Source organism: Carcharodon carcharias, chromosome 11 (genome assembly GCF_017639515.1).
Source record: "Carcharodon carcharias isolate sCarCar2 chromosome 11, sCarCar2.pri, whole genome shotgun sequence".
Classification (NCBI taxonomy): Eukaryota; Metazoa; Chordata; class Chondrichthyes; order Lamniformes; family Lamnidae; genus Carcharodon; species Carcharodon carcharias.
The window spans coordinates 108,501,550-108,645,728 of NC_054477.1; the positions used below are offsets into that span (position 1 = coordinate 108,501,550).

At 43.6% G+C, this 144,179-nt stretch overlaps 1 protein-coding gene across 2 annotated transcripts; it reads left to right on the forward strand.

Moving 5' to 3' along the window:
• Window positions 1-47,898: 47,898 nt before the first annotated feature.
• cnmd (chondromodulin) lies at window positions 47,899-118,080 on the forward strand. Of its 2 annotated transcripts, none has more exons than XM_041199504.1 (7): window positions 47,899-48,100; window positions 48,673-48,810; window positions 66,898-67,038; window positions 68,388-68,501; window positions 85,518-85,671; window positions 88,784-89,031; window positions 117,333-118,080. In XM_041199504.1, the coding sequence occupies exons 1-7, from the start codon at window positions 48,029-48,031 to the stop codon at window positions 117,555-117,557; spliced, it is 1,092 nt and encodes a 363-aa protein (XP_041055438.1). In that variant the 5' UTR covers window positions 47,899-48,028; the 3' UTR covers window positions 117,558-118,080. The 2 variants fall into 2 exon arrangements, with proteins under 2 accessions (XP_041055438.1, XP_041055439.1); XM_041199505.1 differs by lacking the exon at window positions 47,899-48,100 and adding an exon at window positions 48,367-48,506.
• The last annotated feature ends 26,099 nt before the right edge of the window (window positions 118,081-144,179 follow it).

Here is a 144,179-nt window from a genome sequence, read left to right on the forward strand (position 1 = left end):
CAACCATATCAGTTTGTGTGCGAAATCCTGATATGCCTTCAGAGAGAGGTGCAAGACTCCCCCCTCCCCCAGAGAATGCAACCCCAAATTGCACAAGCCAGACTCCATGTGGAGTATAGCTCCAGTGCTGTGAAGAAGCAGGCTGACAAGGTGTTCACAGGGATCTACTGGACATTTACTAAATGTACTAGAGCTTATTTAAATGTTTAGAGTTTGCAGATTCTCCATCCCATTTCCTCAAAGCATTTAAAAGTAATCGGTTGAGAGTAAACACTTGTACCAGAACTCCCTCTTGGAACTGAGGGTCAAATTATTAATGAGACAGTATTAGCAAGGCACTATCAACTCCACATTGATATTGTGCCTACCACCCAAGTTCAGGAGTTACTGTACAACTGCATCCCAACTTTTTCTGCTCTAAATTTGATTTCCTTCATTTGCTTTATTTTTTTGGTATTTCAAACAACTCAATAACTATGACTTTTGTGTGATTTTTTTTTGGCCTTTCCAGCCTTTTTATTATCATGTTATTATCATGACATGGATTCTTATTTTCTCATTGGCGGTTGCTTGAATAACTTAAACATTACTTAGCTCATGTAAGTTCACTTAACCCTTCTATCTTGAGTCCGTTTCCTGAGGCTGGAGCATGATATCCACTTCAATGCAATACTGAGAGGGCTGCACTCTCAGAAATGTTATCATTCAGAAGAAATGTGAAGCCGAGGCCAAGTCTGCCCTCTCGGTTGAATGTAAAAGGTCCCATGGTAGCATTTTGAAGAAGAGTAAGAGAGTTCTCGCAGAATCCTAGCCAACCTTTATCTCTCAACCAATATTTAACACATTATCTGGTCATTTATTTAATAGCTATTTTGGGGGACATTGCTGCAGGTAAATTACAATAGTTATTACACTTCAAAAGACCTTCATTGGCTGTAAAGCACTTAGGGATACCCTGAATTTGTGTAAGTTTCTGTAGGAACACAAGTCTATCTTCCTTTTCTTTCATTCTGGCCTCTTTCTCATACTTGACTATTGTCTCAAATCATTAATGGTAATCGCAATTTTTAATTCCCCTTGCTTCTGTTTAATAGATATTATTCTGCTCCATCAAGGTTTGTTAGAGAATTTACTACTCCATGATACTCTGCCTTCTTGTCACCTTTAATTGAAGTTATATCTTCTGATGTACTAAAAGCTTTCACAACTTCAGTATCATATCCTGAAGTATCATAGCTGTCATATTACTATCAAATTTTGCCTTTCAAATTCTACTATTTTTGATCACAGCTGGCTTATTTCAAGTTGCTTGTTAATTCGATCTATCATGCCCTGGTTAAGTGCCACTTATAACTCCAGCCACCTTTTTTCTATTTATCACTCTTGTTCACAGCAGTTAGATGAGGAATACTTTGCACTAGCTGGTTCTATGAGATTTGTGATAATCAATGTACTGGAAAGAGCCTGTATTTTCTTTTGTGCGATGTCCCTTTAAGATCAAAGTGGGTTGTAGAGTATTCTGAAAGAGGGTTAATTAGTTTCCTGATAATGGTACCATTAATTTCCAAGAAATGCCCATATGACCTGAGGATGAACAGATAAGAAACAAATGTTAAATAGAAAGCTAATTGCAACGGGGCTAGGTTAGCCAGTGTTTCCTGTTTTGCAGTTCAGAACAAACTGAGAATTTATGTAAAGAGGAAATGAGCAAGGTTCTCTCCAAACGGAAGAATTTTCTGTTTGGCAGTCCTCGAATAGATCCTGGTATTGAAGCAGGTCTCTGAAAATAGACAGAGACTGTGTTACTAAGTGTGTTATCCAGTTGAAAAGAGCAGAGAGCTAAAGGCAGGAAGGGCAAGGGATTATGGATTGAACAAGACCCATTGCTACTGTTTTAGTGTTGCCAGAGCCCACCGGATCATTTAAAGGGGTCAGAGAAGGGAGTTGCTGGGGATTCTTTGCCATTAAGCTTGTCATGACTGAGAGAGGGTTCATAGATGTGCACCTTATCAGAGTTGGCTATGTCCAGGGGCACTGGACGGAATACGGCTACTGGTGAATGCAACTCAAGGGCTGAAACAATTCAATGGGAATTGAGAAACCCTACATAGCAAAGACCAATTGGAAAATATTGAGCTCTTATGTGGCCCCACTTTCTATAGGAAATAATACAAGCACTTATAACTACTTTAAACATAGTCTTGTTGTATCAACTACTTCAAATAAAAATGTAAATTTCACTTTAACTATCCTTCGCCTGTTAATTAATGTTTGAACTCTGTTGATTTTAGTTGATTTGTTACATTAAAAGTTTGGAAAAGTGAAATCTTGTCTGGCGGCTTTCTTTCCATTGGCTTTGTGTGGAATCCTTCCTTTTAAAAATGATCAGTCCCGAAGGGGATCATAAAAGATTGGAGACATTTTATTTCAATGTTCTATTGTACAGGTGCTGACTGAGCACCTGAATCCTTAAGAGAATAGCAATTAATGTGCAGTTAACTTTGGGCCTGGCATAACCTCACTCTATACTTTCCAAACTATTGATCCTACTCTTCAAACAGACTTATTAGACAAGTACTTTCTCTCTTCACCAGTCCCTCTTCCTCCTGAAAAAGAAACAGTTGCTTTTGCCACCATTCCAGATGTTTATTACTTTTCTTGTCAAGCTATATCTTCTGTAGTTTCCAAATGTTCTTTCCTTTTACCCTTCCTTTGGTAAAGGCACATTTTGGAATGTGCTTCCCCCTATAGCAATGATCTAAAATACCAAATATTTACTAATGTGCAAGTGCCTACAATGACTGCCAAGGATCTATTTAGGCATCAAAACCTTGCATTCCAAAGCCTAACTATTATGTATGCATATCACAACATGCAGGGAAATTAAATACCAGTCGACCAGCCTGCATCAAGTTCCAGTTAATCTGTTTTGTGGCTCCTGTTTCACCTCTATCAATGGTAGACATCTCTCCTCTTTTTCATAAATTGCTTTATTCATTCTGACACCATTGCAATATTAAAAAGGCCAATTATACTTTGGGTTGTAAGGAAGGACTGCTATAACATTCACCTCTGGATAAATCTGTTTATTTGTATTGATGACGAATCTATTGTGCAATGGTGTGAATGTCAGGAGGCTTGCTCGCTTCTTCTGTGATGTTTCAGCATATTGAAGAACATCTCCTCTGTAAATAAATTAAGTCAGCTCTGTTTTCTGCTCTAGAAGGTAATTGATCTTTTCCACTGAATAAAACTAATTATCCAATTTTCCCAAGCTCATTGCTGTGACAGACAGTTCACCTGCAAATTTTATAATAAATACATCACAAGTGAACAATCCTCAACATCTTCAATTTATTTCACTTCAGTGACAGGATTCCAGATTATTAGTTCCTACCAACACTGGAAACAACCTATGCTTTTTCACAGTTCTCTGCTAAGCAAACACTATCACAGTTTTAGATTTTTAGATAATAAGGTCACTTGGTTTTTGTAACCAGCGAATCTAAAATAATGTGTGCTACCAATATTTATACTGTTTCTCAAGTTGTATACCAATTTCTTTTGTATGGAGATGGTACCTCAATTGCATGTTGTTATATAAGAGGTTTATACAGCTGTTATGTTTTGAGACTGTTTCTTCAATTTAGGATAACATGAAGGAGGTCATGTGACCTGTTCTGAAGTCTGCCTGACAACAGGCCTGGGTGATGAGGCTGTTAAAGATTAAAGGAAGGCCCAAGTTGTTTGCTGCAAAGAACCTGCAAGGTATTCATACTTGGAGACAATGGCAACCTCATCTGTGTTTTAGTGGCTGGACTGCTAGGCTGGAAACTGGTGCTCTCGCTGTAGATGAGCTTGGAAGCGGGAAGGGCATTTACTTAGGCGGGATTTTCATTGGCTTTGTAGGATCAATAGTTTGGAAAGTATAGAGTGAGGTTATGCCAGGCCCAAAGTTAACTGCACATTAATTGCTATTCTCTTAAGGATTCAGGTGTTCAATCAGCATCTGTACAATAGAACATTGAAATAAAATGTTTCCAATCTTTTATGATCCCCTTCGGGACTGATCATTTTTAAAAGGAAGGATTCCACACAAAGCCAATGGAACCCTGCCGCCTTCCCATCTCCACCAGAATTAAATTCTGGGCAGGGTAGGCCCATGGTCAACCTTCCTGCCCCGCAGCCATCTGAGGCTTTTAAGTGGCCAATTAATGAGCCCTCAAGGATTTCATCCTGCCACTGCTGGTATTAACCCAACTGTAAGTGGGCCTGCCGCCAAAATTGCGTGCATGACAGGTAACACTACAACCAGGTTCTAACCTCTGGGGGCGATCCCTTGGTCAAAGGCGAAGCCTGCTGAGAACCACACCCTGCCCTTGCTACCAACCCCACTGCCCTCATCTCTCTGTGATCCCCCCAACTGCCAAAACTATCATCCCCCAACCCCCACCCCCACACCCCCACATTACTTACCTGTGGCTTCGGTCACTCTGTGATCCTGGAATTCTGGTGCCTCTCCTTTCAGCAGTAGCCACATCTCCCAAGTGACATTGCTGAGCACAAGAGCTGCTGACATCTGATTGGTCAGCAGCTCTTGGAAGATGACACTTCAATCCTTACAGTCTTGATTCCAGGGGAAGGCCTAACCCTGGCCTTACCTCTACCTGATTAGTGTGTGGTTCATGGGCATTCCTGAAAACAGGCAGTGCAGATGTCTTGCCGGCTGTCTAGCTGGCAGTTGAGACCCCCGCTGCCTCAACAAGATTCCACCCCTAGTCTCCAAAATCCTGGGAAGGTGTTGAGTGTCAGGTTTTAAACAGATATTCTTTAAGTTATCCATCTACGTTCAATTGAAAAGATAGCTTGGGTCTCAAGGATAGCTAATCAAGACTTCTGAATACGCGGTCAATGTGATTCACATTGCCATGGAGATGGGCTTTGAGACAGGAAGGGTTTCTAAGATGTCCCTGAAACTCTCAGACACAGGAAGTCTGTCAGGATCTGGGAAAGAGGGAGCAGCTAGGAGCCAAAAGCTTCTGTCGTTCACTGCACAGAAATGGGGAGGTGATGGCGTAGTGTTGTTGTCACTGGACTAGTAATTCAGGATAATTCTCTGGGGACCCAGGTTCAAATATCGCCATGGTGGAATTTGAATTCAGTAAAAGCCTGGAATTAAAAGGCTGATGATGACCATGTAAAAATGTCCTTTAGGGAAGGAAATCTGCTGTCCTTACCTGGTCTGGCCTACATGTGACCCCAGACCCACAGCAATGTGGTTGACTCTTAAGTGCTTTCTGAAATGGCCGAGCAAGCCACTCAGTCATATCAAACTGCTACAAAGTCACAGAAAATGAATAAAACTGGACAGACCACCAGGCATCGACCCAGAAATGACAATGACAATCTCAGCCTTGTCAATCCTCCAAACTCGTGCTTACTAACATCCGGGGTCTAGTGCCAAAATTGAGAGAGCTGTCTCACAGACCAGACAAGCAACAGCCTGGCAAAATAAACTCATGGAATCATATCTTACAGATAATGTCCCGGACCCTAAGAAATGAATTTAAATCGATAGCAAGAAATGACATAGAGTCAGATGATGTAGAATCTGTGTGGGTAGAGTTAAGGAACCGCAAAGGTAAAAAAACCATAATGGGAGTTAGGTACAGGCCTCCGAACCGTAGTCAGGATGTGGGGCACAAGATACACCAGGAGATAGAAAAGGCGTGTAAGAAAGGCAAGGTTACAGTGATCATGGGGTATTTCAATATGCAGGTAGACTGGGAAAATCAGGTTGGTAGTGGAACCCAAGAAAAGGAATTTGTGGAATGTCTACGAGATGGCTTTTTGGAGCAGCTTGTGGTGGAGCCCACTAGGGAACAGGCAATTCTAGATTTAGTGATGTGTAATGAGGCAGATTTGATAAGGGAGCTTAAGGTGAAGGAGCCCTTAGGAGGAAGTGACCACAATATGATAGAATTTACCCTGCAGTTTGAGAGGAAAAAGCTGGAATCAGATGTAACAGTATTACAGTTGAATAAAGGCAACTACAGAGGCATGAGGGAGGAGCTGGCCAGAATTGACTGGGAGATCAGCCTAGCAGGAAAGACAGTGGAACAGCAATGGCAGGAGTTTCTGGGAGTAATTTGGGAGACACAGCAAAAATTCATCCTAGGAAGAAGAAGAATACTAAGGGGAGGACAAGGCAACCATGGCTGACAAGGGAAGTCAGGGACAGCATAAAAGCTAAACAGAAAGCATACAATGCGGCGAAGAGCAGTGGGAAACCAGGGGATTGGGAAGCCTACAAAGACCAACAGAGGACAACTAAAAAAGAAATAAGGAGGGAGAAGATTAAATATGAGAATAAGCCAGCCAGTAATATAGGGGAAGATTGCAAGAGTTTTTTTAGATATATAAAGGGTAAGAGAGAGGCAAAAGTGGACATTGGGCCACTGGAAAATGACGCTGGAGAAGTAGTGGTGGGGAACGAAGAAATGGTGGAGGAACTGAATAGGTACTTTGCGTCAGTCTTCACGGTGGAAGACGCGAGTAACATCCCCAAAGTTCAAGAGAGTCGGGAGGCAGAGGTGAGTATGGTGGCCATTACCAAGGAGAAGGTGCTAGGAAAAATGAAAGGTCTGAAGGTGGATAAATCACCTGGACCAGATGGATTACACCCCAGAGTTATGAAGGAGATAGCTGAAGAGATAGTGGAGGCGTTGTGGCGATCTTTTAGGAATCACTGGAGTCAGGGAGCGTCCCAGAGGACAGGAAAATCGCTAATGTAACCCTCCTATTTAAGAAGGGAGTGAGGCAAAAGATGGGAAATTACAGGCCGATTAGCTTGACCTCAGTCATTGCTAAGATTTTAGAATCCATTATTAAGGATGAGATTTCAGAATACTTGGAAGTGCGTGGTAAAATCGAGCAAAGTCAGCATGGTTTCATCAAGGAGAGGTCATGCCTGACAAATCTGTTAGACTTCTTTGAGGATGTAACGAGTAGGTTAGACAAAGGAGAGCCAATGGATGTTATCTACTTGGACTTCCAGAAGGCCTTTGACAAGGTGCCGCACAGGAGGCTGCTCAGTAAGATAAGAGCCCATGGTGTTAGAGGCAAGGTAGTAGCATAGATAAAAGATTGGCTGGCTGGCAGGAAGCAGAGTGGGGATAAGGGGGTCCTTCTCAGTATGGTGGATGGTGACTAGTGGAGTTCCGCAGGGGTCAGTGTTGGGACCACAACTTTTCACTTTATACATTAATGATCTAGATGAATAAACTGAGGGCATCCTGGCTAAGTTTGCAGATGATACAAGGATAGGTGGAGGGACAGGTAGTATTGAGAAGGCGGGGAGGCTGCAGAAGGATTTGGACAGGTTAGGAGAATGGGCAAAGAAGTGGCAGATGGAATACAACGTGGGGAAGTGTGAGGTCATGCACTTTGGTAGGAAGAATAGAGACATAGACTATTTTGTAAATGGGGAGAGAATTCAGAAAACTGGAGTGCAAAGGGACTTGGGAGTCCTAGTCTAGGATACTCTTAAGGTTAAATTGCAGGTTGAGTCAGTAGTTAGGAAGGCAAATGCAATGTTGGCACTTATTTCGAGAGGACTAAAATATAAAAGCAGGGATGTGATGCTGAGGCTTTATAAGGCTCTGATCAGTCTACGTTTAGAATATTGTGAGCAATTTTGGGCCCCATATCTCAGGAAGGATGTTCTGGCCCTGGAGAAGGTCCAGAGGAGGTTCACGAGAACGATCCCAGGTATGAAAGGGTTAACATATGAGGAACGTTTGAGGACTCTGGGTCTATACTTGATGGAGTTTAGAAGGATGAGTCTGGATCTGATTGAAACTTACAGAGTACTGAAAGGCCTGGATAGAGTGGACGTGGGGAAGATGTTTCCATTAGTAGGAGAGACTAGGACCTGAGGGCACAGCCTCAGAGTAAAGGGAAGACCTTTTAGAACAGAGATGAGGAGAAACTTCTTTAGCCAGAGAGTGGTGAATTTATGGAATTCATTGCCACAGAAGGCTGTGGAGGCCAGGTCATTGAGTGTATTTAAGACTGAGATAGATAGGTTCTTGATTGGTAAGGGATCAAAGGTTACGGGAGAAAGCGGGAGAATGGGGTTGAGAAACTTATCAGCCATGATTGAATGGCGGAGCAGACTCGGTGGGTTGAATGGCCTAATTTCTGCTCCTATGTCTTATGGTCTTATCACCATCCCTGTGTACATCCTGTCCCATCAGCAGGACAGACCCAGCAGAGGTGGTGGCACAGTGGTATGCAGGTGGGAGGAAGTTGCCCTGCGAGGCTTCAAAATTGAGCCTGGATCCCATGCAGTCTCATGGCATCAGGTCAAACATGATGATGCTGATTACCATGTACCGCCCTCCCTCAGCTGATGAATCAGTGCTCCTCCATATTGATCACCGCTTGGAGGAAGCACTGAGGATGGCAAGGGCACAGAATATACTCTGGATGGGGGGGCTTCAATGCCCGTCACCAAGAATGGCTTGGTAGTACCACTACTGACTGAGCTGGCTAAGTCCTAAAGGACATAGCTGCTAGACTGGGTCTACAGGAGATGGTGAGAGAACCCACAGGAGGTAAAAGCATACTTGACCTCATCCTCACTAGCCTGCCTGCAGCAGATGCATCTGCCCATGATTGTATCTGTAGGAGTGATCACCACACAGTCGTTGTTTACGAAGTCCCACCTTCACATTGAGGATGCTCTCCATCGTGTTGTGTGGCACTACTGCTGTGCTAAGTGGGGTAGATTTCAAACAGATCTAGCAACTCAAGACTGGGCATCCATGAGGCACTGTGGACCATCAGCAGCAGCAGAATTGTACTCGAACGCAATCCGTAGCTCTTGGCTCAGCATATCCCCCACTTTACCATTACTATCAAGCCAGGGGATCAACCCTGGTTCAATGAAGAGTGTAGAAGGGCATGCCAGGAGCAGCACCAGGCATACCTAAAAATGAAGTGTCGACCTGGTGAAGCTATAACACAGGACTACTTGCATACCAAACAGCATAAGCAGGAAGTGATAGAGCCAAGCAACCCCACGACCAATGGATCAGATCAAAGCCCTGCAGTCCTCCCACATTCAGTCGTGAATGATGGTGCACAATTAAACAACTCACCGGAGGAGGAGGCTGCACAAATATCCCTATCCTCAATGATGGAAGAGTCCAGCACATCAGTGCAAAAGATAAGCCTGAAGCACTCACAACAATCTTCAGCCAGAAATGTCATGTGGATGATCCATCTCGGCCTCCTCTGGAGATCCCCAGCCAATTCGATTCACTCCATGTGATATCAAGAAATGGCCGAATACTGCAAAGGCTATGGGGCCTGAAAATATTCTGGCAATAGTACTGAAGACTTATACTCCAGAACTTTCCTCACCCCTTGCCAAGTTATCCCAGCACAGCTACAACACTAGCATCTACCCGGCTATGTGGAAAATAGCCCAGGTATGTCCAGTACACAAAAAGCAGGACAAATCCAACCCGGCCAATTACCGCCCCATCAGTCTACTCTCGATCATCAGCACAGTAATGGAAGGGGTCGTCAAAAGTGCTATCAAGCCGCACTTGCTTAGCAATAACCTGCTCACTGATGCCCAGTTTGGTTCCGCCAAGGCCACTCAGCTCCTGACCTCAATACATCCTTGGTTCAAACATGGACAAAAGAGCTGAACTCCCGAGGTGAGATGAGAGTGACAGCCCTTGACATCAATGCTGCATTTGACCAAGGGTGGCATCAAGGAGCCCTAGGAAAACTGGAGTCAGTGGGAATCAGGGAGAAAACCCTCTGCTGGTTGGAGTCATATCTAGCACAAAGGAAAATGATTGTGGTTGTTGGCAGTCAGTCATCTCAACTCCAGGCATTACCATCACTGAATCCCCCACAATCAACATCCCATGAACAAATGAAAAAAAAGGGATGGGAGTTTGCACTCAAATTGAAAATACCAAAATCCTGAGGGTTTGAAGATTCATCTAGCTTATTTTTAATTCATTACAGGGATGTGGGCATCGCTGGCAAGGCCAGCATTTATTGCCCATCCCTAATTGCCCTTGAGAAGGTGGTGGCAAGCTACTTTCTTGAGCAGCTGCAGTCCATGAGTCACCAGGAAAATCCCTCGCTGCAAAAGTCAGTTGTAGGGTTAAAAGTTACCAGGCTGGGAAAGGAAAGGAACAGAAATGAACCCTGGGGAGGGAGGAATCATTTTGGACTGGATCCAGGAAATTCAAATGACTACTTAAGGGACAGTGTTATTTTTTCATTCCCACTGGCTGGGCCAGCATTTATTGCACGTTCCTAGTTGCCCTTGAGAAGGTGGTGGTGAGCTGTCTTCTTGAACCACTGCAGTCCATGTGGTGTAGATACACCCACAGTGCGATTAGGGAGAGAGTTCCAGGATTTTGACCCAGCAACAGTAAAGGAACGGTGATATATTTCCAAGTCAGGATGGTGAGTGACTTGGAGGGGAACTGCCAAGTGATGACGTTCCCATCTATCTGCTGCCCTTGTCCTTCTAGGTGGTAGTGGTCGTGGTTTTGGAAGGTGCTATTGAAGGAGCCTTGGTGAATTCCTGCATCTTGTGGATGGTACACACTGCTGCTACTGTGCGTCGGTAGTGGAGGGAGTGAATGTTTGTGGACATGGTGCCAATCAAGATGGCTGCTTTGTCATGGACAGTGTCCAGCTTCTTGAGTGTTGTGGGAGCTGCACTCATCCTGGCAAATGGGGAGTATTCCATCACACTCCTGACTTGTAACTTGTAGATGGTGGACTGGCTTTGGGGAGTCAGGAAGTGAGTTACTAGTTGCAGGATTCCTAGCCTCTGACCTGCTCTTGTAGCCATAGTATTTATATGGCTGGTCCAGTTCAGTTTCTGTCAATGGTAACCCCCAGGATGTTGATAGTGGGGGATTCATTAATGGTAATGCCATTGAAAGCAAAGGGATGATGGTTAGTTTCACTATTGTTTTAGGTGCTCATTGCCTGGCACTTGTGTGGCGTGAGTGTTACTTGCCACTTGTCAGCCCAAGCTTGGATATTGTCCAGGACTTGCTGCATTTGGACATGGACTGCTTCAGTATCTGAGGAGCTGCAAATGGTGCTGAACATTATGCAATCATCAGTGAACATCCCCACTTCTGACCTTATGATGGCAGGAATGTCATTGATGAAGCAGCTGAAGATGGTTGGGCCTAAGACACTACCCTGATGAACTCCTGCAGTAATATCCTGCAGCTGAGATGACTGACCTCCAACAACCAGTGAGCAGGTTATTGCAAAGCAAGTGCCACTTGATCGTACTGTTGATGGCCCCTTCCATTACTTTACTGATGATCAAGAGTAGACTAATGGGGCAGTAATTGGCCAGGTTGGATTTATCCTGGTTTTGTTTGCAGGACATACCTGGGAAATTGTCCACGTAGCCATGCAGGTGCCAGTGTTGTACCTGTATTGATCATAAGTTCATAAGATATAGGAGCAGAAGTAGGCCATTCAGCCCATCCAGTCTGCTCTGCCATTCAATGAGATCATCTCAACTCCACTTTCCTGCCTTTTCCCCATAACCCTTGATTCCCTTACTGATTAAAAATCTTTCTACCTCAGCCTTGAATATACTTAACGATCCAACCTCTACAGGCCTCTGCGGCACAGAATTCCTCAGACTGACTACCCTCTGAGAGAAGAAATTCCTCCTCATGTCTGTTTTAAATGGGTGGCCCCTTACCCTGAGGTTATGCCTGCTGGTCCGAGACTCTCCCCAAAGATAAACAACCTTTCAGCATCTACCCCATCAAGCGTCCTAAGAATCTTGTGTTTCAATAAGGTCGCCTTGCATTCTTCTAAATTCCAATGAATACAACCAGTCATATTGTAACATCCTGGCTAGGGGTGCGGCAAGTTCTGGAGCACAAATTTTCAATACTATTGCTGGAATATTATCACAGCCCATAGCCTTTGCACTATTTAGTGCCTTCAGCCATTCCTTGATATCACATGAAGTGAATTGAATTAACTCAAGACTGGCATCTGTGGAGGCTGGGAGCCTCTGGAGGAGGCCAAGAAAGCGGTTCTGGCTGAAGATTGTTGGAAATGCTTCAGTCTTATCTTTTGCACTGATGTGCTGGGCTCCCCTATCACTAAGAAAGGGGATATTTGTGGAGCCTCCTCCTCCAGTGAGTTGTTTAATTGTCCATTACCATTCAAGACTAGATGTGGGAGGACTGCAGAGCTTAGATCTATTCTGTTGGTTGTGGGATTGCCTAGATCTGTCAATCACTTGCTGCTTATGCTGTTTGGCAAGCAAGTAGCCCTTTGTAATAGCTTCACCAGTTTGACACGTCATTTTTAGGTAGGCCTGGTGCTGCTCCTGGCATGTCTTTCTGCACTCTTCATTGAACCAGGGTTGATGCCCTGGTTTGATGGTAATGGTAGAGTGGGGGAATATGACAGGCCATGAGGTAACAGATTGTGTTCAAGTACTGTTCTGCTGCTGCTGATGGCCCACAGTACCTCATGGATGCCTGATCTTGTGTTGCAAGATCTGTTTGAAATCTATCCCATTTCGCACAGTGGTAGTGCCACGCAACACAATGGATGGTATCCTCAATGTGAAGGAGGAATCTCATCTCCACAACGACTGTGCGGTGGTCACTCCTACCGATACCGTCATGGACAGATGCATCTGTGGCAGGCAGGTTGTTGAGGATGAGGTAAAGTATGTTTTTCCTTCTTGCAGCTATGTCCTTTAGGACTCAGCCAGCTCAGTCAATAATGGTGCTCCTGAGCCACTGTTGGTGGTGGCCATTGAAGTTCCCCACCCAGAGTACATTCTGTGCCCTTGCCACCCTCAGCGTTTCCTCCAAGTGGTGTTCAACATGGAGGAGCATTGATTCATGAGCTGAGGGAGTGCGGTACATAATAATCAGCAGGAGGTTTCCTTGCTCATGTTTGACCTGATGCCATGAAACTTCATGGGGTCTGGAGTTGATGTTGATGATTCACAGGGCAATTCCCTCCTAACTGTATACCACCATGCCACCACCTCGTTGGGTCTGTCCTGCCAGTGGGACGGGACAAACCCAAAGATGGTTACGGTGGTGTCTTGGACATTTTCTGTAAGACATGATTCCATGAGGATGACTGAATCAGGCTGTCGCTTGACTAGTCTGTGATACAGCTCCCCCAATTTTGGCACTAGCACCCAGATGTTAGTCAGGAGGACTTTGCAGGGTCAACAGAGCTGAGTGTACATGCGAAGTGGGTTTTTCAGCTGTGTTAAAAGTAAAAAAAGCAAGTCCTGTTCTGTAGTTTAAGCTGTTAAGTATAAGTTGCCCATAACAATTGTGTTTAGTCGCTAGTTTATTTGTTACAGTAAAAGTTTTGTGTAATCTTTTTGTAACATCCTTTCAGATATCAACTGGGAGTCTGAATTCATTTTTTTTAAGTTATAGGTCTCTATAGGGATCATAGCAAAGTTAGCCCATCCCCCCTTTAAACCCCAAATAATGTTAATTTCCAGGTAAGATCAGACCTCTTTGATTTCTAAGAAAGCCAGTATAAAATCAGGCTGCAAGGCTACTGATGGTCAAATTTTCATGATTCACCTGTTTTCAAGATTACGTTGTTAGTTATAGTTCAGTTTATACTTGGTTAGCTTGGTCAAAAAAACAGTTGACTGTGGTTTAGGGCCATCAGCCATAAAGTCAGCCTGTGGGCAGAATTTTGCCCTTGTCAGGGGTACTCGACAGGGGCGATCGGGAAGCAGCCCGCCACCCGCGATCGACACCACACAATGATTTCACGCTGGTAGGCCAATTAAGGCCTGTCCAGCATGAAACGTGGGCAGCAATGTTGAGCGCTGCCTGTGCAGGGGTGGGGAGGATTGGGAGGGGGTGGGGGGGGAGTTCGGAGGGGGAGGAGGGCAAAGGGGCTGAGCACGAACTTCACACATGTGCACGAGTGAGCGCTCCATAATCTCCCTGAGGCACAGAGCTGGCTCAGGGAGATAAAGAGATATATAATTTTTAAAAATGTAGTGAAACATGTCCCCTCGTGTCCCTCTGTCACATGAGCAGGACACGTAAATAATGAAAAATTAAAGTTTTTATTTTTATCTGATTTTGGAAACCTCATCCCATCCATGGGTAAGGTTTCCAAAGGCCTTCCTGCCAACCATTAGATTGCATGGGCAGTGAAAAACTTGATTTAATTGGTTTATTAATGACCTTAACAGGCCTTATAATTGTCAGTGGGCATGCTGCCAGCTCTGGCATGGGCCCACCGACTGAACTATCGCACAACTGCGCATTAACGTCTGCACACCAAGCCGACATTTACATGCGTTATTTCACACTCAACCAGGTCAGGTGTGCACCCGTCTGCTGAGCGAAAATTTCTGCCCTATGAAATATTACACTGTGGTCGCTCTTGTCGCAGTCTACAAAACAATTTTATCAATGTTTTATCCTGTGGTAAGTTTCATGACTTTAACAGTGAATCCCCCTTATTAGGAGCTACTGTTATGGTTTTTAAAATGAGGTAAACATTTTCACACAGGGGCCCATGACCAGTTAGCATTGGTGATACAAACTTGAAGTTGATAAGATTGTTATGTTTGGGACCGTCTCTTTAATTTAAGATTAATATGGTGAAATGAAAGGAGTCATGTGACCTGCTCTGAATTGTGCCTGACAACAAGGCTGGGTGGCTTGGTTGGTTAATGTCAAAGGTGGGGGGAGTTGGGTCACAGGTTATTTTACTGGGAAAAAAGGTGTCAGATGTTCACATCTGTCAATAATGGTAAGAGCAGTTGTGCTGAATATTGGGAAGACTGATAATCTCAAGTCACACAGAGTTGTTAGAAATCTCAGGTTTTATAAAGTTATACTTTGAATTGTCTGTATAATTCCAAGATAGAATAGAGTTGGTGGTCTAGCAGGTTGCTAATCAGTATTTCTACCTGGACACAAGGCTCACGTGATTCACATTGCCTTGGAGATGTTCTTTGGGAAGAAAGAGTATATAGCAAGCCATTGAGTTCCAGAGTTTCAAAGATATCTCTGAAGCTCACAGACACTGGGCAGTCTATAGGCGTCTGAAAGGCAAAGATGAAGAGATAGAGGCTGCTAGTCCTACACTTGAAGCAGAGAAAATGCTGACCTTGTTGTTCACCACACAGAATGCAGGTAGGAGCTTATGCTCAGATTGAAGAGATTGAGTTTATGAGGATTTAAAGGAGGCTGGAAGATTTGCCTAGCTTGGGCTAAAGGGAAGGAATATCCAGTGCAACCCTCTCAGTGAAAGTTAGTTCTGGGAATAGAAGATACCCGGCTGGGAAAGGAAAATGGAAGCAGACCTTTGGGACTGGAAAATAGTTTTGGACTGTTTCCAAGAGAACAAAGTGTCCATTTAAGAGATCATGTAATACATAAGCATAATGTGAGATCTTAAGTCATGCTAAAAGTTAAACGGGGAGTTTCTTTTCTGTAGTTTATATATGAGTTGCCTACAAAACAGCCAATGTTGCTTTTAATTTATTTGTTACAGTAAAAGTATTAAATCTTGAAATCTTGTATGATCCTTTTAGTCAGTCACTGGAAATTCAAAAACCTTTTTAAAAGTTTTAGTCTTTACAAGGATCATAATGTTTGAGAGATGAACTTCCTTAAGTTCCTTAAGAGTTAAAATGAACTCTTAAAAAAAAATTAACCACATTATGTCTGGATTCCTTCACACTGTCTCCATTTTTTTGGGATAGGATGTCGACCAATATTCACTATAAGCCAACTGACTCCCACAACTACCTTGACTATATTTCTTCTTTCTCCACCTTCTCTAATGACTCTATTCCATTCTCCAGGCTTCTTCATCTCTGTCGCTTCTACTCGAACAATGCCACTTTCCATACCCGTGCTTTTGATACATATTACTTTTCCTCAGCTGAGGATTCCACTCCAATGTGAATCTCCAAAAGGCCCTCAACCATGTCTGTTCATTTCTCACACTTCTACTCTCACCCCAAAATAGGATTTCCCTTGTTCCTGCCTTGCACCCCTCCTGCGTTCACATTCAATGAATTATCCTTCACTATCTTCACCATCCCCAGCATGATGCCGCCACTGAACACATCTTCCCCTCCCAATTCAGTATTCTAAAGGAACCATTCCCTCCACAACAATCTGGTCCACTTCTCAATCACCCCCAACACTCCCCTCCCCTTCCCACAGCAGCTCCCCATGAAGTGCAGGAGATGCTACACCTGCCCTTTTATCTCCACACTTCCAAATGTCCAAAAACTCATTGCATGTGAAACAGCAATTCACTTGTATTGTTTTCAATTTAGTATACTGTATTTGCTGCTTACAATGTGTTCTCCTCTACAACAAGGAGACTAGTGCAGATTTGTTGATTTTTTTTGTGGAACACCTCTGTTCAGTTCGCAAGCGTGATTCCGAACTCCTAGGTACTCATCATTTTAATTCTCCACTCCACTCCCATTTCTGTCCTCGGCCTCCTACACTACTCCAATGAAGCTCATCGTAAGTTCAATGAACAGTACTTGATTTAATGATTAGATACTTTGTAGTCTTCTGGACACACCCTCAAGTTCAACAATTTTAGATCATAACCTCGGCCCCATTCTCTCTCTTTTGTTTTGAGCTGGCAGCTTTTGGTAATGATTTTGCATTTTCCTATTTACACCACCCTTAGTCACATCTTTTGTTTTTTTTTATTGTCCCATTAACACATTTCCTCTTCTGCCTTGCACCATCGTTCCTTTTGTTACTTAGTCCCTCCTTCCTTCCAAACTATCTCAGACCTCCCTTTCCCTGCCTCAGTACTTGCTTTAAATCTGTTAAATCTCTAGCTTTATCCAGTTCTGATGAGATGTCATTGATCTGAAATATTAACTCTGTCTGTCTCTCCAGATGCTGATGGGCCTGCTGAGTATTGACAGTATTTTCTGTTTTTATTTCAGATTTCTAGCATCTGCAGAATATTGCTTTTGCACAGAGCTACTCAACTGTTGGCCAGATAAGCTTGTTTACATCATAAACAGCTGACTGATGAACTTTACCTGGGGCAGCTTCTTCCCCCTGTCGGGAAGCGGGCACAAGTGGGTGGATTCCCAATCTGCACCGCTGGTCGGGGGCACATTGCCATTTTACATGGGAGGGCCAATTAAAGCCTGCCCAGCGTGACGTCCACCCGGAAGTGCTGTGTGCTCCCTGTGCGGGTGGGGGGGGGATTCCTCAGCCGGGAGTGCACTCTTTCGCGCATGTGCACTTAAGAGTGCACAGATCTCCCTGAGGCAAAGTGCTGCCTCAGGGAGATCAGTTGAAGTTTTAATAATTTATTAAGGGTAAGAAAAAATTTTCCTGATGTGTCCCCTCATGTGACACTGTCACATGAGCTGGGACATGTCCATTACTTTTATTTAAAAAGTTTCTGAACATTTTAAATCCCTCATGAAGCCTCATCCTGCCCATGGATAAGATTTCATGCTTTATCGGAAGGCCGCCTGGGCTCTTCACCTGCCCGCCAACCTTAAGGTTGGACGGGCAGGTCCATTAATCATTTTAATTACTTTTTTAATGGCCTTAACAGGCCGTTGACAGGCTGGCTGCGCGCCCGCCGAACTGAAAATCTAAATGACGCAGGGTGACATCGGGACACACGCCCGACAGAACACTGCATCATTTTACGTGTTGGTGAGCAGGCCCCTGGTAAATCTAGTCATAATAATTTCATGGTTGTAAGTTTTTTATGAAAATATATTTTTATTTTCATAAAAATGACACGCATACTCAACATTCAGCATTCATTATTCAAGGGTTATTTAACAAGAGAGTCAGTAATTAATGCCTGGACACTATAGGCTTTTGACTCCATGAGCCACCCACAGGTGGCTAGGACTGTGAATTAAGGCACTGTGCCATCGGCGGAGCAACCGTCCTCAGTCCAACCACCCCCACCCTACCACAATTTTACAGGCGTCAGATGGGTTGCCCACCCATGGCCCAATTAAGGCCCTTAAGTGGACAATTATTGGCCAATTAATGGCCTCATCTCACCACCAGTCCAATATAACGGACGGAAGAGGAGGCCTGCATTCAATATAGAGTCCAACAGGGTTAACCCTGATGATCAGTAAAAGTGTTTGGGCCTCCTGTGAAAATCGGATGCTCCCTCCTACAGTTTTACTCCCCATGTCCATCCTGTCCCCTGCCCTGACCAAGATGCCCCCAACCCCCTTGCTGGGGCCTGTCAGCCTGGCCCCGGAGAGATCTCGGGCTGGCCTGAACATCCAGGTTCATCGCTAAAAGCCACTGCCTGCCCTAGCTGCAGTACCAGCAATGGCCACTATTCCTGCTTGGCGCTGTAGGTATGCAGAACCGCCAGCCTCTGATTAGCCAGCAGCAATTCCACTCTTACCAATTAAAGGGCCATCACCTGAAAATTTAAAGGGGGCAAACTCCTAAACAGGGCAGGCTCACGCCCAAAAGTTTACGTTGGGGTGTGGGGAATCCAGCCTTGGTGTAAAATCCAGTCCCATGTTGCAGCCAATTGCATTGGATTCAGCTGCACTAATGTGGAAAAAATATGTTGTCGCCCTTGTAGGAGGCAAATAACTGGATCCTGGATATCATGAGAAAAACTTCTTGGAATGGGGGAATTTCCATGGATGTGTGGTCAGCCTCTTGCTCTTCTTTCAGGTTATCACTAACCATCTGCCTGGATGGCTGTAGCAGTCAATGAAGCCTTTCCTGTGGACAAATCAGACTGTAACACAGTCACACTCTGACAGGAATGCATTGAGATTCATTTGCGTCAAGCAGCACATCTACATTTCAGGATGCTCCCCAAAAGTTTTTTTTAACAAATCACAGACGCTTCAGGCGCCACCACTTTTCCAGCCAAATGTTGTCAGGTTTCAGTGCTTGAGTGAGCTTAATCCCCTTAAATGTACTTAGGGTCAAGACCCCGAAGTCATCCCACCCACTGTCGGCTTTCTTTGGGGCAGGTTCCCAGTTCAACTTGGAATCCTCTTGGGTCTGGCAAAAAAGCAATTGAGCCAATTAAAAAGGCAGTTAGGAGCCTTTATAACCCTGGATTTTATTTCTCCCAATAGTGCACAGCTCCCACACTACGTCAGCAACTTTCCAGGGTCACCAGGCGATACACAGCAGGAAGAACTTCTTTAGTGAAATTGGCAAGCTGCAAAGTCTTTGATCATTGAAAGTGAGGAGTTCCAGCCATAGCCATTGAGAGGCTGCTGTTCAAAGCACTCCTTCCCTCAGAGAGTGCTTTCACTGTTTGACAAGTGATTACCAACTTCTTGGAAGGTACTTCACCTGACTAACATTTCATGTACCTTCAGCTGCACTTCCCTGCAACCAGCCTTCACCATGCCAAGGGGGCAGCTTATGCAGCTCCACTTTCCATCTCTGCTGGGCACAAGAGCAGTGGCCACGCCACTGCCAACAGCAACAGTGGCAATGAGAACAACATCAGCAACACCGCCAGCTCTCTTCTCCTCACCCTCATGACCCACCAAAGGGCAGAGGGGATGGACACTCATGGCAGATTTGCACAAAGTACGACGTTTACCTGCCGGGCGCAATGGCGGTTTTTCACGCCATATCATCCCAATCCCAGCACGTTCTGCCTCATTAATAATGCAATCCCAGGAAACGCGCCAGGTCGCTGGCAGGGCGGCCTCTGATTCGCCTATCCCACCGTCTCCTCAGGCCTTCCGTAATCCGGACGCCATGCTTAAAGGGCACCCCTGCACAGAGCTACTGAAAAGTCATGGTTGCCAAAGGGAGGAAACATGCTGCCCCGAAATTAAGCGACGTCTCCTTCGGGTGCCTACTTGGAGCTGTGGAGGCCCACCATGAAGTCCTCTAGCCCCTCTCTGGGCAAAGACCAGCAAGCAAGATCACCAATCCAACATGGAAGGTGGTGGCAGCAGTGGTCAGCACCTGTGCTCTGCAAAGAAGGACAGCCACCCAGTGCCGAAAGAGAATAAATGATATCCCCCGTTCGGCCAGGGTAAGTCACTCTTCTCATCACTCTCAACTTTCACATTCACAAACCCATCACACATCTACAGGGATCTCACTCACTGACAGTTCAAGGACATCAACATTCACTCTCTCATACACATCTTCATCTGCCTTGCAGATTGTGTCCTCATCCCATCCATGGCATCACTCACCACCCACACATGCCAAACATCCTTCTCACCTGGGCTGGCAGGCGTCCTGCTTACTCTCTCTCCATCTCTATTCATGCGGGACAAACTGGCACACAAGAGGGAGAAGTTGCAGACTGGTGGGGGAATGCCTGACATCAAGATCCTTACAGACTTTCAAAATACAGTCATCCAGCTGGCCAGAAATGACCTGGGCTGTTCCTGTGCTGACAGTGAGGTCAGCAATGCTCTACCAAGTGAGGATCCAGCAGTGCTATATCCATCAGACAACCATGCTGTAAGTCAAAACAGAAAATGCTGAAAAAGCTCAGCAGGTCTGGCAGCATCTGTGGAGAGAGAAACAGAGTTAACATTTCAAGTCTGTATGATATGTATTATATGGACTTGTGTGCAGTCTAGTGCATGCAGATCCTCTCGGTCTGTGTGCAGTACAGTGTGTGCAGATCCTCTGGGTCTATGTGCAGTCCAGTGGGGGCAGATCCTCTGGCTCTGTGTGGAGTCCATTGCATGCAGATCCTCTGGGTCTTTGTGCAGCACAATGTGTGCGGATCCTCTGGCTCTATGTGCAACACAGTATGTTTAGATCCGCTGGGTCTGTGTGCAGTGCAGTGAGTGCTGAACTTCTGACGCTGTGTGCAGTGTAAAGTGTGCACATCTCTGGGTCAGTGTGCAGTGCAGTGTGTGCAGATTCTCTGGGTCTGTGTGCCATCCAGTGTGTACAGATCCTCTGGGTCTGTGTGCAGTGCAGTGCATGCAGATCCTCTGGGTCTGTGGGCAGTGCAGTGCGTGCAGATCCTCTGGGCCTATGTGTAGTGTAGTGTGTACAGATCCTTTGGCTCTATGTGCAACACAGTGTTTAGATCCCCTGGTCTGTGTGCACTGCAGTATGTACAGAACCTCTGACTCTGTGTGCAGTGCAGTGCCGTGTAGATCCTCTTGGTCTGTGTGCAGACCAGTGCATGCAGATCCTTTGGGTCTGTGTGGAGTGTAGTGCAAGCAGATCCTCCGGGACTGTGTGCAGTACAGTGAGTGCAGATCCTCTGGGTCTGTGTGTAACGCAGTGCGTGCATCCCTCTGGGTCTGTTTGCAGTCCAGTGCATGCAGATCCTCTGGGTCTGTGTGCAGTGCAGTGTGTGCAGATCCTCTGGGTCTGTGTGTAATGCAGTGCGTGCAGATCCTCTGGGTCTGTGTGCAGTCCAGTGCATGCAGATCCTCTGGGTCTGTGTACAGTGCAGTGTGTGCAGATCCTCTGGGTCTGTGTGTAATGCAGTGCATGCGGATCCTCTGGGTCTGTGTGCAGTCCAGTGCATGCAGATCCTCTGGGTCTGTGTACAGTGCAGTGTGTGCAGATCCTCTGGGTCTGTGTGTAATGCAGTGCGTGCAGATCGTCCGGGTCTATGTGCAGTGTAATGCGTGCAGATCTTCTCATTTGCTGTTGGAAGCAATGGTCAACACAGCTGCAGGGCTGTTTTAAACATTGATACCAAACAGAACAAGAAGAGTCTTCAGATTCTGATACAGCCAGTACTTTGAACATTTTAAAGTTTGATGCTAGGATGTGTCCTGTGATGCACAGTGTAAATCATCTTGGCGCAATGAAGACTCTCTTTTATAATTTGCAAGTGCTCATGCTTTCAGATTGCCCCTTTTATCTTTTATACTGTAATTTATTGAGGACTATCAGTAAGTGTCGGCTTTCTGGGGGTGTCTATTTATACAAGTTTCAGTGTACACCCAACCCCCCACACCAGTCACAACACACAAACCCACACCCCCACACAAAACCTTCCACATACACACACCCTCACACTCCACTTAAACCAACCACAACACAAATACGCCCACATCCCGCTCAGATCCACACACGCTCCATTCATAGCCACACACAAACACACACACACATACCCCACTCACATCCACACACCATTCCCCTGGCCACCCACATACCCACACAAATGCTCCACACACACACCCCATTCACATACCCAAACACAGGCCAACACCCGCACACAAAACGGTGAACAATTTAGCCCCCTCATGCTGCTGAAAATGGCATTCCGGAAGCCAGAGTTCCTCTTGGTGGCATGTGCAATGCTTCAGCTAGGTGGCCTGGACGGTTCCCATGTGGGCATGGCTTTGCCATATACGTACCAGAAAGCTTGCTAGCTGCCCAGATCCAGATGTCAAATTGCCATTCTGGCCAATTTAAAGTGCATGTCCTAAACTTAAACCATGCAAGTCCACTCAACGGATTTGATTGTTCCTCACCAAAGAACAGTCACACAGCTGCAAGAGGGATCTACAAACTAAGATTATTTAAAGGGCCATGCATCCAACATATTGGTAAGGAGATTTGGACAAAATTATGCTATTGCAGTTTCTGGAACAACAACATAAGAACATAAGAACTAGGAGCAGGAGTAGGCAATTCAGCCCCTCGAGCCTGATGGCTGATCTCATTTCGGCCTCAACTCCAACTTCTCACCCTCTCCCCATAACGTTTCAACCCGTTACTAATTAAAAATCTGTCTATCTCCTCCTTAAATTTATTCAGCGTCCCGGCATCCACTGCACTCTGCGGTAGTGAATTCCACAGATTCATGACCCTTTGAGAAAAGAAATTCCTCCTCATCTTTGATTTAAATCTACCACCCCGCAGCCTTAAAATATGGCCTCTTATTCTAGAATGCCCCACAACGGGAAACATCTGCTCCATGTCTACTTTGTCTATCCCCATTAGCCTCTCATATTCCTCAATTAGATCTCCTCTCATCCTTCTAAACTTGAGCAAGTATAGGCCTAAACTGCTCAATCTCTCCTCATAAGACAAGTCCCGCTTCTCTGGAATCAATCTAGTGAACCTCCTCTGAACTGCTTCCATTGCAACTACATCCTTCCTCAAGCAAGAGGACCAAAACTGTGCACAGTACTCCAGGTACAGTGTCACCAATGCCTTGTACAGTTGCAACAACACTTCCCTATTTTTATACTCTATTCCTTTAGCAATAAATGCCAAAATTCCATTTGCCTTCTTTATTACCTGCTGTACCTGCATACTAGCTTTCAGCGATTCATGCAAGAGGACACCCACATCCATCTGCACTGAAGCATTCTGATGTTTCTCTCCATTTAAATAATAAGTCATCTTATTATTCATCCGACCAAAATGGATAACCTCACATTTTTCCACGTTAAAATCCATCAGCCAAATTTTGGCCCATTCACCTAACCTGTTCAATCCATTTGTGAATTTCTTATTTCTTCATTGAAACTTACTTTCCCAATTGTTTAGGTGTCATCTGCAAGTTTAGCTATAGTAACTTCTATCCCTAAATCCAAGTCATTAATATAGATTATAAATAGTTGGGGCCCAAGGACCGAACCCTGTGGCACCTGACTAGTGCTTGCCATCCAGAAAAAGACCCATTTATCCCGACTCTCTGCTTTATGTTGCTTAGCCAATCCTCTATCCAAGCTAATATATTACCCCTAATTCCGTGTGATCTTATCTTGTGTATTAATCTTTTGTGCGGCACCTTATCAAAGGCCTTCTAGAAGTCCAGATATACTACATCTACAGGATCCCCATTACCTATTTTGCTTGTCACATCTTCAAAGAACTCTAGCAAATTGGTCAAACATGATTTACTCTTCATAAAACCGTGCTGACTCTGATGGATTGCATTTTGACTTTCCAAATGCCCCATTACTACTTCCTTTATAATGGATTCCAACAATTTCCCAACGACAGTCGTTAAACTAACTGGTCTATAGTATCATACTTTCTGCCTCCTCTCCTTTTTGAATAAGGGCATTATATTAGCACTTTTCCAGTCCACTGGAACCGTTCTAGAATTTAGGGAATTTTGGGATATTATAGCCAATGCATCCACTATCTCTGCTGCCACTTCCTTTAAGACCCTGGGATGTAGGCTATCAGGCCCTGGAGACTTGTCACCCTTTAATCCCAATAGTTTGCTCAGTACTTTTTCTCTAGTGATGGCGATTGTTCTAAGTTCCTCAGTACTATGGAATATTTTTGCCAGTGTTGTGGTGAGTTTTGCAGCTGACAGGGATTGTTGCTGCATCTCTGACAGGGACGGCAAAGGCTTTAGGTGACCTTTCCACACAAATTATACAACAAGGACGGAGGCTTCAGCTACAGTGCCTCCAGGTCTGCAACACAGCAGGGAGAAGGAGCAGAGGCTGCAGAGAGGGGAAGCCCTGCATGATGCCTTCTGCCAACTTGGAGTCATACTCCTCCACAGAGATTAGGCAAGAAAGTGGAGTTGAGGTTATAAATGAGTCGTGACCTTATTCAATGGAGTAGACCCGAGGGGGCTTATGACATACTCATGCTCCTATTTCTTATGTTTTATATTCTTATGTTAAATGAGCGGAGGAAGGTGGAGGGGCAGCCCATGGAGAGATTTAAGCACAAAAATGAGAATTTTAAAACTGAAGTGTTGGTATGCCAGACGCCAATGTAGGTCAGTGCACACAGAGCGAAAGGGATTTGGTGTGAGTCAGGATAAGGGCAGCAGAGTTTTAGATGGGCTCCAGTTTATCGAGGGTCAAGAGAAATGGTAGTGAGATAGAGCTGGATGTTGTCAGCATAAATGCAGAACCTGATTATTCATTAGTTAGATTTGTTTCTCAAAATGATATAGAAACTTGGAACACAGGCACAAGAGGCAGTCATTCAGCCACTCGAGCTTGTTGCAACATTCAAACTGATCAGAGCTGATCTGTGCCTTAACTCCATTTACTTACCTTTGCTCCATATCCCTCGACACTCACCCCACATTGCATTCAAGAATGTCCTACACAAATCCAACATCCTTTTGCAGCTCTAAAAATAGACATAAAAAAGCTCTCAGAAGAATTTAATTGGTAGAGATTCAGTAAGAATGGATGAGAGCAAGCAAAACTAATTTGCCCCAGACAAATGTGAACAGAGGTAAGAAATAATAACCTATGACAATGTTGAACAATATCATCTGTGAAGTGCATTAGGACATCAAAGGTGCAGTTATTATTTTAACTAGAACATGTAGACATATTGCATCATACAGGAATCAGGAATGAGACAGAATCAACGTGCTCGATGGATTATTTACATTTAATAAACCAGGGCTTTGCACTGATAATGAGATCCAAAAATCTGTAATGGTGTTTTGTGTTTGATAATGAAGGAGAGATGTTCTGATAATGAGGCGATGAGAATCAAAAAGCCCTACTGGGATGAAAGGCAGATGGTAGTTTTAGAAGGATTCACAGGTAGTAGTGTAAACTTGCATCCAATTTATCTACATACATCTGGGGTTTGCATACATCTGTGTTTGCATTCGTGATTATGTGTAAGGATACAAGGATAAGCAGTATCCCACTGGAGTTTGCCACCTCTAAGTAACATGGACAATAATATCTCTTTCCCTCTTCCATTGGCCTGAATTTAATTAATTTAATATATCTTGACAAATAATTTTCTCCTTTTTAAAATCACATTGCCAACATCTATACTGCTTCTGCAGATGTGCATATGATGAGCACACAAGTCATAGTCGCGCCCCAGTCAGGTCCTGAGTCGACACATCCCACTCTTGCACTGGCAGATAACACTGCATTGAAATGGTCATAAGCATATTATCATTTATTACAATAATAGTTGCACACTGGCTGAGAAGCATCACTCTTATGAATACTAATATGCCCATGTGCATCTAGGGAGTTTTCTTAAACTTCTTACATGTGTTCCTACATTGCGCAGGAGCCTTCTGTATCATCACAATTACCTGAGGCACGGGAGTCACTGGCAGAGGCGCTGTCCACATCAAGAGTGCCCTGAGAGGAGTCCCCAGATGTGGAAGTCAGCCTCTCCGCCTCTGTCACAAGACACACTTTTATCCCTGCTGATCTGAGAAGCACGGAGACACCGTGTGCCATGTGCCCTCCTTGTCTTGCCACTGCTCCCTTCAGCTGAGGGACAAAACAATGGAATGCAGGTTTGTGCACATCTCCAGCAGCCACTGACTGGCCTGTTGGATGTGGTTTCCCATGAAAATCACCCATCTCTCCATGGAGGAAGCCTAGCATGCAGATGAGAGGGAGTTTACAGCACTCATGAGCTGCATGGACTGTCCAAGCCAGGGTACGGATATCCTCTGAAATCTCTGCCAGATCTTTACACCCCTCACACTGAACTTCCAACACCTGCCACCTCACAGATAACCCCAGAGGTGCGTCATCATCCTGGGCTGCATGGGTCTAGCCTGCCACACTCCTCCGACAGTCAGTGACCTTGACTGTCATAGCCTCTGACAGCTGGTCAGGTACATGTGTGGTGCTGAAACCAGGTTGTCACCCTGAGTCTACTCACAAATACTTACCCACTAAGGTGACAGTATTTGAGCTGGTAGTGTGGGGGAAGGCACATGAGACACTGTGCCTCTTGAGGTCCCCTCCTCCTCAGAGGTGGGTGAATGTTTCCCAGAAATGGCAGCTCTCTGGTTGAGCCATTGACCTGCATGAGAGAACCGACTGATCAGGCCCACTTGATGCTCCAGACTGGAGCCCACAGAATCGGCTGCAGCTCAAACTTATGTCTGTTTCTTACAAGGCACATCTGTCCATCATGCCCACCTGATGCATGCCCTGTGCCTGTTTCTAAGGCAACTCACTCTCACTCACTGGCCAGAATTTTACGCCTCCAGGCGGGTGCTTGCCCAACCCAAACAGATGCAAATTAGCGTGGGATGATGTCAGGCGAGCGTCCCGATGTCATCATGTGCTGGCACGATATTTTGTTCGGTAGGTGCACACAGCAGTTGGAAGTGCGCCCGCCCACAATTATGCACATTAATGATGCAATTAAGAGCGATTTTACATGGCCCGACCACATTTATTGTTGGCAGAATTCACATTTTTGCTGAAACCTCGATCCAGGGCGGCCTGAAATCTCCATGAGTAAATAAAATAAAAGGAGGAATCTGTTTTTTATAAGGTATGCTTTCAGATGCGTGATTGTGCCGCCAAATATTTTGGAGCATTTTTGTCGTTTCTTTTATTCTGTGGTGGTTTGCAGCTCCCTGGGGCAGCTGTCTGAATAGAAGTGACTTACCCGCACCCTCAGTTTTGTAAATGCCCGCCCTCTTCCCGCCCCCCACCCCAGCAGTGCTGAGCATTTCTCAGCGTGCGTTTGGCGCTGGCTGCCTGTTAATTGGCCAGTCAGCGCAAAATCACAGTCTGGGGCCAATCGCGGCCAGAGGCCAATTTCTCGTCCACTTCTGGGCCCGCTGATCGTATGTGCCCGACGAACAAAAAATTCAGGCCACTGATTGCAATGGAGCAGCCTTCCTGCTAACCCGCCACCTCTAGCTCCTCCTCCTCCATTGGGATCAGGACTACGATGAGTAGAACACGGTCACTGGTCTGTGTCCACTCTGCTAGCTGGGGCCTCTTCTTCTATGGAGACACAGGAGAATGATGTTAGTGGCTGTACTAGAATAAGGAAAATGCCTACTCGCTTTGCCCAGTTGTTGCAGTGCCTGTGACCAATGGCATTCATGTGACTCTGGAGCAGCCCTGCACAATTCAGCCGTGCCAGGCTCACGTCCCCTGACAGAGCTGCAGCCACTCCTTTCCCAGGAGATGCTTCAGCCTCCACCAATTGCCAATGACATTATGAACTCTCCTTCCCTAACATCCACACCCTCCCATCTGTCTATTTGCTGGCCCCATCAAAGGAGACTGAGATTTGTGACTCACCTTGGCGGAGCAGAGAAGGTCAATGAGCCACTTGCAGCACTGTAGCCAGCTTCCCTGGTGAACCCACGGCTGCTGACCTCCTCCGTGACCTCTGTATAAACTTGCTTGGTTAAGTGAGGAGGGCTCCTTCTCCTCAGTACCTGGGTACAAGGATCTCCTACTCTTCCCAAGGGACTGGGATGAGGACATGCAGGAAGTCATCACTGAACCGTGGGGCTCACCAGAGTTTGGCTTCTGAATTGCGCACAGGTGGGTTCCAACTGCAGGCTGGTTAGCCAAATCGATAGTAGCTGCTCGTCCAAGGCTCACGGGGGGTTCCTTGGTCTCAGGAAGGAGTTCCTTTGGTTGAGGGGCGGCTGGCAGGTGGTGTCCAGTAGAGGATGGATGTGTCAGGCTTCTAAGGGCTGCCCACAGACTGCAGGCTTCCTGCTGTGCATAGTTTCATTCAGGGCTCAGGTAATGGTAGCCCTTTAATATGCCGCCATCATCTCCTTCCACATCAGCTGAAAACGCAGCCTTGGCCTCGAGTCCCGCCTCCGGTTCAGAGTCGTGAGTGACTCTGTCTGCTGGCTGTTAATTGACCGTCTGGCGCGAGATTGCTGCGTGAATGGAAATCAGAGTGCTTCCACCTTCATGATCATGCCAATGCAGGTAAAATCTTGACCTGTAAGTACACCACCTGACTTATCAGTGAAGGTGGAAATAGAGGCATCTAAAGCCCGACCCAGGCACATTCCTGTTGCATCCACAATAAGGTCCCTAATACCAGATAGGAACATAAGAATTAGGAGCAGGACTAGGCCATTCAGCCCCTCAAACCTGCTCCACCAATGAATTAGATCATGACTGATCATCCAGCTCACCACCAATTTCCCACACTATCCCCATATCCCTTGATGTCTTTACTATCTAGAAATCTATTGATCTCTGCCTTGAACATACTCAATGACTGGGCCTCCACAGCCCTTTGAGGTAGAAAATTCCGAAGATTCACCACCCACTGTGAGAAGAAATTCCTCCTCATCTCAGTCCTAAACGGCCTTCCCTTATTCTGAGACTGTGTCCTCTGGTTCTAGACTCCCCCAGCCAGGGCATACATTCTTCCTTTCCTGCTGCCTATGCAGCTACACTAAATACAGCTGGCTCCACTGGTGTGTGATGATCATTGCCAATCCCTAACTGATATCCTTCCTCATCCCTGATTGCCTCCCTCCCTTCTGGCCACTTTCCCTGACTCTTCCAGTCACTCCCCCCTCTACCCCAGTCACAAGCCTTCCCTCCCAAACACTTCAACCCCTTCAGCAGGACCTACCTGAGGACCAATGCTGGCAAAGTGGTGGCCTGGAATTGTAATCCTTCTTGTGACAAACTGCCTGAAGACACTCAATGAGTGTCTGCAACTCTCTGGCCTCATGTAACTGAGTATAGAGATTGTTCCCCCACATCCAGTCTGTGCTGGCAGATTGGTGCAGACCAATTCCTAGTCCTATAAATCGTTATAGAATGAATACTGTTTTCTTAGAGACAGCAAAGGAAAGATGGAAGAGCAGGGCCAGTTGTTTTTAAAAGTTTCTCAAATACTACTTAACTACCTTTTCATATTCCATTTTATTTTTGGATTCTTACTACCGAGATATTTAAGTTAGTTCAATGAACAGATTGAATTGGAAGCATACTGTTTTAGAATGCTGTGTACATTTTCATTTAAAACTAGTTGAATTCATTTTCTGCTACCTTAGCTTTCATTTGGGAATACTAATCATGGCAATGTGCTGCTGTCAAAGGAATGGCTCTACTTGTAGACCTTCTGTTTTTACATGAAAGCAGATCTTTCACTCTCAAGGCACTATTTCATTTTAATGTACTAGAACCTCATCCCAAATCTACAGAAAAGACTGGAGAAATATATTTTCCCTGGTTTTTGAGTTGCATCTTCAATTCAGCTTTTGAGATAGCTTTAGAAACTGCTTGGAATCTTTTAATCGGAAGTACATAGGGTGACTGCTTACTCTACTGTTATATTTTGCTCGACTTATTTGACTTCCATGATGGCCAACAAATTCCGCTGACCAAATATACTTCTGTAAGAATCAAGGATAATAACCAACTGTACTCTCCCCTGCCATCTCCAAAGATGATCTTAATTAATGTCCTTATGTATGACAGTCCATTTCAGTTGTATGATCAATTTTCTCCACATGGAGAATTATCTGCAGCTCCTTATTACACCGAGAAGCCATAATGGTCAAAGGCTTTTTGAAGTTATTTTTCCCCTCTAGGGGAGTAAAAAATAGATGATTTCTTTTCTGACTTTCCTCCACAGGGTACGTGGATGTGCACAGCTGCAATTGCTTATAGCTTTTTAGATTTAAATTGTATTTATTGGCATTATTATAGAATATTTTCTAACCTAATTGCTTATTTCCAAAGGAAACAGATCATTATTATTTCAGGAGCTGAAATTGCTCTGTTCACATCATTGCCTACCCCATCAGGAGTAATTGTACTGACGCATATTTAATAATTATGGTGCTAAACATACAGCTTTTCAGAGTTCTGTCTATTTAAATACATGTTTTAATGTATCTTTGAGGCATCAGTTGATCCAGAAAAATGTGTACTCCCTAGATCAGCTACTTATTTTTCAAGTTTTCAACCTGCATACTTTAAAGCTAAAACCAACCTGAATGTTATAGTTATGTCAAATACAGCGACTGAGATACAACATCTGAACACTTTTATGTTACAGTAATGGGCTGACTTCAGATGCTAGCCTTGCATTAGTCGTAGTCTCATTACCTCAGTCAGAAGATTGTGAGTTCAAGCTTCATGTTAGAGACTTGAGAACATATTTTCTCTACCGAGGTGAGGAGCTCAAGTTGGGAAATTTCAGAAAATCTGTTTAAAGGGTTCTGAATCATGTGATTTCACACCAGTGGAGGGTTGGGTGGGGGGGAGGGGCGGTGGTTTGGGTGCAGATGGATTTGGCCCGGCAACCCAGAAGCAGATCCTAGACGGCAGTGGAGGCAGGCTAGTGTTGAGGTGGGCTGGTTAGAAGGCCCACTTCAGTCCTCTGAGACTTTATCCTGGTTGTAATAAAAGCAATTACGCCCTCAAGCCATTACCCTTCACACCCCCTCTACACCCCTACTCCCACCTACTCCCCATGGCCATTCATAGTCCCCATGCCAAATCAATGTCAGCTCATTCCTCCCAGCCACTTCCCATGGCCCCACATAGCCTCCATGCAAACTCAGTGCCAACTCATGCCTCACAGCCACTTCCCATGGGCCCACATACCCTCCATGCAAACTCAATGCCAACTCATGCCCCTCAGCCACTCCCCATTCCAACTCCCTGCTAAGCTCATGCTTTTATTGGTCTGGGCTCTCAGCCAAGCATGCATAATGAGGACGGATGGAAACCCAGGTGAGTATGAGAGGCAGTGAGAAGGGGCATGAATTGGTGTAGAGGGTATGAGAGGAGTGGCTGGAAAGCATGGCTAAGACCTTTTGAAGTTACCCATCAGAAGGTTCCCAAGTCCACACTATGGTCCATGGCTCCTTTGAGGGTTCGTGGATAGTGACTCATGGAGAAGTTGGCCTGGCTCCATGGAAATTGTGGGGAGCTAGGTGATGTCTACCCCAGGTCGGGAGTAAATGGTGCAGGCACACGAGCTGCATCCTTATCCTGTGCTGGTGAAAATTGTTAGAGTTGGGAATAGGGGTGTGAATCCTGGAATCAGGTCTTGCCTGCCATTTTTAAATGGCTCTTGAGTCATCCAGACTCTGCAAAAATCCAACTTGTAATCTCTAGGCTGACACTTCAGTGTGGTACGGAGATAGCTGCATGTAAAAGATCCCATGGCACTATGTGAAGAGCAGTGGATTTCTCTCCAGTGTCTTAACCAAAATTTGGCTCTCAATCAACATTACCAAGGATAGATTATCTGACTATTTATCTCACTTGTGTTTGTGGGACCTTCCTGTGTATAAATTGAGTGTCATGTGTTCCTGTATTACAATAGTGATTACATTTCAGAACTAGGGGCCATAAATATGAGATAGCCATGAATAAATCCAATTAAAAGTTCAGGAAAACTCAGACAGTGGTAAGAATGTGGAACTCATTGCCACAAGAAGCTGTTGAGGCGAATGACATAGATGCACATAAATGGAAGCTGGATTGACATATGAGGGAGAAAGGAATAGAAGGATACGTTGATGAAGTTAAATGAAGAAGGGCGGGAGGAGATTTATATGGAGCATAAACACCAGCATGGGTTGAGTATTGGGCCGAATGGCCTGTTTCTGTACTCTAAACATTAATGTATGTGCTATGTTATATCATGTACGTAATTGGATGTGAAGCATTTTGGGATATCCTGAGATTGTGAACAGTGTTATACAAATGGAAGTTCTCTCTCTCTCTCTCTCTCTCTCTCTCATTATCCCAGTTCTTAACCAATGGATTCAAAGTAGGTCATAACAATCATTGATACAACTAAATTCCCTGCTACTAATTGATCTTCATGGCTGTTATCAGGCAGTTTTGGTTAGGTGGTTTTGTAGACCATGCATGAAAAGGTTCATTACTGTATAAAACTTTGTCAAAAAGGAACAGAAGTACTCCTCAACATTTTAAATTCAAACTGTACCTTTCTAACAATGTTGAAATTTCAGTGACCTGCGCTACTTTGATTTTCCCTTAATCCAAACAAAATTCTAATTATAGTAGGTCAGCCATACCTCCTAAGATATTCTGGGCATATAAGCATTACAAGATAGGTAACCATGGACTGTCATCAAATATGGTTTGCCTGGTATCTTTACTAAAAAATATGCTGGTTAGGTATCTGTCTATGCTATTTATTATAAATGTTACCTGCCTCCTAAACATGACCCATTATGGTCTAGATTTTAATGTCCTACATGTGGATATTTTCAGGAGCAGAAAAAGATGTTTGCAATTCTGTTTCACAGAAAATATGAGAATGTAGGACACCGTTGTTTGTCGACTGATATTAATCATTTCTTGTGTTAAAAATTGAATTAGATTAAAAATAAATGTAATTTAATCGAATCATTCGATAATTTGAATTGCAAATAGGGGAAAGTATGAATTTTAATTAATTAATGAGTTTTCCAATAATTCGAATTAAGCAATTTTGATGTAAACAGAATCGACCGAATCTTGTTCCATTGTTTCTTTTCATCAATATGAAGGCAACATTGCAATCACAGTATGATTAACTATCTGAAATCATCAGCAAATGTCCACTTCAGAGGACTTCAACAAGACCTTCTCTGATTTAATGATGACTGATAATTAATCGGATCAATCCTTTTATGTTTTCAAGAGACCCGATCATTTCCTCAAATACCTAGATATTCGATTATTTATTGCACGAATAACTGTTGATTGGATTGAATCTTCCCTTATGCTGATCGGCAGGTGAAAGCAAATGACCTAAATTAATCCCACCACTTAACTCTCAGCAGATATGTTATACTTGCTGAGCCCAAGCAAGCACTTCAGTCTTTTTTTAAAATTCAGAGATCACATGTTTAGACAATCGCAGGTCATAAAAAAGGTACGTGTAAATGTTTTGAAAGAACCTGGAGTATCCAGCAGGTGTTAGCCATATACATCATGGATTAGTGCCTGAATTATGAGGCCAATTATGCAAACTGTGGTCCCATGTATTGACAGCCCGCATGGAGGGTTGAATTTGATGGCCACAGCAGCAGCCGTGGCCTGAAAGCTGAGGGCAACTTCACCATGCTGATTTTTGGAAACTCCTGACGGAATTCAATGTCAATGAGATATTAAATGCCTGCCATCAGGCTTCCGCATCTTGAAGGGTGAAGATCCCGCCTCTAAGAGCTGCCAGCCAATCAGAGAGCTGGCAGCTCTTCAGTCCCAGCAGCAGTCCTGACTGCTAGGACTGTAGAAGGCCCCAGGCAGCATCCATGGAGCAGGCCCCAGAGTGCAAGTGAGTTGGTAAGGCTCATCAGGGCCAGTCAGACAGCTCTCGGAGGGACAAGTTGTTGTGGAGGGCACAGGGGTTCTTTCAGCAGGGATGGCCCTTGCTGCCAGGAGTCCCTTCCAGGGACCACAGGTTTTCGGTTAGGAGGGCCCACCCCAGAGCCCACAGTGAGGCCTCCAGTATTTACTGAGCAATCTTCCCTCATGGTGTAGAGCACCAGCGGTGATGGGATATGGCCACTAGGTGTCAATTAATTGGCCACTTCAGGGCCTAAATTGGCCTCAAGACAGGAAGGCCTTTCTCACCTTCTTTGACCAAACTTAATTGTGGTGAGTCAGGAAGGTGGTGGACACTCCACACCCCACTTTCTGTACTGATTCTACGCCCTCCAGTGCCTATCCCCCAGCCCCCTCCTGTGGAAATAATTAAATTCTGCCCCAAGAGTGGAGAATTTACCTTTAAACCTCCCTTTCAGTACAGCATCTATCAGGGCAATACGATGGACTCATGCCATTTAATTATAGAATGGCTCTGATCAATGCCATGATGTGTACTGTTTGGTTTGTGCTCTGCACTGATTCAATCTTATTTCACCACAGACCATAAATGGGTCCTCGTGGGGTCCAAGGACACCAGAAGGGTATGAAACTCTGTGATGCATTCAGTGGATAAATCATCAGCAAATTTATATATTATTTATGCAGTATTTATAGCACCTTTCATGACCACTGACATCTCAACATGCTTTACAGCCACTGGAGCACTTTTGAAGTGTGGTCAGTGCTACAATGTAGGAAGCACAGCAGCCACTTTGTGCACAGCAAGCTCCTACAAACAGTGATGTGATAATGACTAGATAATCTGTTTTAGTGATGTTGTTTGAGGGATAGATGTAACACGCCAGGAATAAATCAATTGCTCTTCTTTAAAATAGAACCATATGTTCTTTTACATCCACTTGAGAGGACAAACAGGGCTTTGGTATAATGTCTCATTTGAAAGATGACACTTCTGACACTACCGCACTCCCTCAGTAGTGCACTGATATGTCAGCCTTGATTTTTGTGTTCAAATCCAGGAGTGGGACTTGAATCCAGAACTTCCCAACTCAAAGTTGAGAGTGCTACCAAATAAGTCATGGCCTGAATTTTGCAGTGGGGCTGAGGGGAGACATGTTTGTCACTAACCACCGCACCCCCCCCACCTCCCCCCCAATCCGGCCCTGCTACCCCCCATGGAAAGGTTGCTTGCAAGCTAACCAACTTTAAAAAAGGCTGCCTCACAGCGATAACGCACTGCGGTGGCCCTAACAAGAGAGCGGGAAGTCTGGCCAATCTGATTGACCGGCAGCTGAGTGGTCCCAGCAATACCAGAACTCAGTAATTGGGGCTGTTGGGCTACAACATCCAGTGCCAAGAAGATCATGGCAACCAGATTCAAAGGTGCTTTACAGGGTTTTATGACGGGGAGGGATTATACACCATAGGGGGAGAGTGAGGGGGATGGAAGTCGAGTTTTAGAAGCTGGGGGTTTGGGGGAGAGGGACAAAGGGGGAGGGGGTAACAACTTGTGGGATTGCCACCAATGTGTACAGGGTACCCCCACCTTCTCTCTTTTTCACCTCAGATGGTGAAAAAACAGGCTGTCCACTTTCCTCTACCTTTCACTACCCACTGTATTATGGCTGCAAGAGCAGAATTAGGCTTTTAATTGCCAACAAAATGGTGAGTTAAAGGCCTCAATAAGCCTAAGGGTGGGCGGACTGGCTGATGCCTTACCCACTCACCATATTATGATGATTAGCTCGGGAGTAGGTGAGAAGGTGGTGGGCTAGCCACCCATTTCTACTTTATATGCCCCCTGTCTCAAAAATCTACTCCCACCATGGCTGAAACATTTAGATAAGAGAGGGCAAAAGTTGGATTTGAATATCATAGGCCAGAAACGTACCTATGCTGGGCGGGAGCGGGTAGGGGCAGGCGCGGAGCCATTCGCCACCTGTGATCGGTTGCATGCCGCCATTTTATGTGGGCAGGCCTGTGATGTGCAGCCAGTAGTGCTCAGCGCTACCTGTGCGGGCGGGGGAACGAGGGAGAGTTGGGGCCTGCGCTCTTTCACGCATGTGCGCGAAAGCATAGAAATCTCCCTGAGGCAGCTCCGTGCCTCAGGGAGATTAAGGACATATTGATTTTTTTTTAATAAAGAAAGAGAAAAATTATTTACACATGTCCCCTCATGTGACAGTGTCACATGAGATGGGACATGTTTGTCAATTTAGCAAAATGTTTTTATTGATTTTATTAAACCTTCAGGAAACCTCATCCCGCTCATGGATGAGGTTTCCTGAAAAACACAAAGGCCACTTGGACACTTTGCCTGCTCGCCAACCTTAAGGTTGGATGGGCAGTGCTGTTAATTATTTAAATTCCTTTCCTAGTGGTCTTAATAGGCCTTTGACAGTTCGGTGAGCACGCAGCCACGTCTGGCGCATGCCCGCCACACGAAAGATCTAAATGATGCGTGAGGACGTCAGGACGCATGCCTGATGTCATCACGCGTCGATGTGTCAGACCCAGCCCCGCACTCCGACGGCTATATTCTGGCCATAGTATAGATAGGGCATTAGATGTTCCCACAATGAAATAATATGGCAGGATGAACCCAGCACAAAGCATAGATTAAGTTAGGTAACATTGATCAAAGTCTATGAAAGTTACATAACTAAACAAGAACTAATGATAAACCTTTCCATTATATTAGCTGGAGAATAGAACATTAAATGAAAGTAGTGAATGTTTATTAACCAACAGAAAAATCATCAATCTCTATGATACTCAGAGACAGAGAAATATTGAAAGAACTTGCATTGATATTAACATATCATTGCATCTCTCAGGAATATCCTGGAGTATTTTGCTTCAATGCATGTTTTTGGAGCACAATCACTGGTTATGGAAGCAAATGCAGCAGCCATTGTGTTCAAAGTTACATCCTCAAAAATAATGAATTAATAATCAGCTAAACTATCTAGCGTGGTGTTTCCATTTGATTTTAGCACATTTCCACTGAAATTCGCATAAGATAGCGCAAAATGTCCTTTAGGGATGGAAACCTGTCATCCTTACCCAGTCTGGCCTACATGTTACTCCATAGAAGTATGGTTGACTCTTAACTGCCCTTTGAAATGGCCTAGCAAGCCAGTCATTTCAAAGACAATTAAGAATGTGCAACAAATACTGGCCTTGCCAGTGACGCCCACATGCCATGAAAGAAATAAAGAAAAAAAAATTATCGCAGAATTTCAAGCACAGTTTGCATCCAGCACAATTCAAGTTTCCATGGGGCAGAATGTTTCGCTCAGCAGGCGCATGCATGCCCGATCCGCTTTAGCGTGAAATAAAGCACGATGACGTCAGCTGAGCATGTCAACATCAACACGCACTCGCGTGATATTTCACTAAGTGGACGCGCAATGGAGACGGAGGCGCGCCTGCCATTAATTAAGAGGCCAGTTAAGGCTCTTGAGACACCAACTGTCTCTCACTTTACATAGCCCATGGAATTTTTCGGCTGTTGCACAGGCAAAACGGGCAGGCGGGCAGGCAACAATTAGCAAAAACTCATCCATGGGCAAGATAAGAAGGGTCAGTGGCATTGTCAATGTGTGTCGTGAAGAGTTTTGGATCAAACTTGCTGCTGGTTCCTTCTGTGAACTGGATAGCTTCATCTCGCTTCAGAGCTGCACTCTGAGCATTTCTAGGCTTTATTTCAGGACTCATTGGTGTCTTCCAGGCCCCCAGAGGATTCAGGCCATGTGGGCCCTCCCAGGTATTAGACAGCCATTCATAGCCCTGGTAATGGGGATTGTGGTCTCAGCTGGAGGCACCTCCTCTGAGGAGGAAGAGAGGAGCAGAAGGGAGAGGATGCCAAGTGTCCCAATGCAGCTTTCAGGGAAGTGAACTGTTGGAGGAGAGGCACAGGCACAAGGGAAGCAGGACTAACAGGAAGTCCAAGGTGGAAGAGGTCACAGAAGACATTACTCTTCTGCTGCCAGGATATACAGGCGGTGGTGCAGCTACCTCAATATGTCTGAGGTGAAATGCTGAAGGAAGCTCCGTCTCTCAAAGGAGACAGTGACCTCCATCTGTCAGAGGATCGGGCCTGAAATCAGCTCTAACTGTGTGGGTGGACACCTCATGCCAGTGGCCCTGAAGGTCACAGTGGTCCTTAACTTCTATGCCTCTGGCTCCTTCCAGTGCTCAGTGGGGTATCTGTGTGGAGTCTCCCAATCAGCTGTCCATAACTGCGTCAAGCTAGTGACAGACACACTGTTCAGACATGCATTGACTTTCATTCATTACCGTATGGACGAAGTCAGCCAGACACAGCGAGCCAGAGACTTTGCGGCCATTGCTGGCTTCCCCCGCATCCAGGGGGAATAGACTGCACACATGTGGCCATCAAGGCACCAGCAGGTGAGCCCAGTGCCTTTGTCAACAGGAAGGGCTTCCACTCCAAGAACGTGCAGATAGTGTGTGATCACAGGATGCTGATTCTACAAGTCTGTGCCAGGTACCCAGGCAGCTCCCATGACGCCTACATCCTCAGAAACTCCCAGGTGCTGAGGCTCTTCAGTGCTTCAGCCTGGCTGGATGGAAGGCTGCTGGGTGACAAGGGCTATCCTCTTAGAAGGTGGTGCATGACTCCTCTGCACCAGCCAAAACCTAGGCTGAGCAGCGGTACAACAGGAGCCACGTCTCCACATAGTCGGTGGTAGAGAGAACATCGGTCTTCTCACGATGTGCTTCCAATGCCTGGACCATTCAGAAGGCGCATTCCAATACCCCACAAGAGCATGTGACAGTGATAGTAGTTGCATGCTGTGCTCTGCACAATCTGGCAATGGAAAGAGGGGACACAGTGGAGGAAGAAGATCTTGATGCAGCTGCACAGGCAACAGATGATGAGTCCAGGAGTGAGTCCGAGGACGAGCACAGTAAGGAGGACGCTTAGGGCATGGACGCCGATGTGGGTATCCTCCAGGGAGGCAGGGACACCTGGGAAGCTTTGATCCAATGATCTTTCAGCTAGCCAACTAAATAAGAACCACCACCACATGCCAGGGCTGCAGGCTCCATACTCGATCCCTGATAGCACCATTTCCTTGGCCACCAATATACAATCTGTGCCTTTGCAATAAAGTTTCAGGAGACACACATCCATCGTAACATAATGGCCTATCCGGCAGCAACAGAACAAATGAAGCATACGGAGGTCAATAGCACAAAATAACATCTAATTTAATTGTGAATATGAAACGGAGCTGAAATGAACATTAACCAGCATTTTTAATCACACCATGAAAAAGTTCAAACCAAAATGCGGAAACAAAATATCACCAGTAATAAGTCCATCTTGTGCTTAAGGTGCTTTCCATTTACGTTTGCGGGTGCTACGTCTAGATGGTCCCCCCTCGCTGGCACAGGCATTGGAGACAGCCTGCTGACTCTGCTGTCTTGTTGGCCTTGATTACCTTGGCTGTCGTCCTCTGGCCAGTGGCGCCTGTGCTGGCCTGACCTGGGAGGGAGCAGCCGGTGCCACAGCTGGCATCTGCATAGTCACCGCGGACTCATAAGATGCCACGGTCACTGGCAGAGGGGTGGAGGAACTGCTGCCATCATCCTGAGTGCCCTGAAAAGATCCTGAAGAGACGACAGGCAGCTCGTGTGCCAATGTGAGATCGCATTGGTCCTCCCTGCTCACCATTGATGGCCGGGCACCTAGCTAGGATACTGACCAGCTGAGGTCATTGCCAATGTGTGGGTTTGCAAGTCCAAGCGCATCCCTGGGGACCCATTGATTGAGTCACTGGAGCAGCCTCTCCATTGCGCTCGGCCATGAGGGTCAACACAGTGGCCATGCTCCACAGGGACTTCTCCTCAGCAGACACCATGGCACACATTCCCTCTTGCCGGATCATTCCACATCTTCCAGCATGGACTTCCAGCATCTGCTGCCTAATGGATGACTCCAGAGACCCATCATCAGCCATCGACTGAGTATGTTCCTGGTCCCCAGCAGTCCTCCGACTGCCGGCACCCTGGGCACTCTCTGCCTCCACCTGCACCTCAAAGGAGTGTGAAGTGCCCTCATCAATGTGCACCGAGATACTAATGGTAATCTTATGCCCACCAAGGTGCTGTTATCTGTGCTGGCACCTGCCTGACAGAGAGGGTGCGATGCATGTGCATGCTCAACATGCTGGTCCTCGGGGTCAGAGGTGGGCCTTCAGACTCCTCACAGCGACCGCCTACTGGTGAGCCTAAAAGGGACAAGAAGGACATGTAATTAGTTCAAGTCATTACACTGTCACTGTGCATGTCAGGCACCCTGGTGAGACAGGGATATGCATCATGGTGCCCTCATCTTTCCATTATTGATGGGGACTCTAGGTCAGAGGCTCACATCAATATAGAGACTACACTAGAATGATTGCAATAGCCAACATTCTCACCTCAGTGCACTGTACTCTTACCTTCGTCTCGGCTCCCCAACCTCACTGTGGCCGCTTGACCGAGGTGCATGGCGCCTCTTGAGCTCCAGGACCTCCTGCTCATACTGCATGAGGATTATGAGGTGTGGAAGTCCCCCGTCTGTGACCTCTCAATATTGTTATGGGATATCTTCTTCTGAAAGGATAGAGTAGCATTGATCAGTCCACTCTCTACCTGCAGCACCATTGCAACCTGGCCAATCCCACCTCAGGAGTACCTCTCAGAGCTCAGCCGATCCGTGAACCTGGAGCTTCAAGGCACTCAGTCCAAGCAGCTAGGGCTCACCCCCTTGCCCAGATGCTGCCTCATTGGCATTTTCCACTCACACTCTAACACTTCTGAGGTCCACGGGAGATGGATGGCCAGCTCTTAACTGTTCTGCAAAGTGACCCATGCCAACATGGCCAATATGTCAACAATATGTTAATGATCGCAGCAGATCATTAAAGTGCTTCCAGCACTGCATCCATATGCGCCTCACCACGCTGACCCTGCATGCCACCTCCTCCCAGGCATTTTTGGTGAGGTGTAGGGTCCTCCTCCTCCCGTCTCTGGGGACAAGGGTTTCCCTCCTGGTTGCAACCTCCTCCAGGAGGGCTGAGATGCATTCATCCAAGAAACATGGGGCCAACTGCCCCGCCAACCTGCCCTCCCACCTGCTGTGTCCAAATGCAAAGGGATCCATCTTCACTTCTACGTCCTCCCTGGCAGCCTTCCGGGGCTGCCTGGGCCGGTTTTGAATCGATCCGGCGGACATCATGCCCTTGCCTCCGCCCGCCCCTTCTCGCTGATTCCCCAGCCACCTTTCACGCTGGGCGGGCCTTAATTTGCACATGAAATCACAGAGCGCTGCCAATCGCGGGCAGCGGTCGGCTTCCCAGCCCCTGCCGAGCCTGCACGCCAAGGCTAAAATTCTGCCCATGATCTATTGCATTCTTTTTTGAAAGTGTTGTGCTGGAAGTAGGCAAAATTCACCATGCCCAGGCCTTCAAAATTAAGCTGATTCTTTTGGGTGCGAAAATGGTAAAAGATACCATTAAAAGCCTTTGAAGGCAATTATTGTTTTAATTTTCTAAGAAATTAACTAAGGTACCCCAACATAAAATAACTAGAAAATTGTTCTACATTTTTTTTAAAAGTGACTTTCAGTAATTTAAATTTGTGTTGGTCCGAGGTGGTGGAATGAAACAGGTTAAATGCTTATATTTTCTGGTAAGCCCATTTTCAGCAGTTTTATTCAAACTTCACCAAGTTATCACTCTTAAACATAGGAAGGAAAATGTTTTAAAGTAAAATTTTTTTTAAATAACAGCTTATAAAACGGCCTAATTGCGCTGGTTCAAAGAAGATTTGTGTTTGCGAAAGAGTGTGAATGCAAGTTTGAAGACAGGAAAAGACACTTATCAAAACCGGACCAATTTTGAATGCTATTTACCCCAGAATTGCCAATTGAGCACAAAGCGGCAACTCTACCCCAATATTTTTTGGCTGGTGTCAGTTGATAGAATAAGGTTGGCCAATATACCAAGAGAACTGCCTGCTCTTCTATCAATAATTTAATGTCCTCAAAACTACTGCAATAAGCAGATAGCCTGAGTTTCACATCTCATCAGAAAGATAAAGGGGTTTCCTGGCCCTGCCCGCCGCCAGGCTCCTCCAATCCCGCCGAAAGTCAATGGACTTTTGGCTGGGCTGTTGAATCTCCCACGGTGGGTCTCGCCACTACAGGGCCAGAAAATCCTGGCCGATCCCTCTGACAATGGAACATTCCCTCTGCACTGGACTGAAAGATCAGCCTATATCTTGTGCTTGAATATAGGAATTGTGTTTGAATTCACAACTATCTTACTCAGAGACAAGAGTGTTGCCGACTAGGCCAAATGTATATATTATAATGCTGAGGATGTCAACTATCAGCACACGCCATAAAACAAACCAACCATATGTTATCAGGAACATAACAATTCACTCCAGGCTTCTATTAAATATTGCCTCCCAATGTCGCTTATTAGATGAGATGAATACTCATCTTGTTTAGAAATGTGATGTATTTCACTCCAACAAATCAGTTGCATGAAGGTCACATTGCTCAGTATCAGAGCTAGCACATGAAGAAAATTTACATGAAATAGATTTTTTGTTTATTTGCTTCTCTTTATTTCTCTTTCTGTGTCTGATTTGACATTGGATTCCCCCATTCTAATTTCTCAGTCCTTCCTATTTATTTCTCAATCCTTTACCTCATTGAAGAGATACATTTTATCATGTTGTTCACCAAGCTCGCAGATGCCATGTTTCCTTCCCTGCATGGGTTGCTCACAATTCCAACAATTTAGGAGTACACGAACAAATCGACCTAACGAGCACACCATGAGATGCTCCGCTGCAGCAAAATCAGGCCCAAGATCAAATCAGATCAGGAAGAGACAGGGGAGGAAAAGACAAGCTGGATTAGGAGAGAGAGAGAGAGATAAAAGAGAACAAGGGAAAAACTTAACAGTTTTAAAATTTCCAACAATTCACTACCTGAAGGGATGAACCCCAACATTTCAATTGTTCATTTTATGGGCCAGAGGAGTTGATTGGCAGTCATTAACAATGCTCATGTCATGAAAAGGGTATTTATATTAATAAACCAAAAATTCATGTCAAAATGACAGTGAGGCTATTGGCACCCATTGTTGTTTATGCATAAATGTTACAGCAACTTCAGGCCTGTGCAGAAGCCTGATTAAATGTGGAACTCAAGAGTTGTTGTCAGAGATGCTTCTCTACTGTTAGCTGCAGGTAAATGGAATCCTGTCATCTGATTCACCATTCAAATGCTTTGAGTGTCATAAAGTTTCTGTAATTCCATATAAATATAAAAGATATAAAAGAAACTCATCAGAGATATTTAAGTCAAGTTGTTTCAAGCTTAAACACCCTCTTAACAATGTAAGTTTTAATTATTACCAATCAACCTCCCAGGCAATGAAAATTAACTACTACAAGCATGCAGTCTCATTCCTTGAAATTTAAATTATTATTTGAGATTTCAAAGAAATAAAGATTATTTTTACTTTATGCTTTCTGCTTCTTTTCTCTCTCTCCCTTAATCCATTCTTTCTTTCCTTCCCTTTAATTTTCTTTCTGGACCTACTATAACATTGATTTCATCATTCTAACTTACACTTCCTTCTTCAGAACTTGGATCATTAATTTCACAGTCTTTCAGTCTGATTGGTGAAGGAGTTCCACAGTCATGTTCACTCTGGTCCAGGATGCCCTGTAGAGGCTGCCTCTCTGTTTCCATCTTGCACTCCCAGCAACTTGCAGGACAAAAATATTGTCTATATTAAACAAGCAGGGATAAGTCTAACTAAAAGTCGGTACTGTGCATGTACATTGACCTGTCACAGCACAGTTTTGGGCCATTAACTACTAGAATTAACATTTTGTGGTGAGTTTAATGGGCAGTTAACATGTGAATACAGCAATATCTTGAAAATCATAGCAGCATAAGTGATGCTGTTTTCACAAAGCTAATGATGGGGCAGGTCAAATTATGCAGCAATTTGTGGCAGTTCACAATTCAAGGAGTTTCTTTTACACACTACAGGTTAATAATGTTTTTATTTGTAGTTATTTTGTTAGTAAATTCCAGGTCAAAATATTTTTGCCCCTCAATGTCGCTTGTTAGATGTGATTATCACTCAACTTGTTTAGAAATTACTGCACTTTAATTGCAGACTGTCCCTTTAACTGATGTAAAGTAACTGAGGTGGAGATTTGCCTGCTGTGTTAGCGCAGATGCAGTAAAAATTTAAAAAAACAAATTATAAATAAAAATTAATGTAAGAGATTGCAATTATATAAATGCCTTTTATAACCTAAGGATGTCCCTTCATTCAATGACAAACAGAGCTATGTGAACCAACCTCTCTACAGTTCCATTACAGTCTCTGAATAGTAATGAGATATGGGAGCTCAGACTGATTTTTTTTTCTGCCTTACCTAGATGTATTACATGAACTGAGGCTAATTCTTGGCATTCTAACTGCTGCCTGGGCTCAGATCAGGTGGGAAGGTTTCTATGAGGTTCTCCCGCTCTCCTGCTGTATCCTCAGTGGAACCCAGGTGAAATTATATGAACAACCAGTTTTAGTCAGTGATAGGCCAGCAATTTTGCATAAATGGAGTGGCTGTCCGTCTTTCTGAAAATGGCAGTGGAGGCCCAGATCTAGAAGTCCTACCCCCAAACCCAGCACCTGCCATTTTTGCAGGGTTGGAGGGGAAATGGAGGAGGGTTCAAAAGTTACATGTCACATCTTAAAGTGCAGCTGCTGCAGTCAGATCTGATTTTGGCAATTGGGATGTCCAAAGGGTGACTTGTGCATTTCAGACCTGGCAGAAGAAGGTCTAAAGTGGCCTTTGGAGAGGTAGCGTCCCCTTTTGGAGAGGTAAAGTATCCTTTTAGATATAGTCCCAAGACACCTTTAGAAGAGGTCAGGTGCCCCTTGGGATTCTTAAAAGTAGACATGTTTGCGCATAAAAAGTGCTTAAACTCATTGGTACTGTCGACTTCAATGGAACCATCAAAAGAACTGTCAAGCTGTCAAGACATTTAAATGTCCTGCCCTTTAACTATTAGGAAATACAGTCTGCAGTGTTAAAAGAAAAATCAGTGTTTGCTGTTTCACTATGTCTGCTGACATATGCCTGAGGGTTTTCATACAGGATCAGTGCTGAATGGCTGCTTCCATAACATATCATTAACACAGTGGATGTCTCTCAGCTCACAGTTTGATTGGCAGCTTCAAGTGGTATAAACTCTTTGAAGTTGGACAATGAATAGAAATGCTTGTTTTCATAAGGGAGTAAAGGAAGTATAATGTAGTGATTGGGAATGAGAGTTTTTTTTTGAAATAGTGAATTCATCAATAGACACTTAAGAAATTTCTATAATCTCAGCATGGGTCTTGAGGTATGCCCATGGTGGTTACTGGGTGAGTTGGTAGTGGATGGAGGGGCATGGGTTGGCATGTGTTGGTACTAATTTGGCATCAGGGCTGTAAAGGTCCATGGGAGGAGGATAGAGGGACATAAGTTGGCATTTGGGATCTAAAAGGCCATGGGGGTGTGTGGAGGGCATAGGTTGTTTTGGAGGGTATGAAGGACCATGGGGGTGGGTGGAGAGGCATGAGGTGGCATGGCTTGACATAGATAAGGCACGGGGAATGTGTGAGGGGTAAGCGCTGGGGGGCTGTTTTTGTTTAATTTGTTTTTTTGGTATCCTTGACAAAGTGCCAGAGCACTTAGATAGGCCTTCCTCACTGCCCACCTTGGCACCAGTCAACCTCCAAACTCTTTTCGGGGTCACCCACCACGACTCCCATTTTCACTTGCACCACTGAACCGAAAATTAGAACTTCCGGGGTTGGGTTTGTGAATCCGAGAATTGTCCCAACTCTGCGCTCCCGACCCACAAGCAAAAATTCAGGCTATACTGTTTCTCCTGTAGTGATACCTCAGGACGAAATTCCAGGCATAGATTGCATACATCAAGCATCTTCCTTGTCTGTTTAACTCATGGTCTTGTCTGTTTAACTACACAATGCATAGGTTTATTGCCTGAGCCAGTGGGGAGGCTAAATCCTGTCATCATTGCATGTACTACAGAGAAAGAAAGTCTTGCATTTATTTAGCACCTTTGATGATCTCAGGACATCACAAAACACTTTACAGTCAATGACAAATTGTGCACAAAACAGTAGTGAGATAAATGACAATATAATCTGCTTTAGCTCTTGTTTAGGGGATAAAAATTAGTCAAGGCATGTCGGGGGTGGGAGAGAGGGGTGGTGGTGGGTGGTGGGTGGTGCTGTTCTTCAGATAGTGTCATGGGATTTTTTACATTTGAGTGGCAGATAATTCCTCAGTTTAACATCTCATCTGAAAGACAACACCTCTGACACTGCAGCATTCCCTCAGTATTCCAATGAACTGTCGCTTTTGATGATGTGCTCAAGAGGCTGAAGCGGGTCTTGAATTCACAGGCTCCTGCCTCCTGGTTAGAGTGCTACCAATGAGCTACAGTTAATGGCAGCTTTTCACTCCTATGCACAGAATGGATCTTGCTCTTAATATCTGTTTATAATTTTACATCTCATCAAATACACTTGTAAAGGAAACTATATAAATGAACTCATGGTAATGGCCGAGTCTTCCATGCCTGATAATTGGTAAACATTTGTTAACCAGGTCAATGATCAATATTCACTGATATAAAGGCAAAATACTGCGGATGCTGGAAATCTGCAACAAAAACAAAAAATGCTGGAAAAACTCAGCAGGTCTGACAGCATCTGTGGAGAGAAAGACAAAGTTAACCTTTCAAGTCTGTATGACTCTTCTTCAGGGCTATTCACTGTTCACAATTCATGACTCTTCTTCACAACTATTCAATATTCATTGATAGTTGTGCTACAATTTATTAATCTCAGTCTAATTTGAAAGCATTTAAAAATAATAAGTAATTTGAATGAAGTGTTTACTACACTTCTTCAGTTGATCAATAGCTCTGACCAACCCATTTGGTCGTGAGCAATGCAGATTCAGAAGGTTAGTAATTTAGTCCCTGGTTTACAATATTTCACTGATTTCATCCAGCATGGTTTAAAAAAAATGGTGATAGGAATTGGCCCAAGTGTCCTCGGACTAAAGAAGGGAACTTTCATTTGGGTTCATTCTCCTGATCATTGTCCGTTAACCCCTGCTGGAGAATGCATGTGTGTACGTTTTTTCATGAGAACAGGACTAGATTTGGCTGTGTAGCCTCTTCTGGTTAAATAGCTTACTTACACTCAAAGGCCAGGCTGGCACAAATAATGTAAAGATTTGGAAGGCACCTGGTACCCATGGAACCATAATCTTCATGTGGTAGCACCTTTAGAATAGAGCAGTTAAAGAGATTTAAGAGACAAATTGGCAATAAAATAGTGTTCTCCCAAATAAGGATAAAGTTGAACTAAATTGCTATCTCCACTATAGCAGCCACTGGAATGTGTACTTTTTATTCAAAGTTGCTTCATTCAAATTTTCTTTAGCACTAAATTCCCGTTTTATGGAATATTTCGATTTTGTTCTTACAAAAAGAATCTTAAATAGTTGGGTGTGGAGTGCATTGTAATCGAAGTTTATTTATCACTTTCACTTTTTCTAAAAGATGTTCTCTTCAGGCATTTGAAGTCAAAATATAACATTGAGTTACTCCTCTAATTCGTAAATAAATGAACTGCTCCTGAAGGAAATGACGTGAGGTGGAAAATGAGAGGTGTGTGTATTTGAATGGGAGAGAGCAGTGGGGAGCTAGGCAGGAATTATTAGATATTCAGAGCACATTACTGCCTGGTGTTGTAGAGACTGAGATTTTACACAGACATCGAGGGTCAGTGGATCGCTGACACTATGGCAGAAACTTCAGAAAAAGTGCCCATAGCCCTGGCAGGACCAGCTGACCTGGAGCAATGCCTGCCGCCTGTAAGTACCTTGGAGAGGAATGAAGTGCTGGTACTTTTAGAGTAATATTTTAAACTATGCAAACTTTAAAACGCTTATTAAACAGAGTTTATAGATTTGTAAATCATATAAATCTTAAGCATTTATTCGATCATGAGGAAATAGATTGCCCAGGAATTGTAAACAATTTGTTTTAATTGTTGTTTTATTATGCAAGATGTGCATTTTTAAATCTTTCCAAGATTTCAGAGTGGTTGACCTTGCAGCAAGTAAAGCTGCAACTCTGGAGATCAGTGCAAGTGGTAATGAAATAGTAGCTGGCAGGATAACGATTTTTATCCAGCAGACGTCATTTAATTGCATGGAGTTGGGTCCAATATAAGTTTCTCCAGAAACTTTCCTTTAAGATTTCAATTTCTTACTCATGGTCAGTTTCGAATGAAATCTACTTTTCAAAGTTGATGGTCTCAATATACAGGAGCTGCGTAGCGGTGCGGAGTAGTGTTTTTTGTTGTTGTTGCTGTGTTTAATGTGTTATTGGGACCTTTGCTTTGAAATTACCGCTGGTTTATGAGTTGCTCTCTGTTTTAAAGGCTTACACCATGGCCGTCAAACCCTCCAGCAGTAGCCGCCTGCTGAAGATCGGCGCCGTGGTTCTCATCACGGGCGCTGCTCTGCTCGTCCTTGGAGCTATTGGAGCTTTTTACTTCTGGAAGATCAATGACAAAAATGTAAGCAACGCATCCCCAGTATTTTGTTATATTATTCCCCACCTCTTCAAAAGAAGAAACGGTTAGCTGGGTCAACGTCTATTTGGTTTTATGGCAGCGATCAGCCTGTCTATGGGAAGTTTGATGGTCTCTTGGCTGCACTAGGGCCGGCTGGTGTGGCACCTTTGATTCATTGCACAGAATCGCCCCCCTATGCAGATCACTGTCTACTACGGGACTGCACCTAGCCCGGAAAGTGGCAGTGCCGTGCCGTGCCAGCACCCCAGCTCCAATTGCCCCGTTAATTTTGCAAACTAGAAATTTTGGATGGGTCTTGCAAGAACCCCGGGATTTAAATGTTAATCGACAGTGATGTACAGATAATAAAGAGTGACAACCCACTTTTGACTAGAGCCGTAATTAGAGCGTTGAAATGTAAGCAAAAATGAAATATGAACAAATTGGACCAAACTGGTGTTCCAGGTGTTTGCGAATTGAAGCAATGTAACAATGCTTTCCGCTCCGCATCCACTCTCATTTGTTAGCATCAGTTCTGTAAAATTTTGGAGCATATCCCTGCCCAAGCTAACACCCCCCACCACGGTCACAGGCGATGGTTATTTAGCAATATAGACTAATACTGGGTTAGGAATATTTTCCGCGATGTTTATGCTTGGTCATTCGAGGTAAATGTGGATTTTCAGCAGCCAGTGAAAAGACTCTTTTGAGCCAAAGCTGCTGTTTCCTCTAGTCAGGAGCCTAGGAATCCAGTTGAGGACAAGGCCCTCCTTATAGTCTGGAATTCCATTGAAGAGAGAGGCAGCTCTGTTGGCGCTGCAGAAAGAATCAATCAGTCAGGATTTTCCACTAGGTGGGGGATGAATGGTTATCATTTCTTGAGGACAGCTGCTTTCTACTCTTGGTGAAATACATATTAATTCACCTAAATAATTGACTATATTCCTTCTTGTTTATGGGTGACACAGTCTGGAAGCCAATGGAAAAGTAGGGTTATTGGTTCTTGTCTGGACCAGGGCGGTGATTTTCAACTGTTGTCTGTTCTGGTTATGCTGGGAAGCAAGGTAGGTGACAGTAGAAAATTGAAAAAAAAAACTGCCCGTTGGCCACGCGAGGCTAGCCCACCACCGGAAGCAGGTCGTAACCTTATTAAAATATTTAAATCAGGGTCCTATCCACGTCCGTTGGAGAAGAAATACGTTTACAAAAGGAAATTGGATGGGCTGTTGAGGGAAATAAACTTGCAGGGTTTTGAGATAGACCAGGGGAATGGGACTGATTGGATTACTCTACAGAGAGCTAGCAGGGATTTGATGGTCATACCAACTAGAGCCAATAACCCAATAATCGACTCTGGTGCCATTTTCATGTCTAGTGTGTGAGCCTAAGTCAGTTGCTCTCTGCCAGTTGGTACCAAGGCCTAACCAATAGTCCTTGAAAGGAGTTCAGGCCAGGTTTGGGCCTCTCACTGAAAACCATCAGACAGGCAAGGCACCTGTGCCCCGTCCACTGCCTACTCAGTGCGCTCTGACTGAAAGTTGCCTGCAAGACTTTTTCCCTCTCATGGTTTAACCTTTCTTTTTCTCTGCTTTCTTTGTTGCCTTCATTATTCATCCTTATTTTTTCTCTTCTGTCACCTCAACAAGCCTGAAGATGCAATCATTGGGAGAACATTTCACAGTAATACAGGGCTGGATTTTTTGCATGTTCACAGGCAGGTGTGGGGCTGTAAAATTGGACCAGACGCTATGGGTACTGTTCCAGATGCTTGCCCACTCATCCCCACCTCGCCAAACCTTTATCAGCAGTGTGTTAGGTGTTGGGATGCATGCCCACTCTGGGCTAATTGGTGGATTATATCCTGCCTTTGCTGGAGAGATTGGCACCAAGTGTGCAGCAGGTTTCACTACTCAGGCTGGTAGACAAGGGATGTGTGCATCCTTTATGGGCATTCTGTGCCCATGGAGGGCTTCCAAACAGTTTTTGTACCTCCATGTGTCCACCCCCCCCTGCCCTGTCCACCTCGGCCCCTCACCCCCCTCACCTGGGCCTATGAACCTGGCCCCTTGGGTCCCCAGGCTTACTGTAAAGTCGGGCTCCATCAAAGCATGTCTTCTTCAGGACTGGTTGCCGCCCTAGCAGTGGCTGCCACACCCAATGGTTCTGCTGAGGCCAGAGAGCAGCTGGCCATTTGATTGGCTGACAACCCTTGCAGGCAGGACATTCTGCCCAGGAGAAAGGACATTGGTGAAGCACTTGGGTTTCTTATGATAGTCCAACAGTATCATGGCCACTTTTATTGATACCAGCTTTTTAGTTCTAGAGTTTTTAAACTAAATTCTGATGATGCAATCATTGTGAGAAGATTTCACAGTAATACAGGGCTGGATGTTTTTGTAGGTTTACATGGGGCAGGGGTGGGGCTGTAAAATTGGGCCAGATGTCATGGGTACTGTTCCTGACACTTACCCACCTTGAGCCAATTAACAGGTTGACAGATGTTAAATGGCTGTGGGGCGAGCTGGCCAAGCTCAGTACGGTAGTTTGAAAATTTTGAATTCAGTTTGAATAATCTAAAACTAAAAAGCTGATATCAATAAAAGTGACCATGATATCATGATAATAGCTGATTGTTGTTGTGGTCCTGTATTAGATACTATACGGTACTTTGTACTATATACGGGGTCACTTGATCTGGGGGTTGAAGGTCAGATAGCATATGTTGGAACCGACTTGATAGAGTTCAGACACTGCAGATATGTGCTCATGTTAGGAAAATGTATTATCAATAAATTTAGCTCAGCTACAGTGTCAACAGCCTGCGTGCGTCATTAAAAAAAAAACAAGAAACAAGACATGTTCTCAGAAGTAAACTAAATACAACAGTGGAGGTTCTGAAACTATCGACAGAGTTCACTTTGGAGGGCAATCTTACTGGAAACTGGAGGAGGTTCTGGCAGCGATTCGAGTTGTACCTCACAGCGATGGACAGTGATTTAAAAAGATCCTCAGGTACAGTCTTCCATCCTTCATCACATAGCAGAGGAAGAAGCCCTAGAAGTCTGTAACACCTTCATGTTTGAAAGTGGTGAGAAACAAAATGACTTGAAAGAGATAATGGAAAAATTCGAAGCCTACTGCAGCCCCAAGAAAAACATCATGTATGGAAGATAAAGATTTGTTACGTGCATGCAAGGTGGTAACAACATTAGTCAGTATGTAACTGAGCTGAGAAAAGAAGCTAAATCATGTAAATTTAGAGAACTTGAAGAATCAGTCATCCAAGATAGAATAATTTGCAGGATCACAAATGATTCTCTGAGAGAATGGCTTTTGAGTGAAGTTGGTCTCATGCTGGAGAAAGCAATAAATATCTGCAGAGCAGCAGAGAAAATGAAATGCCAGATTAAACAGACAGAAGATGATGAGCTGCACACGGTCAAGCAGTTGGATGCAATTAAACAGAAACAGCCCCAGGAAAGAATAAATAGACAGTCTGAAGGTAAAAAGAATAAAACTGCTATTAAAACATTTAATTCAGCCGATGCAGGACAGAGCATTTACCATGTAGTTTTCTAGCCTATGGAAAGCAGTGTAAGAACTGTGGTAAACTAAATCACTTCGCTAGGATGTGTAAATCGAAGAAAGGGCACATGATTGCAGATGATGACACAGACACTGAAACTGAACTTTTCATTGGCGCAGTGACAATGAATTACAAAGAAGACAAATGAAAGGTTGACTTAAAAATGATGGTGAATTTTAAGATTGACACAGATGCTCAAGCAAATGTCATTCCCGTAAGCCTGTATTGTAAGAAAAGCAAAGAAAAACTGCTGACTAAAACAAAAGTGAAGCTGTCTACTAATACAAGTGAAAAAATTGCTGTGGAAGTCAAGTGCACACTTAAAGTGAACTACAAAAAACAGTCTCAAGCACTTCCATTCATAGTGGTGAAAACTGATGCTAAATCCATTCTAGGAATCAAAGCTTGTGAAAATCTGAAGCTAATAATGACTGTCATCACTGATGACATCCTGAGCGAGTATGAAGATGTGTTCCAGGGGATTGGCTGCCTAAAAGGAGAAAGCACCATCAAGATTGATAAAACCGTGACACCCAAAATACACCCGCCCAGGAAAATACCAGTACTGCTGAGAGACCGACTGAAAGCGGAGTTTAACAGAATGGAGAAACTTCACATCATCAAGAAAATTGAAGAACCCACAAAGTGAGTTAATCCGATTGTAATTGTGGAAAAATCGGATGGATATCTGCAAGTCTGACTGGATCCCAGGGACCTAAACCAGGCAGTACAAAGAGAGCATTAACAGTTGCTCACAGTGGAAGAGATCACGTGTAATCTAGCTGATGCTAAATATTATTGAGTTTTAGATGTGAGATCAGGCTTCTGGCAGGTCAAGCTGGATGAAGCTCCAATCCCTGAACCTTCAACGCACCATATTGGCATTACAGGTTTTTACGCTTACCTTTTGATATTAATTCAGCTCCGGAGGCATTCTACAAAACAGTGAAGCAGCTGTTTGAAGGGTTAGAGGGTGTGGAAACCTATATCAAAGATGTGCTGGTCTGGGGAGCCTCACGAGAAGAACATGACCAGAGACTGAGGCAGGTGCTGACCAGAGCTAGAGAAAGGAACCTCAAGTTGAAGAAGGAAAAGTGCAAAATAGGTTTCCATGGAATCAAGTACTTGGCACATGTGCTAACAAGTGAAGGACTGAAGCCAGACCCAAGTAAAATCGAAGCAGTTATGAACATGCCACCCCCAGAATGTAAGAAAGACTTGGAGAGGTTTTTGGGAATGGTGACCTATCTTGGGAAATTCATTCTGAACATGTCAGATCTGACCGCACTCTCAGAGAACTTCTACAAAATGATGTGGAATGGCACTGGGAACAAAGTCACCAGGAAGCTTTGACCAGTCTGAACGGAACACTGACCCAGATACCAGTGTTACGATGTCAGTCAGCCAGTCAAGATCTCAGTGGATGCTTCAAAGACTGGCCTGGGAGCTGTCCTCTTGCAAAATGAGGCACCAGTGGCATACGCTTCAAAGGCAATGACTGAAATACAGCAGCAGTCTGGCCAAATAGAGAGAGAAATGCTAATAATTGTTTGGCCTAGAACACTTCCACCAATGCTCACCTCAGATAACAATCCACAAATCTCAGACACTATCAAGTCCCAAATATCCACAATTCAACGGAATGGTGGAACGTACCATGCAGACCTTAAAACACCTGTTGAAGAAGGCAAAGGCAGACTGAAGACACCCCTACCTGGCTCTGCTGGATTTCAGGAATACTCATTAGATGGCAATGGATCATCTCCAGCACAGCTCATTATGAGGAGAAGACTAATAGCTATACTTACTGCTGCGCCCCAACTGTTATTTCCACAGCCAGTGAGCTGCAGCGTGGAGGACCTGCTCAAACTGAGACAGCAGAAGCAGAAGCAGAACTTTGGTTAAGGCACCTGACCTCTACCTGACCTGAACCTGGGAGAGGCAGTGAAGATTCAGCATGAAGGGATCGTCATGTCACTGGAATCACAGGAGAGCCAAGATCTTACATCGCGCAGACTCCAAATGGACAACAGTACAGGAGAAACCGGAAATTCATTCAGAAAACAAAAAGAACACAATCCTGCTCTGAACCAGAAAGAGTAGCTGAAGATCAAAAACCAGAATGCACCAGTGAAGCAGAGTCCTGAAAAGTATCCAAGCGGTGATAGTGACACAGAGCTGGAAAAGGGCCCTTGTCCTTCAAAATCACCTTTGTCACCATTCAGAACATCCAGTGGAAGAATTGTGAAAAACACCACAGAGATACAGAGATGAATAAAAGACAAAACAGACTGGTCAAAACAGAGTGAGAAAGAATAGATAAGTGATGTGGTGTACTTGAGTTGTAGAAAAGTTTTTTTTTAAAAAGGGAAATGTCATGATAATAGCTGGTTGTGGTTGTGGACTCCAATGTTAGATACTCTGCAGTACTCTGTATTATATCCGGGGTCATCTGACCTGGGGGTTGAAGGCCAGATAGCACATGTAGGAGCCAGTCTTGATAGAGTTCAGACACTGCAGGTATGTGTTCATGTTAGGAAAATGTGTTATCAATAAGGTTAGCTCAGCTACATGTTGATGGCCTGTGTGCGTCATTAAAAAAATAAATAAGTAACAAGAAACATGATACTGTTGGACTATCACTAAAAACCCAACTGTTTCACCAATGTCCTTTAGGAAAGGAAACTGCCACCTTTCCTCATTCTGATATATATGTGACTCTAGACCCTCACCAGCATGATTGACTTATCATGCCCCTGCAAGCCAGTCAGTTGTATCAAGCCACCACAGGTGGTCCAAAAGAAGGCCCACCACTTTGTGGCAACAATTGTAGGGCTCATTAGTGACATATAAAGTCTTATTCTGTTTCATGATGATGACAGTAATTGTATTTGGAGCATTAGAAGTTATAGGAACAGCCTATTTGATCCAACAAGCTAGTTCCTTTTCCAGAGGTCCATTTCATCTTCTCACCATTCTCCTCAAATTCTTCAGCCCCTTCTGTCTACACTAACACATCCAATTTTCTCTTGAAACTCCTTTGTATTTGCTTCAATGACTTTCTTTAGTAACTTACCTCTTACAATTTGGAATTCCCGGTGCTATATCTTTCCACCTTGCTTCCCTTCTTGAGAACACTTCTTAAAACCTACCTCTTTGACCAAGCTTTTGGTCATCTATCCTAATTTCTCCAAATGTGGCTCAATACCAAAACCTCACACACTTATGAAGCAGTTGGGATGTTTTACTACATTAAAAGGTGTTATATAAATGCAAGTTGTTCTTGCTGTTAAGCAGAATTATACTTTTATTTCAGTAAAGATGCTTTCAGTAAGAATTAATGTGATGAGAAAATTTTTGAATTACATCTAATCTAATTACAATTATTTCTATGAGTATCATAACTTGATCTAAGTTACTGACATGCAAGTAATTAGGAAAGCTAATAGAATGTTATCATTTATTGCAAGCGGTATTGAATACAAAAGTAGGGAGGTTGTGCTTCAGTTGAACAGGGCATTAGTGAGAGCACATTTGGTGTACTGTGTACAGTATTGGTCACTTTATTTAAGGAGGGATGTAAATTTGTTGGAAGCAGTTCAGTGAAGGTTTACCAGACTAATACCTGGAATGGGTGGGTTGTCTTGTGAGGAAAGGTTGCACAGACTAGACTTGTATCTGCTGGAAGAGTAAGAAGCGACTTGATTGAAATATCTAAGACCCTGAGAGGCCTTGACAGAGTGGATGTGGAGAGAATGTTTCCTCTTGTGGAAAAATCTAGAACTAGGGGTCACTGTTTAAAAATAAGGGGTCACTCATTTAAAACAAAGATGAAGTGAAATTTTTTCACTCGGAAGATCGTGAGTCTTTGGAACTCTCTTCCTGAAAAGGTGGTGGAAGCAGAGCCTTTGAATATTTTTAAGGCAGAGGTGGATAGATTCTTGGTAAGCAAGGGGGTGATAGGTTATCAGGGGTAGGTGGGATGCAGATTTCAGGTTACTCTCAGATCAGCCATGGTGGAGCAGGGATGAGGGGCTGAATGGCTTACTTCTGTTCTTTGTTTGTGGATTTAAATCATGTTTGCATCCTAATGCAAATTATCTTGTACAAAATAACAATTCAACATTTGAGAACAGATGGGATTTTTTTATTGTTAGTTTTCTCATAACTTTTCTAGCCTCAGATTTACCTCCTTTTTGAATAGTTATGAAACAGTTAAATAATATGCAAACACAGAAGATTATAATGGGATTTTGAAGTTAATATATCATTTAAATATGGCTAAAACAAAATTCTACTGTCTATCAGCTGACTTTAACCACCAGCTAAATTCCAAATTCAGCCGTTAGCTTTTCAGATTTTCATATAATGTTAAAAATTAACTTCTCCTTTCAACTTAATATGAAAAATTGAAGATCAATCCTATTAGTAGATCTGCCATCCTTAAACAAAGCAGTTGCAGCTGTTTAACCCTGAACTACACTAGATCTGTTATTGGAGTTGACCCAAGAATTTTGAAAGACTATTAATTCAAAGAAATGAGGGAACAAGTAAAGCATACAGATGAAGGGAGTTTGTTAACTCATCAACATAATTGACCATGCAGGATAAATAGATTCCCAAAACCAACCAGCTACATGACCTTAACTGGATCAGCAAACAAAGTAAAATTAAGAAAAAAAGGAAAATTATAAATACAATTGCCACAAGGAGAAAGAAGGGTTTCCCTGCGATGGAAACATGAAATTATAGAGAATGTGATCAGAGAGAACAGGGGTTTGGGGGTAGGGAGTTGTCTTGGGTGCCATAGCAACTGAGGCTAAGTATAACAATTTTCAATTGTATATTTCTGATCACGATGGCTAGAGGTGAAAACCACAAACAATGCAATGGGTTTCAAACTCAGCTGAGCACAAAGTAATAATGGAAGTCACTGTAGTCCCAGAGGCTGCTGTCTCAGAGAGAGATAACTGGTGGCAAGTTTAACCTAAGAGTCACCAAACCTCAGGTGAGGGGCGAGGTTGAGAAGGCAGGCCTTCATGGATGACCTTGGTCAGTATGGAAATTGAGCCCATGCTGTTGGCTTCACTCGTGCATTACAAACCAGCTGTCCAGCCAACTGAGCTGAATAACTCCCAATAAAATATTAAATATCCTGAATGGCCGCTTTCTCTAAATATTCACAAAGCAAAACAGGAGGAACATGCCCTCTCTAAATAAATATATCCCAAGTAAAATCAAATACTTTATTACAAATAATATGGAGATCCTAGACAGGTTAATTGGGCTCAAACCAAATAAATTTCCTGGTATAGATGGTATTTACCAGAGAAGGCAGGAAGAAACTAGGGAGGAGATTTGAGAACAATGATAATCATTATGAGGGAGGGGATGCTGTGAATGTATTAGAAGGTTGGAAGTAAGTTAATGTGCTTCCCATATTCATAATGGGCATCAGATCAGACACAGGCAACTACAGACACACTTGTCTTCCATTTCATGTTAAATAATGGAATTGATTATCAGTTGTATGTTTCAGTACCATCTGCGCTATAAGCCACCTAACAGTAGCCAATGTATATTTTGAAGTGGAGGTCTGACCAAACTTCTCAATTTCTTTGAGGAAGTATCCATTCAAGAGGACTATATAAGCCCAGTGGCATGGCGCACTGTGACTTTCAAAAGATATGGTCATATTAATTAGACTCAAAATTTTGTGGATACATGGATATGGAACTAGCCGAAGGGTATGTGACAACCAAGGATCAGGCTATTTTGCATCTGGTAATGTGTAATGAGGCAGGTTTAATAAATGATGTCAGAGTAAAATAACCCCTAGGAAACAGTGACCATAACATGGTGGAATTTAGCATTCAGTTTGAGAGTCAGAAACTTAGTTTGGAAACATCTGTGCTAAACTTAAATAAGGGTACTTACAAAGGAATGAAGGCAGAGTTGACTGGAGTGGACTGGGAAAGGAGTTTAGCAGAGAACATGGTTGATGAATAATGACAGACATTTAAGAAAATTGTTTATGACTCACAGCAAAGATATATCCCAGTGAGGAAGAAGGATTGTAAGAAGAGGATAAAGCAACCATGTTTAACCAAGGAAGTTAAGGAGAGTATCAAAGTTGAAAAAAAAAACATACAATGTGGCAGAGATTAGCGATAAGCCAGAGGATTGGGAAAGTTTTAAAAACCAACAGAAGATTACCAAAAAAATATAAAGAGGGAGAAAATAAACTTTGAGGGTAAACTAGCAAGTAATGTAAAAATGGACAGTAAGAGCTTATTTAAATATATAAAAAGGAAGTGAGAGAGGCCAAAATCAAGATAGGCCCCTTAGAGAACGAGGCTGGGGAAATAATAATGGGGAACCAGGAAATGGCAGGGGAAATTGAATAAATACTTTGCATCATTCTTCATGGTAGAAGACACTAATAGCATTCCAAAAATAACTAAACAATCAAGGGGCAAAAGGGGGGCGGTGGTGAGGGGGAAAAATAAATACAACAACTATCGCTAGAGAAAAAGTACTAGGGAAACTAATGGGGCTGAAGGCCGATAAGTCACCTGGACTTGATGTGTTGCATCCTGGGATATAAAAGGAAATAGCTGCAGACTTAATGGATGCACTGGTGGTAAGCTTCCAAGAGTCCTTAGGTTCTGGAAAAGTGCCAGAGGATTGAAAAACTGCCAATGTAATACCCTTATTCAAAAAGGGAAGGAGACAAAAAACAGGCAACTATAGGCCAGTTAGCTTAACATCTGTCATTGGGAAAATGTTGGAGCCTATTATAAAGGATGTAATAGCAGAGCATTTAGAAATGCATAATATAGTCATGCAGAGTCAGCTTCATGAAGGGGAAATCATGCCTGGCAGATTTATTAGATTTCTTTGAGGAGGTAACAAGCAAGATAGAAAAAGGGGAACCAGTATATGTAATACGTTTGGATTTCCAAAACGCATTCAATAAGGTTCCACACATAAGACTACTTAATAAGATGATAGCCAATGATGTTGGCTAGTATATTAGCATGGATAGAGGACTGGATAACTAATACAAGACAGAGAGTTGGGATAAGGGGAATGTTTTCAGGATGGCAACCTGTAACTAGTGGATAGCCACAGGGATCAGTGCTGGGGCCACAGTTATTTACAACATAAATTAATGACTTGGATGAGGGAAATGAATGTACTATTGCAAGTTTGCAGATGACACAAAAATAGGTGGGAAGGCAAGTGGTGAGGATGAACAAAGAGTCTACAGAGGGATATAAACAGGTTAAGTGAGTGGGCAAAAACGTGGCAGATGGAATATAATGTGGGAAAGTGTGAGATTGTGCACTTTGGCAGGAAGAATAGAGGAGCTGAATGTTACTTAAATGGAGAAAGACTGCAGAAGGCTGCAGCATAGAGGGATTTGGGAGTCTTTGTGCATGAATCCCAAGCTCATACATACGTTCAACAGGTAATAGGGAAGGCAAATGGAATGTTAGCCTTTATTTCAAAGGGAATAAAGTAGAAAAATATGGAAGTCTTACTAAGACTATACAAAGGACGAGTTAGACCACACCTAGAATAATGTGAACTGTTTTGGTCTCCTTATCTAAGTAAAGATATACTGGCATTGGAGGCAGTTCAGAGAAGGTTCACTAGGTTGATCCCAGGAATGGAGGGATTTCCTTATGAGGAGAGGTTGAATAGGTTGGGCCTGTACTCATTGGAGTTTAGAAGAATGAGAGACGACCTTATTGAAACATATAGGCCAGAATTTTCTCGTTGGCGTGCAGTGACGTTGATGTGTAAAATGACACGTGGTGATGTCACGCGAGCATCCCAACATCACTGCGCGCCATCGCGATATTTAGGTGGGCAGGCGCACAATGATATCCGCTACGTGCCCACCATTAATTAAACAGCTAGTTAAGGCACTTGAGACAGCAATTGTCTGCAATTTTTCGGGGCCCGTGCAACCTTCAGGACATCGCACAGGCGCAACAGGCAGGCGGGTAGGAGACATTTGTATAAACCTCATCTACGGGCATGATAAGAGAGGTGAGTGGGGTTACAAGTGGTATGTGTTGGATATTTAATTGTGAAAATTACTGATACTTGCCTGTGTGAGCAGGAATACTTCAAAACTCTTCACAGCTGCTTGGACAGGAATAACAGCCTTCAGGCCAGGACTCTACAATAAAGATCATTTTTGGGGCCTGCAGGTTTCAGAAAGCCTTCCCTCACTCTGGGAATGGAAGTTGTGATATCCACTGGATGCACTTCTTCAGAGAAGGAAGGGAGGTCCAGAAGGGGGAGGAGGCCAGGAGTCCACATTCATACTCAGGGGAGCCACCTTTGGGAGGAGAGGCGCAGACACAAGGGGCAAAGGGCCAACAGGAAGTCCAAAGCGGAAGGGGCCACAGAAGACGCCACTATCCTGCTGCCAGGGTTTACAGGTGGCGAAGCAGCTACCTCAATATGTCTGAGGTACAGTGCCGAAGGAGGCTCCGTCTCTCAAGGGAAACAGTCACCTCCACCTGTCAGATGAAAGGCCCTGAGATCTGTGCCAGCTGTGTGGGTGAGCACCCCATGCCAGTGGTGCTGAAGGTTATGGCTGCCCTCAACTTCTATGCCTCCGGCTCTTTCCAGGGATTGGTGGGTGATCTTTGCAGAGTCTCCCAGTCAGCTGTCCACACTTGTGTCAAGCAGTTGACAGATGCTTTGTTCAGGCATGCATTGACTTTCATCCACTACCGCTGGGACCAGGCCAGCCAGACAGAGCGAGCTAGAGGCTTCGCAGCGATTGCTGCATTCCCCCTGTGTCCAGGGTGCAATCGACTGTACACATGTGGCCATCAAAGCGCCTGCAGGTGAGCCAGGAGCCTTTGTCAACAGGAAGGGCTTCCACTCCATGAACGTGTAGATAGTGTGTGATCACAGGATGCAAATACTGCAAGTTTGTGCAAGATACCCAGGCAGCTCCCATGACGCTTACACGCTCAGTCACTCCCAGGTGCCAAGGCTCCTAAGTGCTCCAGCCTGGCTGGATGGATGGCTGCTGGGTGACAAGGGCTATCCTCTCAATAGGTGGCTCATGACGCCTCTCCGCCATCCAAGAACAGAAGCTGAGCAGCGGTACGTTAGGGGCCATGCCTCCAAAAGGACTGTGGTGGAGAGAGCCATCGGTCTTTTCAAGATGCACTTCCTATGCCTGGACTGTTCAGGGGGCACACTGCAATACTCCCCAGATCGTGTGTCACTGATAGTGGTTGCGTGCTGCACTCTCCACAATCTGGCACTGGATAGGGGTGATGCAGTGGACGAAGAAGATGTAGACGCAGTTGCTCCGGCTGCACACGATTAGTCCAGCAGTGAGTCCGAGGATGAGCATGCACAGGAGAACACTGAGGGGGTAGACGCTGACCCAGGCATACTCCAGGGAGGCAGTGACACCCACGAAGCTTTAATCCAAAGAACCTTCAGCTAGCCCACCACAGATGGACCTCCAACACATACCAGAGGCAGAATTTTACGGCCCCGTTTAGGTGGGGATGGGGCGGCAAAATGAGGCAAGCCATTATAAACCCCATTGACGACAGCAGGAACGTAAAATCCCACTGCCGTAACATTCTGCCCCAGGGCTGCAGGCTCCATACTCGATACCTGAGTGCAAAATCTGCCTGGATAGGAACATTAACTAAGGGCCTTGTCAATGAAGCTCAATGTCAAACAACTCACTCATAACATCATGGGTTCCTGTCCACCTGCAGGAGCAAGGAATCACCCTGAAGCATACTTACATATCAAAATTTAATGATATAATAAAATGAAGTTCAGAAACAAAAAAAAAAGGTGTTGCACATCATACCAAGTGGCCATGAACTAATTGTGAGGCAACATAAAAGCACCAGTGAGAAACCTGTGGTGTGCCTAAGGTGCCTTAAATTTACACTTATGGGTGCTACATCTAGGTGCTCCCCCATCACTGACACTGGCATCTGAGACAGACTGCTCACTGTGCTGTCCTGTTGGCCTCAATGACCTTGGCGGCTGTCCTCTGGCCCGTGGAGCCTTTGATGGCCCCGCCTGGGAGGGAGCGGCCAGTTCCACAGGCGGCATCTCCCCAGTCGCCGCAGCCTCATCGGATCTCACAGTCACTGGCAGAGGGACGGAGGATCTGCTGCCCTCATCCGGAGTGCCCTGAGAGGAGCCCACAGAGACGACAGGCAGCTCCTACGCCAATGTGAGGTTGCTTTGGACCTCCCTGCTCACCGTAGACGGATCGGCACTGAGCTGGGATACTTGGTGCCCAAACCAGTTCCCACACTGACGCTGACCAGCTGAGATCAATGCCGCTCACAGGAGCCTGTCAGTGAGAGCCGCCACTCTCTCCATGGATGAAGCATGGCGCTTGGCCATGAGGCTCATTGCATTGGTAATGCTCTGCGTGGAATCCTCCAGCATGGGCACCATGCCACACATAGCCTCATGTAATTCTGCCAGATCCTCCCGCATACCCTGCCGCACTTCCAGCATTTGCTGCCTCACGGATGACTCCAGAGGCACATCATCAGCCACCAACCACTGGTGCCTGGTCCCCTGCAGTCCTCCGACTGCTGGCGCCCTGGGCACTCTCTGTCTCTGCCCGCACCACAAGTGAGTGTGAAGTGCTCTCACTGCTGTGTCCCGGGACAGTAGCCAATGATCTAATTTCCACGAAGGGGTTAGTATTTGCGCTGGTGCCTGCCTGGCACAGATGATGTGATGTTGGTGAGTGGATATGTACAAGGCCCTCTGGTGTGAGAGGTGGTCCCTCTGCCTCGTCCTCCCGGCCCTGCTCCGGTGATGCTGAAAGGAAGAACAAGGACATTTGATTAGTTACAGTGCAGACAATGTCAATGTGCATCCCTGTCCCCCAGATTGTTATGCGCTCATCCTTCCATAATCAATGGTCAACCCATATTGCAAACTTCAATCACTGAGCTTTCAGCAGTGCCATGGCTGCTGGGACACACATGGTGATCTCAGTGCTCGGCAAACATACCTCCCCATGGCACCCTAGCCTCACCACCACCGGTGGACCTGGGCACATGGTACCTCTCCAGGTCCATGACCTGCTGCTCAAATGGAGTCACGATGGTCAACTGGGCCTGGCCTCTGCCAGTCCGCACCTGCTCAACTGAATCGTGTGCAGTCTTATTCTGAAAAGGGGAGAAGAGCACTGAATAGTTCAGCATGTACCTGGATTCCCATCACATCCCTGCCAACCCAACCAGAGTGGGACATTGCAGGGCTCCAGTGCTTCATTACCCTGCAGCTGCCACATACTCACACAAAGAAGCCAGGGCTGACGCCCCCCTCCTTGCCCAAATGCTGCCTCCATCACATTTGGTACCACACGGTCTAACCTTGCAAAGCAAGGAGGCACAAGCGCGTGGAACGCAAAGGCCAGCAGATGGATTGGTGCCCCGCTACCTGGAAGCTCCCCTCCAAGCATGTTAGCACCCTGACTTTGACATGCTTCACAGTTCCAGCACTCTGCCTAGGTGCAGATCCTTGAGTTTGCCCCCGAATCTATACTCTGGATGTTAGTGTCACACATGCTGTGGGTGCAGAACCCATCTTAGCACAAATGTCTCAGGGTGAGCTAGGCATAGGCAATATCTGCTGGCCCACCTAGCAAGGGAAATATGTGAAGGATTCAATGCTGTAATGCTCTCAGAGTTGTTGGGGGGGTGGGGCCAGGGCTTACGACTGCATTAACTCTGCCAATTAGTAAGGAAATCAAGGATTTTGGGGAAAAGGCAGGAAAGTGGAGTTGAGGATTATGAGATCAGCCATGATCTCACTGAGTGGCAGAGCAGACTGGATGGGCCAAATGGCCTACTGCTGCTCCTATGTCTTATGGTCTTATGGACAATGGGCATTCATTAGCGATGTTGAAATGAATGAGGTTGGGGTGAGTGGGGGCACTCAGTTGCTGCTGGGACCACTATTGTTTCTAATTTATATAGAAGACATGGTTCAGAAACATAAATGCAAAGCTAAAAAATTTACTGATGATAATAAAGGCAGAGAAAGGGTGGGGAGGCCATTCAAAAATTACAAAATGATTTGGACAGGATATTGTAAGTGGGCAGATCAGCTGGAGATAAAGTTTAATGCCAAAGAAAATAAAGTGCACATGAAGGAAGAAAAATAAATTAACGTGCTTACTCAGGAATGGTGATAAAATAGCAAAGCCTGAAGTTGAAAGAGATCTAGGCATCTTAGTTGATTCAATGCAGTATTCAAAAAAGCTATTAAGATATTGAACTACATAGCCAAAATGGTTAGAAGAGTAATGGTCAAATTTTATAATGCTCTTGTCAGGCTGCATGTTGAATACTGCATTCCAATCACCAAGAAAAGAAAAATATTTTGGTGCTGGGGGCAAGATTGAAATAAGGCTGGTTCGCCGAGTAGGGCTGAGATGTGAGGAATAATTGAAATATGTGGACTTATCACCCTGGAAGGAAGGTCCATGAGAAGTGATCTTACAGGGGTAGATAAGATGGTTAACTGTACAGAAAAAGTTAACCTAAAATATTACTTTAAGTGTAGAACTATGGTACACAGATTTACACTAGTGCACGTAGCTTTAAGAAAGATATCAGGAAGACTTTCTTCACACAAGAGGTAGATGTTGATTTTGTGTGCATAAAATGGATGATAGATAGAGCAGTCTGTTTTACACTTTATTTTATGGAAATAAAAATTGGAAGAGATATAAGAGGAGCTGATTCACTAACATTTTTACACAATTGGACAAAGTCAAAATGTATCTCAAAGAATAGTTAACATGTGGAATAAACTTCCACACAGAATAGTGCAGGCACTAACCTTGGAATCTTTTAAGAAACAATTGGATGGCACAATGGGGTGATATTAGGATCTGTGTGAAACAAAATAAGGGTGAATGGCCTTGCACATCTGTAATTATCTTGTGACACCCTGGAAGAACACAAGCGAATAGGGTGAATGCCACACTAAATGTTCTAACTGTAAAAATGCTTTGAAAGGAATTTCAATTGTAAGGAACATCTTTACATTAAATGAGTGTTCAAAAATAAAAATAGGGATTCTGCCCCAATTATTAGTCTGGATAATGGTTTTCAGAACAGTAATGAATTTGAATCCTTGTACAGCATTAACCTTTTGATGTGAGGAACGATTGAGTGATTTTGTTAGCTAATACATTTTGCTTCAATTTCTGAGTGTACTACCAACAGAGCTGGATCATGTTGCACTTTTCTCTACTAAGGCAGCATGTCAGTGCTCCTAAGTAAAATTAGATGATTTTCCAAGGACATTGCACAATCTCTGGCACCCACCCACTTATTCTTCAGTGTAAGTAGCCATTTTATGACATGCTGTGTTTAGATAAATGGAAGCAGGCAGCCTTGCCAACATCTACTACTTCATCTGAGAAATTGTGCAGTTTTGTAACCATTTGCACAAATGATGGCTTCAGATGAACTGCAATGAATTAAAACAGGTGGATAATATAGCGCACAGAGAAAGGAATTAATTACATTAATGTTTGCTCCATCAAAATTGCTGATGTATTAAACCCAAGGCCATTCAGTTGGCAGCTTAACAAGTAGTAAAAAATATTCAAGCGTACCTAATCTAGCAATCTGATGAATGATACCTTTATATAATGCATTGCCCATAATACATTCCTTTCTCTCTGACAATGTGACAATTAAATGGTTAGCCTTTATCTCATATTGCATTAAAAGATACTTTACAATGTTGGGCCTTTTTAATTTGTTTGGCACATTCAAATTTTACTTATTAACTTACTAAAGAAGTCCAACTGGTAGGGTTTGGGTTTTTATTTGTCATTTGCCCACATAGTTTTTGATCTTAGCCACAACAATGGGAGCTCTGGAGTGTGTGGAAGGCTTCCTTACACCATTAGGGAAGGGGACTAAAGGAGACTCTCAATCTGAGTAGACCCTGTACACTGTACAGTAGCTGGTTTAAGGGCCATTTTGGAGAAATTTGAGAGCAAGTCTCAGTAGTAAATTAAGAAGGTTTTCCTCTTTAGGACTTGTATGTAAACTAATACCTAGCTGAAGTATATAGAGCAAAATCAGACAGGACTCTGCTGCAGTGACCAGGGCCAGATTAGCCATACAGGAAATTAAGAGAGATCCTGAATGCTCCAAAGCGTGGTTCCAGTGTGCTTTATTATCTGCATCCTCATCTATTCATGAGAGTGCCAAAGAATCCCCAAAACTTCTGGGTGCAACCAGTCCACCTCTAATAATACTTAATCAACCCCACCTGATTTTCCTTTGTGCTTTCTCAACTGCTAAAGAGGAAATTTGCCTCTTTCCCTTCTCACCTCTTTTCCAAAAGTGGCAGCCTTATACAGAATACTTAGTCTAAATGATCTGAACTTAGTACTTAACCATTACCTGAGAGTAATAACAATGTTGGTTTGATTACAGATATACAATATGCATTACAGCATGAGCATCAATGGAAAAGTAAAGGATGGATCTCTGGAAATTGACACTGAAAACAACCTTGAAACATTCAGAACTGGAAGTGGCAGTGAAGAGGCAGTGGAAGTTCATGATTTTCAGACTGTAAGTCAAATTGTATTTTCCATCTTGGGAAGAGCAGCCCGTTATTAGATACCTTCCAGTTCCTGGCTTACTTACATGTGCATTGCCAATAATAATAATATAGTAATTGTATATTGTGAATTACATCTTTTGCTATTGATTGAAATCATCTTCATAATCAGGCTTCATTTGAATTTGTTTGGTACAGCATCAGCATTCAAGAAACAGTCCACTGATTAGGAAGCTGAGCCAGAAATCAAAACTTTAAAGGAGGGATAAGCTGTCTTGGGGAGGGAAGTGTTTGGGGAAAGTCACTAAGTGGATGGCAGCTGATGACAAGATTTTTGTGGGGCTGGGAGGAACACTAATCCTGGTCCCATGCAAATTAGTTGCACCATGGTTTCTATGACAGTCATGGAGCTCCCTGCAGCAGTTCCTGGTTAGGTTACATCTTCATCCAGTGAGCAAACCCTGCATATTCTGCTTACTGATACCTGCAAATTGCATGGAGATCCTACAACCAAGGTAGCACCACAACTTTAATATTCTAATAAAGATCCTGCTTGCTTTGGGCAGAAGTGCTTGTTGCCCATTTTGAAGGCAAGTCAGGTGAACCTTTCGCATTTAAAAAAAAAACTCACCTGCTTACTGCATGTTTTCCACTGTGAACAGTCTGAATGAAAATTGGTGTCTTGTGATTCCATATAAAACAGTTTTGTACCCATTTCCTGATTATTTTGGTATTAACTCTTATGTGATCAGCCAGGAAGTTCACAGTTTGAGCCTTTCATACATTATAAAGTGTATTGCAAAGAACCAAATAGATCCTAACTAATAAAAGAGACAAAAGAACTTGCATTTATACATGAATTCAGGATATTCCTGGATCCCTTTACAGCCAATGAAATGCTTTAGGAATGCTGTTGTAATGTAAGAAGCATGGCAGCTAATTTGTGCAGCCAAAAGTCCCACAAACCGTACTGTAGTTATGACCAGTTTAGTGACTTTAGTTAAAGGGTGGATGTTGGCTAGGTCACCAGGGAGAGTTTCCCTGCTTGTCTTCAAATAATGCCATGGGATTTTTTTTTTAAATGTCCACCTGAAAGGCACATATGATCTTGGTTTAAGGTCCCACTCTCAGTACTGCACTGAAGTGTCATTGTAGAATATGCACTGTCTGGAGTGAGGTTTGAACCTACAACCTTCTGACTCAGAGCACTAACACTGAGCCATGTCTACTTAGGCAATGAAAGCCTAAGAACAAAATTAACCATTTGTAAATGTAGAATTTTTCTTGTTTTGTAGCAACTTGAGAAGAAGTACAGATGTGTTTATGGATTGTTTAAGAGTAGCTAATTCCTGTATTACAGGGGATTACAGGAATTCACTTTGCTGGAGGAGAGAAGTGTTACATCAAAGCCCAAGCTAAAGCACACCTGCCGGATATCGAGAACCTGAAAACTGAAGCAATTTCATTTGAGCTGGTAGGTGTTACATGATTTTAATTTCTAATGTTTTTAGAATAATAAGAACCAGGTAACATAATCTTTAAACGAAGAAAGTAAATATACTAATGCCATTTGGAGCTTGTAGTACCTTTCAGTCAAGTGGATGCATAATTTGCGGGCCCTTAATTTCTCCAGACCTCATTGCTACGTCAATCAACAGAAGATGCAGTTTGCTGCAGGGCTAGATTTTCCCCTTGAGTATGACATTCAGATTCACAAGGGAATCTGGCCTAGTTGCCCAGATACTGTGAAATTCATACAGTTGGACAGCTGAGAAAAAGCATCTGAAGTCTATTCACCTACTGTCCCATAGGGAAGGCAAGAAAAAAGAAAGATCTGTGTGCACAAATAAAAGGGTTGAAGTCGCATTGCAAAAGTAAAACAAATAGGTTACTCTGTCTGTTAAGATAGCAGACAAAGTAATTACTAAAAGCATATAAAGAAAATTCAACGTAGAAGCCTTTAATATTTGTCGTGCCCTTATTAAAAACAGAACAATTTGCATATGCCAGCCAGGCAATAAGTCTATTTTAAGTGAACAGTGATGATGCATTACACCTTACTTCCTACCTACTATTAGATGCCCCAGCCCATCTGGGATAATTAGTAGAATTACTGATATGCAAATTAGGTGCAGTTGAGATGGGAAGAGGTGGCCCCTTAAATAATGTCTGTAGTGGGTCAAAAAATTGAAATATTGAGAACTCCAGACATGCTTTAATCTCAAGAATGTGATGTTTAATTAGATTTTAATTTTTGACCAGGCACGTAATACTTGACAGCTAAGGATTTTGGACAAAAATGGAATTTAAAGGGCTATGTTCAATTAAAATTTTAATTGAAAATTTAATGTGCTTTTTTAAAAAAGTGATAAGTTTTAAAGAACCGTGGATGTGAGTTCCTGGCCTGTGGGCTTCGAAAGCACTTTAGATGGTTATCCAGGATTGCTGTTATATCTCTGACATGCAGCATCATAACTTATCATGGTAGTATATTGGATTGCTATGTCAATGTACAGCTAGGATAATCAGTTTTAGTACCTTTACAAGCATGAAAATGGGTGCCTAACTCCTTTAAATCACCAGGTAGAAACTCCTTCAAACTGTGTTAACATTGTTAGAGAAAGGAACAAAGCTATAATTGTGATGGTGTCAGTGGTCAAGAGGATGTCCATGTTCATTATGGGTCCCTGTATCAAAAGAGCTGGAAAGAGGTTGTGTTAAACTTCCAGAAATAGAAGGAACATGACAGAAAGTGAAAAGGTGACTTTCACAACAAAGGCACAAAGGGCAACAAATTTAATTTAGCCAATAAGAAAAGCAACAAGCCTCATTATATATTCTTGTCTGATAGCCCAGAAATCCATTACCCTGTTGAAATGCCTGAGCTCCAGGGAAAACATTGCTTGATTGAAAGCTCTGGTTTTTTGATCTCTACTATCAATTGCACAATGTTTATTTACACAAGATTAAGAGATTTTGAGTGTTTTTAGTTTCTACTGTTGATACTTTAAAGTAACTGGATGATTGACACTTACATTGCCCTGCAGTAAAAGGACTTTATTATCATAGTGGAAATGAATGAATGAATGACTTTTTAAAAACTTTTTTTATACATCTTATTGCCGCAATAGGATTTATTGGTTCTATACAGTGTATAGTGAGCCAGTAGGCAATGAAGTGCCATAGTTTGACATGGGGTGGGGGGGTGGGGGGGTGGGGGGGGGGGGGGGGGGGTGGGGGGTGGTGCATGAGGGGCCATGGGGAGTGTGTGGGGCTGAGGAGTCAGGCCTAGGGGGCCATACTTTTTCATTATAACTGGGACAAAATCCCACAGCACTGTGGCCAGACTTTTAAACAGCCCGCCTCGGCACCCAGCAATCCTCGTGATTGCCTCCAACCTCTTTCCAAGTCAGCTGGCCCAACTGCAGCACACACCCGACTCCCAGCAATGAAAATCCCATCGTTGCGGGCACTTTGTAAGCACACAAATCTGGGAATTTTCCTGACTCCAGCGACCCATCTCGGTGATGAAAATCCAGGCCTGTAGCCTTACTCAACTTTTTTAGCACAAATTATAAGAGATTGAGAAGATAACTTTTCCTGACGAACATACACTTTGTAATATGTCAATGCACTCCATTTATAGATGAAATGTTATCCAATATGGGGGAAATCAATTGAAGATTGCAGATACATTGGGACTGTTCATGCAAAGTTCTCTATCATCACATTTGATGTGGCAGCAACTCTCCAATTGTTCTATGGTCTGGATTGGAGATCTTAAAAAGAAATTCCAAACAAATGGCTTGGAAAATATTAGAGAAAAAGAGTATTCTAATAAAACTGATGGATTTATATGATTTATAAGATGTCAAGCAGTCCACTCTTGGCCCAAAAGCTAATAAACTTGAGCAGCATTTGAGACCTAGGACTGTGGATTAAAGCAATTTAATGATTCGGAGCTGGCCTCATTTTGGCAAGTGTTTCTCAGCCCATCTCCAAAAAAAGGCTGGAGGAATATTTGAGGGCATGTACAAAACACAGAATATCCAATTCAAGTCACAAGGGATTCAAGTTATTACACCCTTGCATTAGGATATAGTAGGGTTAGACATTAGGCAGTATTGGCACATTCCCTAACTGTAAGACACTTAGAACTCTATGCAGGAGTGGGGTGGCCAGCACTGCATTAAATTTGTAACATTGACACTGAGATATAAGTGGGAATGTTAGCTAATACAATTCAAGATCAAAAATTACTTCAATGATGGACAAGGAGCTCTTTCTTTATTCATCTATAAGTGTGAATATGTGTACTTTTGTGATTGATGAGTGACTATAGGGGCAAGACAAGCAGTTGGCTGAAACTACATCAGTGTCGGAGATTTCCTTCATTGAATTGAGTGATGAGGAGACTTCCGCAAATCTTCCACGTCGATGCTGCTTCATCCTCCAGTGGCACATTGTTGGGAGTCCTCCCATTAGACATTCTTCATCGATATTGAGCTTGATTCCTCTTTCTGTACTGAAGTTAAGACAGGATCGTGATTACTGTAGTTTTCTTGAAAGCCTTTCTTCATGTTTTTTAATCTATTAGTTTATATTATAGAAGAGTCCATATGTGATATACACCTCCAGTAAAGTACACCAATTAACTAGGTGGAATGTAAGCGTGACAAGTCAATTGGCTCAGTAATTGACTAAATTTTTTATTCCATTAGAGAAAATGATTTAATCCTGGAAAGAAATATGCAAACCATCATAAATACCAACCAAATACATTCTGACACCTACATGGTAAAGGTGCATTAAAATATCCCCCAGATGGGAGCTGATCCCACAATTTCAGAAAGATTATTAGACATACAAAATAGCAAAAGTTTATTTTCTTGACAGTTTTCTTGCTGGGATACAGGGCATAATCTTGTTGAGGCATTGGAGGTCTTGCCTGCCAGCTGGAGAGCTGGCAAGAGACCTGCGATGCCTCTTTCCAGGAAGACCCGCAAAACCACACGCCAATCAGGCAGTGGTGAGGCCACTGGTGGGCCTTCCCCTGGGGGCAGAAGTACGGCCTAGTCAGAGCTGCTAGCCAATCAGAGGCTGGCAGTTCTTGCACCCTGAGGAGGCCATGGCTGCTGCTGGTGGACACCCACTGGAGTCCCAGGATCATGAGGACCCTGGAAACAGGTAAGTACCGTGGGATTTTCTTCACGGGGGGTGGGGTTCGTTGGGGAGAGGAGGGAATGGGGGCATTGAAAGCAAGGGCAGAGGGTTGGTTCTCAGCTCCCACCACTCCCACCCTCCCTGATGTCCAGTCCCTCTATCAAGCACTGATTGCCTTTGATCAAAGGCCCCCAACCTCCCCCAAGGTGACAAGTGACAAGCTGACAGGTTCGGCAGTCGTGCACGCCTCAAGGTAACAGGCCCACTTAGGTTAAACCCAGCGGTGGCGTGATGAGACCTTAAGTGGTCATTAATTGTCTACTGTTGTCCATAATTAATTGTCCACAATCGTTGACCCTGGGTCTTCCTGCCAAGAACTTAATTCTTGTTGAGGAAGAAAGGCGACAGGGTTCAGGTAAACCTCCAACCTGCCTAAGTAAATGCCCTTCCCGCTACAAGCTCACCACCAGTGAGAGCAGAAGGTTCCATCCAGAGTTCTCCATCAAATAATTCACCAAAGAGGCCATTATCCATGTGTGCACCTTCACAGCAAATCTAGCCTGACTTGTATGCTGTGTTTACAATTCAGCAACTGGGAAAGCTCAAAATGGTTTTAAAAGTTACAGATCTGAGAAAAGATATTTGCAATGAAGTACACCTGCAAAAAAATTAAAATGGGACCACGTAGCTCAATTCAAAGTTGTTAAGGTAGTGATGTACTTAAGCGGAATGAGTTCTTGCCTGTCTGGTGGTAAAAGTAACATATAGTTCACAAGAATTAAATGAAAGAAAAGATTGTAAATCTTAAGGAGGTGAATATTTAAGATATAAAAGCTGTGTAAAACCTACCAACAAGCCAGAACAGAATGAGTGATCAAAATATATCACTGAGAGACTTATGTAAGACCAAAGTTTGAAAGTGGCAATAATACAGGCAAAATGCAATTTGGACCTAAGTAACACACACTCCACTACATATGTATGAGATTTAGTAGTGACTTGAGTGCAAGCAAGTCCATGGTTGAAGTTCCTTTAAAGATTGTCAGACAGGTGGAAGCTCCTTTCAAATGGGTTTTTTCCTAAATCAATGAATTTGAGTTATTTAATATGCAGGTAAAAATGTATTCAGTATGGGATTTTACTCACTGAACAACTTGAATGGCAAAACATGTTATCAATCAAAGTCTCTACTTTCCAAAGCAGAGGGGCTGAACCTGTCCTGCAGAGAATCTAGAATGTGAAATAGGAGGTAAAAAACTGAGAAAAGTGAGAAGCTTCATTTAATTTTATATGGAACTTCCTACCATTGACGTTTATAACCCTCAAATTTAACATTCTGAAGCAGACTCTTCACTCTTCCTTCAAGGGACCCAGAAGCCAAAGCAAACCAATAATATTATTATGTGTGACAAGCACCTGCTTCAAGTAAACTTGTGGGAAGTCATCCCTACTAAATATTTTATTTGGTCATGCGGTAAGGTACTAAGCTATAAGTCACCCAGATTCATGGTAGAACTAACTGAAGGAAGATCTCATATAAATTGAGACACTTGTAATGTATGTTGTGCTTAGAATTGCCAAGTGCTCCTGCGAAGCAATGCATTAAGTAGCAGTCCTTAAAGTAATATTCATTATAAGGTTCTAGCATGTGGTTTGCTCCTGAGGTTATGCAGTTGTTTGGCACTGTTGCAGTCGTGTGTACCTCCAACCTCTCTTACACCTGCTTGCAAGACAAGATGGTGTAAAATTAAGAACAGAATCTCACATGTGGTAAGCACCTCATCCCTTAAAGTAAGGCTACACTTAAAAACACCGAAGAAGCAAGATACAGTGAAATTGGAGACTCTTTCAAAATTTGGGGCAAGTACAGTTCTACAATGTTCATGCCAAATGTTACTGTACTGCTGTGAGAATGTCATTGAGGCACACTCTTAATTTCAATAACTATACGGAAAGCATTAAATCAGTTGAAGAATTGCTTGAAAATGTTCATCGAAGACTGAATTTTGGCTTTTTCAGGAATGGAAGAACAGACCCCTTTCATGTAATGTGATTGAGTATGCTAGCACCTCATAGTAACCTGTTTCACTGTCACACCTCTGCATTGGAAAGAATGAACTTGCATTTAAATTATGCTTATCACTTCCTCAGGACATCCCTGAGCACTTTGGATTTGATGGATTACTTTTGAAATGCAATCACTGTTATGTAGGCAAACAAAGCAGCCAATTTGTACAAAAATGTTTCACTAATGAGAAAAGTGAATGCCATATAACATGAGCAGAATTTTCTGGCTGACGTGTAAGTGGTGGAGCCCACACATCAGCGCTTAAAATATCGCGCGCTGATGTCGCGCAAGCATCCCAACGTCAGCGTGCGGCATCGTGATATTTCAGTCGGCGGGTGCGCTCAGCAGCAGGACGCGCACCCATCATTAACTAAAGGCCTCATTAACTTAACTTGCTGATTGTCAACGATTTTGAGGGGCCCATGCGAACTTTCGCTCGGTGCACGGGCCCAATGGGCAGGCGGGTAGGAGATTTTTTATTAAAACACATGCACTGGCGGGATATGTGGACTCAGAGGGGTTGTTCATGTTTTCCATAAAGTATTAATTGCAGAAAGTGTTTTAAAGTTGCCTGTGTGATTGTTAGCAGTTCACATCAATTTCCAAGAGCTTCTTGTGTACTTTGAAACCAGTCTGCAGATAGTAATCTTTCTCCAGCCTGCAGCTTTCCGGAGGCCTCCATTTAGCCTGGGGAATATGGGTTCTGACCTCTCCACTGGAGGCAGCTCCTCTGAGGAGGAAGGGAGGGATAGAATAAGGAGGAGACCAGGAGTGGACAATCAGCCTCCAGGGGAGCCACCTTTGGGAGGCCAGGTGCAGACACAAGGGGCACAGGACCAAGAGGTTGTCCAAGGTGAAAGGGGCCGCAGAAGACACCACTATCCTGCTGCCAGGGTATACAGACGGCGAAGCAGCTACCTCAATATGACTGAGGTGCAGTGCCGAAGGAGGCTCCAACTGTCAAGGCAACTAAAACTGTCAGATGATTGGCCCTAAGATATCTCTTAACTGTGTGGGTGGACACCCCATGCCAGTGATTCTGAAGCTCACAGTTGTCCTCCAATTCTATGCTTCTGGCTCCTTCCGGGGCTCAGTGGGTAATCTTTGCAGTGTCTCCCAAACAGCTGTCCACACTTGTGTCAAGCAGGTTACAGACGCTCTGTTCAGATGGGTATTGACCTTCATCCACTTCCGCCGAGACCAGGCAAGCCAAACACAGTGAGCCAGAGGCTTCGCGGCCATTGCTGGCTTCCCCCGTGTCCAGGGTGCTATAGACTGTACACATGTGGCCATCAAGGCGCCAGCAGGTGAGCCCAGTGCCTTCGTCAACAGGAAGGGCTTCCACTCCATGAATGTGCAGATTGTGTGATCACAAGATGCTGATTCTACAAGTCTGTGCAAGGTACCCAGTCAGCTCCCACAACGTCTACATGCTCAGACACTTCCAGGTGCCGGGGCTCTTCAATGCTCTGGCTCGGCTGGATGATTGGCTGCTGGGTGACAAAGGTTATCCCCTCTGAAGGTGTCTCATGACACCTCTCCGCTGTCCAAGAACAGAAGCTGAGCAGCACTACAATAGGAGCCATGGCACCACAAAGGCTGTGGTGGAGAGAGCCATCGGTCTTCTCAAGAAAAGTGGACTTTATTCTGTCCAACATAAAACAGAAACATCTCTATGGCAAACATAAGTATATTTTTCCCTAATCTAAGGCCAACATAAGATCACCAGTGACATATCCATGGAGTGCCTAACATGCCTTATGCTTTCGTTTGCGGGTGCTACGTCTTGGTGCCGCCCCATCGCTCGGAGTGGCTTGTGAGACTGCCTGCTGGCTCTGCTGTCCTGTTAGCGTCAATGACCTTGGTGGGCGTCCTCTGGCCCGTGGAGCCTGTAATGGCCCCGCCTGGGAGGGAGTGGCCCGTTCCAGAACTGGCACCTCCCCAGTTGTCGCAGCCTCAGCAGATGCAACGGTCACTGGCAGAGGGGTGGAGGAGCTGCTGCCCTCATCCGGAGCGCCCTGAGAGGAGCTCACAGCGACGACAGGCAGCTGCTGCGCTGACGTGAGATCACATTGGACCTCCCTGCTCACCGCAGATTCATGGGCACTGAGCACCGAAACTTGGTGCCCAGTGCATCTTCCACATTGGGAATGACCACCCGTGGCCAGTATCGCTATGAGGGCTTGCAGGTCAGAGCGCAACCCAATCAGAAGAGTCTCCATCTGATCGAACCCCCTCTCCATGAGAGTTGCCAATCTCTCAGTGGAGGAAGCATGAAACTCTGCCCTGAGGTTCATATCTTCACTTACACTCTGCCTGGACTCCTCCATCGCAGAGACCAACTGAAGCACACCCTCATGCAACCCTGCCAGATGCAAACGTGATTCCTGCCGCTTGTCCTGCAGCTGCTGCATTGGTGACAACTCCAGAGGCACATCATCAGTGTTGGATTCAACATGTGCCTCGTCCCCTGCAGCCCTCTGACTGTTGGTGCCATTGGCACTCTCTGTCCCTACATCTCCTCCAGCGATTGTGAAGTGCCCTCTCCAATGTGCCCCGGGACACTAGCCGACGTTACCTTCCCCACCGAGGTGTGTGTGTCTGAGCTGGTGCCTGGCTGGCTGAAATGATGTGCGGCAACTTGCACATCTTGGGCCTCAGGTGTGGAGGGGAGGCAACGGTGTCATTGGTCACAGCCATGCGGTGGTGATGCTGAAATTAACAACAAGAACAGTGCATCAGTTAGCGTACAGTCAGTAACACCTTTCATCCCTTTCCCTGCCAGCCTCATAAGTCGCTCACCCTTCAAGACCCTAAGGAGACGAACATTGGTAAGGTGGAAAAGAGTCAAAAGGAGGCCCAAACATTAGACGTACACACAGACAGGCTGGTCAGATGGCCTCAGGAATGCCACAAGGAATGTTATGTGCCATTGGAGTGGGGAGAGTGCAGAGGTACCTGACCAGGATGCATTCTGGCCTGGATAGTTGCGGTGCTGAGGAAACATCGCAAACACTTGTGACATTCGCCGTGGATCACAGCAGATTGACAGGTCACATTACTGACCTTCATACCGTTAGGAGGGGCATAGACCGGGTGGGCAGAAGGCAACATTCCCCCTTGGTGCAGGGATGAGTAACTTGGTGGCATCTATTTAAGTTGAGTGCCAGCTGAGGTGCTGAGGACCTTTTGGACAGAGTAATGCGGGGAGCACTGGTTGAAAGGGTGGTGGAGGTCCCAAACCCCCTAAGATACAAAACATCTTTGGATATGCAGCAGTGATGCCATGGCATTTTAGGCCATGGGGATAGTGGTCACAAATGGGATAAGGTGACTTTGGATGGTGATGGAGATGCACATCCTCAAGGGGACGAGGGACCTTTGCATATGACCCACAGGTCAGAGTGTCTCAGTCTGTGAATGAGCAGTGTTGCAGCATTAATGATTGCAGTAACCATCAGTGGTTTGGATGGTGGGCAGACAGAGTGGATGGGACTAACATGGATAGCATGGAAAGAAGATTGGCTGTCTGGCAGGAGGCAGAGAATGGGGATAAGGGGGTCCTTGTCAGGATGGTGGCCAGTGACTAGTGGAGTTCTGCAAGGGTCAGTGTTGGGACCACAGCTTTTCACTTTATACTTTAATGATCTAGATGAAGGAACTGAAGGCATCCTGTCTAAGTTTGCAGATGATACAAAGATAGGTGGAGGAACAAGTAGTATTGAGAAGGCAGGGAGACTGCAGAAGGATTTGGACAGGTTAGGAGAATGGGCAAAGAAGTGGCAGGTGGAATACAACGTGGGGAAGTGTGAGGACATGCACTTTGGTAGGAAGAATAGAGACATAGACTATTTTGTAAATGGGGAGAGAATTCAGAAATCTGGAGTGCAAAGGGACTTGGGAGTCCTAGTCCAGGATTCTCTTAAGGTTAAATTGCAGGTTGAGTCGGTAGTTAGGAAGGCAAATGCAATGTTGGCATTTATTTCGAGAGGACTAGAATATAAAAGCAGGGATGCACTGCTGAGGCTTTATAAGGTTCTGGTCAGACCACATTTAGAATATTGTGAGCAATTTGGGTCCCGTATCTCAGGAAGGATGTGCTGGCCCTGGAGAAGGTCCAGAGGAAGTTTGCAAGAATGATCCCAGGAATGAAAGGCTTAACAAATGAGAAACGTTTGAGGACTCTGGGTCTATTCTCGATGGAGTTTAGAAGGATGAGGGGGGATCTGATTGAAACTTACAGAATACTGAAAGGCCTGGATAGAGTGGACATGGGGAAGATGTTTCCATTAGTAGGAGAGACTAGGACCCGAGGGCCTAGCCTCAGAGTAAAGGGAAGACCTTTTGGAACAGAGTTGAGGAGAAACTTCTTTAGCCAGAGAGTGGTGAATCTATGAAATTCATTGCCACAGAAGGCTGTGGAGGCCAGGTCATTGAGTGTATTTAAGACCGAGATAGATAGGTTCTTGATTGGTAAGGGATCAAAGGTTACGGGGAGAAGGCGGGAGAATGGGGTTGAGAAACTTATCAGCCATGATTGAATGGTGGAGCAGACTCGATGGGCCGAATGGTCTAATTTATGCTCCTATGTCTTAAGGTCTTATGGACTGCAGACCTCAAATACCTGGCCGCTAGATCCCAGCCTGCCACCCTGGCTGCCTGCCTCCTCCCCAGCTCCCCATGGCCTGCTCCTCAAAGGTGGTGAGGTGCTGGAGCAGGACGTGCCCACCTCCAATCCTCCGGCGCTCCCTCTGATTGTACTCAGTTTTTGCCTGCAGAACAGAGAAAAGGATTTATTGGGGCTGATTGCTCATGTGCTTTGCACACGCATGCCACAGCCCAACCACAGTGGCCCATCTGAGGCCTCCAGCGGCCCCTGTCCATACTACTGGTGATCAGTCCCCAGAAGATAGTACAGCTGGTCCCAACCCCCTCCCCCAACGGCCACCTTGGACACATTCGGCGTCCATCACTTTGAATAACACATGGGCTCTTAGCGCCCATGGCAAGGAGGCACAACTGGGTGTGGCACTGAGGCCAGCAGATGGCTCTTGGCCACAACACCTTGAGGCTCCCTTTCCACCATCTCATCACCATCAATAAGACATGTGTTGGAGTTCTGAGTATGTGTCGTGTGGCCTCCCCTGCAGGTTATCCCCAGACTACTCAAATGCGACAAACACCAACATATGCTGCGGGGAGAACCCATCTTCTCCTCAAACACTAAGGCTCATGTAAGCATGGTCAGTACCCGTTTGCCCACCCAGCGTGTGCCAAATGCCCAATGCAATTACGACAGCAACACGTAGGCGGGGGGGGGGTGGGAGCTCAAAGGCTAAGGCTACCTGCTGGATCAAATGGCCAAGGCCGACATGGTACTCACCCTTCCAGAGTGCAGCAAATCATTGAATCTCTTACGGCACCGTGTTCCTGTGCGCTGCACATCATTATGGGCGCTTATACCGTCACCAACCTCCTCCCACACCTGCCTGGTGACATGGGGACCCTCCTCCTCCCATCCTCTGGATACAATATATCCCGACGGTTGGACACCTCTTGGGGGAGGTCAGCAAGGCAGGCATCAGAGAAGCGAGGGGCACACTGGCCCCCCGCTGGCCTCTCCTGCAGCCTGTCCCATCCTCCTGCTCCTGCTCCTGCTCCTGTCCTGTGACAGCTGCCTCTCCCTCTCTTTGAGTGGCCATGGTGCACTGCCTCAGCGAGGCTGCCTGGCCATTCTTTATACAGACTGCTGGTTCCCCATTGGAACCGACAGTCTGAGCACGCTCGCCTCCACAACTATTTTCTGGTTCTCCATGGGAGTCGCTAACCCGCTGGATGGGCCTTAATTGGCCCGCCCATGCAAAATTCTGGTGGTGTTACTTTGAAGCAGAATCATCTGTACGAATCACTGATCTTCTCACAAAATATGCTGCAAAGCCTAATGAGTATGGAGATGCGCAGTAGCAGGTCTGTGGATAAACAATTGTCTCACCGCAGCCTGCCATGGTACAGAGTTCCTGTGGCATCAGTGACAGAGCTCTCAATGACACAGGTCAAATGCATAATGAGAGTGTTGTTTGTCAGTAACCACCCAGATGTTATAAGGGCCTGGCAATGCAAATCTGAAAGATGGTCTCGAACCAGCACCAACATGCTGGGAGATTAGGAAGAGACATCCTTGAGGCAGAGATTCACAGATCTCATAGTTGTCCAAAGCTCAGTTCTGACAAAAGAGTGTGTCCAGCTAAGAAATGGATGGGGTAGGAATGGATCATGTCTGTCTCCCAAGATAACACTTCCAGCCCATCAAGCATTCCTGATCAAGTGCCATTCAATGTAGCATAGAGTGAGCGGGGCTAAATAGCTGCTACAACAACAGATATCTGAGTAAGCAGAATCAAGCAACCAGTGATAGAGGAGGATGCATACAGTGAGTCACAGTACAAGGGTGAGGCAGATCAAGTATTGATGCCTACTGAAACCAAGATAGTCTCTGGCAAGTGGTCCAACATGATTTCTGCTTCTGTTGCAACAACTAAGGTTTTAGCTTTCACTGAGACTCCTTTACTATCCAATTTATAAGGCTGCCTATGACTACCAGTATCCCAGAATGCCACCAGCGAAACCCTGCAGCTAGCCAGCAACTTTATTCTTTTCACAAAAGAATCTCTTAGGAAAAATAGTAGGTTGAATGTTGTACATCATCCACAATGCATCAATGCAAAGGAGAAGCATTTGCAGAGCGTACAATAGTTTGAAAAAGGGTCTTGTACTTAATTAGTATATTGCACAGAGGATTTATATGTAATTATTTTGAATAATTTAGGAGCACATTGATTGATAGAAGTTGAAAGAAGACATTTTAAGAAAGTTTATTTTGTAGTTGTCAGGCAGTTTGAGAATTGGGCAACTTGGATACTTATTAAGTGTCTGATGAACTAGTCTTTAAAGGCTACACTGGTGTTTCGTCAACTCCTTCCTCATGGATGGCTGCTCTTACCTTCCTGTTCTGGCATGACTTCAATAATTATGCTTTTGTTGCTTGACAGGTGTGGGGGTGGAAGGGGGTGGATTTTGCAGAGCACAGTTATGCAGCAGCTGACAATAATTTTGGGACCCTGGGGTCTGTACTGCAATGTGTTCTCTGATATATCAAGAAATCTGGGTCAAAAGCCATCCTTGTTGTTTTCCTAATGCTTTAAAATAGTGCTGGAACAGACAAGTGCCATGAAATAATCATGGGAGCTTCCAAAAAAGCAGTAATTGATCTGCATGATTCTAAGATGAGGGTCCCAGACTTGATGCACAGAGTAAAAAAACTTCTCAGTTCACGTATATCATAGCATTGTGCACAAGTCCAAATGGCCATGCGGGTACAATCAATGACCCTCTGTAATCAGAAAGTCAGACCGGTAGTATTGACCATCCTGCTGCTACTAGTCAGTGAGGAAGATGGCAGCTCTACTAAATCTGACCCCCCCTCCCCCCACAACCCCACTCACTTCTCATATCCGTGCCGAGAGAACTGGCTCACATCAGTATTTGTTTGAAAAGAGTTAGTTGCTTAAAATCTGAGGCTGTGGCAATTTTGACAGCTACTAGTCATGCTGTACTAATGTTAGATCCTATCTGCTAGTGTCGGCTAGCCACAGCTGTAATTGCTTCTCTGCTAAACCTTATTGTCCTGAAGCACGCACAGATCTTCAGTCAACCCCACAAAATGGTGCTGGAATAGTATATCTGATGGGTAGAATATAGTAGGATGGTATGTAGAAATTATGTGACCTGGAATCTTTTGAAGCCCTTTCCTCCCACTCTTGCTTAACTAAATTCCCTTAATGGGAGCACAGAATATAATACCCATTTTGATAAAGTTCAGTATCGTGAAACTCTACTATGTATTTAACCTGTCACTACTAACAAGCGGTATGTTGCTTACTCAATATCTAAGTCCTGAAAATATTTCTCTCCAATTAGTCAAAAGTCCCAATAATATTAATAAACCTGTCTTCAGCATTGTAGCATAGGAACCCCTACCCCTCAACTACCTCTCCAGTTCTAATCTCCAGGGTCCAGAGTTTGCCTTTTTGAGGAAATTTTATGTGTTGCAATAGATACTTCAATAGAGAGGCTCAGAGAAAATAGGAGGAAAGGTCACTTAGAATTCCAGAACACATGTTACCTGCCAGTGGAGGCATGTAAGCCATAGGTATGGCATCCCTGCTATACCACCTAATTTTACTCCCAAACTGCCCATTGGCCTTGCTCTCATGGGATGGTGGGGTTGGGGGGATGTAAAAATTTGGCCATGGGGTTCAATGAAATGATTATCTGGGTTTAGAGCATCAAGAGCAATGATGACATCAATTCAAAAAAAGGACAGTGAATTTCCAAAGGGGACAACTTTGGGGAAATGTAATCCTGCGTTTTGGGCCTTGGTCATTGAAGTCAGCCAGCAGAATGCTATCCATTTCTGCAATTGCTTTATCGGTGTAAGCATTACTTTCAGATCCCAGAGTCAATTCCTGATTGACATTGTGGAGGCACTCCACAATGCTGATTAGGAAATCAAAGGTGAAGAATATAAAAAATTACCATTTAAGCTTATATTTTTTGCTGGACTGTAATGATATGACATAAAACCAACCAATCTCATTACAAATATTACAGCACCAATTCATGCACTCTATGAAATTTTCAACACTCACATTACACCTAGTACAAGTTGAGAATTGAGGAATATCAGCTCTGGCACCTGAATTTTTTTTAATGGAAGGTTACTAGAGCTTCAATGGATAATAAAATGGTAAAATTACTATATGCTGAGGGACTTTTCAGTAGAAGGATCCTGAAAGGATGTCTAGCTTAATATGAATTACAAGTTGGTCAGATAATAAAACAGTCAAAAATATAGAGTAGTATTATGAAGATTCCTCTAAGCATTAAGTATATCAATGTTTGGAGTAAAGAGAACATGGCAAGGATCCCAAAATAACCAAAGGAGGACAATGAATAATCCCAGAGGCTCAATAAATTGAGGAGAAATAAAGTGTTTAGTAAAATAAAGAAGACACTGAAATGTACCTTTGATCCCTGAAGCATCAACTTGTCCAAAAGTAGTGAAAGGAGAAAATGTTAGAAATACAAATCAGTCAGCTTCTCTGGAGAGAGACAGCTGAAGTTTCCTATCGATGAAAGGCTATTGACCAGAAAAGTTAACTTGTTCTCTCTCCACAGATGCTGCATGAGCTGCTGAGTATTTCTAGCATTTTCTGCTTTTATTTCAGATTTCCAGCATCAGTATTTTGCTTTAGACCAATTGTAGGTTTTGTGACAGGAGGTAGAATTCTCTGATCTTGAAAATTGCAACATAATGAATAAGCTGAAAATGATCTCCTGAGAATTATCATCTTGAGGTGCAATGGTTGACTATGCAAGTAGTCATGTCAGAATCAAATGTATGTTTATTGAATAAATCTGATAGATCAAGCCTGAAATTCAATTGAATCTTACCACCAAACACCAATTTTAATGAATTGTACATACAAAATACATGCAAACATTTATCTAGAAGGAGAGAGGAAGTGAAGAATAACAATCAACATTGCTGTTACCATAAAATATTACATCTAAGGTTTGACTGATTGACCATAGTCCAAGGCATACTATTAAAATCATATTGATATGAAATTATGGTAATTTATGAATTATTCCCTTGTCCTTCAAATGCTTACAGGGGATTTTCAGTGTAGGCTGTGTACAAGGTTTCACAATATACTTAATGGTCTTTCATTAATAAACTAAGAGAAAAATGAAAAGCTGATCCTTTCTGGCAGCTCTAACCTTTTCACCCATTCCAAGAAACATTAATTTCAATATGTTGTTTTCATATGATTAATTCTCTAGATTCTTGTCATTTTAATTGGATATTTTTTGATTTTAACCGTAGGAGTATATAAATAAATTTTTGAACCTACCACTGAATCCTATTAATTGACAGAGTAATGTTTGTACATAAATATATAGAACAGGTTACATGTTAAAACATCTAACATCTAATTATTGTATGTGAAATATATTTGAAAAGATCTTGGGGAAAAACAAAGTCTGATAGTTGCTATCTTTACTTAAATTTTGTTTACATGAGATTGCCAAATAAATTGCCAACAGCTGACAATTGTACTTCTGGATATTCAAGTACAAGACCTTTAAGCAATAGCAAGGCATGTCTGTATGCCTGTCTGAGCAATATAAGGTGCCCTTTTCACAAGATGTTCTACCAAATCCCTTTTCAAAGATGCCTAAAGGGAAATACTCAGAAACCTCTCATCAATCAATTAGATTAGAGAATTTTCCTTGAAGAAGTGGCTTAACAAGAGGTGGAAATTTGCTCTTTCTGCACAAGAGATGTACACTCGTATAACCGTGAAGGAATGATATCTGCAATAACTTCAGCATGAGCCTGTCTCTGAAGTACAGCAGGAGGTTTGTAGGAGTTTGATGATGATTCCACACTAGTCACAGCTGCAAATGAACCCATGCATAAGCACTATTGTGTCAACAGTGCCATCATGTGGTAACATGGGTGTAAATTCAGACATTTCTGGTAGAACCATTTTAAAGAGGGGAAAGACAACCCAAGCTCAACACTGGATGAGTGTTCTGCCATCAGGCTCTCTGAGGGTGGGGCAGAGTTGTTTTGTCTCTGTCCAACATTTGTGAATTATTATTAATCTTGATTGGATAGTTATGGGCAACTGGAACTTTGGCTCACCTCAGTTTGAAGAGATGACCCTAATTGTTAGTGGCAATTGTCGAACTGTTTGATGTTGCTAATGCCAGGCATTGCAGAGCACAGCTGGTTTTGTAAAAGCTTAAGAAATGTCCCTGTTTAGTGATTTTTGGGGTCACATTTAAAGGAATAGGATTGGTAAAAAAACCACAACAGTCTTTGGAAATGAGTGCACTCAATAAAAGCTGTTTGGTAATAAAAAGAGACTCTATATTTTTTTAAATAGTTCCTTAAATATTTGCAGTGAATAAAACTGAAATAGTGAATACAGAACCTTCTGTCCATAAAATAGAAAATAAGTCTCTGTTTTCAACAAAATGCTTGACTGGTTTGGGACGGTGACAGTGACACTGCCTTTAGATATTCTATGTGCCAATAATATAACAGATGGTTGATGACTACGTTATTATTTTTTGCATAATTGATAAATAATCTGCAATGCATTATCTACTGTTCTCATATTTAAGGAAGATGAAATCATGCCTGCAAAGTTTGAAGAAGAATCTCTCATCTGGGTTGCTGCAGAACAACCCATCAATGACCATGCCTTCTTGAGCCCTAAGATTTTAGAACTGTGTGGTGACCTCCCTATATTCTGGCTTCGTCCAACATATACAAAAGGTAACCTGTGATGATGATGAAGCAACAACTGTTTACTGCTGCTGTTTTAGTTATAAAGCCTACATAGCAATGGCTTCAGATGAGGCAAAATGTTTTTGTGGAACCTATATGTGGGCCTTCTCAGGACAAAAAAAAACAATTATCATTTCAAACAGTCTACAGACATGAAATTTAATTTTGGGCTTCATGTTTTCACCCTTGCACTGATTGCTGTGATGCTGTGCTCAAAAAACAGGCTGGCTCAACCAAAGCACTGATTGGGAGCACAGGTCAGCATTCCAGACATACCCACCATTAAAATTAATGCATTTAATAATCAATTCATAAATAAATCAATCACAGAATTGTAGAATCATTGAATGGTTATGGCACAGAAGGAGGCCATTTGGCCCATCATGTCTGTGTCAGCTCTTTGCAAGAGCAACTCACCTGGCCTCATCCGGCATCTTTTCCCCATAGCCCTGCATATGTTTTCACTTCAGGTAATTGTCCAATTCCTCTTTTTAAAATCACATTTAAATCTGCCTCAACCACACTCTCTCAGACAGTGCATTCCATATCCTAACCACTTGTGTAAAACAGCTTTTCCTTTTGTCATCATTGCTTCTCTTGTCAATCAACTAAAATCAGTGTCCTCTAGTTCCCAATCCTTCCACCAAAGGAAGGTTTCTCCCTATCTACTCTGTTTAGACCCCTTATGATTGTGAATACCCCTACCAAATCTCCTCTCAACCTTCTCTTCTCAGAGGATGCATTGTGCCCCAGCTTCTCATATCCACATAACCTAAGTTCATCATCACTGGTGACATTCTCATGAAAGCTTTCTGCTACCTTCCTAATGCTTTCACATCCTTCCTAAAGTGTAGTGCCCAGAACTGGATACAATACAGATGAGGCTGAACAATTGTTTATGTTTATCAAAACTTGCTTGCTTTTGCAATCTGTGGCCAGGACTTTGTGGCCCTGCCATGGTGGGATGTGCCGCAGGGGCTGTGGCAGGCCAGCCATAAGTCCATTGACTTTCGGCAGGCCCGGAAGATCCCGCCAACAAGCGGGGTCAGAAAATCCTGGCCTATGTCTCTGTTTATAAAGCCCAGGATCCAAATGCTTTACTAACTGCGTTCTCAACCTGCCCTGCCACCTTCAATGACGTGTGCAAATATACCTTCAGGTCCCTCTGCTCTTGCACCTACTTTAGAAATGTACCCTTTATTTATATTGCCTCTCCTCATTTTTCCTGCTAAAATGAATCATTTCAAACTTCTCTGCATTAAATTTCGTCTGCCACTTGTCCACCTATCCCACCAGCATGTGTCCTTTTGAAGTCTAACACTATCCTCCTCACAGTTCACAATGCATCCAAGTTTTGTGTCATCCAGAAATTTTGAAATTGTATCCTATACACCCAAGCCTAGGTCATTAATGTATATCAGGAAGAGCAAGGGTCCTAACACTGACCCCTGGGGAACTCCAGTACAAACATTCCTCCAGGCAAAAAAACATCAATTAGTCACTATTCTTTGTTTCCTGTCACTCAGCCAATTTTCTATCCATGCTGCTGCAGTCCCTTTTATTCCATGAGCTATAATTCCACTCACAAGCCTGTTATATGGCACATTATCAAATGACTTTTGGAAGTTCATGTACACAGCATTGACCATATTACCCTATTCGCCCATTCTGTTACTTCGTCAAAAAACTCAAACAAGTTCGTTAAACACGATTTTTCTTTAACAAATCTATGCTGGGGTTCCTTAATTAATCCACATTTGCCCAAGTGACTGTTAATTTTGTCCAGAATTATCATTTCTAGAAGCTTCCCCACCACCAGGGAATCAGGCCTTATAATTTTGATTATCTGTATTTCTAAATTAGTTTAAGGTGGAGTTCAACTTCTGCTACTTCATTAGTCATTTTACAGATGGGCAGCATAGGCATACTACATTATTTTGACATTTTGTGACAACGCTTAATAAGTGATTGATCATGTACTTCTTGCACTTAGTTCATTGTGAGCCAACAATGAGGCTAGGCAAATGATGGTGGATACATGTATAAGATGCACTAAACTCCAGTCTCCAATGGGTTCCTTTTGTACTGTATCATTCTATGATTCTCTTTTTATTTGAGAATTTGGGTATCGCTGAGATATCAGAGATGGGCAACAAATGCTGGCCTAGCCAGCAACACCCACATTCCATGAAAAAATTTTAAAAATTCCATGCTTCCAATAAGTGAGGCCTTACACCAGTGAGTGAGCTCTCACAAAACTTACTCTTAACTATATAATAACGTTATTTGAGTTTATAGATGCATATTCTCTTTTTGGATTGTTTCATTTTTCTTCCATTTCTCATAGAATTATATAACTATGCTGCATAGAAGGGACCCATTCAGCCTATCGTGCTTGTGCTAGCTATTTCCTGTCCAATTAATCCTACTCCCCTACTTTTTCCTCATAACCCTGCAAATGTTTCCTTTTCATCCATATATCCAATTCCCTTTTGAAAATTAGTATTGAATCTGTTTCCACCATCCTTTCAGGCAGATCATCCCAGATCCTAACAAACCTATCTTTTAAAAGTCTCCTCTTTTCCCCTGATCTCCCCAAAATTGTGAAGGACTTTGATAAGGAGAAACTGTTTTCACTAGCAGGAGGTCAGTAACCGGAGGATGCAGATTATGGATAATTGACAAAAGAACTAAGTGGAGAGATGGGATGAATAACTTTCATGAAATGAGTTGTTTTGATCTGGGATGCATTGAAAGAGCAGCAGAAGCAAATTTAACAATAAGTTTCAAAAGGGAATTGGATAAATACCCTGAAGAGGAAAAATATGCAGGGCTATGTGGAAAGAGCAGGGGGGATTGTGCCTAAATGGATAACTTTTTCTAAGATCTGGCATAGTTTCCTTAAGTGCTATAAAATCTGTTCTCAGTTTGGTGGTACTTTCAATAGTACATAGCCAATGGAGATCAAATACTTTTGTCTCATTAATCTGGGCCAGCTTCAACCCAGGTCCCAAAAACAGATAACATTGTTTTTAACATTTAAGAAGAAAACTTCCTTGAGGCTAGTCAATTTGCCCTGTAATTCCTGCTGTGTTCACAGAAGGTCAAAGGAAGAAAAGATCAGTGGCCGATGAGAGACCTCAGATACTTGATCCTTACTATAACAATTTTGAGCTCGATACCTATGTGGTAGATGAATATGATCAGATCGAGGGAGCACCTGCTGAGGTTGACATCGTCACAACTGATGTCCAAGCTCAGGATGCAAGACCAGCACAGAGAGTAAATGACACAATTCCAGAAGAAGAAGGGGTTCCATCTACTTTCAATGCAGAAAACCCCTATCATGTAAGTATTGAATTGTCTTGCATGCATTTAGGATTATTTTACAAAGATTCTGCATAGCAGTTAATCCAGTAACAGAGCCTAGACAAGCATTGGCATCTGTGCCAGAAACAAATTTTAAATTTTAAACAGTGCATAAACAAACATGTTTATATGGGTATAATTCTACTTTAATCACCTACTTTAATAACTGTCCATAGACAAAATTATTTCTAACAATATAGCAAACACATTGACTGCAATCATGTAGGACATTCCCCAATTTGGCTCCATGGAGGTTTCATCTTTCGGAATACAATTTCCAAGTGATGTAGCTCTCTTAAGTAAAATTGATTTTGCAACTTCATGTGATTGAAGCTACTTATCACCTTCACTCTTCTTTCCCTTCCACAATCTTCAGGTTTTTAACACCCAAGCATGGTATCACGTAGCCACTGTTAACTGATTTTATCTCATGTTGTCTTCTACTTCGTTCAAATTTTGTGTCCTGTACTGTGCAAGTGATCTTCAACTTAGATTGCATAGTGAGGCAAGTATATGCAAAACAATCATGACTTATGAATATTGTAAGTAACTTTCAGACCATGCAACCCTATCGTGACATCCCATATTCTCAGCTGACTAAAAATAAAACTTGAGTATTATTGAAAAGAGATACATTGCCAAAGCTTTTTGTCTGGCACTGATCAGGACAATTCACGAGAATACCAAATATAAAGGGAACTACAATTAAAAACTTCATGAGCAGAGCGTGCTGATTGGTTGGCAAGTGGACTCTGATTGGTAGAAGCCTTGCAATGGGAGTGCATCAATTAAATGAAGACTGACAGTTAACTGTTAAGCTCTGTTTAAATTCAAACCAGGCAGGTTGACTCTGATTGGTCAAGGCATTTCCCTAGTGAATGAACTAGAGAATAGCTGTCACCTATTTTGTTTAGCTGAAACAGGCATAATGTGGGCAAAGAACCGGGCCGTATGTATATATATATATAGCTTCTAGCACACATAAGTGCACCACATTGCACACTTTTAAACAAAGCTAGGCAGTTAACTGTCAGTTATCAGTTAACTGATGCATTCTCCATGGCAATGCCTCTATCACTTAGAGTCCACTTGCCAACCAGTCAGCACTCTCTTTTCATGAATTGTTGTTCCCTTTACATTTGGTATTCTTGCAAAATGTTCTGTTGAGTGCAAGACAAAAAGCGTCAACAACATGTGCCCTTTTTCAACATTACTCAAGTTCTGTCCTACCAAACAACAGTTAAAAATAAATGACCATGTACAGAACCTTAGCTAAATTTGAGGGTTTCTTCTCTATTTAAAGATTTCAAATTTACCCAGTCTGAATGCATTTGAAATTTGGATGTCTTTGTTGGTCTCTGGATTTAGTAGTTTCATATGGCTGGTGTATTTTCTACCACATGATGATACACAAAAAAATAATTCTGACCATGAAGGAATCCAAATCAGAATTTGTTTTTAGGCAACCCCATTCCTAACCCTACAAACACAAGGATCTACTGTATTGATATGTTTTCTATTATCAATATATTGGTGACCAAGCATAGTTTGTTTAATTATGAATATCGACACAGCATAGATTTGGACTGTATTCCCTTGAGTACAGGGAATTGAGAGATGATCTGATTGAGGTGTTTACTATGTTAAGAGAATTTGATATTTCCTCTGGTGAGTGAATTAAGACCAAGGGGATATAATCTTAAAATTAGAGCTTGGTCATTTAAAAGCAAAATGAGGAAGGACCTTTTCACACAAAGGATAGTAGAAAGCTGAAACTCTCCTGCAAAACTCTGTGGATAATGGGTCATTTGGAACTTTCAGTACTCAGATTTTTGTTAGATAAGTGTAATAATGGATAGGGAACTAAGGTGGGAAAATGGAGGTACAGATCAACCAAGATCTAATGAGTGGTGGAACAGGCTCAAGGGGCTGAATAACTTGCTCCTCTTCAAATGTTTCTATGTCCCTATAAGTCACGTAATTCTCAATGCCTACTTACATTTTCAAAACAGCAACACGTCCTTTCCAGTAAGCTCACAAATGATACATAATGGCAGCTTAGACTTGGGTACCCAGGAAACAATTTCAAAGTTTGTAGTTGGACAATCACAGATTTCAGGAGGACGTAGGTAGATAGACTGGCGAAATGTGTAAACAAATAGGCCAGGATTTTCTGTGTCTGCTGGTGTCGGGCATGTTCGGTGGCATGAGAGGACAATATGGTGAGAAGGCAAAAAGTCAGTTTCATGATGTTGTGAAATCAGTTTGCGATCATCCGCTCCATTCGCCGATGCAGGCTGTGTTTCCCTCCATCGGATGTTGAGAACCTCATTGTAATACATCTGCATATCATTATAAGCCCAGCCTGCCAGAATCATCCCCCTGCTGGAATATCTGCCGACCCGACTTTTTTCACAACTGCATATAAAAGGCGCGCACTTGGTGGGCTGCACTTTGAGGAGAACGCGGAGGTGAGTGCACAGTAACATTGCAGAGCGCTCGCCTGGGTCAATTGTTGGACTTCAAGATTGAGGTGCGTTTGGGGGAGGGAGCAAGGGCTGTCCTGCGATTGAGATGCATTGGTGGGGGCTAGGGTGCCCTGCAGTTGAGGCGACTTTGGTGGGGGGCAGGCAAGGGCTGCCCTGCGGTTGAGGTGCTTGGAGGGGGGGGGACAAGAGCTGCCCTGCGGTTGAGGCGACTTGGGGAGTGGGGGGGGCCAAGGGCTGCCCTGCAGTTGAAGGTAGCACACAGGCAAGTGCGGGGTGGGGCAGGATGGTGGGCGAGGGAAGCCACACATTAGGGAAACCTTGAATAAAGTGACCATTCCTCTGCAGCTGAGCCAGTTCAGGTGCAGCCACATTGATATGATTGGAGTTGGGCCTCTAGCTTCTCTGCCCACTCAAGCAATGCAGAGGCATCAAAGTGCCACCAAGTGCTCCAGAGCTTTTCACCCCTCAGCACAGGCTGCAAAGTAATGAGCATTTTAGTGGACTGCAGAACAGTTGGACGACTGGGCACATTGTACAATCTCCTCACTAAAGCTGGCCATGGAGCAGCTACTGCTGGAGGTGCTCACAGCCCCTTGCAATGTCATCATCCCAGTTTGGACCAGTCTCTCCTAACAGTGCAGCCTTGCAGTGCAGGTTAAGAGAATGCCTGTGCCTCAGCTGAGAGCACAGCATGCAGTCCAGTGGGCAAAGCTGCTGCCAATCGGTCAGGTGGAGTGGGGCAGAGGTGGTTGGGGTTTCAGGCAGCCATGCAGCACATTAATCTCTGGCAGTTCAAGTGGTGGCCAGCACTCTCCGGGATGCGTTAAGGGGCCCTCAGACTTAACCAAGACAGGTGCTTAGTACACCCATGCTAACCCACGCGTCTCTCTCTTTCATCCTGCAGGAAGAGTAAGTCAGGATCATGGAGCCTAGTGACCTAGCTGTATTCCTCATGGCTTACAGGGAGCGAAGATGACGGAGAACAGAATGGCTGCACAGAGACAGAGTGAGCACCCTCTGCAAGAAGGGACGGCTGGGGCTCCTGTACACACCACCAAAGAGCCATAGCGAGCTGTTGCTGGTTGGTGCCTAGCTAGACCCAGGGTCTATAGATGCCACCTTTCATTCTTGCAGATGACCGAGAACCAGTGTCGCTGAAGACTGCCCATGTCTAGTGAGCTGGTCGGTCACATCTGCCACCTGCTGCAGGATTTGGCGCCACGGGTACATGGAGGGCATCCACTGCCAGTGGCTGTGAAAGTGTCTGTTTTGCTCAAATTCTATGCCAGTGACTCCTTTCAGGGCTCCACATGTGACCTCTGTAGGATATCATAAGCCTTCACCACAAATGCATCCACAAGGTCACGGATGCCATCTTCGCAAAGGCACACAACTTTGTGCATTTCACCCAGGACCACGACAGCCAGGATGCAAGACTGATTGGATTTACCCAGATCTTGGGTTTCCCGCAGGTGCAGGGTGCCATTGACTGCAGTCACATGGCGCTCAGATCTCCATCGCAACACGCAATCAACAGTGTCAACTGCAAGGGATTCCATTTGCTGAATGTGCAGCTGGTGTGTGACCTTCACAAACACATCCTGCAAGTCTGCACACGGTCTCCAGCAAATGTGCACGACTCCTACATTCTCAGCTGTTCACAGATCCCTGAAGTCTTCCATGGTCCACACAAGCTGCAGGGATGGTTCCTCGGGGACAAGGGCTACCCACAGAGGACGTGGCGAATGGCACCCATGCAGCAGCCTCAGACTGCAGCCGAGAGAAGGTACAATGAGGCTCATGCTGCAACTCGCAACTTGGTGGAGCAAACCATCGGGATGCTGAAAATGGGGTTCTGGTGCCTAGACCGTTCTGGTGGATCCCTGCAATACAGTCCACAAAGGGTGTCACGCATTGTTGTTTTCTGCTGCACCCTTTACAACCTGGCGCTACAACTGGGAGTTGAGCTGGCTGAGGAGGAGATGGAGGAGCTGAAGATCTCCTCCGATGAGGAGGACGCCGACAGGAATGAGGGTGAGAATGTCCTCAAAGGTGATGATGACGGGGTTGATGCCCTCGCACTGGTCAGATGAGGCAAGCGCATCCAGGAGACCTCATAGCTGCTAGATTTGTGGAGGATGATGACGACAAGTAGTGAGGAGACACCATAGATCCTCACATTTCATCTGTGAATGTTTGACTCCAATCTGGCTTATGGCAGCATGCATACTTTCTGTGAGAATGCTTCTGTCATGGAGACGCAGTGAAGGTGCTAATAGTTGCTCAATTGCAGGAGGATGATTATGACATGCAATGAGGACACTCCATAGATCTTCCAAGCTTCTCTACGAGCACAGAGACACACACCTTGGTGGGACCTAGCTTTACAGTAGCCTTGGGATCAAAACCTGGTGAGCACATCTGATTGTCTGATCCGCAGCAGGTGGCGGCACGGACTTCCCAGGTGCCTGGCACTCAGAGGACTGCTGGAGACCACAAATTTGTTGAGTCCGAGTCAGATGACGAGCCTCTGAACTCGGTCATGTCATAGTTGCTGGAGCTGCAAAGGCAAACTCGAGAACATCAGGAAGGGATGTCTGCTGCACTCCTCAGATTGTAAGGTATGATGGAGGAGTCCGTCTGCCTTCAAGCTGAGGTGATAGTGCCGGCATGCCAATGCATCGAGGTCAATACTGGTAGGATGGCAGCCGTCATGGAGACCTTGGTCCAGGATGTCAGTCTTATATTGCTGCGCTGACTCAACTCAATCTCTGATGCCATCTCTGGCCTCTAACAGTGTGTATGCGAGAGGGGTGCAGGACAGCTAGATCTCAGTCCAACTACCCCTTCTCCTCAAGGAGTCAGCTAGGGGCCCTTGGGCACCCATAGGGAGGAGGATCAGCAGGTGTACCCCCGGGACCATCCATCCAGGTGACTCCACGAGTGTCCGGTCCATCTGAATCCCCTCTTCCTGTGACCTCAGTAGACTCCAGCTTCACAGGCTGAGGAGGGTGCCACTGCCACACAGCAAGACCCCACAGTAGGCTGGGGCCCTCCAGCTTTTGGCCCTTCAGAGGACGCCCGCCAATGTCATGACTGACAGGGTGTAGCAGTCAGCAGGCTGCCTCCAACTCCACTGTGGATGTCCTGGGAGCACCAAGATGTAGTGGCAGGGTTAGGGAGATTAAGAAGATGTAATTGCACAGCTTGGGCATGGGTGTTAATCACTCATACATAATGTTCACTATTGTCAATAAACTCCCAAGAATGTCTCCTTGCCTATGGCTCCTTGTTCTGATGAGCAGTGTTTGTGTCACTCAGATGTGAAATCTCTCTGCACAAGATAAAGGCAGGTGTCTCAGTTCAGGGTCTCTTTCCTGTGCTATGTGCTGCCTTCAGACCACAGTGATGGTCCGGCCTCACACTCCCTGGACACATTACTGATGCCTGCACCTCGATGGTGCTTGTCATTGCTGCCAGAATGTTGTGGGTAGGCATCACAGAGCTTTGTCATTCTCTCTGTGTGCTCTCAGCACCTTTAAGGTGGGGCTGGCCCCCATCTCTTCAGTATCTGTGACGCTGTACTCCTGAAGGGCTCAGGTGCTGAAGGTGGACAAAGCATCAGACGCTTTTAAAGTTTCATGGCTGCATCTCCATGGTAGGACTATGATCACAGAGCACAAGCGAGATGCCCTTGGCCAGACAGAGGTCAGATATTTATCCAAAAGGCACTCGAGGCACGCATCATTTAAGCTTGTGGCTGCAGTCTTTTGCCTTTCTTCTTAGTCTTCTTTTGCAGCAGTCATGAGCTGGAAGCACTGAGAGGTGTGCACGCAGGTAGACTTTAAGTATGGCACCTGGCGTGCTGAAGCAGCGAAGTGATGGCGTGGCGGGCGAACCAGAGCCCACCTGCCATTGAAACGGCATGTTTCTCTGGGATGCATAATTAACGCAGCGGGATTAGGACGATACAGCGTGAAAAGCTGCCTTTGCGCTGATAGGTAAAAGTCATTTTACCTGTCCGCTAGCGCACTTTGTGCAAATCTGGGACTATTCTGCCCATAGTAGATGAAATTTAGCACAGAATGGATTTATTTTGCTAGGAAAAATGAGGACAGGCAATATAAACTAAATGGTAAAATTTTAAAGTGTGTGCAGGGATGGAGTAACCTGAGGATGTACATACACAAGGCTTTGAAGGTGACAGGACAAGTTGAGAAGGCTGTTAAAAGGCATACAGAACCCATGTAAATAGATGCATAGAGTACGAAAACAAGGAGGTTATGCTAAACATTTATAAAATACTGATCTGGCCCCAACTGGAGCGTTGTGGCCAATCTGGACACCATAATTTAGGAAGGATGACAAGGTTTTAGACAGAGAATAGAGGAGATTTGCTAGAATTAACCTAGGGATAACAGACTTCATGAAGTTGTTGTTCTTGGAGCAGGATAACTAATGGGGAGATTTAATGGTGGTTTTCAAACTTTAGAAGTGTTTTGATAAAGTAAGGGGAAACTGTTTCCAGTGGCAGAAGGGTCAATGAACCAGATTTAAAGTGCGAAGCAAAAGAACTGGAGGCAACATAAAGGAAAAAAAATTGCACAACAATTGATGATCTGGAATGCATTGTAGGCAAAGGTGGTGGAAGCAGATTCAATAGTCACTTTCAAAATGGAATTGGATAAACAGTTGAAAAGGAAAAAAAATTGCAGGGCTGTGGGGAAAGCATGCACAGATATGATGGGCCAAATGTTGTCCTCTTGCGCTGTATCATTCCAGGATTCTATGGTTCGAAACATGAGATTTTGTGTGCTTGTTAAGTTATATCCCATGACCTAGCTCCTGCATGTTCTCCGCCAACCTCACTATCACAATAAATATTCACAAGTCACTTCACTACTCTAAACATAATAAGTGCTAAGCTAAATTCTCAGCATGGATATCAGATATTAGATATGGATTCTGGTACAATAATATGTACATTTGACAATGAACTACCTGAATGTGACCTACAAAGCATAATTAAAGCAAATGTCCAGGACCTTCTCTGAAAGAGTGACTGCAAAGATAATGATGGAGCTGCAATCAAGTCAACCAGCTGTCAAGACAAGTAGGCATCAAATGTTTACAAATGAGGAAATAGACATTTTTCTTCTGGAAACAAACACTCAGGAAAATGAAGAATGTTGCATCTCTATTGAAAATTTAATGACCAACATCCTATAGGGAGAAATGAAGTAACAAATGCCCTGATGAACTAAAGGAAATCATTAGAACATTCCCTGTAGGCATAAAAAAATAGGAAGAATGTGAACCGATAATAAATGGACCAATCTCTTATGCTGTTAAAGCTGGTGAAACTATATATTCTCTTTTCACTATCCTGCTTCCCATGGAGCCAGAGAGTTTCTCAAACGAACAGAACTTAGAAAACAGCAGAACACAGAGACTGTTGAAACAGAATTGAAGGATCAAAACAAAACAAAAGAAGCTGACTGAAAATGTTTCAAAAATTCAAATGGAAAACAAACTGATAAGGATCAGTTTATAATCTGCCATTGTGTGTTTGTGACTCCCTGAAGAGAAATATTTCAGAGGATGCGCACAGGTAAAATCTAAAGTTGGAAAATGATTTGAAAATACAAATTGAAGCTAATACACTTCTCTCTCATAGTCTCTCTTCTCCAAATCCCAGGCTCCCAGAAAGCAAAGCTTTTGACAAGAGGAAGTTTTGAGATATACAACATTTGTGATGTACCTGCTGATATTGTGTTGCATGTGGATAAATGTCTGAGAGTTCTTTCTTCCTGGGGTTTAACCTCAGGATCCTAAAGTTGACTTGTAACATTCAGGTGAACTTCTATGAGACAGGAACAATTTAAATAGCAGTGGATAAAGCTAGCTGGCAAAGTTAAAAAGTGATCTAATCAATCACGAGGAAGAATTCTGTCAAAAATGGATTTTAACATTATCCTTCAATCACATTACACAGATCGCTCTTACAAATCATTGTACCAAGATCAACAACTAAAGATATCTGTAATGTTCAAAATTATACTCACAGAAACATTTGAAAAATCTGTCCAGAATCTAAACGCGCATAATATCAGTAAACCTGCAACACAAATCATTCTTAGTCACATTTCCAGAGGCAATATCAACACTCATAAACATCAAAACCTCACTATGTCTACCAGTCTCTGAATCAAAGTATTACAGAAGGGATTTTGTAATTGAGCAGACTCTTATGCCTCAGACAAAAGTACTGAGAATTTTATTATCATCTTGTATGAAGGATTACTTTTATCAAAACTCTTAATTTTAGTGTCAATGATGTTACATCAGAAAGTGTTTAAATATTAAGAAGTCACTGGGTGGAACAGGTTAACACAGTGTCTTTCACTTTTGAGACTTGACCTTGGATCCTCTAACATTGATCAGGGCCATAGATTGAAAATCTCCTCTATTTGTCTTCTGCAAGGCCCAAAACAAAATACGCTAGTGGTTACTCAATTCTTTCTGAATAGACAGTAGTTCATAATGTCTAACCACCCAGAATTCAGCACACTATTATCTTATTCAGAAAAGCCATATGGATGTCAGGCAGTGTGGGCTGTGGAAGTGTCACACCCGTGGCCTGGAGAACAACCAGCAAAGTCAACCTAGCAAAATCAAGCAATGTTCTGCTCACCAGTATTCATCTCTCATACACTCCTTTAAAAAAAACATTTTAAAGTCATACACAGAAAGACTTTTGCTGGGAGATTTTTAATAGGGACAACATTGGATAGCAACTAAAAATAGGCGCATAGATTGCGATGCATAATTAACTTGCGCCTATTCCTTCCCATGCAGTTTACACAAAACCTTTGCACTGCCTATTCGTTACCATGATTGTAACTAGCAGCCAGCACTAATCACACTGTTGAGTGGCTGCCCACCTCAAAGTTCATATGAGGTTGGAACCACTTAAAGCTGGGCTTATGCCTCCTCAGAGAAAAGTGCATTCTGGCTGCAGCACATGCTGGAAGTGGCTGGAAAAGAATGTCTGAACACAAAGAACACGGAATGATGGCATACCAGGGCTGAGAACATGCTCCAAGGTTCTCCAACACAGCATTGGAATTCTTGGTGCAGGAGGTGAACAGAAGGAGAGAGGTTTGTTATCCATAGGAGACCAAGAACCCCTCCAGGAAGACAATACAAAGCCAGTAGGGACAACTAGTTATTGTGGTCATTATCAGAAGTGTAGCCTCAAAGACCTGGTTATAGTTTTGCAAGAAGGTCAGTGACCTTTCAAGAGTGGTTAAGGTGGAAGGATCTTCAAATGGCATATGCTTACAACTGAACCATTGGCCTTATACGTTGGACAGTTCACCATTCCCCCACAGCCCCCACCTTCATTCATCTACCAATCTCCATCAACCACAACTTATATCTCACATTCATAGCTACTCCACCCTCACACACTTAGCACTGCTGCAAACTTCACACCCACATCTTACAGCTTGCACACATTGACAGCTATCCAGCCATGACAAGCACAAACAATTTTCAGGGCGTTCACCAATACGCTTCCTCCTTTCTTGGAGGACAACGTGTTGGATAGCCACAGGCAGCAAAATTTAACTGGTGCAGTCAGGCGCAGCTATATGTCCTTACCCTAGTAGGGGAAGATGGTGCTGGGGCATCACTGAAGCATCTATGACTGAAGTCAGGGCAGCTGTGGGGTTGAACCCATTGAAGACGACAGTATGCTCATACCTAAACCTCACATCGCACTTTCAACTCATCTTGCAATCTTTTCCGATTTACAAGCATGCACTTCTTGCTTTCCCTGCCACCACACTCCTCGACTTTACCCTTGTTCACCTTTCAGATACCCAAGGACTGCAACCTGACAAGACAGATGGAAGAGCAGGAAGACAGTTACAATACAGTAACGGTGTCACTCACTCTCACACTCACAGCCAGCAACTCAATGCTGACTCTGTGTAATTTCAAGGATAGCTTAGAGGTGCGATCTGCACATGGTGAAACACCTGCAGCCAGAGCACAGGAAAGGATAGGGCAGGTGCCAACCCCACCGGAGGGAAAGGTCAAACAGCACGTCGGCTGCAGAGGATCCAGGTGAAGCTCCTTGAGGAAGCCTACAGAAAAAGGCTGATGGGTATGCACACAGAAATAATTGATAGATTTGCAGGCCAGCCAGAAAGCCTGGAGCCACTGTCAAGGAGCATGGAGGGGTCTGACACCAACATTCAACAGAACGTTGTGCAAAGCTTGGATCCTACCCTTTCTAGCATGGACCAGCCATGTTGCAGCACTCTGTTCCCTAGCAGATTAGAATGATTGCTGAGGCACCACCCCAGGGGAGTGGCAGTGACTTCGTGGAGAACAAACCTGCTATTGTCTCTAAGGATGACAGTATTCATCCTACAACCACCCCTGTTCTAACTGTGCCCTTGCTACTCTGTCAGCCAAACTGCTGCCACCCTTACCCAAGTGGTACAGTCAAAAGCCACACCTTCTAGTGCCAGAGTTGTTCAAGGTTGTGCTACAAGGCAATCTGCAATCTCCCTCACTGAAAGTCAGCAGCCTTCCATCAACCATGTTGCAACCACTAGGGTAGCACTGCAAAAGAGTACTAAGCCAGGCGTAGGCACCAGCAAGACAGACACCAATAGATTGCATAAAGGTAATTAGTTCATTTTAGTATGGAATATTTGATGGTTTAATGTTTAAAGTTGGTTTTAAATGTTTTTTCTGTGGTGATTTATATTGCATCATCTTGGCCAAACTTTGATGGTCAGTGAAAAGAGGGAAGGGAAGGTGTGGGACTGTTAGTGAATGGGGAAGTAAGGTTGTATTTGCTGGTATCATAATCCGATAACTCCATCACAGACATAAGAATGGCAGTGGGTCATTTAGCCCCTCGAGCATGTTCAATGAGATCATGGCTGATCTATGACCTAACTCCATTTACCTGTCTTTACCCCTCATCCTTTAATACCTTTGAATAACTAAAATCTAACAATCTCAGATTTCAAATTTACCATTGATCTAGTATCAATTGCCATTTGCAGAAGAGCATTCTAAACCTCTGCTACCTTTTATGTGTAGAAATGTTTCCAAATTTCACTCTTGATTTTTAAAATGTGCCCCATAGTCCTAGACTCTCCAGCCAGCAGAAATAGTTCCTCTCAATCTACCCCATCTATCCCCCTCCATACCTTGGAAATGGCACTCAAATCAGCCCTATTTTGTGTAATCTCTCCTTCCAATTTAACCTCAGACTCCAGGGCCAGAATTTTATATCCTGTGGGTGACCGCATGCCTGACCCATCCGGCTATGAAATAGCATTAGATGATGTCAGGCGAGCCTCCCGCCGTCATCACGCATTCGCGCAATCACTTGCCTAGCAGGCGCACGCGGCAGTCTGAAGTGTACCCGCTGACAATTAAGTGGACAAATAGGCCCATTAAGGACCCAATTGAAAGCGATTTTTCATGACCTGTCCACTTTTACGGTTGGTGAACGGGCCAATCGGCCAAGCGGCCTTTACATTTTTACTCAAACCTCGATCCAGGGTAGGATGAAATCTCCGTGGGGAAACAAAATACAAAAAAGAGATATCTGGGGACTGTTTTTTTCTGAGGTATTCTTTCATTTGCTTGATTGTGCTGCAGGACATATTTTGCAGCGTTTTTGTTGTTTTGTTTATTCTGTGGAGGTCTGCTCCTTGAGGCACTGTGAGTGGGTATGTGTGTGTGTGTGTGTGTCTATGTCGATGTGTTGGCGTGGTGGTGACTGTGGTCTGAATTGTTCCCACGTTGGGAGGGCTCAGGGAGAGCCAGAGCGGGCGGGGTCGGTTGCCGAGCCGACCGCTGCCTGCGATCAGCTCCGCACTACCATTTTACACGGGACGGTCAATTAAGGCCTGCCCAGTGTAATACGCAAGCAGTAGCGCAGAGCGCTATCTGTGCTGGTTGGGGGAGGAAGGAGAGTCGGGTCCAGCGCTCTTTCGCGTAGACCTGTGCCTCAGGGAGATTGAAGCACTTTTGAAAAAGATAAATAAATGCAATAAAAATTGAATAAAACATGTCCCCTCATGTGACTGTTTCACATGAGATGGGACATGTTTTTATTTTTCAGAAAAAGCTTTTATTTAATGCGTAAAATCTTTTGGAAACCTCATCCCGCTCATGAATGAGGTTTCCTAAAAAAATGTAAAGGCCACCAATTGTAAGGCTGGACAGGCAGTGTAAACTTGAAATTAATTACTTCGTTAATGGCCCTTAATAGGCCTTTCAATTATTGGCGGAGCGCACAGCCGACTCCGGCATGCGCCCACTGAACAAAACAGCGCGATGATGTCCAAGACGCACGCCCAATGTCATCGCGCGTCATTTTATTTCCAGTGTGTCAGGACTGCCCCCGCACGCTGAATGTAAGATCCTGGCCAGTGAGTAAGAAACCTGAGATTGGGAGTAAGCCAGACAGACACTTACCCTCTCTCTCACACACACACACACACACACACACACACACACACACACTCTCTCTCTCTCTCTCTCACTTCCTCACACACACACTCTCTCTCCTCCACACACACACACACACACACACACACTCTCTCTCACACACACACATACACACACACACACACTCTCTCCCTCACTTCCTCACACACACACACTCTCTCTCCTCCACACACACACACACACACACACACACATTGTCTCACTTTCACTTACACACACTCTCTCATTCCCACACTCTCTCACTCCCACACACACTCTCTCTCTTTCTCTCACACACTCTCTCTCTCACTTCACACACACACACTCTCTCTCTCTCTCACTCTTCGCTTCACACACACATTGTCTATCTCTCACTCCCACACACACACAGACACATGCACCCTTACTCCCACATACACTCACACACACTGGGCAGGATTTTCACGTCATTGGGTGGGCAGGCCCGGGAGCGGCCAGGAAACAGGCTGCCTCCTGCAATCAGCCCCTGACCACAATTTTATGCGGGTGAGCATGCCATGAAAGCTCCCTGAAGGCAGAGAGCTGCCTCAGGGAGCAGAAGAATTTTAAAGCCAAAAATAAACATTACAAAGTTCCAAAAAAAATTTCCACCTATAAGGATCACTCACCTAAACATATTGATGATAAAAATTCTGCCCAAACATTTTTATTTTCTTTAAATTAATAGCGGAAACCTCATGCCGCCCTTGGATGAGGATTCCACAAAAATCCAAAGGCCGCCTGGCAGATTCGCCCACCCGCCAACTGTAATTTTGGGTGAGCTGTGAAAAATCCAGGTCAATTAATATATTGATGGCCTTAACAGGCCTCTTAATCGTCGGCAGGTGCGCTGTTGACTCTCACGCGTGCCTGTTGACCGAAATATCGCACAAGTGCGCGATGACACCGGGTGGCTCACCTGACATCTTCGCGTTGTTTTACGTTCAGTCGGGTCGGGCATGCACCTGCCCGCAGGACATAAAATTCTGCTCACTCACCCTCTCACTCCCACACACACACTCAGTCTCACACACTCCCTAACTCCCACACGCTCACTCTCTCACTCACCCTCTCACACCCACACACACATTCAGTCTCTCACACTCCCTAACTCCCACACACTCACTCTCTCACTCACCCTCTCACTCCCACATACTCACCACGGCACCATCTCCTTCCCAGGCCCACCGCAACTTCGCCCTGCCCAGGCCCATCGCAACTTCACCCTGCCCAGGCCCATCGCAACTTCACCCTGCCCAGGCCCATCGCAACTTTGCCCTGCCCAGGCCCATCGCAACTTCGCCCTGCCCAGGCCCATCGCAACTTCGCCCTGCCCAGGCCCACCGCAACTTTGTCCCACTCAGGCCTGCTGCAACTTTGCACTTCCTGGGGCCCTCAGCAACATCACTCTGCCCGGGGCCTACCGCAACTTCATCCTGCCCAGGCTTGCTGCAATTTCGGCCTACTGGGGACCACTGCAACTTCATCCTGCTCGGGCCCGCCAAAAGTTGGCCCTCCCAGGGCCCGCCAAAAGTTGGCCCTCCCAGGGCCCGCCAAAACTTGGCCCTCCCAGGGCCCGCCAAAACTTGGCCCTCCCAGGGCCCGCCAAAACTTGGCCCTCCCAGGGCCCGCCAAAACTTGGCCCTCCCTGGCCTCCAGCTCTGCCGTACTTTTGCTCCCTGGGCTCCAGCCTCCCCACACCTTCGCTTCCCTTGGGCCTGGCAGCCCTCAGAAGACTCATGGCTCCCAGTGTTCACCCCTCCTCCAATCAGAGACTGTTTCTCTCCCTCATTCTCTCAATAGTGAGTCTATCAGCTGCAAATGCAGGAAAGCAATGGCGTGTGATTAGTGCAGTAGCCCCTTGCAAAACCTTGAAATTAACTTACCTGTATTTTGAACTTACAGGCCAGTTTTACTGGCTTTTGAACAGTGGCTCCATGGGCTACATCTAGGGGTTTCTCAGGTCTCAATGCAGCTTGCGGGCTGCCAGTTGGACAAGACTGATTGTATCGTGTCCTATCCTTTATAAATCAAAAATGGGTGACCTCATATTTGCCTACATTGCAATCCATTTGCCACAGTTTTTCCTATTCACTTAATCTATCATTTTCTCTTTGTAATTATATGCTTCTGTCTACATTGCTTCCAAAGTGCTTATCTTTTTGTCATCAACAAATTTGGATATGCACTTTCTATCTCATCTTCCTAGTCATTATTAAAGACAGTTAACAGTTGATGGCCCAAAACAGGGGGCAGGCCATCACCAATCACGTATTCTCAATTAGATTACCTACCTATTTTTCCTACTCTCTGTCTCCTACCACTCAGCTAATTTCCTAACGATGTCAATACTTTGGCTTCAATTCCGTGAGCTTCAACTTTAGCTGACAGTCTCTTTATCAGATGCCTTCTGGAAGTCCACTTATATTGCATTCTCCTGTCCATTCATTTGGTTATTTCTTCAAAAAATGCAATCAACTTCATCAGGTATGACCTATCCCTTACAAATCCATGCTGGCTTTCTCTAATCAGCTGAAAATTTTCAAGGTGTTAAGTCACCCTATCCTTAATAATAAACTGGCAATTACCTAACCACACATGTTTGGCTAACTGATCTATAATTCTCAGCTTTGTCTCCCACCTTTGCTAAAGAGCAGAGTGTCATGTTCATTTTCCAATCTAAAGGAATGATTTCTGAATGGAGAGAACTCTGAAAGATTATAGATCACCCATTTCATTTGAAACTCTGGGATGGAAACATCTCGTTCTGGGGATTTATCACTCTATATTTTCTATTATTTTCCTCATTGAGGTTATTTTGCTAACATTAACCTTGAAGAATCCTTGTCCTTAAGCCAATATTTATTTCTTGGGGATTTCTGGCACGCTGACCTATTCCTTTACTGTAAATACTGACACAAAGTGATTATTCAGTATGTCCGTTATTTCCTTATTTTCATTAACAGTATCACCTTTATCAGTTTCCAAGGGGCCCATATTACTCCTGACCATCCTTTTTTTCCTAATATAATTCTAAGAAATTTTTGTGTTGATTTTGATATCCCTCGTCACGCTCCCTTTTCATAGCTTTTAATATCTGTTTTGTCACACTTTGCTGTTCTTTGTATCTTTTTCATTCACCAGGATCTGTGTTTTTTTTTGTATTTTTGTATGCTTTTTCTTCCAGTTTTATGTTGCCTATTATCTTTTAGTCATCCATGTTTTTTTTTGGCTACTAGAGCTCTTGCCCCTCAGGGGTATAAATTGCTTCTGTATCACATCAACTTGTACTGACACTGATCTTGTATCATTTTACCCATTATTAGACTTGCCTGTTTCCTGTGAATAGTCTTTGGCTCATCACGTTGAAGTCAACCTTACCTAAAATCTAGCATCGCACTAGCTGTTTCACATTTCTCCCTTTCAAGCATGGCATTGATCTTGATCATATGGTGTTCGCTATTAGGTAAATACTCCTGCACTGTTAGCTGTTAACTGAACCTGGCTCATTAATCATTTCTCAATCTAATGCGGCAACCACATCAAAAAGGCTGGGTTGGTTGTCTCTTCTTCTTCTTCAACTGCTCACTGTCTACCTGGTGGCAAGAGTTGCACCTTCATGATGGTGAGGTTGTGCAGCATGCAGCAGACAATGAGGAACCTTGAAACACGTTCTTGCCTTTACTGCATGTCTCCCCCAAAAATGATCCAGGCAGCAGAAGCATGTTTAAGCACCCCAATGTTCTTCTTGATCAGATCCCATATGGCTGCACAGCTCTTATTATATGCGTGCTTCCCATGTGTGCTTGGGTTGCGAACCAGAGTCATGAGACAAGTGGTCAGCAGATAGCCTTTGTTGTCCAGTAGCCACGCTTTGGTCTTTTGTGGTGGTTCAAATGATGTTACAGTGAACTGCCACAAAATGAAGGCATCTTGTGTTCATAACTGCTGCTAGTATACAGGGACTGAACTCCATGATGCACTGCATATGGTCACACATCAGCTGTATGTTGAGGGAGTGGAATCTCTTCTGATTCCAGGAGGTCTTAGAAATGACATGTAATACCTGCAAAGTAACTTATGTGCGGTCAATGCACCCTGCACTATGGGGAAGCCTGCAATATTGGCAAAGTCACCGGCTCATTCTGCCTGCTTTTCTTTGACAAACGTATTTAATTCTCTTTGCAAACAGGATTCCTATGGACCCTTATACAACAGTGGAGATGTTACAATTATCACCTGCTCCAGCCTGGAAGGAGCTCAATGCATTAGAGTTCATGGCCACAGTCACCTTCACAGTCACAGGCTGTGCCATCTTGTCCTGCTGTGAGGCTGCAGTTCTGTCAGCAGCAGGTGACAGATTTTTGTGAGCACCTCCCTAATGAAGTGGAGACCTCTGAAACACTGTTCTTTACCGAGGTTGATTTCTGAAAATTGCTGTGGGTGAATATGGCCTCCATATGAGGGTCCTTCTCCCTTCTTCTTCCTCCCTCTCCAAGTAACTTGTCCTCATTTGTGCCACTTCTGTTTGTTGTCTCTATTATGCAGCAGGCCATACACAAAGTGACTACATGATCCAGGACTGAGACCAAATGGTCTGAGCAGAACCCTTGAAGTCAATGGCAAACTTTTTACCGCATCATGCTGCTCCCTTAGGAACTTTAAATAGCAGCACAAACCACCAAACGCTTCAACTAACTCAGCAACATTCAGTAGAATCAACCAGCAAATAAACTGAAACTTGTTGATGATCCCTTTAGATAGTACAGGTTGGGGAGTGGGAGGGTCTTCCTGCTGCTGAGTGCATGTTCATGAGTCTATGCTTGATTAAGAGAGAACATTATTTGGAATGCTGAAGGCAAAGTGGCACAGCTGGCATTAAATCAGCAGTACATGCTGACTGACATTAGGATCAGCCACATTACTCCTCTGGCATCGCTCCCAGCTCCCGCACTAATGACCTATTTAAAATGGAATTTGCCGTGGCTGACATCAGCAGTATATGTGCACAGTGTGGGTGCCATTTTGGTACCAGAGCGGCATCCGTAATATCGAAAATACGGGTGCTACCTAACCGAATTTTGCACCAATAATGATTATATTAGTAGTGAGTAACAAACATATTTTTACAAATAGCTTTGTTATGTGATTGAATTGTTGGAGTGAATTTCCATGCAATCCTGAATTGGTTTTAGATGTTGGTACTTATATGAGGGAGGTCTTGTGATGCAGTGGGTAGCATCCCTGCCTCTGTGTCAGAAGTCCAAGGTTAGAGTACCACCCTGAGACTTGATGGTCAAGGAAGGTGTAAATTCTTCCAACACATGTCAGTGGCAAGAGTGGGAGATATTCCTGGCCATGTGATGGAAAGGAAGTTGAAACCTCTACCATCACTATCCATAGCTCTAGATGACAACATAGATGAAAAAGTACATTTTGCCACAGCAGGCCAAACTCCCTGTGTGATCTATAACACACCATCACCCACATATATCAAGTACTCTCAAAAGAGGTAGTTATACGTATCCCCATGATGCTTAAGGTGAGTTTAACTACACAGATGAAGTGTTTCATGGTAATGAGGAACAATGAATATGAAACTTAATTGGTGCAACATTACATTAGTATTTTATATAAACGCTGTAATGTTCCATGTCCACTCTAACTCAGGGCCATGTCTATATATCCATAATTAATCCTGACCAATCCATTGTTCTTTATAAATGCTGGATATTACTTTGTATTTTACATCTATTACTGAATGTCGTAACTAAAATCCCAACTCAGATTCCTTATAGAGGATGACTTTGACTTCTGTCTGCCTGGTTGTCTGAGGAATGAAAGGAAAGTTGACAGAAGAGTGGGCCTTCTTACATAGTTTAAATGTTCCTTGTGTGGGAAGGTTTCCTCTCTGTGCTATATGTAATGAAATTGTAAATCTATTTATAAAGATTTATGATTTCATTACCCATAGCCGCAGAAGAAAACTTCCACAGTCAATCAATCAAGGAGCAGCAATGATGGCATTCATTGGTATGGTCACCACTGATCCCATTCCATCCACCTAATTGAGAAAATATGGACCTGAAGGAAGGAAGTGACAGAAAAAGGGACAAAAATTTCAAGGATTTTTAAAAATGACATATTATGCCATTCCCGATACCATCTATCTTACAGGTCTTGAATATGCCATGCACTATGAATGATTCACTTGTAAATAATTGAATCTGACAATTCTAGAATCAGACACTAAGTATTAAGAGCTAATACAGATGACAGTAAAATTATCCATTTGCAGAATAATGCACACTTAGTATAATGTTAATTTATGATAAGAATACAGGTGTAACAATGTTGAATATTTATATAGACTTAGCCTGCATTCCTTATCTCATTAAAGTGTCTATCTATATTTTAGCTGTTACTCAATTTAGCTGAAAATGTTTTTGATGCTTTGGACTATTAATAAATTCATTGCGCGAAGTGTCCCAGCAGTATAATAATCATGTCTAGGTTAGTGGCAAGGCTTGAATGGTGTCGAAGTCATAACATAATTCCATTCATTGCTAATACTCAATATTACATTTATATTAATTGATAGGTAAGCTAAGATATATTTCTACATGTGTTTTGACTCTGATCACATTATAGCAGGGTATGAAAATGATTTAAAGATGTAAAGTTTAATTTATGGCTGAATCTGGTTTCAATATTTGTTCAGATTAAAATTTCTGATTGAACTTAATTGAAGAAGACCATCAAACATGAAGGGGAACCATGATCCCATTTGCAATACACAAGTTCAGGCAGATTTGGAGCAGGAAGCTAAATCTCGGACAATCTAAGGTTTTTCATCCAAAACAGATACTCTTTTTTTAAGAGTTTCATAGCAAAGGCTACTGATGCCAAGGATTCTTTTTACATATTCATTCTCAGGTAGTTGGCATTGCTGGCAAGGCTGTAATGTATTACCCATTCCTGGTTGCTCTGAGAAGGTGGAGGTGAGCCTTCTTTTTGAGCACATGCAATCTGAAAGCTTTGTAGCTGTTTGATATAACTTGCTGGGCCACTTCAGAGAGTAGTTAAGAGTCAACCACATTGGTATGGAACTGGTCCTATAGCCCAGAATGAGTTCCTACAACACCCTGATAGTTTCATTGTCACTTTTCCTGGTACCAACTTTTCATTCCCAGATTTTTAAACCTGAATTCAAATTCCTAAATTACCAGAGCGGGATCTACTATCTACCAAACTGAAGTACTGATATTGGATAGCAATATTTAATTGCTATCTTTTAAAAGGTACAAATGTAAGAAAAAGTCTTACAACAACTTTATCTGGAACCTTTAATGAAATGAAATGTCCAAAGATGCTTCATAGGAGCATTATAAAACAAAGTGTGACACCAAGGCAAATAAGGAGATATTAGGTCAGATGATGAAAAACTTGGTCAGAGAGGTAGATTTTAAGGAGAAGAGTGTGGTAGAGAAGAAGTAGGTGTAGGGAGGGTATTCCAGAGCTTGAGTCGTAGGCAACTGAAGGCAAGACCACCAACACTGGAGCAATTAAAATTGGGGATGCACAAGAGGCCAGAGTTAAAGGAATGCAGATATTTCAAAAGGTTGTGAGACTAGAGGAGATTATATAGTTGGGGAAGGCAGGGCCATGGAGGACTTTGAAAACAATGATGTGAATTTTAAATTCAAGACTTGACTGAGGACCAATGTCAGTCAGCTAGCACAGAGGTGATAGTGGAATGGGACTTGCTGCTAGTTAAGACATAGGCAGCAGAGTTTTGGATGACCACAAGTTTACCTATGAATAATATTAAAATTTTCTGATCATTTTGAAAGATTTAGTATTTTACAGATCTCTTCATTATCAAGCATTAGCTTTACAGGCAATTTCAAAGTAAAACTTAAGCTATGCCAATACATTAGAAAATTGGATATTGCGTCTCTTTGAAAATGCTGCACTGGTAAACCAGACTGCCTTTCTTGACCATGATAATTGCCTTAAAGCAATGTATGCTGCAACATAGACTGCTCTGCTGTCCATTGAGGCCAAGTACAGCTTTATACATGGATATTCTGCGCAGTGCCCTCCAAATACCAAGGACATTTTCAATGTTGATAAAAGGTCACCTGTCAGATTGGCTATGTAATAAGAATTAAAGCATTTCAGGAGATGTATCTGAACATATAATTTTCTACCTTAAAAAATGGAGATTGTAATATTGTTAAATTATACTGGTATGAAATCGAAGTAACAGGAGCTTTCTTCAAGGTAGTCACGTGCTGAAGTTTTATTGTCCACAAATCTAAGATCTTAGAATACTACAGCACATGAGAGAGTTACTCAGCCCATTGTGCCTTTGTCAGAACTTTGAAAGGAATATCCATTTAGTCCCATTTTCCACTCTTTCCTCATAGCCCTGCAATTTTCTTTCTTTTCAAGCATATATCAAATTTCCTTTTGAAAGTTACTATTGAATCTGCTTCCACACCCTCTTAGGCAGTGCATTTCTCTGCATCTCCCCTCTGGATCTTTTGCCGATTGTCTTAAACCTGTGCCTTCTGGTTACTGACCCTCCTGTCAGTGGGAGCATTTTCTCCCTATCAACTCTGTAAAAAACCATTCATAATTTTAAAAGGTATCATTTTATTCCCATTTAAAACAGGCAAACATTTATGGTCTTAATGAAGGTATATATATCAGAATATTATAACATTGCTGAACATGCCCTTCAACTTTGTTGATCTTGACATTTTGCGTGCCATTTATGAAGAGTTAATGGGGTGCATGTTAGCATGCTGCTGCAGTGATTGATTCAAGTTTTCAGCTGAATGAACTGTAATCTTGATCTCAGGAGACATGCTATAAAGAGTTGCCAAAGATTACATTTTTCATAACCCTTTCAGTAAAATCTTTTGGGACCATCGCAATGAAAGCAGCTTCTGCAGGCAGAACTATAAATTTTCACCTTCTGACGCGAACAGTATTGGAATTGCAAGTGTCATGCAATGCTGAAAACATTATCTACAGCAGGACAGCAAGCTAGCTGCAGAAGTGAATGCAGTAGACGTTCTCTCCAAGAAAACCTTTGTTCCTTGAAATTTAAGTAGTAGCTTTATATAAACAGTTAAGCAAATCATAAACCCTGGCTGACAATCAAAAAGGTTTTTTCATCCATTTTCCAACATGAGGGTAGGAATTACTCATGGGAATGTTAATATCCAGATGTTTAATATCTACATTTAAATAGCAGAGTGAGGAATTTAATACAAATGCATTAAAAATTGATATAACACCAGCAGCAGAAATTTCCACACTATGAGGATTAATTTCCATCGACATTCTCCAATTCATCCATCAGAACTGGTGGAAGAATAAACAGGAATTACTAGAAAAACCACCCCAAAGTTTTGAAGGATGATTGGGAGAACCCGCTGCACAAACTCTTACAATTTTAGGAATATATTAATCAAATTATAAACACAAGTTTTAAAAATAGCTTTTGCTTGTTAGATTTACTGAAATTCCAAGATGTTATTGTGGTTGAATCTTTTCACAGCATTGGGAGGAATTTTAACCCCCAAAAATGAGCAAGTTTGGGTCAGGGAGGAGGTTAAAGTGTTAAAAATCTGAACTCTAACCCCAAGCTTTCTCCATAGCAGCCACTTCCAATTTTAATAGAGAACGGATCGGGCGATGGGCAGCTCAACCCACTTCCATGAGGCAGGTTGCTTGTTTAAGTATTAGAATGAGACTGAAAGCCTCATATTTATCCATCATTTTAAAGTTAACTTTGACCAAATGGGTTCCCTTGGCTTTGGGAACCCACTGGCTCCAGGAAATCATGGACTGCTGGATCCAGGAGATAAACGCTGTTCTACTTACCTGCTAAATCCAGCATACCTGCCTTGACAGCTCCCCGCAATCGACACCCCTCTGAGTGTTCTGATATCCCCACCACTCTCACCCTTTAAGCCTCCAACTTCCCCACTTAGCTCTTTGACTCCTTACGCTATCAACCCACAAGTCCCCCACTTCCCCCAGCCTCTGATTCCCCCATTAACCATGACTTGTGATCCCTTAGGGAAGAATTTTCCCTCCCCCGTTGGGGGGGTTGTGCCAGGGTGGGAGCTAGCGCGAATGCATTCGGCGCCGCCATTTTACATGGGCTGGCCAATTAAGGCCCGCCCAGCGTGACGCACGCTTGGAAACGCTGTGCGGTCCCTATGTGGGCGGGGGGTATTCAGGGCCTGCGCTCTTTCGCGGTAGTGCCTCAGAAAAATTAGTTTAAGTTGTGGGAAGTTTAATAAAAGTGGAAAAAAATTTTACAGACATATGAAACTGTCACATGAGCTGGGACATATTCATTTTTTCAAAAAATTTAATTTATTTAACAAACCCTTCATGAAACCTCATCCTGCCCACGGATGAGGTTTCATGAAAAATGCGAAGGCCACCTGGGCTCTTCGCCTGCCCGCCAACCTTAAGGTTGGATAGGCAGCATTCTTAACAACTTTAATTAGTTTAATAATTACCTTAATAGGCCTTTGACAGTTTGGCAAACACACAGCCGAACTGGCAATCTAAATGACGTCCCAACGCCACCACGCATCATTTTACACGTTGGCGAGCGGGCCCTGCCCCTGCCCGCCGACAGGAAAATTCAGCCCTTAGGTCCCAAATCCATGCTGCAAACCCCCCCCCACCCCCCACCCCCTCACCCCCGCCCCACCCCACCCAACACCCTTGTCTCCGATCCCTGATTTGCCCCTGGCCTCGATCTATGACCATAGATCCCCAGACCACCTCAGGCCTCCTACCCCAACTAAGGCCTCGAATCCCTCAAGCCTCGGAACCCAAACCCAATCCTCCTTCCTCATCCACCATCTGCACCCCCACCCCACCCCCACCATGATAGGATTGTTCCCAGGATCAGATCTTTCAGGTTAGGGCTCAAACTTACCTAGTCCTGAAGTCTGCCCCGTGGCATCTCCCAGGCAATTGGGAGCTAACCCTGTCAATCAGGCAGCTTCAGTTCAAGGGAACAGGTCATTGATATCACATACACACAGGTTTCCCACATGCTATGAGGCCCCTCCTGTTCCTGGCATTTCACAAAAGTAAAATCCACATCCCCCTTCTCCGCCACCACCCCCCCCCCCCCCCCAAAACCCCCATTGGCCTAATTTCCACTTTGGAACCAAGTCTATTCAATGCCAGAGTTCATTTGGTATGGCTTGTTAATTACAAGATTTTGTCTTAATTAAGGGCCCATCATTTAGCAAGTGGAGTCATGCAGCTAGTTGGGGGCATCAATATGAAACATTGGGCTAGGAAAGGCAAAAGTTTGATTTTACAGTCTTCTGAACTTCCAATCTCACTGTGTTGCTATGGGAGGTCCAAAACTAAGCTCAGGCACCTTCTCATGATGCAGCGGGGAGGATCAGCATGGATTAGAATCAGAAGACTCTGAACTAGTCTTGGGCTACTCTCAAATGTCTTCCTTTCATTAGCCAACTCAGAATAGCACTGGTGAAGACTTGGAGGACAATGAACTGGATCCCTTCCTACTGAAATTTGAGGGGAGTTGAGGGCAAGGAGGATGGAATCAGGATTTTTAAAAGTTGTAGAATAAATGGATCTGGCTGATTGAAAATCCTAAATCTAAATATTAGAAGTAAACCTTGTCACAATAAAGATCTTAGGGCATATTGGTGATGTGCAGCACCTTTAGAATTTTGCATACGAACATACAAATAAAGAGCAGGAGTAGGCCATTCAGCCCTTTGAGCCTGCTCCACGATTTGATAAGACTGTTTTTCATTCATTCATTCATGGGATGTGGGCATTGCTGGCTGGGCCAGCATTTATTGCCCATCCCTAATTACCCTTGAGAAGGTGGTGGTGAGCTGCCTTCTTGAACCACTGCAGTCCATGTGGTGTAGGTGCACCAAAGTGCTGTTAGGAAGGGAGTTCCAGGATTTTGACCCAGTGACAATGAAGGAACAGCAATATATTTCCAAGTCAGGATGGTGGGTGACTTGTAGGGGAACTTCCAGGTGGTGATGTTCCCATGTGTCAGCTGCCTTTGTACTTCTAGATGGTAGTGGTCGTAGATTTGCAAGGTACTGTCTAAGGAGGCCTGGTGAGTTCCTGCAGTGCATCTTGTAGATGGTACATACTGCTGCCACTGTGCATTGGTGATGGAGGGCATGAATGTTTGTGCATGGGGTGCCAATCAATCGGGCTGCTTTATCCTGGATGATGTCAAGCTTCTTGAGTGTTGTTGGAGCTGCATTGATCCAGGTAAGTGGAGGGTATTACGTCACATTCCTGACTTGTGTCTTGTAGATAGTGGACAGACTTTGGGGAGTCAGGAGGTGAGTTACTCACCACAGGGTTCCTAGCCTCTGACTTGCTCTTGTAGCAACAGTATTTATATGGCTAGTCCAGTTCAGTTTCTGGTCAATGGTAACCCCCCCAGGATGTTGATAGTGGGGGAATTCAGCGATGGCAATGCCATTGAATGTCAAGGGGCATTGGTTAAATTCTCTCCAGTTGGAGATGGTCATTACCTGGCACTTATGTGACGCAAATGTTACTTGACACTTGTCAGCCCAGGCCTGGATATTGTCCAGGTCTTGCTACATGTGGACATGGACTGCTTCAGTATCTGAGGAGTCATAAATCATGCTGAACATTGTGCTATCATCAGTGAACATCCCCCCTTCTGACTTTATGGATGGAGGGAAGGTCATTGATGAAGCAGCTGAAGATGGTTTGGCTTAGGACATTACCCTGAGGAACTCCTGCAGTGATGTCCTGGAGCTGAGATGACTCTAACAACCACAACCATCTTCCTTTGTACTAGGTATTACTTTAACCAGCAGAGAGTTTTGCCCCTGATTTCCATTGACTCCAGTTTTACTAGGACTCCTTGATGCCACACTCGGTTAAATGCTGCCTAGATGTCAAGCCCAGTCACTCTCACCTCCCCTCTGGGGTTCAGCTCTTTTGTCTATGTTTGAAGCAGAGCTGTAATGAGGCCAGAGGCTGAGTGGCCCTGGCAGAACTCAAACTGAGCATCAGTGAACAGGTTATTGCTAAGCAAGTGCCACTTGATAGCACTATTGATGACCCCTTCCATTACTTTGCTGATGGTGGAGGGTAGACTAATGAAGCGGTAATTGGCCGGGTTGAATTTGCCCTGCTTTTTGTGCACAGGACTTACCTGCACAATTTTCCACATAGCCAGATAAATGCCAGTGTTGTAGCTGTACTGGAACAGCTTGGCTAAGGACATGGCAAGTTCTGGAGCACAAGTCTTCAGTACTATCACCTGAATGTTGTCAGGGCCCATAGCCTTTGCAGTATCCGGTGCCTTCAGCCATTTCTTAATATAATGTGGAGTGAATTGAATTGGCTGAAGACTGGCACCTGTGATGCTGGGGACCTCTGGAGGAGGCTGAGATGGATCATCCATGCAGCATGTCTGGCTGAAGATCATTGCAAATGCTTCAGCCTTATCTTTCGCGCTGATAGGCTGTGCTCCCCCATCACTGAGGATGGGGATTTTTGTGGAACCTCCTCTTCCAATGTGTTTTTTAATTGTCCATCACCATTCATGACTGGATGTGGCAGGACTGCAGAGCTTAGATCTGATCCGTTGGTTGTAGAATCACTTAGCTCTGTCAACACTTGCTGCTTATGCTGTTTGGCATGCAAGTAGTCCTGTGTTGTAGCCTCACCAGGTTGACACCTCATTTTTAGGTGTGCCTGGTGCTGCTTCTGGCATGTCTTTCTGCACTCTTCTTTGAACCAGGGTTGATTCTCTGGCTTGATATTAATGGTAGAATGGGGGATATGCTGGGCCATGAGGCTACAGATTGTGGTTGTGTACAAATCTGCTACTGCTGATGGCCCACAGCACCTCATGGTTACCCAGTCTTGAGTTGTTAGATGTGTTCGAAATCTATCCCATTTAGCATGGTGGTTGTGCCACACAACACAAATGAGGGTGTCCTCAATGTGAAGATGGGTCTTCATCTCAATCTTGGCAGTGTAGTGGTCACTCCTACTGTTACTGTCATGGACAGATGCATCTGCAACAGGCAGGTTGGTAAGGATGAGGTCAGGTATATTTCTCCCTCTTGTTGGTTCTCTCACCACCTCCTTCAGACCCAGTCTAGTAGTGGCACTACCGAGCCACACTTGGTGATGGACATTGAAGTCCCCCACCCAGAGTATTTTCTGCACCCTTGCCACCCTCTATTCTTCCTCCAAGTGGTGTTCAACATGGAGGAGCACTGATTCATCATCTGAGAGGGGTGCGGGGGGGTTGCAGCTGTACGTGGAAATCATTAGGAGGTTTCCTTGCCCATATTTGACCAAATGCCTGGTCTGATTGTTGCCTGAACTCTTCTTTCCTCTCTACCCCTATACCCTTTGACTCCCTTGTCAATTAAGAATCTATCTAACTCAGCCTTAAAACTATTCAATGACCCTGCTTCCACTGCTCTCTGGGGAAAAGAATTCCACAGATTAACGACCCTTTGAGAGAAAACATTTTCCTCATCTCCATCTTAATTAGGAGACCCTTTATTCTCATCTCTCTCACAAGGGGAAACATCCTTTCAGCACCGACCCTGTCAAGGCCCCTCAGGATCTTATCTGTTTTAATAAGATCACCTCTCGTTCTTCTAATCTGCAATAGATACAGATCCAACCTGTGCAACCTTTCCTCATAAGATAACCCCTTTATCCCAGAGATCAGTCAAGTGAACCTTCTCTGAACTGCTTCTAATTCTATTATATCCTTTATCAAGTAAGGAGACCAAAACTGTACACGGTACTCCAAATGTGGTCTCACCACACCAATTTTCTGGCAATAGTGACAGATTTTGTCATTTAATAAGTGCAGTCAACTCTGTTGTGACACATGGGCTACCAAGCCGGTAACTTGTTGCAAACTTGCATACATTGATTGTGTCTCTGACAGAGAAGGATGTATATTCATTACATGAAATCTGTGTTTTATGAATTGGTGCAATTTTGATATCAGTCAAAATAACTTTCCTCATGTTAACATTTTAAAAATAAAAGTATGTGGTCATTATTATGGTACATTGCTTTACTACAAATTTATTTACTTGGAAAGGAATGAGTTTCAAAGCAAATGAAAAAGAAATTTTGGATTCATGCAATACTAAAATATCTCTCTTGCTTTTCCAGAGAATCTTAGAAGGTGAGAGTGGCGCCATGACCTTTGACCCTTTGCTGGATCACAATGGAATCTGTTGTGCTGAGTGCAGGCGCAGTTATTCACATTGCCAGCGTATATGTGAACCCCTGCGTGGCTACTACCCTTGGCCTTATAATTATCGAGGGTGTCGTGTTGCTTGTAGATTGATCATGCCTTGCTCCTGGTGGGTAGGACGCATACTCGGTTTGGTGTAAGCCACTGAAGAAGTCCCTTTTTTGAAATGGAGTTCCACCCAATGGCAAATAATTATTGGCTATGAATTTAATAAATGGTTATTGTTGGAAAGAATTTTCGGAAAGAGATACAATTTAATGCCTTTGTAACACTATCCATTAAAGCACCTCAGTCCATGACAACATACTTTCTGCAGATGTACTGTTACTGGAGTTTGGTTTAAAAATTGAAGTGCTCCAAACCCCTCCAAATTGTGTAAAGCTAAACAATATTAGGCAAAAGTAGAATTGCTTAAGATGATCCTGTTTATATAGAAAATTGTACAGACATTTGTAATTGTGCAATAAAGCATGCAGCAACATGTATGTGTGCTTAGATCCTTATTTGTACAGATAATATAATCAATTGGTGGTGTATATGTAACTAAGATTAAAGAGGCCAATTAATACAATAGAACTAGATGACTAGGACTGTTAAATGCCTTTTGTCATTAAGCTCTGGAATTTTCATTTTCCAATTATTAAAGAATGTCGTGCATTGTCATGTGTTGTTTTCCAATTAAATTCAATTTTACTATGTGCAGCACAGACATTCAAAAAAAATCAACACCACTTCTTGGCTGTTTTTAGTAAATAAAACGAATCAAACTGTAAGAATTTGCCCTATTGCGTGTCAATAACAAAAAAAAAGTTTTTGTTTAAGTCTGCAGTGATGGCAAAATGCGGGTTTCATTTTCCCTGGTATGCTGAACTCTTGATGTCAGCTGCATTTCTGTAGATTAACAAAAAGCAATGGTCAGGAGCATTTAGAATGGAGGAAGGGCAAAGTGGAGGTATGGTGGCCTGCCCCCAAACTTCTCTCAGCACCCAGCTTTAATGGAAATGGCAGAACCATGGCAACAGGCTATCTACCCACTGCCTAGTCATCTGCATGAATGCATGGCCATGGCTGTGGAGTGAAGTATCCAATTTATGCCCTCAAAATAGTCCAAAAGCTAAAACAGAAGTGTATACTTAAAACTAAAAAAGTTTTGTGATGGATTATAGCATCCAAGTAAAAGTGCAAGTAAAGATCGGGAAAAAAGTACTATTAACTCCTCCACTGCTCTAGCTAGTTGTGTTGGACAGGCATAAGAAACAGATAGATTACCTATAAGGAAGACAGAGAAAAAACAACTAACAAATAATAGATAAAAGGAGTAGCAGAAATAGATATAAACAAAATCATAATGTGGAATTTTAGCTCCTACCAGGTACAGGAACAGAGGCGAGTGTGCATAGCAGTTTGTGCTGCTGGTCAGCGTACCAGTCCTGCATCTCCTTCCCGCCCTTGGGCCATTATCCCAGAGGTTGGGTGGGAGGAACAGCATCCCTGAAGGCAGGTAGCCAACTAACCTGCTTAAAGGCTGATTCAGGCCTGTTAACAAGACAAACTAGGAATTTTCAGTCAGGTTTCAGCCCCTGTAGGCAGTGGAAGACACTTTAGCTGCCTGGAGGCAGCCACCCAGCAGCAGGCCTGGGGTTTGGGGGTGGGAGTGGAGAGGGGCAGTGGGAGGCAGCACTAAGGTGGCCATTTGCAGAGGTTAGGAATACTGGACACAGACCATGCCCCACTCATCCCACCAACCATCACGCATGCACAGATGCAGAATGGCTATGAGTTAAGTCCTGCCAATATAATTAATTAGAACAAGCACAGATCATTGTTGTTGCAATGGAACTAATCAACATATTAAGTTTATTAAGTAATAATTACCAATGATAACCGTACTTATATATGAAGTGTGTTGTGAAACCATGCTTTAAATCAAAAAGCTATTTTTGAATTTACTGGCAGAAACCCCTAAGTGATTTTTTTAAAACTAAAGCCACATTCCAGTGTTTTGGGATTGTAGTCAAAGATGGCTGCACACTTTCATCACTGTACTTCTACATTCCAAAACTATTGAAATGGAGACAATCTGTCTGCAAAGCCTCACCATGAACAATTCTCTTGCAAGAGATGAATGAGGTATCTCTTATCCCAATAATAAAGTATCCAGACAATCATCTGAGTGCTCAACTAGTTGGAGACAAACCAATAGGCATAACACTTGACAATGAGACCCTGACTGAGAAAAGGATTCTCAGCTATGATCTAATCAAGGTAATTGGAATACACTAGACATGACCATATTTGGGTCACTGGGCAGTTGGAGAGTGAAAGACATGTGTCAAGACAACCCTTTGTGTGTTTAAGCACTTGTTTTCTCTATAGAACAGAGCAGCCAACAAACACACTGAAGGAACAAGACCCTGAGTGGGTTCCTTCTCTCTCTTTCTCTGTCTCTCTGCCTCTCTCTTTCTCTGTCTCTCTCTTTCCCTCTCCAACTTGCAAGTTGAACTCTTTCTGCCTTTCTACTAATTTTGACCATTCAGGTTCCGCCGACAGAGATTTTAAAAAGAACTGAACCCAATGCTATTGCCTGCAAAAGAACTGATAAATCAACCATCTACAGCTTTAAATTGCCTTGGCCCCAAAAGCAGCAAGACCACTGAGTGAAAGCCACAAGACCATTGAGTTCAGCCTGAAGCCAGCTTAATGGTCAGCAACCATCAAGAGCCCTATACTTTTTTAAATTTTACTGGACTCTAAGTTTCTTAATCTATCTCCCCCACTCTGCAATCTATTTGTTCATGTGTGAACATAGTGTGTGTGCGCGTTGTGAAAGTGGGAGCATTGTTATTATTTTTCTTAGGTCGGGTTAAGTACAATAAAACTATCCTTTTTCCTTTTACAAAACTTCAAGAAAATCTGCCTGACCATGTATTTTATGTTCACAGCAAATAAACAGTTAAGTATTTATGGGATTGGCACGATTATCCGTTTTTAAAAAACCCTGTTGCAATCAAAAAGAAGAGGGAAAAGAGCAGAGTCATTCCACCCATCCTCACCTGATCGTAACCAGTATATATAGTATATATACTTAATATAACTAATATATATAGTATAATAAATAATATATATAGTAACTAATATAAATAATATATAGTATAATAAATAATAACAATATCAACAATTTAAAGCAATTATGCCACCATGGGAATGACTTTATATATTTGTCCATTCCTAGCGGTATTCAGAAGTTTTTGGCTCCCCAAGAATTCAGAGTACGTGTCTTTGCATTCTTTTGAAAAATTGATGCCGATCTGGAGCTCTGCTTTCACACTGTTCGCTTCCAGCTTGTTCCTCTCATTTCTCCAAGTGGTGGTAATCATGGAGAAAATGTGTTTTGTATAAGCATTGCTGCATGGCGTGGAGAATATATAGGAGCTGATTTTCTTTGTGATTTTTTTTTCCATGGGCTTTGCTGATAGTTTCAGGCATCTCTTCTCATTGGTCTCAGGATAGGATAGAACACTTTCCACAATGCTGAATTATTCATTTCGCTCATCCATGTCAATCTCTTTAAGATTGCACAGTTGAACACCGTCACAAAATTCTTCAAATGACACAGCATTTGCAAGGGCTAATTTGGACCTTCTGTTCTGAAAGCTGTTTTCAGACAAGTCATATCTGTCACTCAAGTACCTCTTGACTTATGGAAAGTGAACAAGTCTCACATTTTCTTGCCACATCTGGTGTTAATTGCTTCAGCCTGTCATTCACTGAGAACCCAAAAAACTTGTCCTACATCCTGCTCTCCAAGTTCCTATTCATGTAATTCATTAGCTTATACAACAATAACAACTTCTATTTATGTAACACCTTTAATGTAATGAAACGTCCCAGGTGCTTCACAAGAGCATTATAAAACTATGTATGGAACCAAGGGCAGGTGATGAAAAGTTTGGTCAAAGAGGTAGGTTTTAGAAGTGTATTAAAGAAGGAAAGTGAGATAGAGAAGCAGAGAGATGTAGGGAGGGGATTACAGAGCTTAGGGATGACCAAGAGGATGATGAACAACTTTGCTTTCAAAACTTCAATGTAGTCTGTAAATAGTTTCAAAGAATTGTTGAAAAAGAGGAAGTAAAACCCAGCTACTTCATTGTCATCCCCCTCCTCTGCGAAGCATCTCCACAATGTTTTGACACACTTTTCCTTACCTACCTTCTGAAAGTAGATTGTCACAGTTTTCCAGCATTTTAGCAATCTTGTCAATAGCCAACAGTAGAGGAAGGCACCTGGTCGCAACGTGCCTCAATAGATTACACTCCTCTACTTCAATGAAGTCACAGAACTCTCTCAATTGCTGCTCACAGAAATGCTAAAGTGAGCAGATAAATTGAGAATGATGTTTTCTACATTTACATAAACGTTTCCAAGAGCATTTCTTGTGGCATTGTGCAAAATATGAGCCGAACAGTTGGCTGCGACAATGTTATTTTGAGCATCTTTAAGTTTTTGCTAAACATTGTTGTGCTTTCAGTAATTAGCAATTGCGTTGTCAGCTGAATATGGAGAAAGTCTCTCTAGCCTGAGATCAAAGGTACTGAGCTTGGATAATATTTCTGCTATGAATGCTTCCGAGGTTTCCTGGCCACAAAGTAGAAATCCAACAATAAATGCTAGACCATCTTCTCAAAATTGAAATATCACAAAACTAAGAGGAAACACTTTGTTGCACCTTTGTTTCAGACATCAATTGCCAAAGGAAAATAATAATTTGCTTTAAGATAATTTAAGTACTTCTGTGCAGAATATGGCACTAGAATGTTTTCACTCAGTGTTTACACTTTGTTTTCCCTCACATCAGGCCACGGGGAGTCACTGTAGATTTTTTTTTAATCAACTTTTATGCTGCAGCCAATAATCCTATATGACTGATGATGCCTCACAGCATAGTAGACTTTACATAATTCAGCAGCTGTCACTTCATCGTTTTGTGGCAACACAATCGATTTAAAAAAGCTCAATGATGATGTATATCGAGTATTAAATTTGTGTTTTTCTGACAAAATGCACTGATTTACATCTGCCTTTCCTCAGCGGCTGACATTGATATCACATTGACACAATATGAAGAATGTGTGATGCTCGCTCTCCCTGTTTTTATGCTATGAAATCAAATTTTGTTGACAATTCCGGATTGAACAATGTTTTTCTTTTAGGCATTTTGAATTTGTAAATGGTGGCATGGGTGTCAAGATACACTCACTGACCTGAAAATGATTTCATGATCAATATTTAACTAATGAGGCTGTTAGGATGACCATTTGGATCCATCCAGCCTCTATTTGGTTGATTTTGATATCATTCATTTGTGAATCATCTCCACACTGGTTGGCAACTGCCCACAACTGAATGGACCTTCCCTCAGGCTGAGCTATGGCATTGTGAACAGTGTGGCAATCAAAATACTGAACCTAAGGGCGTCCAGTGCTGGAATTGGGCCAGATGTGCAGAAATCAGGACTGTCTGGTACAAAACTGGACAACTAGCTACTCTAGCCAGCAATACAGACAGTCTTAGAGGCCTTCCATGCCTGTCTGGCTTCAACTACAAGCCACCCTGTGGATGAGTTTCTGTCCACAGTGGTGGCTTGGCTGCAAAGTATTATGTTTTGTGCCTCAGAGGTATGCAGAGATGACACTCACCAGGTTGTGTGCGTGAACAAGAGCTTTATTACAGTGCTTCAAAATGTCATGTTTCACTGCTTGGTTTCAGTTTCTCTAACCACAGCCCCAGGGTTGACACACAGCATGCAGTGAGCAGTTGATAGGCACATATAATCAAACACTGAACAATTAAACACATCTTTTTCCCCTTGTAAAATTAAAGCACCTAATTTTAAATTAAGCCATCCTAATCAAATGTATGGACATTGAGTCATTTCTTAGATTCCAGAGTGTCCAGAATCCAGGGAAGGTCAGAGATAGGTTAGAGATTGGAATAATCAAATACCATGTCATGAAACAAAAGGCAAAGGGTGTGGTAACATAGTAGTAAAGAAACAAAGCATTGTTCCAGAGTAGGGGTTAATAGCAGAACAATTCCTTGATCTGTGTTGGTCTTGATAGAGGTGATGCAATCCTTTGGTCGTGTTTTGGCCATTTGATGCAAATCTAATTGCCAAATTCAAATTGTAGTTACCTTGTGCATGTTCTCCTGTCAAAGCACGCTTTTGCTTTCCCTCGTCACTTTGCGATTTCTTCTGCTTTTGCTCTGACATTCTCATTGGATAGTGGTTACAGCTTAAGAATGGTCAGCAGCATGTGAAAGTGTGACTAATCATAAGTTTGGATGCTGTCTTTCCAGTCAGAGATGGGATGTATCAATGTATGCCAAGTAGAATATGAATGGATTGTTCAAACATTTTCCCTTCCAACATCCTAGCCCTCAGACTGTCCTTTAGCACCGTGTTGAATTGTTTGATGCCACTATTCGATTGTAGTTTGTACCGCAATGTCAGATGGTGGTGAATTCTATAGTTTACTAGGGAACTCCATGAACTGATTGAAAACAAACTATGGTCTATTATCTGTAGAGAAAGTCTCCGGCAAACTCCATTTTATAAACAACTTGTCTAAAATATCAACGACTGAATTGGTGGTTATGGAATTTGTTGTTGCAATTTCCGGCCATTTTCTGTACAAATCATGGCCAACAAGCAAAAAACATTGATTGCGAGGGACTGTTTGCACTTCAAAAGTATCTACTTTGGAGTTGTTGCCATAGTTTTATTGGTCATATGGTTGGGTGTATAGGTGTGGATATGGTTCAATTGATTTTTCATTGAGCGTACAAGCTCCACAGTTTCTAATGAACTCTTCTATGCAAGATCTATTGCTGGCCACCAGACTGCTTCACATGATCATTGTTTCATCATAACAACACCCAGATATCCTTAATGGGCAATTTACAATGGACATTGCTGTAGTGCTTTTGAGGTAACCCTTTGAGCTCTGCGTGCAACACAGTTCATAAGAACCTTAAAAGGTTTACAGCACAGAAAGAGGCCACTTGGCCCAACATGCCTGTGTCAGTCGAAAAATGAGCCAACCAGCCTCATCCCACTTTCCAGCATTTGGTCCATAGACCTGCAGATTATGGCACTTGAGGTTCATATCCTGATGCCTTTTAAATGAGTTCAGAGTTTCTGCCTCCACTATCCTTTCAGGCAGTGAGTTCTAGACCCCTACTACTCTCTAGGTGAAAAGAAATTCCTCATCTCCCCTCTAATTTTTCTACCAATTACTTTAAATCGATGCCCCCTAGTCACTGACCTCTCTGCCATGTTGAAAAAGCCCTAACCAACCACTCTATCCAGGCCCCTCACAATTTTGTACATCTCAATCAATTCTCCCTTCAACCTCTCTTGTTCCAAGGAGAACAACCCCAGCCTATCCAATCTTTCCTCATAGCTGCATTTTTCCAGGCCTGACAACATCCTCATAAATCTCCTCTGTGCCCTCTCTAATGCACTTACAACCTTTTTGTAATGAGGTGACCAAAACTGCACACAGTACTCAAATTGTGGCCTAATGATTGTACAGTTCCAGCATAATCTCTCTATTCTTAAATCCTATACCTTGGATAATAAAAAAGAGGATTCCATATGCCTTCTTAACTACTTCATGGACCTTTTCTGCTCCATACAAGGATCTGTAGACATTCACTCCAAGGTCACAGAATCACAGAATCACACAGTGCAGAAGAGCTCTTCGGCCCATCGAGTCTGCACCAATACATGAGAAACACCTGACCTACCTACCTGATCCCATTTACCAGCACTTGGCCCATAGCCTTGAATGTTATGATGTGCCAAGTGCTCATCCAGGTACTTTTCAAAAGATTTGAGGCAACCCTCTCAGGCAGTGCATTCCAGACCGTCACCACCTCTGGGTAAAAATATTTTTCCTCACATCCCCCCTAAACCTCTTCCCCCTCACCTTGAACTTATGTCCCCTTGTGACTGACCCTTCAACTTCACTTTCTTCACTTCCTCTACACCTCTCAGTATTCTCCCATTAATTGTGTATTTCTTTGCCTTGTTTGACCTCCCCAAATGCATCACCTCACACTTCTCTGGGTTGAATTCCATTTGCCAATTTTCTGCTCACCTGACCAGTCCATTGATGTCTTATTGCAGTCTACAGCAATCCTCCTCGCTATTAACCAAGCTGCCAATTTTGTGTTGTTTGCAAACTTCTTGATCATGCCCTCTACACTTACTTCCAAATCATTAATATATACCACAAAAACCAGGGGGCCTAGTACTGAGCCCGATGGAACCCCACTGGAAACAGCCTTCCAGCTGCAAAAAAAAACAATTATCCTTTGTTTCCTGCCACTGAGCCAATTTTATATCCAGCTTTCTACTTTCCCCTGGATCCCATGGATGTCAGTTACAAGCAAACAATGTGATCTCATTGTGTACTCTGTAGTACAGAGCAGTTTTCCTCTATTTCATGTGACCATGGTTTTTAGGCACTGGCTTACTCTCTGCAGTACACTGTTGCTGATTCTGCCTCCAACTCTTGTCGCATAACAATGTTCGCGGTCATGTATGAAATGATTGTGAATATGTAGTCTTCAATGTCACAAGTCACTTCACTATCACTAATGCTGCCTGGAGCAGTAGTATGGCTAAAGCATTTCAGCTACACAGTTGCGTGAACCTGCTACATTCTTGACCTCAAAGGTGTACTGAAGAAGACCATTTGGCCATCTGTCAATACGTAGTCATCAATGACCAGATCCTGGCATGGCTAACTATGATTCAATTCTTCTGATCAGCATCGGAACTGTCTTGTTTGATGCTGATCGGACAGAAAACCATCAACTTACCTGGATCCAATTTTTCTGGCCAAACTTCCAATCCTCGATGCAGAAGAACTTAGTCAGTGCAGGAATCCATGGAAAGAGCAGCAAAGAGAATTAGTGCAGAATCTAATGCCCCTTTTCATGGCACCAGCTGCCGTATTCTGGTAAATATTTAAAGGTCCCATGTTTTTCAGTGTGTTAGTGAATGAGTGTATGAGTAAAATGAATAAATGAATGAGTGAAAGGGTGGGTGCGCAAGTGGGTAGGTGGCAGATCGATGAGGTGGTAGGGTGGCAGGTGAGTAGGGTGGCAGGTGGGTAGCGTGGTAATGGGCCAGGTGGGAGAAGTGGCAGGTAGCTGAGTCGGTCGGGTGGTGTGTGGGCAGGGCGGCAGGTTAATAGGGTAGGAGGTTGGCAGGTGGGTAGGGTAGCAGGTGGGTGAGGTAGGTAGGTGGGTGAGTAGGTATGTAGGTGAGTGGCTAAATGGGTTAGGGAGTAGTTAGGTCAGTTCGGGGGGCATGGTCAGGTGGAGGGGGCTAGTCAGGTCAGGTCTGAGTTGGGGGGCCGGGAGGGTGTAGTCGGGTTCAGGCTAGCTGTGGGGTTAGGGGAATAGTTAAGGGGTCGATTGGGGAGTCGGGGTTCAATGTGAGTGATTGGGGTGGTCAGTTGTATAGATACCGAAGAGTTAGACTAGGATGTTTATAGCATTTCCTGGGTAACTATCGAGGTAAGTACATCGGAACTGTCCGAAGTCTCTGACACTAACTCAGCGTCAGAGACTTATTTGGAGGGTCCTGGGAAGCAGTGGAATTGCTCATCAGAGACTTAAACTTGGCAGACAAATCCCACCCAGTCAGTGCGTTGGGATTTCTGTGGGGTCCCGATACAGAGTTGTACCTCCGGTGTCTAACGATCTGGAGACCGGAAGATCTTGGCCAATGTAAGCAGTACATGGCAATCAGTGCAAAGAGTGAACTTTCTACGATAGAGATACATGCATCAATGTTCACAAGCATAGATGCAGGCTAGTGCTTCCTACTCTCCAGTAGAGTATTTGCATTCAGTTTCCAAAAACAGGTGTAACACGTAGGGGACTGGTTATTCGCATTCTTCAATGTACTGTGAGAGTAAGACCCAATCGCATTTCCTGATGCATCTATTGATACATGTATTTCCACAAATGGATTGAAATGCATTCGGACCAGTAAAGTTTCCATCTTTACCTTTAATGTATCAAATGCTGTTTGCTGTGCAATCGTTCATTCCCATTGAGATCTTTGCACAGTAACTTTCGCAAAGGCTCCATGATCTCTGCACGCTTAGGAATGAATTTGCGGTAAAAGTTGGTAGTATCAAGGAATGATGCCAACTCTTTCATTTTAGATAAGGTCAGAACTGCAGAGGTGACTTTAACGTTGTCATGTATAGTCTTTACTCCAGTTGCTGTCAATCCACACCCTAAAAAGTCAATCTCAGAGGCCTCGACCAGGCACTTGTCCATGTTGAGCATCAAATTGTGTTGTGCAAGTCAATTGAGCACCAATTTTCACCATTGATCATGTTCTGTTTTGTCCCTTCCATGGACAATGACATTATTGAGTAGGTATTGCATATCCTCAATGTCTGACAAGACTGAAGAAATTATCTTTTGGAATATGCTAGATACTGAACTTAGTCCATAGGGCATTCTGTGGTACTAAAACACACTTCCACAAGGAATAAAAGCTGCAAAATATCAGCTTTGCTCTGCTAGTGTTATCTGAAGATAGTTCCTTCACATATCAAGCTTCGTGAATACTGTGGAATCATGAGGTGATGTCAATAATTCTTGAATCATAGGAAGTGAATACTTTATCTTGAAATCTGGAATGATAGCTTTTTTGACCACCTTAAGGTCAACACACAGTTTAGGTTCTCTATTTTTGCATTGTGCAATGATTAGGTTTGATATGAATTGATTCGCTCAATGATACCATCTGCTTCAAGCCATTTCAGCTCCTGTGACACATCAACACAGATTGCAAACGGCAACTGTCTCAGGTTTTGTGAAACTGACTGAATTGACATTTTGACATGAGGAGCATGACAGTACCTCTTAAAACTCCCCAAATTCGACTGACAGCACACAGCAGTGAACAGACACATTCACAGTCGAACACTGAACAATTGAACACTGCAATAAGAGAGGATACTGTTGTACACAGTCTGTGTTATCAATCATGTTGATGTGTGCTCTGCTGGGGTCTTCAAGTTAGAAGCCAAGCTTATCAAACAGGTTTACCACTATAAGGCTTCTGCCTTTAGCGACATAGGACATTAACTTGTCTAGATTGACATTTTTGTAGAGCATTGGAATTGTGGTCATTCCAAAAATCAAAATAATCAGGTCATCATAAGCTTGCAGAGTGTCTGTCGCAGGAGTGAGAGAAAGTTTTGAAAAATAACAATGGTAGTTTGTCGTTCAACATAGATACTTATGTGCCAACGTCGATGAGGGGCAACATAAAATGCTCCTGATCTCTACTGGCAATCCTTAAGATGAACTGTCCATGATGATATACACATGCTGCACTTTACTCTCAAGAATAGATTCCTCCACACTTTGAACTGATAAAGTCTTCTTCTTTGATCACCTTTGCGAAACGATTCATCTTGTTCCCTTGAACTGAACATAGTGCAAATCAATGGATACCTCCCCAATTTGGGGACTTTTTTGAGGGTATATGACCAGGATGGGACAAGTGTGTATGAGTCTGCTTTGTCCATAACCCTTGCATTTGAGCTGTTTGAGCAAGTTGTGTCTCTGATCCTAGGTCTGAGAGTGCGTTTTTGTATAACATCATTGAATCTAATATGGGAGATTCAATTGGACAGCCAAGGTCATGGCTTTTTCCAAAGTTGTCATCATCCTCCTGTGCCCTAATTCATGAAATTTAAGTTTTTGCAATGAGTTGGTCACAACTTAGTTCATTAGTCAGTGTGCCAAATGTATTTGTAGAAGCCAACTAATGCAACGCTGCCACATCTTGTTTTATGAGCTTACCATTTCCCTGGCACCTCTGATGTATGTATATCAATCAATCATCACACTTTTTTTTAGCCGGAAGTTTTTCTGGAGAGCACTTACCATTGTATCAAATGTAAAAGTGACTTTTTGAGCTACTCAACTATTCACTGACCTTCTGCTCCAAGGCAATTGCCTTCTTTTGGGTCAATATTACCTGCATATCCATAACCATGTCCATACTCATTGTGACCAAATAGGTCTTGAGCCCCAAAATCCTTCAATCCTATAGCATAGGTGGATCTAGTGGCAAAGAAAGGAAAGATACTAGAACGGGTAAGTTTAAACTATTCTCCTTGTCACCAGTTATTGTGTTTTGTGCCTCAAAGGTATGCAGAGATGATACTCACTGGGTTCTTTGTGTAAAAAGGAACTTTATTCCAGTGCTTCAAAATGTCTGCAGCCTCATGCTTCACTATTCAGTTTCAGTTCCTCTAACCACATCCCCAGGTTTGACTGACAGCACACAGTTAGCAGTCGACAAGACACATACACAATTGAACTCTGAGCAATTGAACACAACACAAAGGCCATTTTTTATTTTAAATGCGAAGAAGTTGGAGAATGGATGCCCATTTGGGGCAGCCTGTCCCTCAATTCCCTGGAAGAGCATCCTGATGCTGCTTCCAAGCTGGTGGGCCTCCTATTGGCTCTCCAGCTTTGGCAGCCCACCCATCATCTTCAGTTGGATGGTGCTCCCATGCTGTTGCCACAAATTGGCCAAATCGGGAAAAATCACAAGGAAGTGACTGTTTCCCTCTGAGTAGGGGCTTCTGACCCCCATTTCAGCATGATGGTGGGGTCCTGACGCCTGTAGGGAAATTCTGCCCCATGCTGTGACCTTAAAAAGAAGTCCAGGTGAAATGATCTGTTTTACTGATTTCACAATGTTTGATAAGATGAAGTCTAACGATTAAACTCATAAAATGTATGAGTATTATGGACTTAACAAGTCAGTTTCCATGCAAGGATCTGCAGCCGGCTTGCAGCAATCCTTTTTGAAATAAATCCAAAGTTTAACAAGAGAAAATAAGTGACGCCTGGTGAAAAACCTATCAAGTGTTTGTTACTGATTTCAGTGACAAGAGAATTCATGGATGCATGAACAGATGGGAAGTGTTGAACTGCAAATCGCATTACTTCTAGTGAAATGTGCAGAGCATTAGACACAATTAGCTGTGAATTTAAGATTAACAAGGTACAGAGTTTGGATTTTCTACATCTGAATGCTAAGAGTCCATAGGACGGTCCCACGGTTGGTTAGACAAAACATTTATTTTCTCTTATTTACCAATGATTGATACATAATGGGCCCACAAAAGACAACCAGGGATCAAATGCATGTTGGCCCAGCTTCACTGTAGGGCCAGAGATCTGGCAGCCACTCACCATGAAGTGGCAAACTTGATTTCATCTCTCAGTTATGTCCCTTAAATGAACTGCAACTGGGCAGAACTTGGTGGTGCAGTGAAAATGGAACTCTGCACAGACAGGCAGCACTCCTTGTGCTTCAGTGCTTCCAATTAGTTAAAAACCAGTATACGTTCAGTTTGCCTACCTTAATCTTAAAGCAGGTAACATTAACTTTACCTTTAGTTAGTCCCAGGGGACATGCTGTTTTAGCGTACAGCATATAAATAAGAAACAAAGTTCTTTTGTTTATGGATGGCTGTTCAAATGCATCTTCTTTAGAGTTTTCACTGGCATAAAGTAATCTAAACTGGGTCAATTCCAAGTTTGGGATTTTTGGATGTTAGGTCTATTTGACAATGCATTATTCCAATTCCAGATATTTTCAGTACAACAGCAGAAAACTGAGCTCTTAAACAAATCTCGGCAAAATTAATTTTGAATTTCAAACTCCATGAGGGACCCATTCTCTCAACAGAGGGTGTTTTGGTGGCCCAGTGAAAATGGAATTCCGCACAGATGCTTTCAACACCTTTTGCATTTCAGTGTTGCAATGGTCCCAGGACCCACTGTCCTAACTTGTAAACTTGTCAGTTGCTCAAAAGGAAAATAAAGCTATCACCACAGAAAACTTAGAATTGATATAATAGTAATAATGGAGCTGAATCAATGATGTTGAGGTCATAGTGTACGACCCTTATGTTGGGAGCACACCTCACTTCACTAGTGATTTGTGAGGACCTGATATGTGTGCAGCTTGTTTTCAGCGAGCTTTGGCCTTTCAGAAACCTAATTTTAGCTTCTTCATGCTGCATAAAATACATAATGTTTCTGTCCTGGCCTTCAGGAAACAGATTAGGATTTTGCATGCAATTCAACATTATGTTTAAAAGCTATATTTTCTTTTTATTTTCACAGAACTGTATCTGCGTTATCTTTGTCGCATTGCTTGCCACTATTGTGCACAACTGCATTTTTGCATTGCAAGATTTTGATTTTGTATTGTTTCTAACACCCATGCCTGTTACTTTAGCTGGTCTTGGATGGGCCTGTTATGAAAATTAATCTCCACACTATAGGTTAGATTTTAAACCTCCTCACCTAGCATGAATAGGAAGAGCTAAAATCTTGCTATGTACACTTAGTAGCCTGAGGCCGCACATTTGCTAACCCAAGACTTTGGGCTGAATTCTGCCAGCCCATTGGAGACTGGCTGGCAGGCGGGAGGGCTGGCAATATGATGGGAAGGGCTTTGGGAGAGAGCTCAACATCTTCCCACCGTGGCATATTGCCAGCGGTGGGAACTTTGGCAGTGCATTTTGGCCATGTCAGCAGGGCTTGGAGACCACCAGGTAAACCAGCTAGGGAGGCTGCCCAGTAAAACTTAGCATCCTCTCTGCAAGCTCAAGGGAGGGTTCCCTTCTGTTTGGGCACTCTGTGCCTCACTGAGGGCCCCCCCCACCAGCAAGACGAGCCTCCCCCACAAAGAAAATCCTTCCTAACCTCATGTCCCCTCCCTTTCACTGGGGCTTGCCTGGTTGCTCCCGGTGATCCCCAATCTCACTCACCTCTCTTCCATGCCTGCTCCAGTGTCACTGATCCAAGGCCTGCTGCTATCCCAGCAGTGGCCACTGCTCCCAGTGACGCTGCTGAGTTGCAGAGCTGTCAGCCATCTGATTGGCTGGCAACTCTTGGAATAGGGGTATCCTGCCTCGGGGGATTGGGAGAGTGGTGGGGGTGGGGGCGGAAGATACAGCCTTAGGCAATTAATTGTCTGAACCATACAAAATAGCATTGTGATTAAAGCAAAATTCTGCAGATTCTGGAAATCTGAAACAAAAACAGAAAATGCTGGATAAACTCAGCAGGCCTAACAGCATTTGTGGAGAGAAAACAGAGTTAGTGTTTCAAGTCCGTATGACCTTTCTCCAGAGCTAAAGGGAAGTAAAAATGAACTGCTTAAGGAGGGGGTGGAGCAGGTGAAGCTGGATAGAAGACCAGCAATAGTTGGGGGCAAAGGAGAGATTGACAAAGATGCTGTGAAGAAAAAGACAAAGTTGGTGTTAATGATAGTGGTAAGAGCTAAAGGAGGTGCTGATTGTGGCATTAAGATAAGAAAGCAGAAAGTGATAATAGCAGGGCAAGGGTAAGCACTCTGAAAAGAACAACACGAACAAGTGCCTGATGGCCCTTGTTGGGGTGGGGTGGGGGGAGGGGACAATGGTGGGAAAAAAGGATCGAAAATAGGGTAAAAGGTAGGGATAGAACAATGAATAAATGAATAAAAATGAAAATAAATAAAAATAAAAAATAAGTGGATACAAGATAAAAAATTAAAATTAAAAAATAAAATGTTTTCAAAAGCACCTCCTTTAGCCATTACCACTACCTTTAAATCCCACTTTGTCATTTTGTTCATGACATCTTTGTCAATCTCTCCTTTGCCCCCACCTACTGTTGGCCTTCTATCCAGCTTCACCCACTCCTCCCCCCTTAAACAGTATAAATTTCATCACATTTTTACTTCTCTTTAGCTCTGGAGAAGGGTCATAACAGATTTAAAACGCTAACCCTGTTTTTCTCTCCACAGATGCTGTTAGGCCTGCTGAGTTTTTCCAGCATTTTCTGTTTTTGTTTCAAAATAGCATTGTGGATACCAGGGCCAGTGGCTCTGCATTGAAGTTCAGCTATGAACTTTGTTTCTGTCTCTTCAGATGCTGCCTGACCTGCTGAGCGTTTCCACCACTCCCTGTTTTTAATTCATAGCTGACCTGTAGCCCTAACTCTAACTGCCCTTTCCACACACTCACACTTGCCAGCAGAGGCCAGTGAATGGCAATTAGGATTCTGAATCTTGGCTTATGTTTCTTCTACTAACAATACAGAGATCAACTGCATTGCCTTATACACAAGCAAATGTACCCCACAGTTCATTTAAGATTACTCTGGAATTCTTAATTTCCCTAACTGTTTTGGAAGTTTTCCATATATTTAACTAAGATAAATAAACAGAAAAAAAGACTCAAACTAGTTGCATAAATAGGGAAGATGAGCAGAGTAAAAGTTCCAACCTCGGCAGCTTACAGCCTCTATATAATCTGCTTGTTTGAAGGGGGAAATTTAAACCCCCTTCAGGAAAAGTGTGGAGGGTTAAATCAAGACCCCAGCACGCCTGTTTTGAGTTTTAATGGAGACAGTTTGAGGGTGGTGTTGTGTGCCAGATTTTCAGGGGCTGGAAGTCCATGTAGCTGAAGGGAGATAAGAATACCTTGATTCAGTAGTTACGTGTGTTTCTAGCAAGCTTGTTGGCCAGAAGGAGCAGAAGTGTTTCCCCTAGCGCCCCCAAGCTAACCTGCACCCCTCTCTGTGATCAAACTCCTCTTCCCTCGATCGATTCACCCCTACACCACCCCCCCAACCCTTGAGCAGGATTTTCCAGCCCCACTGCAGCGGGAGCCGCTGTGGGATATCCAGTGCCCACCCAAATGTCCATTGACTTTCGGCGGGACCAGGTGACCCCCGTAGCACTGGAAAATCCAACTGCTTGTGTTTGGCATCCCATTATACTAAATCACACCCCCAGTGTTTGATTCCCTGATCTCCACCGAGCATTTGAACCATAGAACCATAGAAAAGTTACCGTGCAGAAAGAAGCCATTCAGCCCATCATGTCTGCACTAGCCAAAAAGAGAAAAAAGAAACTAGCCACTCATTTTAATCCCACTTTCCAGCACCTAGCCCCTAGCTTTGCAGGTTACAGCACTTCAGATGCAGATCCAGGTACTTTTTAAATGAGATGAGGGTTTCAGCCTCAACCACCAACTTAGGCAGTGAAGTTCAAATGTCCACCACCCTCTCGATGAAAAGGTTTTTCCTCATGTCCCCTCTAATATTTCTACCAATCACCTTAAATCTGTGCCCCCTGGTAATTGACCCCTCAGTTAGGGGAAACAAGATTTTGCTGTCCATCCTGTCTAGGATCCTCATAATTTTGTACACCTCAATTAGGTCACCCCTTAGCCTCCTCTGTTCTAAGGAAAACAACCCTAGCCTATCCAATCTCTCTTCATAGCTGCAATTTTCAAGCCCTGGCGACATTCTTATAAATCTCCTCTGCAACTCTCTCCAGAGCAATCATGTTCTTCCTGTAATGTGGTGACCAGAACAGTACCTAAAATTCCAGCTGTGGCCTAACTAGCATTTTATACAGTTCCATCATTACATCCCTGCTTTTTTATTCAATACCTCACCCAATAAAGGAAAGCATTCTATATGCTTTCTTGACCACCTTGTTCACCTGCCCTGCCAGCTTCAAGGATGAATGGACATGTACTCCAAGGTCTCTCACTTCCTCAACCCCTCTAAATAACTTCCATTTATTGAGTATTCCCTTGCTTTGTTTGCCCTCCCTAAATGAATTACTTCACACTTTTCCAGATTGAATTCCATTTTCCACTTCTCCGCCCACACAACCAAACCATTGATATCTTTCTGGAGTTGACAGCTATCCTCTTCACTATCAAATACACAGCCAATTTTTGTGTCATCTGCAAATTTCCCAATCATGCCTCCCACATTTAAGTCTAAATCATAAATATATTCAAGAAACAGCAGGGACCCCAACACTGAACCCTATGGAACACCACTGGAAACCGTGTCCTGTCACTGAGCCAATTTTGGGTCCAACCTGTCACCTTCCCCTGTATCCCATGAGATCTCACTTTCCTGACCAGTCTGCCATGGGAGTCCTTGTCAAATGCCTTTCTGAATGTAGGCAACATCCACTGCACTACCCTCATCAATCCTCCTTGTTACTTCCTCAAAAAATTCTATCATATTAGCAAGACACAATCTTCTCCTAACAAAACCATGCTAACTACCCCTGATCAGTTTGTGTCTTTCTAAGTGACAGTTTATCCTGTCTGTCAGGATTGTTTCCAATAATTTTCCCACCATAGAAGTCAGACTGACTGCCCTATAATTTTCTCGCCTAAATCTCGCACCCTTTTTAAATATTGGATTATTAAAGGGTGTGGGGGCAAGCAAAATAGAATGAGGTAAGATGTAGGGATAATCATTGATGCAGGCCGAATAATTTGATTCTCCACTGTATTACCCCAATTAATAAGCATCTTGGGTCAATTTCCAAGGTGCCTCACATTCCCCCAAAATATCTTTGTTATCCTCTCACATAGATTCATCCAGTATTTTAAAGCAAGCTCCCACAAACAGCCATGTGATAATGACCAGATAATCAATTTTTGTGATGCTGATTGAGGGAGAAATATCGCCCAGGACACCACCTCATGCCCCACACCCACCCCCATGGCCCCTCATACCCCCATGCCAACTTAGTGCCAACTCATGCCAATCCATAGCCCCCAGCCATCACCCTTTGCCCTTACACATAGCATGCCAACTCACCCAGTATTGCCACTGCTCTTCTTCAAAATAGTGCCATGGGTCCACCTGAGAGGGCAGGCATGGCCTTGGTTTAATGTCTTATCCAAAAGGCAGCACTCCCTCACTAATGGGCTGAAATATCAGCTTTGAGTTTTATCCTCAAGGGCTGGAGCAGGACTTGAACCCACACTCTTCTGATATAGAGGCAAGAGTGCTACCAATGGGGCCACAGCTGACAAACAAATAGCAAATGTATATCAATTGAATAAAACAAGGGGATCATTGCTCAACTATTTTTTTGTCATTTTAATTTTATGAAATGAATTAGTAATGGTATGGTATTGTTCAAGTGTATATACACCATGGAAATATTACAGTGAATAAACATGAAGAAACATAGCTCAGATCAGAAAAAGGAAGCGTTCATATTAATTTTGTTAATGCTCTGCCTGAAGGCAGTGGGTATAAATGTGTGAATAAATAAATTACAAATCATAAAACATTGGTATATCACATTAAACTTGCAATGAAACACTAATGATGCTGTGCCACTGTTTTGGAGGCAGCTGTGCATACAAGCAATGTGAAGTCACTCATTAGAGTTAAAGTAGACATGGGGCTGAATTTTCAGAGACCTGGATTTTCACTCCCAGATCATGCGCGCAGATTCGGGACATTTTCTGACTCTGCAAACAAGACCCAGGAAGGTCAGATTTTCATTCCGGAGTGGTGAGGTTCCCTGGGACAGGCCAGGCAACCCGGAAATGAGTGTGGAGGATGCTGGGTACAGAGGCAGGCTGGGCAGAAGGCCTGCCTCGGTGTTCCAGCACTGTATTGAGGTTTTTTAAAAGAGAAACATAAAAAAGCACTCCAGCCCTCGTTCCTCACACTCCCTCACCCCCATACTCCCCATGCCCCCCACACACCCCCATGGCCCCTCATACCTTCCATGCCAACTTAGTGTCAACTCATGCAATCCATGCACCCCCCACCCACCACCCTTTGCCCTTACATCTACCATGACAACTCACCCAATATCCACCATGGGCAGACCTCAGGATCCACAGCTTACGATTTCACATAGCTTGGTATCATCAGCATAGGGGCTGTTTGGGGACTGCACCTTGGTATGGGGGTATGAGGGGCCATTGGATGTGGGGGACATACCTTGGCATGGCTGGGTTGAGGGGTCATAGGGGTTGTTTGCGGGACATGTCTTGGCATAAGAGAGAGTTTGAGAGGGCCTTGATAACTTACCTTTCAATAGGTTTCCTAATGCAAGCTATGGTTCACAATGCCTCTATTATGCATGAACCAAAGCACTTTGGAAATCTGACCTGACTCAATGAAAATTGCAGAGAACTGGGATATGTCTATCCCGACAATGTAGTCAGTCAGGTCAGAAGTGCAGGGTGCAGACTTGTGACCTAAAGCAGCTCACACCCTTAAAATGCACAGTTAAAAATCAGAAAATCCAGGAATGGGGTCAGGAATCCTGGAATCATATTTAAAGGACTCCCAACTATTCCTGACACGGCAAAAATCTAGCTCATAATTATTCCCAGTATGGATCAAAGCACAACTTATTTGAATTTATTTAATGGAATTAATAAAAAAAGTCACATTTTTCATTGCGTGTTTTTATTTTTCTTGTTACAGCAGTGAAACAGCATTTACCTGGCCTGGCCCAAGTTATAGCTGATTCTGTTTGAAAATGTTTTTCAAAGTTCATTCGTATCTTGGTTTAACTTTTTCAGAGCCATTCTTCAACATCTCTGCTATCATTATTCTTCCTTCCCAATCTCAGCAGTGTGTATGCTCACTGAGCGCTGTCTAAAAATATAAAGCAAACAGCTAGCATTACTTGTCACAGAGTAAATGGTTGCAGTTTTGGATTCCCATATCTTCTACGTCAGTTTAGTTACTGTTTGATGCAGTCTCAATATTTATGGATCAATAAAACTGGCACAGGAGCTGTTCAATAATGGAGACATTTCTGTCTAATCATGATTATTTTTAAAGTAAGATTCTTTCACTCATCTTTGGAAAGCTGCATTCTTTCTTAACTCCAGGTAGTTAATGACCCCAGATGAGAAACAAAGCCACTTAATATATAGGAGTGCACACATAACGATTGTTATCCACTATCCATTATTTCACACAGAGGAGAATTTTCTCCCCGTTGGGCATGATGCACACCAGGAAGCATTGTGTGGGTGGGGGGCGGGGGGAGGGAGAGTCAGGGCCTGCGCTCTTTCGCAAAGTTTGATTCTTAAATTAATCTCCCTGAGGCAGCTCCGTGCAATCAGCTCCCAATTTTTCAAGGCTTTGCTTAAAAGTCATTCCTTCAGTGCCAGCGATCAACCTTGCAGTTCTTTGCTACCATGAATTCCACAGGTTTGGTGTTTTCCCCTTGTCTGCTTCCATAACTGAATAAAGTACACAAGGCAAAGTCTGGCCATGATGCCATATTCCTCAATCTTCAGTTGATGGCAAGTTTTTTAAAGCCGGAAAAGAGCTGATATGATGGTCTATCAATAGGAAGTTATTTTAAACTTTTCAGCCTTTTACAGTACTTATTTTCTCCAGTATAACAAATCCAATGATGAAAGCATAAATAAACTTTAAATAAGGACTTGTTGCCAAATAATGCCAGCAGTGTGTTGACATGTATGTTCTAAACGAAGATTCTGTCCTATTCGTTAAATATCATGTTTGTTTTAGTATCCAACCTGTTGGTGTTTTTCAAATAAATTATTGACAGGCTATACTGGGCGTAAGTGTCATTATAACTTTTGACAAGATTTACACCTGTGACTGATGGATTGGATGAGAAATCAAGGGACAGGAGATAATGTATGGCACTGGATACAAAATTGCCTTCAAAACAGAAAACTAAGGGTAGTCATCAATGTGACAATCAAGGTATTCCCATGAAGGAGAAAGGTAGGGCAAAAAAGATAGAGATTGAGGTGAAGAAAAAAAAATATGCTTATGACAGATGTCAAGTAGGTAATAAAATGGAGAGCTAGGCTGAATATAGAAGGTTTAGATGTGAAGTGGAAAAGCAAATAAGAGATGCAAAGAGAGAGAATGAAAAGAGACCGCAGCTAATATAACAGGGAATCCCAAAGTCTTCAATAGGCATATCAATAGTAAAAGGATGGTAAAAGGAAGGAGTTGTGCTGATTAGGGCTCAAAAAGGTGAATTACACATGAATAGTTGAGATATTAAATTAATACTTTGCATTGGTCTTTACCAAGGAAGAAGATGCTTGCCAGCCATGATGAAAGAGGAGATCATTAATATGCTAGAAGGATTAAAAATTGGTGAGGAGGCTGCCCATACTAAAGTTAACAAGGCACCAGGACTGGACAAGATGCATTCAAGGATATCGAGGGAAGTGAGAGTGGAAATTGCAGAGGCTTTGGCCATAATTTTTCAGTCTTTCTTAGACTCAGGAATGATGCCAGAGGACTGGAGAATTTCAAATGTTGCAACTTGTTCAAAAAGGTTGTAAAGATAAACCCTGTAACTGTAGGCCGGTTAGTTCGGTGGTGTGGAAACTTCGAAAAATAATAATTCACGACAAAAGTAATAGTCACATGGACAAATGTGGATTAATTAAGGAAAGCCAGCACAAATTTGTTAAGGGGAAATCATGTTTAACGAACTTGCTGGAGGTTTTTGAAGAGGTAACAGAAAGGGTCAATTAGGGCAATGCTGTTGATGTGGTGTGCATGGACTTCCAAAAGGTATCTGATACAATGCCACACAACAGACTTGTGAGCAAATTTATAGCTGATGGAATAAAAGGGACAGTAACAACATGGATACGAATTTGGCTGAGTCACAGGAGACCGAGTAATGGTTAATGGATATTTTTCAGCCTGGAGGAAAGTTTGTAGTGAAGTTCCCTAGGGGTCAGTGTTGTAACCCTATCTCTTCCTGATATATATTAATGATGTAGACCTTGATGTACAGGCATAATTTCAAAATTTGCAAATGGCACGAAACTTGGAAGCATTGTGAACTGTGAGAAGGATGGTGTGGAACTTTCATAAGATATAGGCAGACTTATGGGATTGGCAGACAAACCCAAGAATTCTGCCCTTGGCGTGTGGGCTCAGTGGGAGCAGGTGGAGATGGTCGGGAGCCGACCGCTGCCTGCAATCGGGCCTGGAAGGCAATTTCACTCTGGTGGGCCAATTAAGGGCCGCCCAGTGTGAAACACGAGTGGCAGCGCTGAGCGCTGCCTGTGTGGGTGGGGCAGAGGGGTGCGAGCCAGGCAAGCGTGACCTTCGTGCATGCGCATGAGTGCTCGCAACATAATCTCCCTGAGGCAGCTCTCTGCCTCAGGAAGGTGAGCTGATTTGAAAATAAAATTAAAGATTTGATAAATTTTATGAAACTTGTCCCCTTGTATGGCTCTGTCACATGAGCAGGGACATGTTATTTATGAAAATTTAAAGATTTTATTTAATTTTTAGTTGCTTTTTGAACCCTCATCCCGCCCGTGGACAACGTTTCCAAAAAGTGCAAAGGCAGCTTGGCCTTTTCACCCGCCTGCCAACCATAAGGTTGAACAGGCAGCGAAAAATTTACTTCAATTATCTTTTAAATAGCCTTAATAGGCCTTTTAATTGTCAGCGGGCTTGCTGCTGGCTCTGGCGCACGCCCACCGACTGAAATATCGCGAGACTGCGCGATGAAGTTGGAGCACACTCTCGATATCATTGCATGTCATTTTACACTTGGTCGTGTCCGCCCACCCACTTAAGTTTTACCCCTAGGCTTTATTAATAGGAACATAGGCCTGAATATTGCCATCGGCTTGTGGGGGTGGGCCCAACACGCTGACGAGCAAAACGATGCGAGATGACATCAGGCGTGTGTCCTGATGTCATTGCGCGTCATTTAGATCTTTCATTCAGTGGGCATGCCAGAGGCAGCTGCACGCCCGCCAAACTGTCAAAGGCCTATTAAGGCCATTAGGGAAGTAATTTCGATAATTAACAGTGCTGCCCATCCAACCTTAAGATTGGCGGGCAGGCGAAGAGCCTAAGCGGCCTTTGCGTTTTTCAGGAAACCTCAGCCACAGGCGGGATGCGATTTCCTGAAGGTTTCATAAAATTATTAATTAACTTTTTCACAATTCATAAACATGTCCTAGCTCATGTGACACTGTCATGTGAGGGGACATGTTTAAATAATTTTTAACTTTATTATTTAAAAACTCTTATTATGTACTTAATCTCCCTGAGGCACGGAGCTGACTCTCCCTTCTCCCTCTGCCTGCACAGGTAACGTGAGCGCTAACTGCCGTGCGTCACACTGGGCAGGCCTTAATTGGCCCACCCACGTAAAATAGTGGCACACAGCCAATCACGGGCAGCAACCGGCTCCGCGCCCACCCTCGCCTGCTCCCGCTCCCACCCAGCCCACCCAACACAAGTAAGTTTTTGGCCTTAGAGTACAAGAGAAAGGAGGTTATGTTGAAATTGTAAAAGACACTAGTTCAGCATCAGCTGGAGTATTGCATCCAGTTCTGGGCACCGCGCTTTAAGAAGGATGTGAAGCGTTAGAGAGTGGGATTCATGGGAAAGGTTCCAGGGATGGGGAACTTCAGTTACATATATAAAATGGGGAAATTGGGATTGTTTTCCTTGGAGAAGAGAAGGCTGAGAGGAGATTTGATAGAGATATTCAAGACCATTACGGTTCTAAACAGAGTAGATAGACAGAAACTGTTTCCACTCATGAAAGGATCGAGAATGAGGGGGCATAGATTTACATTAATTGGCAAAAGAAGAAAAAGTGACATGAGGGAAGCTTTTTCACGCAGTGAGTAGTTAAGGTCTGGAATGCACTGCCTGATAGTGTGGTGGAAGCAGGTTCAATTGAAGCATTCAAAAGGGAATTAGACTGTCATCTGAAAAGGAAGAATCTGCAGGCTTATACAGAGAAGGTGAGAGAAAGGCACTAGGTAAATTGGTCATTCAGAGATCTGGTGCAGACACGATGGGCTAAATGGCCTCCTTCTGCTGTGTAACAATCCTGTGATTCTGTGTTTCTTAAAATCTTCAATTGGGAATCAGCTATGAGTGAACTGACCCAGGTGAGACATAGGGCATAATTTTACATTCCCCCACTGGTGGGTTTGAAGGCAGAGGGGTCCTTAAAGTTCCTCAGATGGCCTTCCTACCAGTTTCCTGCCTGCCCCAACCTCTCCACAATTTTACAGTGGGACCGGTAAGGCCTAAACCCGTGCCTGAATTGAGGCCTTTAAGTGGACAATTAATGACTACTTAAAGACCACTTACCACCCAGCCTCAATTTTCAGACAGGAGGGAGGAGTTCAGGAGCAGGGAGAAAGCCTGGAAAGTGACCCTGCTCAGGCTTCAGGTGGGTGGCACCTCCATCAACAGCCTCCATTCAACATCAGGTAGCTTCCCTCCGAATGTCTTCCCCCTGCAGGTAGTCCCTCTGCCCCCAGCTTCGCCATCAACATCCCCAACCCCCTCTCCCCTTCCGCCCCGCAACCATCCCCCTTCCCACACCTAAGGACTCATCTCCTCTACCTGCCCTGAGACCCGCACACTTATCTGGTCTGGGACTCCAGGACAGCATCTGAGGGCTGTTTGTTGTCCCAGTCCTGTACACTGCAGCTTCTGGCACTGCTGGGACTATGGAGCTGCCAGCCAATCAGACTGGGCAGCAGCTCTCTGAGGCAAATCTTCCTCCCGCATGAAGGATGGAATCTCCAGCTAATTACAGCTCCTTGGAGCGTTAAATGGCTGCGGGGAAGCCAGTATTGGCAGGGATACATTCTCTACCGACTTATCTATTGGGATCCATCCAAAAAGTCTTGGTCAGAAAGACATTTTCAGCAAAAACACACTAATACTTCCCTAACGACAAAAAGGAAACTACTATTGTTCTGTGAACAAAGTCAAACTTGAGGAAGAACAAAACAAAAATAAAACATGCCAAAAACATTTGAAACTTACAAAGTTTGAGAATTGAATTAAACTTCTTAAACAACATTACAAAAGGTGAGATAAAACTCTTATACTCTATATTGCCAATAAAACCTGAGCATTGCTTATTCCTTCAGGGCACAGATTGAGAAGAGAAAGAGAGAAAAATGGAGTTAACGATTCCTTTCAAAATATATTTTGTGTTGTAAGGTAGCCAATGTTCATCTTAGATGGTATTTAAGATATTTTAATCTGTGCAATTATCCACAATGCATGCAATTTAAGTGAGAATTACCATTGTGAAAATTATAACTGCTGTGCACAGTATGTGGTCACGATGCCATCTGAAATAAATGGATTTTCAAGAGCTTTGTCATTTGAAAAAAAAATTATGTCTAGGAAGTTTCCCTTATAAAGAGGCAATTGCATTTAAGACTGTGGGTCCCACAATATAATGCAGCCACCACTCCTCTCCTTCAGCACAAACTCACCAATCACTCGGGTAGGATTGGTGAACTATGACATGAGTTATTTTATTTGAAGATTACTGTAGTATATACACATTTCTGGGGAGTTCTTACTAGTATGTCTTTCTAGGTCAATATGTGACCAACAGATATGACATTCTATCCAGTCTGATGATATATCTAGATTACAGGCATACCCACTTCATGACATACTGCAAAGCAGCACATGGCAGAGATTTAGTTCTGTAGTTGATAACTAAGATATCAACCCAGAGAGATGATAGCCGTAACTAATTAAACCAGAGATAAGTCACAGAGATGCCAGTTTTGAATGAAGAATTCTTGCCTGTCAGCTCATAACTGTGTCAGCTAGAATATAAGGGGTACTGAGCAGTTATATTAGTGATACAAAACTCTAGAAAAAAACAAGGGTAAAGAAACAACACAGAGGTTCTGTGTAAATATGATACTCTGAGTATTGAAATTAACTCATATCAATTAAAAGCAGCTGAAGAAAAGTTAGTTAAGAAGATGCTGTTGACAGAAAATAAAGGGAGCTAATAGAGAGAAAGG

What these genes read in the sequence shown, in the direction of transcription:
- cnmd (XM_041199504.1), top strand. Translation starts at nt 48,029, where the DNA reads ATGGCAGAAACTTCAGAAAAAGTGCCCATAGCCCTGGCAGGACCAGCT. An exon ending in AAGCAATTTCATTTGAGCTG is followed by an intron (nt 68,502 to 85,517) that starts GTAGGTGTTACA and finishes CTCATATTTAAG; the next exon opens with GAAGATGAAATCATGCCTGC. An exon ending in TCGTCCAACATATACAAAAG is followed by an intron (nt 85,672 to 88,783) that starts GTAACCTGTGAT and finishes CTGTGTTCACAG; the next exon opens with AAGGTCAAAGGAAGAAAAGA.